At 41.6% G+C, this 123,997-nt stretch overlaps 5 protein-coding genes across 6 annotated transcripts in view; 3 read left to right on the top strand and 2 right to left on the bottom strand.

The window, feature by feature from the left end:
* Positions 1-4,898: 4,898 nt before the first annotated feature.
* Positions 4,899-44,482, top strand: ppp1r9a (protein phosphatase 1, regulatory subunit 9A; the record flags this gene model as incomplete). Its single annotated transcript, XM_080045875.1, has 20 exons — positions 4,899-6,284; positions 16,951-17,083; positions 17,858-17,978; positions 21,901-22,005; positions 26,958-27,093; positions 31,486-31,638; positions 34,270-34,323; positions 35,422-35,651; positions 36,824-36,920; positions 38,000-38,135; positions 39,626-39,711; positions 40,551-40,689; positions 40,860-40,911; positions 41,172-41,225; positions 41,450-41,498; positions 41,701-41,745; positions 42,823-42,942; positions 43,489-43,512; positions 43,730-43,912; positions 44,300-44,482. The coding sequence occupies 20 exons, from the start codon at positions 4,899-4,901 to the stop codon at positions 44,480-44,482; spliced, it is 3,486 nt and encodes a 1,161-aa protein (XP_079902001.1).
* Positions 44,483-47,755: 3,273 nt separating this feature from the next.
* Positions 47,756-50,125, top strand: asb4 (ankyrin repeat and SOCS box containing 4; the record flags this gene model as incomplete). Its single annotated transcript, XM_080046143.1, has 6 exons — positions 47,756-47,933; positions 48,355-48,654; positions 48,776-49,018; positions 49,129-49,376; positions 49,512-49,625; positions 49,937-50,125. 6 exons carry the CDS (start codon positions 47,756-47,758, stop codon positions 50,123-50,125), a joined length of 1,272 nt encoding a protein of 423 aa, XP_079902269.1.
* A 2,387-nt stretch (positions 50,126-52,512) lies between these two features.
* pdk4 (pyruvate dehydrogenase kinase, isozyme 4) lies at positions 52,513-64,149 on the bottom strand. Its single transcript, XM_080045635.1, has 11 exons — positions 63,783-64,149; positions 63,133-63,274; positions 60,113-60,184; positions 57,191-57,375; positions 55,983-56,072; positions 55,681-55,758; positions 55,494-55,570; positions 55,304-55,402; positions 54,897-55,010; positions 54,339-54,452; positions 52,513-54,059 (listed from the first exon to the last, which is right to left on the bottom strand). Exons 1-11 carry the CDS (start codon positions 63,892-63,894, stop codon positions 53,916-53,918), a joined length of 1,227 nt encoding a protein of 408 aa, XP_079901761.1. The 5' UTR covers positions 63,895-64,149; the 3' UTR covers positions 52,513-53,915.
* Positions 64,150-69,326: 5,177 nt separating this feature from the next.
* Positions 69,327-119,543, top strand: dync1i1a (dynein cytoplasmic 1 intermediate chain 1a; the record flags this gene model as incomplete). Of its 2 annotated transcripts, none has more annotated exons than XM_080046100.1 (16): positions 69,327-69,434; positions 69,715-69,829; positions 71,036-71,123; positions 76,250-76,309; positions 76,574-76,689; positions 90,864-90,959; positions 93,554-93,725; positions 94,974-95,073; positions 95,388-95,513; positions 106,003-106,149; positions 107,486-107,599; positions 107,854-107,987; positions 108,390-108,534; positions 113,128-113,268; positions 116,097-116,222; positions 118,884-119,543. In XM_080046100.1, the coding sequence occupies 16 exons, from the start codon at positions 69,327-69,329 to the stop codon at positions 118,992-118,994; spliced, it is 1,899 nt and encodes a 632-aa protein (XP_079902226.1). In that variant the 3' UTR covers positions 118,995-119,543. The 2 variants fall into 2 exon arrangements, with proteins under 2 accessions (XP_079902226.1, XP_079902225.1); XM_080046099.1 differs by having other exon boundaries at positions 70,985-71,123; positions 93,566-93,725.
* Positions 119,544-120,614: 1,071 nt separating this feature from the next.
* Positions 120,615-123,997, bottom strand: part of slc25a13 (solute carrier family 25 member 13) — a gene marked incomplete at both ends in the record, with an annotated part of 49,935 nt that continues 46,552 nt past the window's right edge. The window contains 3 exons of the mRNA XM_080045874.1: positions 120,615-120,816; positions 121,563-121,653; positions 122,468-122,626. Of these exons, the coding sequence (XP_079902000.1) occupies positions 120,615-120,816; positions 121,563-121,653; positions 122,468-122,626 (452 nt within the window). The remainder of the gene's footprint in view (positions 120,817-121,562; positions 121,654-122,467; positions 122,627-123,997) is intronic.

Here is a 123,997-nt window from a genome sequence, read left to right as displayed (position 1 = left end):
GGGCACTGACATGTCTGAGAAGTCTGCTCCAATCCGTCCTGCCCCCCGTCTGACACAGTCCAGAGCAGACAGATGGTCATGTTTTGGCCTTTGGCTCCGAGTCAGGCCTGTTAAGGGGCTGTGGGACCCATCATGCTTCCTTGATATAAAAGCCATTACTTAAGACAGCTCTTTGATCCTGCAGAAAAGCACCCTAATGCTGCCTCACATGCTTACAGTGGCCCCTGCGTGGCTCTCGTTTGATAAATTCACATGGCGATAAACACTATGCCATCCAGCCTCTGTGCTCTGCGGAGCAAGGCGACTCTGTTCTGTCTCTTTTATCCCCATAAGATTATTTTTAGGTTGCTGAGCAACATCTTCACAGAGCCAGTGTTTGTATTTGGTAATAAATGTATCACAACAATCCACATAGGTTATGCATAGGCCTAACACTAAGACTGGGAAAACAGCGTTTCATGGCTGGAGGTTATGCATCTTATGTGATACTGACATAGGTTAGATTTGAATTCTATTTCAGTATAGTTTGCAGTCGCCTAAGTTTTAATTTACACTGCAATTGTCCTGAATTGGCTTGTGTTGCGCAGCGAGGCATGAGGCAACATTCCTCTTTTCTTCAGCAGTGAGAGCTGTAGCTAAATACATTGTAAAGGACATACTCATGTAGGTTTGTTTATTGTTGTAGGCTATATACAATAGACATTTAATACACACTTTCATGTAATATGTTACCCTCTGCTCTAAATTCAAAATGTTGGTACTGAATAACAGCCAACCACAGGTTTAAAAAAAAAACTGAATATGTAGACCGCCTCCACTTTATGAGCTCAGTATGAACGGAAATTGTTACATAATAATGTAAATTGCATTTTAGGGACATTGTATTACTTCACACTATTTATTATTGAAATGTGAGAAGGTGACAAGTAAAATCAAGCCATACATATCTTGTTTAAATGTATGCTGCATATGTAACCTACCTTAATTATGCTAAATCACACTTGATTTTTGAATAAATCATGATTAAACTTTGATTAAAATGTAAATTATGACTTCGAATTTGTGCTGACAAAATTTGTAGGCCAAACAATGTTGTATGTTAACACCAACATCAATTCAATATCAGTGCTGTTTATGAAAATCATTAGTTAGACAAGGCTTCCTTTCTAGTGTTTTATCACATGAATTAAGTCCCATCATGCTTTAGGCGGTTTCTGGTGACTTGTATATGACCCATCTAGCTGAAATTCTCTAACTCTGATCTTCTTAATATAAGACTGTTCAAATATTAATTACATATGTAGTCAGCGATTCTGGAGAATGCTTGAATCGCTGTCTTCACCTTTTAATTGGAGGACGAGACAGCAAACTTTAGAAACCATGGCATATTTGAATATGCATTTACCATGGTGAGTGTATGAGATGGGTTACACTTTTATTGTAAGGATCTTTCAATTCATTAGGCTACATTTGGCTAAATTAAATCCTTAAACATTTCTCAACCTACAGACTGCATTAACACTCAGTTGCACCTGTAACCTATACTGATATATAAAATGGAGGAAAGATGTTTTTAACTTCCTTCACTGACAACAGTGAAATCAAACGTTACCTAATTTCTTGCCCTCATAAACTATTTTAGGCCCCCTGGTGGTCCTTAGACTACATTTATATAAACCCTAATTTGAAACACCCATCATCATTCACATAGCCCTGAATGGTCCTTGACCCGATCCTACCCCACCCAAACCCCACTGATGCACAATGAGCAGCCAGTGAAGTTACAGTTGCTGTGTGCTGGTATTTCAGCCAGACTGCAGCTCGCTGAAGCCCCCTCCTCCGCGCAGCAGATTACTGGACCAAACCATTAGCGCAGTTCTAGGTTTTAGCACCTGTCACATGAGGCTTTACATTTTGCAAATCACCTGCTATCTTTTCAGCTAAGTATATGTAACTGTACCACACTGCAGACACATATTAGGCGCTGCCGTCCTGCAAACGCTGGCACGGTGCAGCCTCTCTGTGAGATGAGCTGCCAAACTGCACCGACACCCCTACAGTGCGACTGGCAGCATCACCCACTGCCTGCAATGGCGTTGTAGCGGCTCCGGCGTGTCCAAACCGTTTCCGTTGTTGGTGATCCCGTTTCGGACTATTTTACGAGCGTGGGACAGATATGTTTTCTCTGTCGAAAGATTTTGCGACGACATCAATCATATTTCCCCACGAGTTTGCTCTCTGGATTACAAATATCACTCGTCAAACGAAGCCGGAGCCATGAACGTAAGTCCGACTCTTTTGTTTTTGTAACATCACATCGGAGCAGCATCGCTGTGGTTTGTGGTAAACAGTTAAGTTAGTATTTTGGTCATCAAAGAGCAGAGCCGGCCCAAGCCTTCAGGGGGCCCTAAGCGAAATATGATTAGGGGGCCCCTCTCCAATGTTAGTGCTGCTGAAACTATAGATCTTTGTTAAATGTCATTCACACACCCAGTGTTTTCCGCTAGTGCCTCCACTGTGCGGCTGTGCGAAAATATTTGACAGGCGAGATTCAGACCCTCCTAGGAGGGTCCGGGGGTATGCCCCCCCGGGAGATTTTTTTAACCTTTTTAAAGTGAAATGCATGAATCTGGTGCACTTTGAGAGGAAAATTAAGAGGCTAAATCTGAGAAATTGTGTGAACAAATAATTTGGAGACACTGGGTCAGATGAATTAGAAGCTATTGAAGAAGGACACATGGATTTTCCATAAAAATATTAATATAGTAAGGCGTCCCCCTCCCGGGCCGGGCCCAGCAGCAGACCCGGGTTCGATTCCCACCCGCGGTCGTTCTCTGCATGTCACTCCCCTCTCTGCCCCATTTCACCTCTGTCTCTCTGCACTATCAATAAAGCATAAAAATGCCCAAAAAATATATTTAAAAAAAGATAGATATATATTAATATAAAATAAAATATTATGGAGGGTCCTCTGGGTTGGGCTTGGAGCTCTTTTTCTTTTACGGGACATATTTCTCTGTAATATAGTGAATGCATTTAAATGCAGTGTGAGGAACTAAGCAGAAGAACTCTGTTGTCCAGCTACTGTATCTTTTTTTCCACAGACAAGGCTGAAATAGGCTATAGACTATACACAGTGCATGGGCAACTGAGGGCAGCCCCATTTCCAATTGTTTTTAAATAAACTCAATACACACTGTGCATGGATGTGAACGTGACATGATCAGATAATTTCGGATTTCCTCCCAGATGAACTGATTACATTTTTAGGCTATTCATTATCTAGACCAAAACATTTTATTCCTTTTTTTGTATGATAACTCACATTTGCACAATATGATGTTAATATCAAACACACAAACTAAAAAAAAAAAAAAAAAAAAAAAATTTTTTTTTTTTTTTTGGAGGGGGCCCCCCAGGCAGTCGGGGGCCCTAAGCGGCCGCTTAGTTCGCTTATGCCTCGGGCCGGCTCTGTCAAAGAGAAAGGTCAGTCGTTAAATTCCTGCACAGAAGCATGAGTCTGCACAGTTAGAAAAATATACAGTTTAACAGTCAGTGTCAGAAGAGGGGAAACCTGAGCTGTCATGTTGTGGCTGATGTGCGGCTCTGTGCCTGTTTGTCTGATGATCCCACTGACACAACGTTAAAGCCTCGTCTACATCTTTCATCTTTCCTCTCTAACTTTGTTTTCTTCTTCTCCGTGCAATATCCTCCTAAGCAGCACAGGGTGTTCCCCAAGTTTAAACGGGTGGATTTTTGCACGAGGAAATCGCATGTGTTATTATGGACCAGCAAGAGTCAAGCATGGTGAATAATGAATATTGAAGGAGGACATTTAGGTCCCAGCCACTGCTGCTGATGCTGCTGATTCATCGGTACCATTCAGGCTTTTGATTTAGCACAATAAGATTAATGGATGTTATTGTCCTTTTTCATATCATCTTTGTTGTGCCATATTTCATTTCCCTCTTTGTGAGATGCATTTCCAAGCCGGATTAAACATTAATGGCTGTATGGTTTGGAATATTGAACTAGGCTACTAGCCTGATGGCCTGATCTAACCCACTATTATTGTAAGTGTGAGCAAAGGCTTTATTCCATTATTCAAACTGCAGTTATTTCAGATCATGAAATGCTTTGTATTTTTGCACCTTGGATAGTGTAAACACATTTTTGGTTTATTCAACAGCATTATCTGTATGCATGTTAAGGTTATACCTACCATACAATGCTCTGTTTGCACTTAATAGGAACCACCATAATGTACGTGATGGTTTAAATAGTTGTGGGATGTGACAGTTTACAAGGGTCACATCTTACTATAGAAAACAAAAAGAATGGTAGAGAAAAGAATAGAAGAAAAGGGGAGAAACACAACATAATTCCTACAATACAGCACCAGAACTAAAGAGCTCAAGTCTTTACACTGATGTACAGTTATTGATTTGAGAAGGTGAAAAGTGTAGCAATGCAGAAAGACAACATTATAAGTGCTTGGACTCCAATAGGCACTTATTTATGTAGTTCTCTTCTACAAACTTTTCTGTCATACATCAGCAACTGTAATATTTTTAGCCCCCATTGAATAGTGTTATTGATGGAAGGTTGAAAATGCAGCTTTTCAAGCTTTGTATTCATCATTTTTATGTAATGTTATTGTGTGCATATTTAAAGAGTTATCTCTATTGAGCTTGTATGATGATGTAGCGTTACAAATAGTTTCTATCTTTATAATGTTTCTTTTTTATCTCTGCAGGTGTGAATGGGCCTAAAGGAACTATAACATCAGCTGGATCAGATTAGGCAGCGCTGCAGTAGGGCAAACTAAACTCCTCACTCCCACATTCTAATGAGGCCACGGCGATGCTGACATCCCTTCTGAATCCAAAGACATCATCATGCTGAAGACGGAGGCCTCGGGGGAGAGGACCAGCCTCCGGAGTGCCTCCCCCCACCGCAATGCCTACCGGGCTGAGTTTCAGGCACTAAAGAAGGCCTTTGACCATCCTCAGATCGATGGAAGCTCCAGGCCCAAAGACCTTGAACGGGTAAAACAACCGAGAGGCCGCCAGTATGGCGGCCATGTCAGTCGCATTAAGGACATGTTCATGCAGATGGGCACAGAAAATCCAGCAGCTAAAGCCAAGGTTTGTGAGGATTCCTCGCCACCAAAGCTGGTAAAGCCCACTAACTTCATCAACAAGGCCGATGGATCAGTGATTAAACTCCAACACTCGTCCTCAGCTGACAGGGTTGGAGGTCTTGGAGCCAAGTTCTCTGAAACCAGGAAGCTGTTTGAGTCACGTGACCAGTCCCAATCACCTGTCTTTCCATACGGACGTGATAAAAGAGGTTCCCACGAGCATCTGGATGACTGGCGAGGTCCAAGGTCTAATCGAGGCAGCACAGACTCTTTGGACTCGCTTTGCTCCAGAACGGAGGTGTCCTCACCAACTGTCAGTCAACTCAGTGCTGTTTTTGAGAATACTGACAACCACAACCAATGTGTGCCCCACAGAGGAGTCAGCAGACGGGCCCTCTACTCACCAGACGGATTCCAGCGACATGGTGGTGACCTCAGTGAGGATGACTCACGACAATCTCCAGTTAGAAGCTACCGGAGCAAGGTAGGGGGAAAGCTTCCCACATCCTCGTCATCTGAGGACCTTCTGAGCCCCAGTCCTGGGACAGAAACATCAGAGCTGAAACCAGTGCCACAAGAGGAAAAAGCCCTAGACAGAGCAGAAAAGGTTGAGAATACGGTTGGAAATAGACAGCGACTCTCTGGGGTCACCACCAACGGAAGCCAGGTCAATGGCTCTTGTGAAGAAGAGGAGAAACCTTCAGAAACAAGAAAACACACTGAGGACCCGGGGGTGTCCAAAGCTTCAAAACCTACAAATGATGCTGTGATTACCAACAGAGCTTTTGAAGAGGCCATCCCAGAGCTGTTGCCCACCTCAACTACACCAGCTGGGGACAGTCAGGAGGATGGGGATGGTCCACGACAAGACAAGCCCCCTGAATCTCCCAAGGACCAGGTGGAAGAACCTGATGGGGATTACACCGGAAATGAGCGGGTGATTTTTAACGCTGACGGGGATGCCTGTTACCAGGGTTGGGGGGAAAGCTGCACAGATCCTGAGGACGACCTCTACGGAGACGATGAGGATATTGTCTATGACCCAGGCTCTGATCTGACAGAGATTCCTGGTCTACCCCATGAACACAAAGAGGACATCCCTCCAAAGAGGAAGATTCGCTTCAGCACTTCTTCCATCATAGTAAGTTCTGTCCTGAACAAAACTGTTATTGAAGCCTTAATTGTGTACACACAATGCAACATAAAAGCCTGTGTGCAGCTCTTATCAAAAGTAGGTTATAACAACACAGAGAGCTTATATCATATTCAGAGCTTCCTTTTTATCCGCTTGTATTTTTAGTTACTGTTGAACTACTACTGCTTGCTATGTTTTTTTCATGAACATTTTTATGAGGTCAGATTATCATGGAAAAATGATCTGTCTTCAGTCATCTTTATCATTGTAAGACCTTTATAGTGGGGTTTCATTTCACATTATCTTTGTTGAATATGGTCTGCTATATGATAGATAAGATAGCAATTTATCATATAGTGTGGCTGTTGCTCTCTAATACTTAGAATTGAACCTAGTATTGTGATTTAGAGCTTGAGGGCCAAAGCATCGCCCTCTGGGAAATTGACGTGTTCATTTCACAGAACATCTGTGCATGTGTTAGTCATGCTGGTTCTGTACCCACACAGTTTTCACACAAGCTGTCCCATCTCCATCTTTTAAATGAGGAAGCCATTTATTGAACTATGAAATGAGGATTTTTTGTACATTTCAATGGCAGAATCAGGATGAATCTGTCAAATATTGTACAGTGTACCCATAGTGTTATGCTCAGTTAGTAGACTCATGGCTAAAGATTACATGCATTTTCATCATGTATCCCAAAGGGATTTCAAAGGGGCTTGAGAGGTGGTAATTATACCACGATGTGGTTTTACTTGTGAAAAAAGCTTATTGTTTCTGGTGAATATGCAGATATGCATAGATGGGATTGTAAGATTATATGAAATCTTTGTCCCTCTTTATCCTTAAGAATTTTTAATCAGAAAGCTTAACATTTCTAAACAACATGCTAACAACATGCTTTAGGTTAACCTTTTTATTTGTATCCATTTTATTTCAGTCAGTGACATCTATTTTTATTTTGAAAGATTTTGCATGCTGTTGACAGACAAGCAAACGGTTGGATTTGGGTATGTGTGGGTTTGTGTGCATGTACAACATGAAAGGGCAACACAGTGATGATTAAGAGATTGAGGTTTATGTATAAGAGCATTGGAACTACCACAAACATTCCACAGAAGGAGGATCAGTGCTATTAACATGCTTTAACCAGAACAATAAGCCCGCTTATTCTGAAGAGAAAACGTGATGTTGGCTCAGTGATTAACCTTCAATGTCTCCACAATGTCTGTCGTTTGCTTCGTCCTAATTTCTTAGAGAGATCACAAGCATACGTTTCTATAAGGATATGGATTCTGACATTATCAAGTCTAAACATATGGTAATATTCAAAATTGTATTTGTAATAAGAAATTCAACAAATACCATTTTACATTTCAGTTGGTATACCTACGAAACTTGTTTTGATCATTAGAAAAAATATTTTGTAGAGATCAGTTGGACAAATTATATTAACATTACACAGTGAAACACCAACACTGGTTTTCCCATTTAGGCCTAACATGCAGGGAATATGCTCCTCTGTTGTTGTCTGGCCTTCTATTGTCTATGAAAAGGGCCAACGCTCGTCGCTCGTTCATCATATGGAATATTTAAGAGAGGCACTGGCCCCCCCTTTCCACAGATGCACAAGCACAATTAGACATGCAGCCCTCCCACTTCTCCATCATACGTCCCCCTCCTCTCAGCACACGGGGAACAAATAGGGTTCTGTCTTTTGTTCGTCAATATAATGAAAGGGACAAGCTATTTTCTCAGCCCTGCACGAGTCCAGCTTGACCCCTGTGGGAGGAGAAGAACTGCCAACCTTTCATCTAATACCTACCATTCCCTCCTTTTCATATAGTATGTTTTTGTCCTGCCGGATACCTAATTGTCAACATCCCAGCTTTGAAAGCTTAATTATTTTGAATATCATCAGGGCTGCCATACCGGGGAAATCAAACACAAACAGCTTGTGGCAACATTTTATGAACATGTACAATGATTTTTATTTGCGAAGAAGTTTGCTTTTTGGTCTGAGATATTTCTCAACAACTATTGTGTAGATTTTCTTTGCAGTTAAATTTGGTGCAGACAATCATGGTTATAAAGCATACTGATCATTACATTTTATCTAGCGCCACCTTGAGGTTGACTTTTTTGACATTATTGGATGGATTTCCAAAATCTACTTGATGTATAATGCAGAAATGTTGTACAGACATTCATGGTTCCCAAGCGATTAATCCTATTGACTTTGGTGATTGCTTGTTTTTACTCTAGTGCCATCATTAGCTAAACATTTGTATTTGTCCAATTGATTGACCAAATACAACCTAAACTAATTGTTCTGTTGCCGTTAGCAAATGTTAGCATGCTCGAATGCTAAAATAACATGTTGAACTTGGTACACATTGTATCTTCTAAACATCAGCATATAACAGCTGTCATTGTGAGCCTGTTAGCATACTGAAGTTAGCATTTAGCTGAATCATACTGCTGTGCTTACATAAGGAAAGCCCTATAGAGCTGCTACCGTTGCGGTACACATAGTTTTTTCTGATTACTTCCACATCCTTTCACTCAGTTGTAACATTCTGGCTGACCCAGTGAGAAGTGACTGCTCTGAGCTACCCACAAGGCGAAGACACGCCGGTCTTCCCGAGAGCACTGACCTACAGAAGAGAATCCGATCTAATGTTCATTCAAGCAACTGGTTTTATCCTTGACACTAGTACCTTTAGTTTGGGTGTTCAGCCTGCGGCATACACTGTAGATTGTCGTAGTATTATTTAAATAGATTCAATCTTCTATGGCACCTTTGATGTCCTGTTGTCAAAGAGGACATCAAAAGTTCTGTGCAACTGATGTAACATTGAGAATATTATGTTGAATTTCAACATGATATTCTCAATGTTACATCAGTTTGATTTGATTTTAAGGTCTCAGTCTGTGTTTCATTGTCGTAATAATTTCACTTCTCATCATAATCGAATCCCTAAAAGCTTTTATACACATCTCCCGCTTGTTGCAGATTTCTTTCCATACAATGTGATATTATATCTCTCTGTTTGTTGAACCACATCCCCAAAGTTTTCCCTCAGCCTGCTGTGTCAGTCTCCTTTTTGCTCTTTCCCTCTCTACATGAATGGCATTTATACAGTCTTTTTAATCATACTTTTTGTGTCTGTAGAGCAACTATATTTTATTGTGATATCATAATGGAATTAATCAGATGTGATGAGTGGAACACCAGTTAAAGTGGCCCTGCAATCAGCCCCTCCACTCTGTCTGGTACTTGATCAAGAGACCGACGTTTTGGCCATTTGATTTTGCTGTCGCACTGTTTGTAGAATGCTGAATAGCATGGGTCTGAGATCAGAGCTGTAATCAATATGATGGATGTTTGTCACTCCTCTTATCTGTGGCAATGGTTTTCTAGATGTAAGATGTTTTACTATTTTATGAATGTCTTTAGATGTTTTGACTGGTGTTTATTCTATGTCTTAAAAAGGATGCTCGAATCTCAGGCCAACCAATTCAGTGACTCATCTTTCACTATATTGGAGCATGAAATAACATAAAGAAGAAGTTGCTGATGCTAAAAAACAAGAGGAAAATGCCAACTAGTACCCTCCTAGTGCTGTTGCATAGACATGGCAGGCATCACAAAACCGCTTATTTCCTTTGAACAAGAGACCTCATTTGACTGCCCTTGATACAGTACATAGCAAAAGAGGCTCCAAGCATTTGTCAGGATGTAGCTTCCTGTTTATGTCCGATGATTCTGCTATGTACATGCATCAACATCTGTGTGATTCTAATATCATCTGCCTCCGGCCAGATCCTTTGCTTCCTGACTGTCTTTTCTGATGAAAAGGATTGCTCTGCTTTAGGTCAGCCTGTCCTTCTGGCAGATGATGTACAGCATATAACAGCATAGCTTGAATTTTGGAACCAGTACTGACATGGATTTTGGCAATGTCAGTATGTAGGTCTTGACAGCATTGCTACAGCTTAGTGTCCTTCAGCCAGTAGATGCATTTTCAGCTAAACATCAGTTATTGGAGACTTCTAAGACCTCTGTTAAAATAAAATGTAAAAAGCACAACTTATGGTATCTGCCATATTATTTGCATTAGTATCTTTTTTATCTGTGTATCTCTCGGATACATTAGCACTGCATTAATTTTCATTTTCATTTACGTTTTTTTTTTTTTTTTTGCGAGCAGAGTGAAGCTGGTTGTCAACTTCCTAATTATGTATTCTGTGGCTGGGCATAATGGGAGAGACTTCCAACACTCTGCTACATCACCTATCTTACAGCTGACATTTTGGTTAGACCAGCAAAAAAACAGCTGCTGAGCTCTGCCATAACGACAGTCGGGTATTTTGGTTAAGCTTCTTTTCGTGAGGCTAAATCAAAATCTTGACTAGATTCTGTATAAATCATCAAGGAGTGAAGAAACTTATGGCTATATAATATATTATTATGCAGATATTTGAGCTAAAAGGTCATCTTACACAATCAATTAGTATTATTAGGTTTCAAAGATTTTCAAGAAGCCTGAACTGTCATGAAATAGTGTGTTTAGGTGTAGTGGTCAAGCAAGGCACGGAGGTACAACTATACTAACTCTGGTGTTAAGCATGGGAGCATTTGTATGCACATACAGCTTAGTCACTCCATTATTAATGCAGAGGTGTTTTTGTTTGCTTGTTTCGGTGGCACCCGATCCTCCCTGGGGAATGTATTTTTAATGATCCAGGAAAGGAGAGACGTGCCTGGCGTTTTTTTTTCGAGGCTGATCAGTTGCCCAACCACTGGACTCTGTCGTGAACCATCTTCCAATTGCCACCCACACAATCCGGTCTCCCGCTCATGATATCATCATCTTGATGCCAGTTTTCTTTATTGCAGTAAAAAAAAACTGCATAGAACAGTGTGTCTCAGTGACACAATGTTCTCATTGGAAGGAAAGGTTCTGACTACTGCACTACTATCACTATGTCTTAGTTTAGGGATTCAAACCCAATATTTTCTGCCGTGAAAAAAAAAAACCCTGCTAACGCTTCCTCACATTGGTGGAGCTCTGTGCCACAACCAGTATTCTTCCCGATAGTACACAGTGGTTGTTGTGCTGTAAATACCACCATACTGAATGTGGTCTCAACCTTTGCCAAGTCATTGTTGTAGCATAATGAATTACATAGCATTGCAAGTAGGCATTAGAGCGTCAGCAATGAAACAAGCATCATGTTGTTGTTTTGTTTCTTCTGATCCTAGCCTCCCACTCACTGTATATGACCAAAGACATGAAATAAAGCAGGGTATTGTCTGTAGCTAGCCATTCAGTTGCAGTTGTTTACTATGCTCTGCCCCCTTTAAAAGCTGGCCCCTCGCTCACTCCCACACTCTCTGTGTCTCTCGACCTAAAGTTGGCCAGTGGCTCGGTTTGTTAGTAGGAGTCTTAGCACCCCGTGGTATTGTGCCATTAACAGTAGTGGAGTAAAGAGCATTTCTGGAGGTGACAACAACATGCCGGCTTCAGAATACACTGCTGAAAAGAGCTGAACTGAGTTTGCTCATTTTGAATAGACATACAAATTAAAATTGAAATACAGATCTCCACTTGAACCAACAGTCTGTGCCTCTATTCTGTATGCAGAAGTTCCATAATATGTTAAAAAAAGAAATGCTGACTTAGTTAGATTGTGCCGTGTCAAAAGTCAATTCCTCAGACAAGGAGGCATGTTTGTCAAGATGACAGAGAGGTTGGTCTTGAATTGCCCGTAAAGCTTTTGTCTATTTGTATAGAATGGTAATGGTATTTCTTTTTTTCTTCTTCTCCTTGCCACCTCTCTATATCGGCCAGTCTCGGGCTGTTCTTAGTTACAACACATTAATTCATTTACATCATCCACAACTGTCTCGTCCCCTCTGCATCCAGTCACTTTCTTCAGCACCTGTCAGCTCCCTGGCACGGTGTTGTGTGAGTGGGTGGCCACAGGTAGAAGTAATGGAATTCAAATGTGCTGATCAGTCGTAGCAGAGCAGACTGTGTGTGTCTACTGTGTGTGTGTGTGTGTGTGTGTGTGTGTGTGTGTGTGTGTGTGTGTGTGTGTGTGTGTGTGTGTATGTGTGTGTGTGTGTGTGTGTGTGTGTGTGTGTCAAATTGTAGTTAATCCACTGCAGCGTTTGCTGGGCTCATGCCACAGCAGTAGGAACATTTCTCCTGGGTCTTACCAGCCTCTCATTGCCCTGGGCAGCGTCCACTGTCTGGAAGAGGCAGGGCGGGGTGACGGCACTGGCACCGACACACCGAAAGGCCCAGTTTAATACCATCAGAGGCAGTTGGCCGGGCATGGGCGCCATGCAGTGACATCTTAGGCAGGGACTCAAAGCAACCCCGGAGCATATTACCCCTTAGCCTTGCCTACTCCTCAGCTTTCCTTTTCTTTCTTTTTTCATTTTCATTTTCTTTATTTCTCTCTTATTGGCGGTTTCACTCTTCAATAGCCTTAATGCCTGCTGCTCCTCTAACCCATGAATCATATGAGTCACTGTGTTTTCTCTCTCAGTGGATATTGCCTCCCATTCTCTGTAAACTCGACTCTTCCCTGTCATTTACTACTCCTTCCTTTTTTCTCATCATCTGAAAGCTTCCTGCATCTCCTCTTGTGTCCCCTCATTTGTCCTCTCTTTTGTCCCAGTCCACCATCTCAGTCTCTCATTTGTCTGCCCCTTCCTCTGCTCCCCATTCAAATGTTATCTCCCTTTTTTCTTTACTATTTCTCCTCCAGTCTTTCTCCATCTTCTCCTCCTCTGAGGGTTAATTGGCCCTCGGTTAAGCTGCCTCCTAGAGAGGAGATGTTGGGCTTGCCCAGTTGCTATCCATACATACTGACAGACATGATTTGGATGAGAGCTTGTCATCAAGTGCCAAAGGCAGTGAGATGCATTTTGATTAAGGACACCAGCATGGCATGTATGCAATGCAGGTTTTTGAAAACATGTACCTGCAATGAAAAGCGCCACTTACATTGAGTGGGGGGACTCAGCTTTAATGAAGTAGGGGGCTTAGTGCATCAGCAGAGTCATAGCAGCTGCAGCATAAATGAATGGACAGTAAAAACAGCATTCAATTTCAAGAGTAAAACCCATCTCCGTCAATCCTCCTGCGAGGCGTGGAGAACAGATAACAAGACACCCCGTGTCTGGATACCCAGGCAGAACTGCTGTCTCAGTTGAAATGCAGTTTGTTTACTGCCAAAACCCCCTAAACGTCTGTGTGTCTGTTGTCTTAGGCATCGATCAGTGTTTTGTTTGGATGAAAGATGGCGATGAGCTGAGCAAGAGGAGAGATGTTGGTTGATACAGTGAGGACTAACAGAATGAGATAGACAAGAGGTAGTTCATTATCGAACACTTGGCAGTTCTGATGTTAGATCCTGGAGAAGAGTGTGTACCTACCTTTTATGTGTACTGTGTAAGTGTGTGGACGGATTAGAGAGGATGAAAAAGTTGTTGTAAAATAATGAGGGTATGTCTCTTGCTCACATCAAGAGGGTGTTATAATTCCTATGTGTATGGCTATTATGTAAACCACGTACAGAGGTTTTCGATTGAGATTTTTCTACATTGAAATTAGATAGCAAGATGCACTGAGCAAAGCCTCCATTAAACTATTTAAATCCTTATTGCATGCTGTTGAATATATGTGGCACTTATCATCAGCTACTGTATATAAACTGACTTTAGTTGGCACAGGCTTATTTTCATCCAAAGTTTTGCGTTAAGCTCGAACAAAACTGATGGGCATTGGTAGGGAAATATATTTACATACAAATGGTCATGTGTTGTGTTTAATCCTCTAAAAGACTATTGCAGTTCAATTCCAGAGGGGAGATGACTTGTTATGGTCGACCTGCATAATTAGTGGTTTACCTTGTGTGCTGCTGCTTAGTTTTTTTCATCTTGACATGATGAGGATACATATTCAGGAGGAGCTGTCCAGATTGTCCCATCATACAGACAATATTGGGCTTTAAAACAGTCTACACCTATGTTTTCATGTTATTTCTTTGGGTGCCTTAGTATTAACCACATTGGTAGAACGTGGCCCTTTCCTCACATTTGAAACCAGTGGTGTTTGTCTGATTAAAGCCAGACAACCATCAGATTTCTTATTTTTTCAGTAAATGTTTTCCGTATGACTGGGCAGTCCGCTACTGGCTCTTTGTGCTGCCTACCCATCCTTATTTCCCCTGTGCATCCTCCTTCATTCATCCTGTCACTCCCTCTCTCTCAGCCACCAGTGCACTGTGGTCCATACTTTGCTTACTCAGTTCATCCATCTCTCAGATTTTTTTTAATTCCCTCTCCTGCCCTTTTCTCCCATCACTGCGCCTCCTCTGTCTCTTCTACGCTTGCCTTGTCTCATGGATCCACTCTCATCTGTCCCCATGACCTCTCTCTCAAGTGACTGACCACATGCTAATGTGTTTGTAGATAGCACACACACAGTGACAGAGAGAGGCCATTAGAGAGTGTACCGACTGCCAACGCTAGTGTCCAGGACATCCAGGACAGGGCAAGTGCTGGTGTTAGCATTCGTCTGCAGTCTGTGGCTATGCATCGGGGTGTAGTATGTGTGCGTATGTTTGAGTGTGTGAGTGGGGAGAAAGAGGATTGTTTGAGTGTGTTTGTGTTTCTTTATATTTCCTATATACAGTACATGTTAGATACTACATTGTCTATTTGTGTGTGTGTGTGTGTGTGTGTGTGTGTGTGTGTGTGTGTGTGTGTGTGTGTGTGTGTGTGTGTTTGCATGTGTGCGTGTGTGTGTTTGCGTGTGTGTGTGTGTGTGTTTGCGTGCCTGGGAGCATCAATAATGCATGGCTGTTGATCACCCTGAATGATTGATGATGGGGAGGTCATGGATGGATCTCACGCAGATGAAAACACATAAACCAACCAATCAATGTTCCCAAGCTGTGTGTACAGCCAACAGACACAGTAGTTCATGAACAGAGTGGCATTTATTTCATTACTTCTGTCCTGTATTGCGTCTTTAACACGTGGTAAGATAAGTTAAAACCGTGTTACATCCGCTACAACATGAATACTATTCAACTAAAGGCACAACTATTTTGACTTTTACCTTTGAATGATTTTTACTATTGCCCCATGTTGTTGTTGTTGTTGTTTTCTTGGCCTTACACTTACTTTACGCATACACTACAAGGGACCACCACAATCTGGCTTTAGGCTTCAATCAATACTTGTGGTGTGACATGACACCCTATTGATTTCTACTGAGAATAAATTTCCTCTTTCACCCAATTCAGAGCGGTCAGGGCACTAAGATTGGCAGGGACTGACTTGCGCAGTGACTATCCAGCAGGGTGGATGTGATAAAACTCTGTGGCAATGAGACAGTAGAGCAATGTGTGACAGTTTATCTCCCTCGTCTACTGTAGATCCTATGCATTTGATCATAGATGAGTAGCATGCAGTGTGTATGCTTAAAATAAAAATTATATATTGGAAACTAACACAATTGACGATTATCTTATTTTTTATGTGTGAAAATTCAAACATCTGGAATTGTCGTTAATATTATTAACTTAAAAATAACAAATATGCAATTCGGCTCCTATACCATCTGCAGAATACCACACTACAGACGTGACAACAGTATGCATGTTGGAGTCTGCTCTATCCTTTCCTCCCCTTCCTCTTGGCAAAGAGAGCAGTGCAAGTGCCTGGCAGGAATGAGATGTGAAGTGAAGGCTGACTCTTGCTGTGGAAGACATTCAGCTTTGAGGACCGCATAGCTTAAAAGAGGAGAAAGGCCTCCGTTTCCCCCCATCACCACAACATGTTTCTCTACACTACACTATCCAGTCGGTTAATGGGCTGATTTGTGGTTGTGGCTTTGTAATGACAGCCTTTATTTATACCACAGTGTTGTTAGCTTTGTTGTCTGGATTAATGCGTTGGTTGGGAACAAAATAGTTCCCATCCATATTCATAAACATGTAAAGTAGCAACATTACTCAGCCTGCAAACCATCAGATGCTGATGATGTTTTCATCAGAGAATAGAAGCGTCTTTTGTGTATCAGTTTTCATTGTTGATACCGTGTAACTTTGTAACCTGTGTGTATGTTAAACCAAGGAATGATTTAATTTAAAGATATAGTGCGTAACTTTTTCATATGAATGAATGTTGTTTACATTTAGGGCATCGCCAAATGAGTTAAATCTATCAGCTCCACAAAACTCTCTCTGAATTTCTCAGTATGGCAGTGTTCACAAACTGGTGTCACCCCCTGACACTGGTGCAGGAGCTCAAGAAGAGTTCACAAAAGATTTCAGTTGTTGATTATGCTGTTAAGAAAAAAATCTGGACGTACAGCAGAGGGTATACAATCCCTACGCGATCTCCGAAGGTGTACCTTGTGTAGATGCGCAGACCCTGTTGTTGTAATGTTCTTAGAATTCCTCATGGGGGGCGACAGAAGTTATGCACTATAGCTTTAAGCCTTTAAGTTTAATATCTTCTTTTATAAAACGTCGATGAATCTGGCTGCTGAGGTGGTGGAACCATTTCTATCTCTATAATGTGAACCTTTATTAGATTGTGTGCGCCAACTTCCGTTAAGTCTGAATGCTTCCTCCCCAGGTGTTCAACACATACTCCAACGAGGACTACGACCGCCGTAATGAAGAGGTGGATCCTGTGGCCTCCTCCGCAGAGTATGAGCTGGAGAAGAGGGTGGAGAAACTGGAGCTCTTCCCTGTGGAGCTGGAGAAAGGTGGGAAAGCAAAAAAATCTTAACAACATTAAAATGAGGATGTGGATCTCGTCAGTTATCCTACCTAGACAGAATCACCCACTTTTTTTAAAATTGTGAATGAAAGGTGTGATATATTTTTATATTTCTTCTCTCTATCAAGTTAGTACACTTATTTTTGTCAGTGTTTCTCTATCCCCCTTTCCCCTGTTTTTATCTCAAAGATTGTGTTATTTTCCAAAAAAATTATTCTTAATGCTTTTCATCCATCAAGTTTCAATTCAGCACACATCAAATATCCTCCGGTCACATTAAAAGACATTGTATTGTACAATGAATTCCCCAGCAGAAGCTACCAAGAGGTCATATTACATTGTCTTCCTGTGTTGAAATCCAATAGTGCTTAAAATAGAATGACTACGATGGTAGGATTTCACCATCCACTCCTTGTTATGTAACCCTAACAACTCGTGAATATTTAATGAAAAAAAAAGAGGGACGAATGCTACACTGGAAGGGAATTTCCTATCCAGCACTTTTCCTATTTATGTGAAGGCCACGAGGCCTATAGTAAATGCCTCCTTCTCCTGTCCATTAATACATTTGTTCTCGTGTTTGTGTGTATTCTACCATCCATTTTTCCATGTATCCCTCTAACCCTGACATCACTAGGAGCCATTTTGGATTTGAACCAATCTCCGTGGAAAGTTTCTGAAATGGAGGCCCTTAACCCCGCTGTGCCCCATCACATTCCCACACTTTAACTACAGTGTATGTGGTCTGTGTGTTTTCCAGATGACGACGGCCTGGGGATCAGTATAATCGGGATGGGTGTTGGTGCTGACGCAGGCCTGGAAAAACTGGGCATCTTTGTCAAGACAGTCATCGAGGGCGGAGCTGCTGAGAGGGACAGCAGGTGAGAGAGCCTTTCCCATTGGATATCACATTCATTACTGAGCAATTAGTGAGTCTGGAGACACATTAAAGCGGATGAGAGTGCATGAAAGCTTAATGTGTACTGGACCCAAGATGTACTTATTACTTATACAAAAATGCAGCAATTAATCAGCTATTTTGTTTCCGCTTCAGCACCACCATCTTCGTTCACACAAACACACACACACACACACACACACACACACACACAGTCACACTCTGCCTCTGTCAGATTTAGCAGCAGGAGTTAAGATTAGATTCTCTGGTAGAAGCACATTCTGGGACATGAAGTTGCACACAGGACTGTACGTGTGTTGGTTTATGTGTGTGCTCTATGTGTATTGTGTTACATAAACATTGCATTTAGAGTTTATTACATATCTTGTAAAATGTGTGTCAGATTGCAGAAGTTGGGCTGTAGAAAACAAGCGACTACTTCCATATTCCCAGTTTGTCTCCATCTATGTCTATGGATAGTGTGTTGTTGCGAGGGACAAACTGTGATTGTGTGTGTGAATAAGCACTCAGCCAGGAGTAAAGCAGGAGAGGACAGCTTCCCAGCAGCAAGCTTTGGTTTTCTGCCTCTAAAACCACCAGCTTCCACCTATTAGAGTGTCTGTTTGGTTCAGGTTCCCCATAAACAGATTAAAAAACGATAGGCACTTCCATCCCATTAAGTATGAGAGCACTAAGTACTGTAAACTCCATACACACACACACACACACACACACACACACACACACACACACACACACACACACACACACACACTGGTAACCCAAATGCATTTGGGTTATTTATGGTAGGTGAGTTTCCTTCTGGGATTATTTTTTCCTTTTATTTAGCAGCCAGGGCTGCCATTTTTAGGAACACATGAGAGTGAGATTAGTTGCAATGTAGCGAGCAGAGATACGGGAGGGAGCAGTAGCGAGTGAGGAAAAGAAACCGCTTGTGAATGAGAAAAGTTGATCCTGTTTTAAGATGACAGCTGCACTGACTCCAAAGAGTCTCATTTCCTGCAGTCAGTGCGAGAAATATGTATGAAAAATTGGAAAGATCAGAGGAAAAGCTTTGCTAAAGCTAAATTTCAATTAATTCAGAGCCTGTAAATGTTAGCCTTTTTCTTAGTGTTACAACGCTAACACGCTGAATTAAAGTGGTAAACATGATAAAACATTATGCTCACTTATCATCAGCATGTTAGTATTGTATGTTAGTATGATTATGTTAGCATTTAGTACAGAGTCACAGTCCTGAAGCAGGAGTAGTTTTTAATCCGTCACATGAAACAGTCATGGACTGAAGTGTGTACATCTTTGCAAAGTGTGTGAAACACTGCAGTTGGGCATGGTGAAATCCTTCAGATGTCGACAGTTGTGCTGTTGTCGTTGCTCTCAATGATGTACAGTATGTTGTTGATGTTGACTATCTAGACTTACTTTGAACGCTTTGGACGCTTTCACAATTCAGTTAGTTTCAACTTTTTAACTTGAAAGCTTTTGAAAATGCTTTGATCATGTTTTCAGTGATTAGAGACATTATATTGCATGGTTAGTGCCTCTTTTACTGAACGATGAAAGACTCATCCATTTAGGTGAATCTACAGCTCTGCCTGTGCTGTTTCCCTACGACAGATTTCACAATAAACCCTATTATCACAATATGAGAGAAATAAACCGCCCTCTTAGTGCTGTCTCGCTCACATACTCACACACACTATATTATATAGCCTATGGGAGGAGTCACTGGCCAGAGTGCAATTTCCTTCCATGATTTCCAGCTTTGGGGCTTTCTCTCTCTTGCTGAGTCGGGACATAATGGTCCGACACACAAACACGCACACAGGCAGACGGCTAGTTGGGGCTTGGCTGTGACTCAATGTATTGTCTGGTGCAGATGACCCGAGGTGGGGTGAGATGGGGGTTATGAGATAAATGTGTGTGTGTGGGTGTTTTGGTTTGATTGTATGAACTGTCATCCTCGTCTTGTTTGTCAATTTGTTTTTGTTTCTCCCCGCTGTCAACCTGCCTCAGCCCCACAAAGCTAAATAGAGACATGCGGTGCGGTGAAGGTCAGAAAACGGTCTTTGCTGCTGATTGACAGACATACCGACTCGATGTCTATGTCTACCTGTCAGACTGATGCGTCGCTATACATCCCTATGACAGCTCTGGTTTGTGTGTGGGTCGCCATGCGTATACCTGCTGTATGTGTTGTGACAGCTGAAAGGACACTGGTCAGTGCAGTTGTGGATGTAGCGATCGGAGAACATTGATTTTGATTGTGACTTTGCATTAAGGAAAGGCTGATGAGTTTTAGAAGTTAGGTGTCTACGGTTTTTGGAGCTTAACCCATTTTAAGGAATCCCTACACACACTGTCTTACTTGCAAAAAAGGTTTAATAAATAAATAGCAACATTACAGGCAAACAGTGAACACTAGCAGGGGAATTCACTCTTTTGGACTTACTCTTCCATCTCCTACACACCTGTCTTTAGGTACAGATGTGCTAAGTATCCTTCTGTTAAGGAATAAAGGATTGATATTCCAGCTTCTGCTAATTCTTGTCAGTCCCTCAAGTTTATGAAGGGTCATTCTTAATTCTCCTTTAAATAAATGATGTTGCAATTGTCCCTTAAATGTATATATATTTTGAATCCTTACATTTGAACTTTATTTCAAAGGGATGGCGAGGAAAACATTGAGTTAAGAGGCTCTTATCAGTCAGTGCCGAGACGGTGCTCAGATTCCAACTTTCACAAACAAGTTGGACTTAATTCTGTAGACAGAGGTTGCTTCCATGAGTCTGAATTTGATAGTCTAAAGATTCTGCATGATATGAAGCTAGAGTGAATGTTGAGTGATCTCTGTAGAACTGTATAAAACTCTTATGAAACACTAACTCATTATCCTCTCAATTATCCTGAGTGTCTTCACTCTTCAGTCTCCAGAGTGCCGGTCGTGCTGGTTTGATCCGACCCTTTTATATCATACGAATGTGATAATTGGACAAGTTAAAAGTGTAATTGAATTGTCTGTGCACATAGACAATGAAGATTGGTAGAAGTTTTTGCAGGCTTCTAGCATGTTGTTAGGACTTGAACCAACAATAATGACGAGTTTTACAGTGGAGACCAAAGGGATTTGTTTTAGAAGACAATAATGTGTTGTGCCTTAAAGGAGGGCAGTATAAGAACAATATGCTGTTTTGTTGAAAAATAACGAGAGCTAGCTTATGTTTTATTCATATACTGTAGGAATTATTCAAAATCTTCTTAGTCTGGTGTTTAGGCTCATCTCCAAGGGTATTTCAATGTAATATTTAGCAAGGATGTCTCTTTAAACTGATCCGTACACAACTCCCTCATGAATAGTGGATCATCAGGAACTAGATTTCAGGTCAAGCCCTTAGCTGACTTCTCATCGTGTGCAGAGCAGAGCCAAAATGCCAGCCGTGTTGTGGCCCGACTCGCTGACCTCAAGGTCCTCGTTAGCCCTCCCAGTTTGTTTTGAGCCTCATCTCTTCTGTCTCTTGGTTAGGCAATAGTCTGGAGCTATCACTGTGGAAATTCCTAACTGCACGGAAGTCTGGCACTGTTGCAATCTGGAATATAATGTGTATATGCACGATAGGCCAGCTTGTTTGTCCCCTGTGTCTCTCGTTGTATTTTGGCTGCATAATTCATTATGTCATTTTGACATTTATTTTTGTAGACTAGTTGTGCATTTTTCGACAGGGACATTGTGTGTGCGCCACATCAGTATTAGTCCCCCTCAGCTCACATGTGCACACAGATCGTGAGCACACTAGAATCGCCAGTAAAACAAAGGTAATGCTTGCAGAAATGATTCACAATTTTGTAAAATAATGCTTTGACTTGTGTGTGTGTGTGTGTGTCAGGATCAAGGTGAATGACCAGATCGTGGAGGTGGATGGAACCAGTCTGGTGGGAGTCACCCAGAGCTTCGCTGCCTCTGTCCTCAGGAACACATCGGGAGTTGTCAGGTGAGACTCACAAAAACACGGCCAAACATAAAGCTACGCGCAGCAAATTATCAGTCCCACATGGAGATTTATGATTATGATATAGCTCAGGGGTGTCCAAACTACGGCCCCGCTTTTTATTGGCCCGCGGCCGATTTTAAAAATATAATGTAATATGGCCCTTTAAAAAAAAACAAAAAAAAAAAAACATTTTTTTTTATTTATTTTTTTGCATTTCTCAGTTAACCCACTAGTGCAGGGGTGTCAAACACTGATTGATTGGCCCGTGGCACATTTTAAAAATATAATGTAATATGGCGCTTTTAATTTTTAAATAATTTAAATGCACTCATTATATTACTGAGGAATATGTCCCATAAAAGAAAAAGAGCAACAAGCCCATCCCAGAGGACCCTGCATAATATTTTATTTTAAATGAATATTATTATGGAAAATCTATGTGTCCTTCTCCAATAGCTTCTAATTCATCTGACACAGTGTCTCCATTTTTTTTTCATTCACAATTCTTCAGATTTAGTCTCTTAATTTCCCTCTCAAAGTGCACCAGATTCATGCATTTCACTTTAAAAACTTAAAAAAATCTCCCGGGGGGGCATACCCCCGGACCCCCCTAGGAGGGTCGAGACCTCGGCTGGATACTATTTTCACCCTGCTGGACATTGAACACAAAGGCAGAAAAAACTGGGTGTATCATTGGCATATAAACAAGAGGGGGAATGTGTCTGTTTAATGTACAAGGAAAGTGTTGCCGTGAAGAAGGATTACAATTTACGAAGACACTATGAAACTAAACATCAGAACAGCTACATGTCCTGATAAATGTGTTATTTTTGCAAAGTGGCCCGGCCCTTCGTAGATTTTTCTGTATGTGGCCCTCAGTGAAAAAAGTTTGGACACCCCTGATATAGCTATTATATTGATATGTTCATTTCAACATCGGCTTTTTAGAAGGGAGGCAGAGTGACTCCATTACTATCGAAAGGGTGACATTTTATTTAAGAAAATGATCAGATGAAGCTTAAGCATCGCTGCATTACACAAAGTTTTTTTTTATGTTTTGCATACAAACATAGGATTTGTATGTTTTCAACTACTGATAAGAGATCTTTGGATTACCATAAGATTATAGAAAAAAACCAAAGTGTGTCAAGCAGCTGTCAGCCTGAAGAACAGGATTACCATCGTACAGTATCCGACATAAATAGTAACAAACTGAAGTCTCTAAAAATGTCCTTTAAATTGGAAAAAAAAATTAGGACAGCCTTCACTTCTAACTACCATGGTATGATTCTGAATGCTTTTCAGCCTGCTGTCATGGTGCAAAACAGTCGCCTGAGCAGCCATGCTTAGAAACATTTTCTTTTGGCAGGCCCCTTAGCCTATTACCATATCTGACCCGGGTGAAGATGTGGGAATGCAAAATGTGACAAAAGTCTTGTGTGTTTGACAGTCGAGCAGTTTTTGGCAGGGGTCCCTTTGGAGCAGTGGGGACAAACACACCCAGCATGGCAGGAAGGCTTTGATTTGGAAAGCCAGCGCTATCCCCGGCAACGTTGCGAACTTGCCATCTAAGCTTTCAGTTGTTTATTGTTCTTTTCTTTGTTTTGGGATGGTTTACTGAAATGGTGTCTTTTTTTCTGTGTGTTTTACCACCTTTTTCTGATATGATGGATATCTGTAGACTTTTTACTTTTTCACTTTTGTCTTCCTCCTACATCCTATGTGCTGTTTTCACAAAAAAATGTCAATCTCGCAAAGCCCAATCTTGTGGGACTCAATTGTGAAAGGATAGATAGATGTGTGAGTGGCACGAGTGTAGTGCCCTGGGAGAAAGCTGGTGGTAGAATAAAGACAGATGCTGTTTCCTGAATACATATTGACATTGTGGGTTTTCCATATACCAGGATGTGGCACTATGGTCAAGGCAGCTTTGAAAAGGTTTCATCTATAACCTGTTTATCTATCTAACAAGTATAAATTAATGATTATAAGTGGTTCCAAAAGTCTAGTCTAATCATTTAAAGATCTAGAAATACACTAGTGTAATTCAGTGTATAACTATATCATGGATTATTATAAAATGATATATAATTCAGTATAAGATATAGGACATTTTTACATTTAAATTCAGCACATGAAATATGCAACATTGATGCAATCTTTTAGCGGGTTGTAGTAGAGCATCATACCTATTCTTACTCTACTCTCCCTCTCTGCTCTCTCACTATTTCTGTCTTCTTCCATCATCTCTCACCCACTCACTCCTCCTCTTCCTCGGTAAACCTTTCTCTCTCTCTCTGCCTGATCACCAGAGGTTTTATGGCCAACTGTCCTAGATTTGCCATTTAAGCTATATTTAACCCTGACTTCCAGCAGCAAATCATCTAGGTTTGACTCAAAAGTTCCCCCCTATCCTCTGAGAGTATAAAACACGTTTTTATTAAAAGCCCTTTCATGGAGTCAATTTGTGGTGAAACCCAAGAAGAATATGCACATAGTAACACAACACAAAAACCAGTATGCATGGCTATGTTTCACTTATGGTCGACAGTTGATCAATTTAAGCTACATTTTAGCCCAACATGATTTAATGCGCCTTTATTGGCTTTACAGTTGCATTAACCTAATAATCTTCAAATCCAAAAAGGTCAAACTGACTCTTTTTATCCATTGCTGTTATTGCTATGTGACACAAATAAGCATCTATAATTCTAATATGCACCATCTTCCATTGATTTGCCTTTAAAGGATAAGTTTGGCAGTATTCATTGAACTGTCAACAAATCCAACAAAAAGGCCAAAATGAATTGATCATTCTAACTATAGACAAACCCTGATATAACTTACATTCCCTTGTGCCTCAGAGCATTCTTGTTGTCCAGAAACTATGACAAACACATCAAAGAGCAACCATGTTGAATTGATTGACATTTCCCTTCATTGTGATGGAGATTGGCACTGTAGTCTATTTAGATTCATCCAAACACAGGATCCTTCTGCTGAATATATTCAATAGAGCACTAAATGTGTATTAGTTCACAGCTGAAAACAGTCCTTACCAAATGCACTATTTACTCTTCTGGGTTGCGTTTACTCAAAACTAAAGAATGCCGCTGTTTTAGTAAATTACTTCAAAAATGTTAGCTATATATTGACCTGCATGCCACAGACAGGGCTGTCGGAAAATATTATCACAAGGACTAGCACATTGTTGGCTTTGGTCTTTCAACACTATCTATATAATTTAATTAAGTTTATCATGATGCACCTATGTTCACTTAAATGTAATAGATTGGACATGTATGCCAGGGTCGACCTGGCCTTTCTGTTATTTGTGAACCTGTGCTCACCTCCTCAAACCCCTGTGTCAACCCACTACAGCTAGACAGGTACCACATCTCTCCACATTTCCTCTTCCGCACATGAGCTTTTTCTCTGGTCAAGCAAAAATGTTGAAATGTTGTCCCTTCAAGCTCCCTCACCATACTGTATATTTAACAGGACCCATGTTAGCCTAAATGAAACAAGACATCGTGATCAGTGGTGAAGGTTCCTGTGGTAGGATTGATGTAGCGCTGCGTGTGGCAAAGACAGACTCCCCATGCGTGAGGAGAAGGGCTGTTTCCAGGTCAGCTGCTCCTCAGACCTCCCTGCTGTCCGAAGGCTTGTTACAGTGCAGTACTTAGCAAAGCCAGGGCAGGGCCTTCTACTTTTTTTTAACTGTCTATCTCTGTCCTGCCCTTCAGTTGTTTCTTCACATGTAGATCAAATCCTCTCTGCTGGAGTGTAAGACCTTTTCTACGTCGCCTTTAGAAGTATTTGAAAGAGCTCTCAGGGACGGAAATTCACTTGATTAGGCCCTCGAAGCATCTCTCTCTCCCTTTCTCTCTCTCTCTCTCTCTCCCACTCTCTCACTATAACACACTTACTGGCACACAAACAGTTGATATGAACGTGCTCACACACATATACACAGCGATATATGCCTCTCCTGTAATGGAAATCTCCTAGAATAAGTCAGGGAATTTCTGACAATCTGACAATGAATTCCCTTTTGAGCTGCCAGACCATTATTTGATGTACATCATGCCCCCTCCCTTATTTTTAGGTGTATGTAAAGCTATCCTCCATTGTCCTTGTCATACGGACAAACACATTTTTTTCAAACATCATGTTTCTCCTTTTATTCTCACTTTGTCTACACTTTGTGATATGTATTGTAGGAAGTTCCAGTAGTTAGTAGTCAGTAGCTCTGAGGCGCAGCCTGTGGCCTTCTCCATTTACGTCTTGCAGGGCTAATAACAGCCTGCCTGGCTGAGCTGAGTGTCTGCTCACATTATTACGTGTGCCCCATCTCTCCCTGCCCGGCCCTGATACATCAGCAGATATTGCTGTCATTGCTATTCGGTAGTGGGCTTTGGCTGCTTTCACAAAGTGCTGTGGTCATTTCACTGTAAAAATACACACCACTACAAGATGAGAAATTCTAGCAGACTCTATAATTATCAAGTATGAAGTAAAATGTTCCTGTTTGTCTCAATGCAAAGCACTCTATGTGCGGAACAAAATATGCTGACAAACATTTTATTTTCCATTCATTTGACACCGTAAAATTAACTATACCATAAACAAATAGAGCTTAAGCCTTAGACGTATAGGTAGTTATTTATTTCAAGCATTTATTAGAGACTACACTTTCCAAGAGTCATTTCAACCAAACCATTTGCTATAGAAGCAGATTTTCTGAAAATCAATTTGAATGCCAAAATGTTTACACACAGTCTAAAATGCAATCCATGGGCATTTTATGAAGACTTAAACGGCTATACCTTCAACATCATCATGTATTAATTAAATCAAAATGTGAATGTTACTTTTTCGATCCCGTAATCATTGGTTGACTTTGAGTATGTGTTGCCAGGACTGTTTATAACAGTGCGTGTGGTGTGCAGGTTTGTGATTGGCCGAGAGCGTCCGGGTCAACAGAGTGAGGTCGCCACCCTCATCCAGCAGACCTTGGAGCAGGAGAAGAGACAGAGAGAGCTGCTGGAGCAGCAGTACGCCCAGTATGACGCTGATGATGATGAGGTAATGACCACACTGTGACCCTGGCCACGGTACAGGACTCTGTAGTCTGGAAGGTGCAGTAAATGTTCCAACATGTATTTTAAATTCAATATCGCATCGGTCTACACAATTCTTATACATGACACTATATTGGACAAATTAGGCTTCTGGTTGTCATTAAAATGTAAATCAGCTGCCTTCTCGTGACAGTTGACTGTAAGTGTGAGCTTATTAAATCTATAAAAACTGATTGACACTAGGCTATAATGCCGGCACACAGAACACTCTCTCTCAGAGAGACACACACACACAAACACACACTGAAATGATGCCATATTAGCTGTAGTCCTAGAAAGCATTTCTCAGCCTTCTGCCCTCCTCTGATGCTGCTGCTTACTCACAGTGTGTTCTATCCACCAGACACTGCACTCATGGCCCTGCAACTCATGCAATCCATGTGTGTGCCCCGGAGATTCAGCCTACAAACACAATGCAATCACACACTGTAGTTAAAGTAAATCAATGCAAAGTGTACATTCACCCACACACACAGGTACAGCTGCACTTATACCTAGATTTACATACAGACACAAACTCACTCTGGCCTCTTTCCCCTCTTCATCAGTGTTGTTTGAAGTGTTTCATTTCCTGGTGGATGGTGGATTGAGAGCCTTCATGCATAAGAAACTCCTCACCAGGCCCCAGAAGATGATCCCAGCGCTTCCATAATCCCGGCCCCATAGACATGTAACACTGTCAGCGCTTATTAAATGGAACGAGTTGAGAGCTCGATATCTGCCATTAGCGAAGAGCTCCCTGTGCCTTCAGCGTCTGATTTAAACACGCGAGAAACTTCCTTCCTTGTGCTTCCTTCTTGCTGCCTGTCATAATTTCAGTTCTAGGATAACAACTTAAGATGTAAAAACATGTTTTAAAGAACACCCCATGACAGAGATCCTCCAGAGGAAACATTAAGAATGGGAATTGTCTTGAAATTGTTAATCTATACATATATTCAAAATGGCTGTAAAACCCACACTTAAAATCTACCAGAGTGGAGTGGTAAGCTATCCATAACTGCCTACGTAACTGCAGATAGGGTAAACAGTTACTGAACCATTACAAAGATCTATGGGGCAATAAAAGGAACTCATCAATATTAATATCTCTATAAATATTAGAACGATTTCTCACTGGGTGGGCGGGGAGGGAGGATATTTCGCACTCTGAGCGCTGCCACACTAGATGTGACAGACAGCTCTTCAGTGGTGCTCGGGCTTCTGTCCCAAGAGGTGTGGGAGGCTCCTTCAGTTAGCAATAAACATCCAACACACGTCAGTCCATTGATTACATATAATCAAACACACATGCATGCCCATCTGTCAGCAGTTAAAAGGCAAGCACTAACATGGGGAAAGCATGGAGGCACACAAACACTTATTTATATATTATTACAAATATAGACACATGCCACGTTTATATGGGGTTAATGGTAGAGATGAAAAAGATTTCAATTTCTCAGGATGATTGCAGAATTGGTCGTGTGAAGGTAAACATACAGTGTAAAGGGGTTTTAGCGCCACGTCCATACAATTTGGGTTTAATCATATCGGACAAAGGAGGAATTCTATCTGCTTGTTCGGGCTGTTCTGTATTATTTAGCAGCAAGTCAAGTCAAAGCAACACTTTAAATAAAATAAAAAGTTGGGTGCCCTTAGCTCAGTTGGTAGGGCGTCCCCAACCCGGGCCGGGCCCAGCAGCAGACCCGGGTTCGATTCCCGCCCGCAGTCGTTCTCTGCATGTCACTCTCCTCTCTGCCCCATTTCACCTCTGTCTCTCTGCACTGTCAATAAAGCATAAAAAAATGCTCCAAAAATATCTTTAAAAAAAATAAAAAAGCAGAGTTTCCCAGTCTAATGACCACTTTGATGTTGATGTTAACGTTATATACAATTTGTAAACTGCTAATTATTTTAGGATGTTTAAAATGAATGCTGCAGTAGCGTTTTTTTAAATAATGGACTTACCTTTAACAATACAATAATGTTTAATACAACTTCAATCAAGTAAAGAGATGAGGTCCAATAAAAACAATGGTGCATAATGCATGTACAATACAGTTATGTCAATGCAAACACTAACACAGAGTCAAAGCTGCAAACAGTGGCTCACACGTACTCTTCCTCCAATCGAAGGAGCAGCCATAGCCCTTTCACCTATAAGTGACAGTCATTATGTCAGCAGGATACTCATATTACACATTCATAGTGCGGGTCATCACATGCTAAGAAACCTCTTAAAAAACAAGATTTCTTCTAAATCGTCCCTCCCTCTCCTGATTGCATGCATGTGAAAGGAGGCCATGCATTTATCATATTCAAATTGATGTTTGACTGCCCTCCCATGTGTTCTATGGTTAACTCCACCTTCAGTTAATAGGACCTTAATGTAGCATGCCGGTACCATGGCAACAAGCAAGCCTATTATGGAAATGGATCTCTGTGTTGGCCATGCATGCAAACAAATCAGGCCTGAGCACTGCTATCTGGGATGGAGGGAAGTGCAGGGAAAGAGATGAGGAGAAGATATAGGGCAAGATGATGAGAGAGGAGGTGTGTGTGTGTGTGTGTGTGTGTGTGTGTGTGTGTGTGTGTGTGTGTGTGTGTGTGTGTGTGTGTGTGTGTGTGTGTGTGTGTGTGTGTGTGTGTGTGTGTGTGTGTGTGTGTGTGTGTGTGTGTGTGTGTGTGTGTGTGTGTGTGTGTGTGTGTGTGTGTGTGTGTGTGTGTGTCATGTGATTGAAAAATCTCGACAGATGACAAAGACATAGAAGTGCTGTTCAATTTTCATAATCTGCTTCCTATCAATCAACTTGCACTGTACAATACAAAGTGGAGGTAAGACAAGGATATTTGCGTGGTGTTGAGAGGGAGACACCACTCCATTGGGTCTGTTGGCCAACAAACAAAAAGTCGATCCATGTCGATCTGATGCCTAATGGCAAATGCCAACATCCATTATAAAAACACAAATGCAAATCAAATGCATACAGCATCATGGCCTACAAAATATATTTAATTTGTACATCTACATCTAGGATTAAGCACTATTCACCACTATTTACCTCCTTACACGTTGATGAGTTGATGCTGCCAAAATATTATTAGGACACTTGTCTTATTTTTAAAAAGATTACACTCATGGCTGATCGGGCTATGAAACCGATTTAAATTTGACAAAGTTTAGGGGGCGACCTTAGCTCAGTTGGTAGGGCGTCTCCCCCCGGGCCGGGCCCAGCAGCAGACCCGGGTTCGATTCCTGCCCGCGGTCGTACTCTGCATGTCACTTCCCTCTCTGCCCCATTTCACCTCTGTCTCTCTGCACTATCAATAAAGCATAAAAATGCCCAAAAAATATCTTAAAAAAAAGAAAATTTACAAAGTTTGGGACATCTACTGTAAGTTGGCTACCCTAAATCTTATATAACTGGTAGCATTAAAATGACATTGCTTATGCGAAATAGAAAGTGAAAGAAGAGATGCTATGAGGAAAATGGATGAGTTTGGGGTACTGCTCGACACGCAAAGTGCAGCAGCTAGAACAGGGACATGCACTCTGACTGGTGTAGCGTTGAGGAGAGATGGTAGAGAGTGGAGGGTGACAGAAAGAGACAGGTGTGCTACACATGGACGCCTGTATATCTTACTGGCTGGTTTTATTCTGCTCATACTATTATGCTCCTCTGTCATTTCTAGTCTAGCAGTTTTTTTAAGCTGTAGCTAGCTAGGTTATCAATCTAACATTAACTTTTTTAAAGCTTTTCTGTTGTTTCAAAGGATCTTTTGAATGGTTTCTGATGGTTCCATGGCATTCACAATATTATGCTAACAGGCTGTTGAAGCTACACTCCGGTTTGTGCCTCTAATGTATAACCATTACATTTGAATCACAGAAATAAGCATCCGATATCCCTAAAACAAAATGGTAGGAGCTTGGTTCTCTGTAAATCATAGAGCAAACTTTAAAAATTTAAATTTTGTTTAGCAAAATCTTGAAGTTCTTTCTCTAATTGTGCCACACTTCCTAAACCAAGCAGATGGAAATAACATTTCTCCTCACTCAATTTGTATATGATGAGCCAAAATCATAAAACATATTATGGACTGTATATTGGTTGGCTATATTTTATTGTTTTTTTTTTCTCCAATATTTAATCATCTGTGTGTATTTCACAAACAGACCAAGGATATATGAAATGTCCAGACACCTGGAATGAAAGAAAATACAGTTCTCAGTTCTTCTTGCAGGAGGATCGTAGAGAAAGTCACTCATCCTTGTAGACTGTGTTGTTTGAATGAAGTGTTTTCTGCAGTAAAAGCACACAACATGGCTGACCCTGCTGTTTCCTCTTGACAGCAGACAGGAGAGTACGCCACAGATGAAGAGGATGCGGGGACGGCGGTGGACGGCGGGGAGAAAAGCATCGAGGTCTTTGATTTGCCAGAGTCGGAGGACATCTTGTCTCCCTCGGAGTTGGACGCCACTAAACTCTACCAGAAGTTCAGAGAGGTAAACTTGGATACCGCTCCCTCATCTATAGTTCAGTCCCCACTCTTGAATAACATTCAGATACATTTTTCTCTGTCAGTGCTTTGAAGAATAAATGTAAAAGAATAAATAAACCCTCACACCCACTGGAATAACTTAGCCCCAGAAAAATAACACAAATAAAAAATTATTCATTTAAACAACAAAAGACAAACACAAGGCAATCTAGTCCCACTTCTTTACTAAGCAGAGTTATATTCTTTTGTTAAGATCTAAGATTGGTTGGATCCTAATCTGGATGATTAGAAGCGTGAATACAAAGGACATGTGTTCATTTCATCTCTAATTATACCCATGTTTGGTTAAAACCCACAGATAATGCAAGAAAGCTAACAGCTTAAACTTGAATTTGAATTGATTTGTATCCCGATCATGGCATCTCTTCACACAACTACGCTCTGAGAATACCAAACCCATTTTGTTAAACGTTTCCCACCACAGCAAACAATGAACGCCGCTTAAAGGCAGCTATAAACAGAAAAATAATTTGCTGGCTGTAAACTCATTTATGCTTTTTAGGCCGCTGAGAAGCTGTCAATATTGACTGAGCACTCCAGCACTGGTTTTTGGCACCATAACACTTCAGCCTTTCTGTAGACTGCCATAATAACTGTATGACACATTTAACAAATGGCTTCCGCTGCACTGCAGGCACCGCAGGGGATATCGAGTGAAACCATAATGTTATCTCTGGTCACGGGTCATATACATTTGTTCGATTTTCTATTTTTTTCCCTTGGATCTTGACCGCTATATCCCACAGTTTAGCTTGAGCTTTTTTTTTTCTTCATTTAAACAGATCTCTATTCCCCCCTTCTTCCTTGTCTCTATATGCGGCCCTTTGCTCCAAAAATCAAGAATAAAAGTACCAAGCTGACCATCACCATGATGGTGTTGAAATAATTAGCATTGTTACATGCACTGAATGTAATTATGATATTTGACCAAATTTTAAAATGAACATTTTAATCATTTTCATTTCTCAATCAAATTAGAAAAACAGAACCTAAATTCTAATTAAGATGTCAAGGCTGGCAAAAATACTAAATATGCCCAGCTGAGCTATGAGGAAATGGGGTTAAAAGATGCCAGTGCATGAAGATTTGCATTAGATACATTAGTGTAGCCATAGGAAAACATGACACTTGGTTTAAAGTCCGTCAGTCTGCCCCAGGGCAACTGTGGCTACTATGGTAGTTTACCACCACCAGTTTGACTGTGTGTGAATGAATGGAACCTGGAACCCTGTAAAGCATCTTTGAGTGCCTTGAAAAGCGCTATATAAATCCAATCCATTATTATTATTATTATTATTATTATTATTATTATTATTATTATTATTATTATTATTATTATTATTATTATTATTATTATTATTATTATTATTATTATTATTATTATTATTATTATTATTATTATTATTATTAATAAAGCCTCATATTTGAATCTTTATTCAAGTGTTGGGACGGGCAGATACAGACTGTGTTCTTTGTTACTGTATGTTGTGAGTTGTGGTTTATCTGAATTTAATATCAGCAGTCTGAGTAAATGAATTCAAGTTGTATCCTCCAACTTTACAGTCTTGGCTGGGCGATTGTTTTAGGGCAGACTTTGAAGAATCTGTCTTCGAAAGATAAAATAAAGCATAGCCATTGTTACACTTCAAACTCTACCATACAGTTTCCCCTTTTCCTCTATTTCTGACTCACTTGAGCCCTAGTCTTTTCCCATTTCCACATATCTTGTTCCGCATCCAGTTCTTTTTCTCCATCTCCTCTTCTCTCCTTTAGGCCTGCTCTGTCATTATCTCTCTCCCTCTCTCTATCTGCCTCAAAATGACTGCTCATCTCAACTTCCTTTCATAAGTCTTCTGTGGCTCTCTCTCTCTCTCTCTCTCTCTCTCTCTCTCTCTCTCTCTCAATCTCCAACTCTATCCATCTAAATATCCATTTCATTGGGAAAAGTGATATCAGCTCATCAGATTTTTTATTCATCTCTTTTCTGCTATCTATATAACTATCTTATCTATCCGTCTGTCCATCTATCGATCCATCTATCTATCTATCTATCTATCTATCTATCTATCTATCTATCTATCTATCTATCTATCTATCTATCTATCTATCTATCTATCTATCTATCTATCTATCTATCTATCTATCTATCTATCTATCTATCTATCTATCTATCTATCTATCTATCTATCTATCTATCTATCTATCTATCTATCCATCCATCCATCCTTCTATCCATCTATCCATCTATCCATCCATCCATCCATCCATCCATCCATCCATCCATCCATCCATCCATCCATCCATCCATCCATCCATCCATCCATCCATCCATCCATCCATCTCTTGCCTTCCCTCGCCTCTCCTCTGAGAGAGTGTGTGTGTCAGTGCTAGAGCTGGACTGCTGTCAGGGGAGGTCGGGGTCGTCTGCCTCGGTCCGTCACACTGTATCGACAGCACAGAGAGCCTGCGCAGCCATGCATTTCATTATCTAACTGCCCTCTCTTTCCTCTCCTGCCTTCTCTCTCTCTCTCTCTCTCTCTCTCTCTCTCTCTCTCTCTCTCTCTGCTCCCTACAGCTCCAGATCAAACACACAGTCACCGAGGCCGAGATCCAGAAGCTCAAAAACAAGGTAAGGGATTAAAGCTGTCAGGGCGCGGGGGGAAGGTTGTGGTTGCAAGAGTTTTTCAGAGTTCAAAAATATATAAATGTATTTGTCAGGACAACTGTGCAGGAGTTTGTGTTTGGTGGGAGTTCTTTAGGATACGATTTTGTTCTTAAAATGTTTTAATAAAACAGTGGCTTTTAAGAAATCTGTTTCTGCTGAAAAAGAGAAAAAAGCACCTACATAAGATATTAATATATAAGATATTTCAAAATAACCAGAGAAAAGAACATTCTCAAATTGTATGTAGAGTATACTTCAGTGTGCCCCTCCATGTCTTGCAAAGTGTTCTTTTCCTCAGATAGATAAGAGTCCAAATGTCTGTTAAGTAAGAAAGTGAGAGCACTTGGTAAAGCTTCTGTTTATTTATTTAATTTGCTATCCAGAAGCTTTCTGTGTGTGCATATGTGTGCTTGTTTACCTATATACTCATCTAAATTGTATAAATGATATACATTCTCCAATTTTAATGGCCTTATTCGATTAATTCACAGAACCAATGTGCTTAGAGTTGATTTGATAATATGTATCAAGGAAGAGGTGCCTTAAAGGACTTTAAGGGAGTATGGATGTGAACTAAATTTGACCTGCATCTCTTAAAATAATAAAAAATAATAATAAACCTTTGTGGAGGATTTTCCTTTGACCAGCTTTGTGTGATCATTCCTAATCTTTTAAATCTGGGTTTGTTTTGGTTTATAATATTGCCTTAGTTGTAGTTGCAGACAACACAAATATAAAAAAGATTACTAAAGCTTTGGTGTGTGGGACAAACTATAAAATCTGGTAGAACATGAACAATATCATTCCAAAACACAATACAATTTTGGAATATCTAAATAACCTCCCCTTACTTGGTATTAGAGAAGTGCACTTTCCTATTAAAGGTGGAGTTGGTGATTCTGGAGAACGCTTGCTGTCATATTCACTTTTTTTTTTCAATCAGTGAATATCTCCTCATGATCCTCTTACCTGTTTGACAACAAGCGTTCTCCAGGATCGCCGACTCCACCTTTTTAATATTTTCCCATGTTGTGGCTAAAGTAGTTTTTGGTCCTCTTCCAGTTGACGTCAGTGGAGCGGGAGAAGCAGCGCTGGGAGAAGGAGAAGAGCCAGCTGAAGGCCAGCATCGAGGACAACAAGGAGAGGATGTTGAAGCTGGAGAGCTACTGGATCGAGGCCCAGACCCTCTGCCACACGGTCAACGAGCACCTGAAGGAGGCCCAGGCACAGTATCAAACTCTGGAGAAGAAGTACAACAAAGCCAAGAAACTCATCAAAGACTTCCAGCAGAAGTGAGTGAACTTGGGTTGAACTGGCCGTGTAAACCTTTGATTGGTGGATGGAGGGAGGAATATGTTCTGAATATGGAAGATGTGGCAAGCTATTTCAAGAAAAAAAATTCTGTCAAGAAATCCTAGTTGGATGAGGAACTAAGCTGCATTTATTTTAACAGTTCAGTTTGTAATGAATAATTGTATACTTTCTGGTACAAGCCCAAAAGCAATTATATTTTACTTTACTACTTATGCCTGAAATTGATGAAAGTGTTGCTCATTTTGTTGGGAGAGAAAGACCTTACCCAGACCTTACTTTGAGCCCTGCTGATTCTGAATCTGAGATGATCTTTTCAACATGGGCTCACTTTTTTTCTTCTATTTCTGAACCACCTCTGTCTCCTCGACTTTCTGAAAAAGTGGCGCTTGATAGTTTTAGATGGAACATCATTTACATGTCTATTATAATTCCAATACTTGAACCATTTCATGTTATCAATCCTGCCATTGAACATACACTTTCATTACATTTATTTTAGACCAACACTACTTTTCCCAGCCTCTCTAGCCTCCATGAACAGAGAAGAGTAGAATATCTACTGTACTGCATTTCAGTCCGTGAGGCAAAGCGGCTCTTTTGCTAACCCAAGTCTTGTTCCGTTTCAACAGTAAGGGGCTGAGTTTTCATTCTTATGCAGTGCAGTCCTCCTGTTTTGCAGTGCGTTAATCTCTATGGTCAGTCCCATCACAACCTCCCATGCTTCAGCTGCGGTCTGACTGCCTCTAATTGGCTCTGGCTCTACGGGCCAAATGGAAAGGAACCCATGAGACAAACTATCCATGCTGATCTGTAGCAGAGGACTGAGCAGCAGAAGAGAGGAAAAATATCAGTGAGAAAACCGCTATAATTAGGATTCTTAGGGATTTAAATGAATGTGTTGATTTGCGTGTGTGTGTGTGTGTGTGTGTGTGTGTGTGTGTGTGTGCCTGTGTGTGTGTGTCCTCCCGTTTGTGTATCTATGCACCAGGGTCAGAGTGAAATTAGTCCGTAAACAGCCTAGGCTCCCTTCTGGCCCCAGCTAAGCGAGGGGCAGGCACCTTCACACATGGTGAAACATGCGCACACACACATAAATGTATTGGACACCTACTCAGCACATAACGATCCCTCCTTCCTCTTGTCTCTTCAGAGAGGTGGATTTAATCCAGAAGGAGGATGCAGAGAGGAGGCGGCTGGAGGAGGCTGAGAAGGCTCACCTGGCTGAGATCCAGGGACTGCAAGTCAGGGTAAACCAGATGGCTTTTAATATTTACGCTGCCCACCTCTCACATCCATATTTCTCTGCTTAACTCTCTGTTAGGTTAAAATAAAAACTGATGAACTGTGCAGTTCAAGATCATGGTGTTTTGCACATTGAATATTTTTATACAGTACATTTTCTTTTATAGCATAGGCTGTTAATGTGTGAGAGAAATTAAAGGTGGAGTCAGTGATTCTGGAGAACGCTTGTTGTCAAAATTAAGTTTGTCAAAATCAGTGAATATCTCCACATAATCTGCTACCTGTACATACTGTGAACTGAAAGAAAACCCAGTGTTAATACACAGCCTTGGCGGCTTTATAAACGGGCATGTTGCTAGCTACGGTGGGCCATTTTGTTTACACACCCTGTTTACATACTGTATCAGTTTACAGAGCCTAGGCTCTGTATTAACACACACACCGTTGGGAGATATTCACTGATTTTGACAAAGTGATTTCTACGACAAGCGTTCTCCAGAGTGGCTGACTCCACCTTTATCCCAGTCCAGTCATTGATCTCATCATAAAGATCTGTTTGTCTTGTAACAGCACTATGTTTTCCATCATGACTTCCACAGAAAGGTTTTCTCTTTCTTGTACAGTGGCAGTGGACAGATAAGGTATCCAGGTGCCTCTGGTTGGTTCTATTGTATAACTCTGTATTGATTTCCTGCTTTCCTACTCTTAAAACATGGCAGATGTGTTGTTTTCTGCTTACATCTCTGGCCATGCCCCACAGTTGAGGGGGCAGTCCACCCAACTGTCTGATCACACTGAGCACCCTTTTTTCCAATTCACCTGGGTGGTTAAATGTGGCACAAGCTACAGTGGTGGACAAATTGCATGATCCGGAATGAAAGCTAACAGCTAGACAGGATGTTAATGCTTTCACTTGACCGACACAGTAGTAATGTACTGTGGATTCAAACACTATGAGAGACTTAAGTGTTTTCAAATGGGTATCAAAAGATGCATAATGCGCTCCTCATCATGTAGGCCGTTTGTGTCCGTGCTTTGAAGCAACTGTTTTAATTAACATCGACCTGTTCCCTTCCTTCTACAGATTGCAGCATTAGAGTCGGAGCTAATGCAGCTGATGAAGCAGAATGGCATCCAGGTCAACAACAACAACAGCAACAGTGCTGAGAGGCTGAGTGCTCAGCAGAACAGCCCTAAAAGGGCCATAGCACAAGCTAGAGGTGGGTTTGTGAGGAAACTGGTCTCAGCTAGAATCAATATTATCATATTTCTCATTTCTCTTCAAAGGTATACTTCTACATTTTGGTGCAGTATGCACTTTCTTTGCTGGCTCTGTGCAGAGGTAACCAAATCCACCTACCAGCAACTAAAACTCACTTATGGACATGTTGTATATCGTAAAACAAAAAATATATAACCTGTTAATAAGAGAGCTTTAGAAGTGCTATAGGCAGAAAGTGACGGGTTCAGGCTAGCTAGATGTGTCCCGATGTTCCCACTCTTTATGCTAAACTAAGCTAACCGTCTCTTGCTCTAGCTTCATCTGGAACTGACAGACATGCGAGTTGTATAGTTTATACATCTAACTCCCAGCAATAAAGCGAATAAGCTTTTTTGACAAGACACATTTTTACTTAATGGAATGGAGTGGCATCTCGAAGGGATCCCCTCATATTCATGTGTTTTACAATCAAACTTTAGAAATGTGTCTTATGCATTTCCTGTTTCAATAAAGTATCAACTAAGAACCTATAATCTTTGTTTGGCCCTAAAATGACCCATGATGCCACTTAACAATGTTGGCCCCTGTAGTTTATTGACCCTTCCCTATGAAGGACACTGAAAACATTGGATTGTCATGTGGCCAAGAGTTCATGTTGGTTGTAAACAGACTCACAAACACAAAATGCAATACACACACACACACACACACAAAGAGTTAGGCCTGGATTCATTTGATCCACTGCTTTCACCTTCACATGCACTTTCCCTCTGACTGTAGCTCTGCAAAACAAAAACAAACACGTAATCCCAATTGATCACATCTTTGTGGCTTTGTTCTCCTCAAGTCTTTTTAAGCTTTGCTGGCTTTATTTCAGCGGCTGCATCTGTCGGAGTGCGCACAGAGAAGTGTATCTACTTCTGTACAGTGCAGATGGGATAACAGAGTAACTGAATCTGCGATGATCTGCATTACGCAGTCGTTATGCAATATTCAAAAGCCCGCTTTGAGGGAGATGGCTGTAGTGGGATATAACTTTGTGTGGGAGAGCATGTGGCAAGGGAAGAAAACAATCTACTGAAATGATCTTTCAGACAACGTCTCCCCGTGCACTCTGGGAATGAGCAGAGAAATGATAATCTCCTGTCTAATTAATGGTGTTACCCTGTGGGGCAAGACTTGATATACTGACTGAGTTGATGTCTTCTGAATATAATACTTTAATTTGGGTATCAACACTGGGGCCAGGGCAACTTCAGTGACTCTTCATAGGATGGAAATGAAAGAAAACTCACTTAATATGGACGAATGCATCTGACGAACCAATGCATCGTATGTATATATTTTTGTGTACCTTGTCAAGCTTAATAATTTTGTTTTAACCTCTCTCTCTCTCATGTGTGTGTGTGTGTGTGTGTGTGTGTGTGTGTGTGTGTGTGTGTGTGTGTGTGTGCGCGTCTGTGTGTGTCTGTTTGTTTGTGACTCTAGACCTGAGGGAAGGCTCCTACTCACCCAGCAAAAAGATGAGCTACAGAGCAGTTGCCCGCGACAGCATCAGCTCTACAGAGGGAGAGGTTTGTATAATAAACACACATTCTCACACGCACATTTTTCTTTTTTTCAGCAACCAACAGATTTCTTAATTAGCAACATATGTTGAAATATTAACCAGATGCGATGTGGAACGATGTGATTTATAATACGCTCCAATATTCTGTACTCTTTTATCATGTCTTTAATTTCACCACAGGGTGTGTGTGTGTGTGTGTGTGTGTGTGTGTGTGTGTGTGTCTGTGTGTGTGTGTGTGTCTGTGTGTCTGTGTGTGTCCTCCCGTTTGTGTATCTTTAACCCCTGTCCATTCCACTTTACTCCATTAATGGATTAATTGCTGTGTCTTGCTCTGCGGCACTAATTAAGTCTGTCACAACTTATTGTCTCTCCCGGTGTGATAATAACAGCCACAGTCTGTGGATGAAAGGCTCTCGTCTGGCTAATGCTGTCACCTAACTCGACTAGAGCAGGAATGAGTTAACATTGGATGAACAACTCGCTAAAAAACTGGATCAAAAATTGGCAGGAGCACAGATAAACGGGCTGTGTGTGAGTCTTCCAGGGGAACTGGGAGAGCGAGGAATTAGAAATGGTGAAATCATGTCAAGTGACTTCTTTCAGATTAGTCGGCAGCACGAGCTGTTCAGATCAGGCACTTTGATTGCCCTTAAGACTTCTTTTTCTCTTCCTAACCACGTTCGAGCCTCAAATTTTTATTTTATTTCAATTACAATTCTCTCTACCCTCTCTCATTTCTCATTATTTGTCCTCGTCCCACTCCCTTTCCAACCCTTCCCAATGTGTCCTCCTCCCTTCTTCTTCATTTGCTTCATATTTTCTTTTCTTTTCTTCCTATCTTAGATCTTTGAGGGGCACGGCAGTCCGGCCCACAGTCGTTCTGGTTCCATTCGTAGCGCAGTTTCAAGCGACGGAGGAGCTGCAGTCATCAGGGCCCATGGAAGTGCAGAAAGCTCCCCCAGGCGAACACTGTACCAGGACGGTTAGTACACACTGCACCCTCACTACATCCCATAGTGAAGGATCGAATGGTCACCAATACATCTTCTGTATATCTTCTCTCAATATCATATTCCTTCTTTATTTTAAATGCTATGTTAGCTCTTCACTTGAAGTAGAAGTAATGTCAGTGTGGGGTGTTTGTGATCTCAGGTTCTCCTGCTGTTTCCTCACACACTCTGGATGAACCCGCTCTGGACCCTGGGTAAGATGACAAACAGTGAAATGCCGTTTTGAGTTGTTCACATAAAATCAACAATGCATGACAGACGGTGAAGGAAAAGTAGTAAAATATGAATATTTTGTCCTTTTTTTGTGATTATATGGGGACCATAAGTGATTTATCTCCCCACTCCTCACACACAATACAAGTAGTTCAGTTTATTAAACAGAGCACTAAAAAGTTACTCTATAATTCCACTGGAACTCAAATCTGTTTAGTGAATCGTGCTTTGTTCTGTTCAGGTCCTCCCTCAGGAAATCTAAACTGAAGGATCGCAGAGCTTCACCTGGAAACAGGTAAATAATAAACGGCATTATTTGATATATGATACTGTAATATTAACTGAGTTTCACCGTTACTTTTCTTCTGCTTCTCTGGCACTAACTGGAACGTCTGGATGTTTGAGTTGTATCTTTTTCTAAAGGAGTCCTGGTGCAGAAACAGTTTATGGAGGTGTGATGTATTAATCATCCCCATTGACCTCCATCCTTCCATTTCTCTCTCTCTCTCTCTCCCTCAGCTCCACAGAGCTATCGGTAGAGGACAGTCCAGAGAAATTCAAGGCCAAGGTACATGAGGTTTGCTGACTGTGCATTCGATAAGTAATAATTTACTTTACAGTGAGGACATTAAAGGACACTTTGCCTTGCTTTCTATAATGTCACAATAAGCCAGAACAGGCCTACGCGCTGATACTTTCATACTTTGATGTCAAGTGTTCTTATGGTATGCCATTAAGCTTTGATGTATTGTGTTGTTTCTGTTGAACAGACCTCTCTTACATGGCCCCACTTCTTCTCCTATTCATATTACTTGGTATCGTATTCTGCTGTGTTTTTTCAGATAATACAGTACCTCAATCCACTGAAATGAAAATTAGTTGGTACTCAGTTGCTAATTGTTGTACCGCAGTTGTACAAGGCATAATTGCCATTATTAATTGGAAAAAAAACAAGGAGTATACAATCCTTCATAATCCTTACTATCCTTCATAATCCTTACTATCTTTCATAACCTTAATTATGTGTTCAGCCACACTGTAAAAAAATGTCCATTTAAGCAATCATATGGTCTGATCAAATTCCACTTTGATGGGAAAATCTGCTCCCAAGTGTTACCCATGAAAATGAGTTTGTTTCATGATGCATCTCGAATCAGTTAATTGTCACACTAATATAATACGATTAAACTTGTTAAAATGGGCGTTTGCTGCAGTGTTGGAACTTTCGTGAAAACCGTTTCTAATCCTGTATAATATAGGACGTGGTGACCACAGGGTTGAAAAGGACATGATAAATCACTGAGTATATGCACATTAACAGTTATGTGGTGGAGCTGTTAAGTAAAGCATGGGCCCAGAAAGCTGAAAGTCTGAACCTGTGAGATGAGTCTTGCTTTGACAGAAATTCAAAGATCACCTTAAATCTTCAGTTTATACTGTCGCTAAATGTAAGCCAACGGTCTACACTTGAACTCAAAATCATCAGCATGTATGTGGTTGTCTGATCCTGATTCTTAGTACTTTTATTTTAAGAATCTCCTAACCCTCTATATATAACACTCACAAGGACACACAGACAGATTTTTTTTGGAGTTGGATAGCATCCAGCCACAGCATTTTCTAACCACTAATCTAATAATCTTGTTGTCTATCAAGTAGTTTAAATCTACTGTGACTTTATATTGACTGCCAAATAGTAGGATGAAGCATGTCTATCATTGCAGTACATGCTCATAGGAGAAGTCTCCATTTTCCTAATTCATTGTCTCCTCATCATGTATATCTCTTTAACAAATAGAAGTAGAGAAGCACTCTATCTAATCAACTAAATTGAGCCTCAGAGCCAGTGTGCTGTCACCACCGGTCTTATGAGTGTGTTGTTGATTTCCCAGGGCCCCTCTTTGAACGATGATCTGAGTGCCAGCAGCAGCAGCTCTGTGGAGATCAGCGGGCTGCTGAATGAAGCCAAGATGTCGGGACGCTCACACACCCTGCCGCTCTCTTCAGACGAGGTATATGCATGGAAAGTTGGAAACGGAAAATATGTTCCCTTTTGTTTAATGGAAGTTCACTTTTTAGGCCATGGTTAGCCAGATGAAATGCATTTTCAAAAATGTCAAACAAATATAAAACAGGAGATTGATTTCACCACATTGAATGTCAAAGTATATTTACTTCAAACAAATTAACTAACAGATCCCAACTGCGTACACATGAAGACATCTCTGGGTTTGTTTGTTTGTATGTGCTGTATGTATTCAACCTAAACAAAAAAAATGAATTTAATCACACAATACAGCATTTTATTCTTTTTCATTGTTCTCAGTTCACCCATTTGTTATTTTGATTAATATCACTGACAGGAAGAAACATTATCCTGCCAGGGAGCAGCTTCTTTCTCCCTTTCTTCCAGCAGAAAAAGAACAAACTAAAAATCAATTCACCTGTTCAGGCTCATTGTATTCAAATGATGTTTCTGCTCTAGTGGAAGCCATATTGTCTTATCTCTGTTAACAACCCAGTCAACTTCTTTTTGTTTTCAATGCTGCCACATTCAGAGTCTGGATATGGTAGATGACGAGGTGAGGTTTTTCTGCATGAATGTCTGTTGAGTTTAAGCTCTTTGTCTGTGTTTGATTCCCACACGTCATTCATGACACAGAATATATTTCTTGCCTTGAATGTGTTTTTTGGATCTCTGTAAATTAAACTTTTAAAGCATGGTTAAATATTGTGTGTTGTATTTTTTTAAACTAATCTCCTTTTTTCTCTCTCTCTGTCCCTCTTGTATATGTTCAGATCCTAGACGAGGGACAGTTTTCAAAGCCGTATCAGTGGCAGAACCGCAGCATCACAGACTGGACCTCCCAGGAAGTGGCCCAGTGGCTTATGGGCCTTAACTTAGAACACCATGTCCCAGAATTCACTGCCCAAAACATAGATGGAGAACAGCTGCTACAGCTGGAGAGCGCTGAGCTCAAGGTGAGATAAAGCTTTTGCTTATATAATAATAATAATAATAATAATAATAATAATAATAATAATAATAATAATAATAATAACAATAATAATAATAATAATAATAATAATTTACTTTATTTATAAAGCACTTTTTTGGAGGTCATTCAAAGACACTTGAATACACACTTACATACAGACACTTATATTGTGCTCACAAACATATGTTAAAGCAAACAGATATATTACTAATGGAATAAATGTTGACCAGTAAGTACAAGAAATTGCTCTATACCAATGCTTGCCAGAGTTTATTTCGAAATAAATTATCTTTCCTTTCGGCAATTCATTTTATAGGTACATATGTAGGCCAAATAAAGAAAAATGCTTATGTGTGTTTATATGTTTCAGGCCCTTGGAGTTACTTCTTCCCAGGACCGTGCCCTGATCAAGAAGAAAATCAAAGACCTTAAAGTTCTGATGGACAAGGCCAAGAGGAACCGAGAGAAAGTGGAGAAACAGCGAGAGAAGCTACTTAAGAGAGAGCTGGAGCAGCAGCAGAAAGAGGAGCGCAGAGAAAGTGCAGCAGAGTGAAGTGAAGTGTTATATCACCTCCCGCGTTACTGTAGCACCACAGTAAGTAGCATCTTGAGGAGTAGAACTTCAGTAGGCCCCCCCCCCACCGCAAAATGAACCCAGATGATCCCCTACTCAGTAGTTCAATAGATCTCAGTGGTGGGGCTAAACACCCTGCTCTCAGAGGTTGTTGAGTGACTTTTTCACCGAGCAGATTTAACCAAAATGAGCAGTTGGATAATAGGATGTTTCCTCGTTCATTGGCCTCATTTTACACCCATCCTCTGATTTTAGCCATTTAAGAATTTACTCTGTTCTATTTATTTCTTGCTGTACATTGGATGTATTTATTCATATCCAGAGTAAGTCTGTGAAAAGTTCACCTCATCCTCACCCCATATTACCTTCAGAGCTGTCCGTAGACATGACAACCATGTACATGTACAGTGATTTATACACATTTGTCTGACGTGCCATTTTGATAGACTCATGTTTAACCTATTACATAGGTACATAGATCAGTGAAATGGCTCCGTTGCTTTGACCATGCACATGCAGGTCAGGCCTGTGCGGTGGACTATACTGTATGAGGCAGTACCCTTCTCCCACCACTTGGTGTCCCCATGCTGCTTACTTTCACTAGTCAAGAAGGCAACAGTGGAACTGAAGTGGGGACCAAGTTTCATTGGGAGAGAAAAATCTCTCAGTACTTGCAAGAACACTGGAAGAGCAAACACTGTAAATTGAGCCTCTGTACTGGCTTGTCCAATGCTCCTTACAGTATACATGTACCACACTAAAGCAGTCCCCAAGTATGAATGGCGACGAGGACATACTGTACTCATTGGACTGGTTTCTAATGGAGACTCTATGTGGAGACTTCAGGTATAATGTAATCGTGGAATTTGTACCTCTCCAAACCCGTCACAAAAACAAAAAAAAGTGTTCAAACTAAACTTCCTGCTTATATGCATAATGTTGCTTTGACCTCCGCTTGTAACCTGCTTTTGACCTCTTTTTATATTCTCTCTCAATAACAAAGTATTGCCCCGCCGCTGCCTTTAGAAATTCTAGAGTAGTAGAATTTTTCTGAAATCTTTTCTGTGTGAGTGTCGACAAACACAGATAGTAGACTGAACATTTCTGATTGCTATTTTCTTTCTTTCATAACAATGACAGGTCAAAGTTCACCATGCAAATTGGTTTGGAATACTTTGAATAATATTTAGGAATGCTGCCATATAGATGGGTCATCTTTGTGATAAAGTCCAGAATTTGTCTTCTGATGTTACACTGGAAATTTTGCACCCGATGGATGCAATATATAGTTTTAATTTTCTTACGAAACGGGGTCAGTAAGACTTGAAACATTTTGATTTTACTTGTTAGATTAAAAAAATATATACCGTTTCTAATTATTTTGACATATGTATTTTCTGCATTATTTTATATATTTTAGGATTACGAAGCTCACCGAGAGACACGTTCCCTGTGGTACTTCTTTATCATTCCCAAGAATCATTCCGTAGGTTTACATTGAAATATAGAGACTCCAGTGTCACCGTGATAGAAGCCAAGGCAGCTTTGGTTGAGATTCCCTTTTGACTGCCTGGTGCACTGTGGACAGCTTAAGAACAATAAGAATTAGTACTGGTTAACAGATACCTCCACGCAATGCCACAGGTATCACTGATATATTAATGTTATTATTTATTTATTTCTGTATTTAATGAAGCAACTGACTACTGTTTATGATAACTTATACAACAAAAAAAAATAAGAGTATTATTAACACCTTGAAATGATTTATCCAGAATTGTATGATTACTTCCTATTGCCAAAACGTAATGAAACCTGTTCATTAAAAGTGATTTAGATTATAATGGTTGTTTGGAAAATGCAAAGCAAGAAGAAGACACAGTAATACTCTCCTATCGTGCTCGTGGTTTTTCCTCTTAATACGACCGTAGTGCTGCTCCAGTGTTTACTCCAATAAACTGCTCATGGTGTATTCTTATGAAATATTTTGTAACACTTGAACCTCTTCTGTGAATTCCCCCCGCCCTCGCTCCCATGCTCCCCCCGTCAAGCCAGTCCGCCCGACTGCGCTCTTTTGACTCTTTTGTATGTATAGTTCAACACTGAGAGCAATACGCTGTAAGAATCCTAAAGACGCCTTGTTTTTCTAATGTGTCAGTATGTGTTTGTCTGAGGGCTGAGGAGGCTAAAAAGTTCACACCTGAAGCCAAAATGTGACTCCTGGATCTTTTTTTCTATGTGCTTGACTGAGCTTGCCTGGCATGATGACGAAACCAACGACGTATGGATGAGACCCTGGTGCTCCAGGCAGGCGAAAACGTAACGTAACTTTTTTTGAGTCGCGTCTGGAAGGGTTTGTCTTTCGTGTATACGTAAAGAGCAAAAAGATAATCACCACAAACTGCTAGCCATGCTTTTACTCCTCCTGTTTTGTCATGACCTTTGCTCTCTTTTGTTTGCATTCTGAAAAGTTTTGGGCAGCTTTCTGTCACACAGAATAAAATGTGCAGCCACTGTCCATAGTTTGCTGTTGTTTTTTCTCTTTTTTTTCACCATTGTCTGACTTTTTTGTTGTTGTTGTTGACTTTCTGACCGTACATATAGTTTGACTGGTAGTTTTCAGACAGAACCCTGTGTAGCCAAACTTTTTGCAGAATTATGACTGTTAATGATTGTATATTTTTCATTATTCACTGTCTAAAATGTCCCATGTTATATGCAAAATACTTTCATATAAGAAAATCTAATATGGATTTCATTCAGTCATATTAAGACAGAAAAAAAAGAAGACGAGAATAAGCCGATTTCTTTGAAACATTTGCTATTCCCTGACATATTCACGTGGCCTGTTATATTTACCATGTGAGCACATCCTCCCTTTTCTCTGTGGACATGTGAGCGGACTATGTGGCCTAAGGTCAGGTCAGCCAGAGTCAGCTGTAGCTCTCAAGTCCCCCGTCCCTCCCTCTCTACCTTTCTATTTATATTCAACCTATTTTTGCTCCAGGTCTATTTTTCCTTGTGCCGACTGTCACATGTTTCCCCTCTTCTTCTACTTCATTTCCGTTGTCCTTCCTACACCTCTCTGCTCATGGAGGCCTTCCAGTGTGGGGTATGCTTAACACCTTCATTATTGCCATTTGTGACTTCACTTCCAATCTGGTCCATGCTCTGTGGAGAGTGTTAGCGTCCGAGCCGGCCGGTATGGCAGAGCAATACAAGCAGCAGCCAGGCCCTTCTGATTGGCAGTTCATGGAGGAGTCCAGCCCCAGAAGTCTGGCTGTCAAACAGCTGAAACAACAGTTTCTGGAGGCATTGCAGGCCAACGACGTCCAAAAGGTTCTTCAGATCCTACACACCAGAACACTAGACATTGACACTGTGCTGGAAGTGGATGACCCCGACATGGTACTGGCCTCATACAAACAAGGTGAGATTGATCCATATGTCATGTGACTACAAGATCTACGTTTTTTAAAAAGCTTCTATTGAGAAAAACAGATCGTTAACGCCTTCCAAATATCCAAGTTAGGTTGTCAGTTCTGTAGTTTATCCACCTGGTGGTGCTATTTGCCCATTGATCATAAAGCTAGACATTACAAGAAACACTGTCAACAGGAGGTAAAATACAATAATGTACATGGTCAGGCTACTGGGCAAAAAGCATATGCAATATGAATAAAGCCACTATGATATGTGAATATACATAAATCATAAAAGCACCTTTGGTCTGTAGCTGCACAGAGGAAATCGCACAAAACAGACATCACATAACTTCTAAAATTCTAAACGTGACTGAAATATATTGTTTTCTTGTAGGATCCCATCATTGGTTGTCATATTTCCTACCGGTTATTGGCTCCCAGAACATAAAATGGAGAAGTCCTGGGCCATGGGTATTCATGTGTGTGTGATGCACAACGCTCTGGAAACAGCACTGGTGCTTCTTGAGGAAGGTGCAGCCGTCAACCGGACGCCCAACGGGAAGACTCCGCTGCACGTGGCCTGCTCTGTCTCCAACCCCGACTTTGTTGCCTTGCTTTTGGCTCACGGGGCGAAGCTCAACAGCCTGTCTCTGAGCGGACACACACCACTGCACCACTGCATTACCAGGGAGGCTCTGGACTGCGCCAAACAGCTCATCCTCAAAGGTCAGGGCACAAATGTGCATGCGTAATAGGATATATTCAGAAGATGGATGAATTTTTTTGAGATGCACCTGTACAGTGTAAAAACATTCAAAATAACTCAATACTCCATTTCCCCATAAAGGTGCAAAGGTCAATATGCCAAGCCAAAGCCATGATAAGGACACACCGTTACACACAGCAGCCAAATACGGCCTCCCAGAGCTAGTGGCTCTCTACTTGGCCCAAGGAGCGTCTGTGAATGCAGTCAACTTTCTCCTGGAGACTCCCCTGATCACTGCAGCTTGCTGGGCCTTGGACGCTAAACAGCAAACCTACAGCGAAGACCACCATTTGGTGTGTCGCCTGCTGCTAGACCACCAGGCGGGTGTGTTTTTGGACCAGTATCTACACTACATACATTTACATGGCCGTGTACCATGGAGACTAAGACTTAGAAGGTGTTTTTTTTCTACAACGTTTCCCTTTTCGTTACAGATCCAAACCTCAGTGATGAGGACATTAAAACAGCTCTTCACAAGGCAGCCTGGAACTGTGATCATGTCATGTTGCAGATGCTGCTGGAGGCCGGAGGGAATGCTAATTCCATGGACATGAACGGCTGTTCCCCCATTCAGTATGTCATCAAAGTCACAGAGGTCAGGCCTATGGCCATACCGGAGCTCTGCTATCAGCTGCTCCTCAACTTCAACGCAGCACGCATCTACCCACCCCAGTTCCACAAGGTACAAGGACGTGCACAGATGTTGTGAGATTGTATTTTACCAGTTACTGCAACTACGCCATCCGTCATAAACTTCTTCTTGATACAGTAGCAAAAGATCCTTGTATAATGTCATGTTGTGTTTTGTTTGGTGCAGATGTTGGAGTCCGGCCACGACTTCCCCAGAGCAGTAGAAATCGTGGTCAATTCTTATGAACGCTTAAAGCCCACAAATAAGTGGATGGCTGTCATTCCTGATGACTGCTACATGGTACTAAAATGATTTACTCCAAATGGATAGTATGAAGTGTGTTTCCATTATACACTCAAGTAGAAAGTTAAGACTCTCTATGTTGAAACCTAAGTTAGAAATACAAAGAAATTGTTATGAAAGGTAGGCTTTTTCCTGCTATACAACCATGGGGGAAGAAATTCAGGTGATATTTTGTAGTTAAAACATTATTCAGCGACAGTACATGTACAGGGGGGATAAAGGTGCGAACACACTACATGCGTTTAAAACATTACTTTCTAATAATCAACTTTGTACTTTTTTTACTACAATGTTTTTTGTTTCCTCAGCGACACAAAGACTTCTACGACTCCATGTTTGCAGTTTGCAGCAACAGTCCTCGCAGCCTGCTTCACCTGAGCAGGTGTGCCGTCAGAGCCGGCCTGGGTTGGTTCTGCCACACAGGTGTAGCACAGCTTCCCCTGCCACCACCTATGAAGAAATACGTTTTACTGGAGCCTGAGGGGATGCTGTACTGACCAAGAGACTTCAACACGACAGTGAAAATGCTGCAAGGTGGAGTTGGGGACTCCACCTTGCAGCTCAAGCTCATGCTCAGTGATACTCCACTAACGGGCAGAACAAACACTTGACAAAGCCCTCCACAACAAGTGCTTGCGCATGGACCATTTTTTTTGTTAGCCAGAAATACAATAGATTTTTTCTCTCAAATCTGTAAAAAAAATGTTTTCCTTCCATTCTAACCTCTGCTTCAGTACTAGATGCATTGTAGATTCTTGCCTAAAAAGACTTTGAAAAGTCTCAGATAGACCTTTAATTCTGTACTGACTGTGTGACTCAGCCCAATTATCCCAGTCACAACAGCGGGCTGTAATGGTGTGAGCATCTCTGTCTATTTTATCCAGGAGTGAAGTCTAATTGAACACAGGGAGATAATGCCAGTGTATTATCGAAGGAGAGCACTCATGAGACGGAGGCTGCTGCCTGGAGAGAGAGATGCTACTGAGCGAATAGTGTTTTTTGTATCACGGAGGAGAAAATGAACTGGCCGCCTGAGGATATGATAAAGGTTGCTCGGCTTTCAATAATAAAGGCTGAATTAGGATTGGAGAAAGGAAACAGAGTTTGCTTTTTCCTATTCTCTAGTCAAAAAGTCTACACAGACACAGAGAGCAAACATGTTCTACTAAAAAAGGTAGCATGAAGTGGTTCTTCCAGTGATGAGTGATTATGGAAAAGTCCATACAATGTCACATTTTCACTCAAAGAAATTAAACGCCACTTATCATTGACCTCACTGTCTCAGTTGTAAGTCAATGTGCTGCTCTATTGGTGTAAATCATTATGAGCATTACGGCTCAGTCCATAGTGCACACACAATGAACAGTGTGTCTATGCTGTGACAGTTAATCGTTTATTATTACAATTAATATAGATATTTGTTGGAAGAAATCTTTTGGCCACTTTCAAAATGCAAATGGAAACTAATCCAAATCAATACATTTAAGGTCAAACTCATTCAGCAGCTTGTATTCTCACTGTCAGTTTGAAAGCAAACATGTTATCAGTCTGAGTAAACATACCATTTCACCAGTGAGGTGAGTGTGCTACCTACCACATAGGCGTTTCGATGCGTGTGTGGAACTCTACTGTTTGTGTAAATAATTCGCTTATTTTCACAGCAGCTTGAGTTACTGTGTCACGTCACGTCACACACACACACACACACACACACACACACACACACACACACACACACACACACACACACACACACACACACACACACACACACACACACACACACACACACACACACACACACACACACACACACACACACACACACACACACACACACACACACACACACACACACACACACACACACACACACACACACACACACACACACACACACACACACACACACACACACACACACACACACACACACACACACACACACACACACACACACACACACACACACACGTATGAGTGCTAATAGTTGATCCGGGTTCAGGGCTCGTGGTTTTACATCTCCCTCTCTGTACAGTGCTGCAGGTGCACCACTACCCATGAACTCAGACCTGTCTTTACACTAGATTAACAACTGACAGCTTTTTTATGTTCACATTTTATTGACCGCCATAGAAAAAAGTAAATGAGATCCCAATGAAATCTGTTGGAGCTCTGTTGGTGTGCATGTGTGCCCGATGTCTGAACATTATTTGGATGACTAAACGGTCGGACTGGACTCCCCGAGCTCTCAAAATAAACCTGTGAAATCCAGGCAGAGAGGGAGTGAGAGAGTCCATTCATAAGAAACACATTATTATAATAAAAAGGAAAGTGGAAATGGGTTTTACAATCAACTGAACTTGACCGATGTGGTGACACTGACATTGCAGCGTTGTTATTTGTGCTCTCATCTTTGAGGATAAGCTTGCATACTGCAGTTTATGTATAATGATGCCTTGGTGAACTGGAAAACAGAACCGAGCGAGGCAAACTGAGAGCAGTAAGAGAGCTGGAACAGAGCGCGACATGATGTGGGCACACTATAATGAAGGGGCAAGGACAGCCTGTTCTCAAACCCCTATTGGCGGATGGCCAGGGAAAGCGAAGGGTGACAAAAGTTTCCTAAAACAAGCTGTGTAGAGAGAGGAGGTAGTCACAGGGGAACGTCGAGGGGAGGCAACAACTTCCAACGACCTGAACTGTTTCATGTTGCATAAACAAATGTGTCACAAAACACCAGTTAACAGATCAACAACAGACGCTCCAGGGTTGAGTTTTATATTTTAAAAAAATACACAGAGCCACACAAAAGGTACAATAAAAGACGTGTTGAGGAGTGACAAGATTCTTTTTCATTTTATTTCCTACATTCTCTGGTCCTCTTCATGGTGAACCACACCACTTTGAGAGTGATGCATACACAGTGTAAAATGCCAACGAGTCGGAGTTAATACTTGAATCAACACATACTCAACAGAATTCTTAAAACGATGGAAAAATATATGACTTTGTTAGAAATAGATAGGACGATATCTATTAGATCAATACAGCGTGCATATGGTATTGTTGTCTGAACAATATCTCTCTGTGATGTTCCTGTGCATCATCCAAACTCACTATATGGAGTATAATGTCTTACAGTACTGTCATATAACAGAAAGCTTGAGTGGCAGTGTAGTATTCTGAAGTGCCACATTTAACATTTCACACTCTCTAAAGTCATTAACTTAAATACAGAACACATGCAGCGATAAACACTCAAAAAACTTTCTTGGAACAATGTTTAAACATGTTTTTTTTAGTTCCAACTTCACACTAGTTCCAACAGAGGAAAGCAGTTGTTCTAATTAAAATACAATTATTCACAGTTTAACCAACTTGTATAAGGTCGCAGTACTACGTTTTAACTATTAAACTTCTCTATGGAACTCCATAGCTGGCCAACATGTCTCAGTCTCAAAATATTTTCTCAATATTCACAATTTATCCAACAACCAAGGCACTGGGAAGTTACGTCTACAGACATGCAGAATGCTCCGTTAAAAAAAAATTTAAATGTTTTGTTTACATCTCAATTTAAAAAGGCTAAAAGACTTAAATTGGGACATCTGATGTCATCAATAGCAAAACTTATCTGGTTTCACAACATGAGTAACCAGTGCCAATGTTTGGTCTCTGAAATGTTGTAGTTGCATGAGAACAGTACTGAAATGCAGAGGTTGTGTGTATGGAGTTAGAAATGACTGAAATGCCAATAGGAACAGAAGTGGAAGAACACACATTGCTACTGTTCTGTGTAACTCAAGCGACCCCACTTTAGCTGTGGGATTATTCATTTAACCACATTAAATTATTATTCATATTCATAAAAACACAACTTCAGCCAGAGATTTCAAAGGAGTGTGATGACAAATTATCATTTATGCAAAGGGCGATTAAAACTTGACTTTCCATTAACATAAGCACCCTGGAATCAACAGATAGTATGAATAATTTAAACGTGGTGAGCATGTGCTGGGGCTACATTGCCTAAAAGTTCAGTCTTTTGTTGCATTCAGTCGATTGGTGACACCCACAATAAGAGCTTTTAACCGTTCTCTCCGATTTCAGAAATGACACATTCCAGGTCCCGCGACAAGTTGGATACCTTTTCCTCCTTCTCCCACTTACAGTACACGTTATCCATTTCTTCCAAAATGGACCTTCTTCTTTTTTTAAAATCCTATTATTGTTTTCAATTCAGGGTATTTTAGAGTGTGCTCCACTTCATCCCTCGGTCCACAATTACATAGTCCTCTTATACTTGCCCAATTTCTTTGGATCGCTGCTGGGCATGCACCAGTCATCAGCCTCTATGGTGGACTGGTAATGCCGTAAGGCTGACTTGTTGAAAACTGGAAGTCTCTCCACGGACTCCGAGGACAAGGCCTTTGATACAGAAGAGAAGGGAACTTGTTAGTCTGGAGTCAGATCCTGCTTGTTTGTCATTGCGCTTTCTAAAAAAAAAAAAGTCCAGCTTTGCTCGATTAAAACTCTGTGCACTGCGTAGTACAGATCTGCAGCCACTAAGTCAATCCAGTATGTGCAGTTGACCTGAAAATTCATATGTGAGCTAAGACAACTAACTAAGACATCCCGGCTCTCTAGGTTATTACTGATAGTACTGTTAGTACTGTATTTAGGGTGTGTTGGTACGGTTGCTCTCACCTTCATGTATATGACAGCTGAGGTGCCGTAGCCCTCCATAGAGTAGAGCTGCAGGTCTCCCTGGAAGTACTTGGCATAGAGACGGGAGATGGGCAGGCCGTAGCCAAAACCAGCCTGAGGAAAGAAGGAGGGAAAAAAGGAAGGAAGGGAAACAATATAGAAGTTACGGTATCCATACAGATAAGCAAACCTGGGCCACTTGCTATTTTACAACATAAAACAAATGAAGTGGATACTATAGAGGTTTGCTTCGTAAACAAGATCTTCAGTCTCTCGGGTGGTTACAGTGAAATGTTGCTGACTGTATTCCTCTTTTTAATAAGCTGTTTTGCAACCAATGCCTAGTTGTGTGTGTCGTTGTTTGGCACAGGGAGAATTACAATTGAGTGTACTTTCCATCCCCGTTCAGAACAGCAACAGCGACATTTCCCTGAACTGAATCTCATGTTTAAAATGTAGAAGCCAGCGTGTGGGTCTTGCAACATACTGTGTATGCACTTAAGACACTCATCAACACTGAACGCTCAAAGCAATAAAGTGTCCAGAGATTAGTCTCACCAGTGGTGCGTTGCGAGACATGTCTTCTTGGACTGGACTGGGAGCCGTGGAGTACATGTAGCTGAACAGACGCTCAATCTTCCTCAGAGGGACTCCACCACCTTTGTCCGACATCTAAAAATAAAAAGGTAATAAAGACATGTCATGGGTCATTTCATTGTTTTGCTACCAGGCTCCTGTCCAGTGAACTCATCAGCTGTTCAGCATTTTCCATGTGAATGGAATCAAAAGCATGGCATACTCTGTGTCAAGGTAACAAGGTCCACATGGACACCCATAGAGTAGATGGTAGTGGAAGGCACAGTTTGTCAGTATGATATAACACTGGTTTATCGATTCATCCTTTACAAAAGCAGCCTTTAGTACAAACATTATGGTTTATCTCAAGTCTCGGCGTCCTCATCTACCTTGATAGTGAGGTCCTCAGGTCCCAGTGAAACTCGCACTTTGACCGGTGGCATCGTAATGCTGTTCTCATGGGTCTCCACTGTAGCTCTCATGGCGTTCTGACATGAGAAACATCCACCGTGAATTACAAAGTCATTTAGCAGACGTTTGGCAAAGAATACTGGTGTTCAGGTTTGCTGGATACTGTACCTTGAAAAGCTCAAACAGCATATGGTAGAGATGGGATGGCACATAGACCATTTTGAGGGGCTGTCCAGGGTTTTTGGCTGTGTGAAGAATGTTGTATATAGTACAGGCAAGAGTAACTGTTAAAAATCTGGACACACAGTTACAAAATATTTGCCAGTAAAACAGTACGTTTGTTTGTACGACTTACCATTGACTTCTTGGATCTCCAGATCAGGAGAGGCCATGTAGTACTGCTCACACAGCATCTTTGATGTCTCGTAGGCATCTACCAAGTTAAAAGAAAAAGAAAAAATGGTTTACAAAACATTCAAAAGGTGAGTCTATTAAAACCATGCAAATCATGACATCACTTCACACTCTATTCTTAGGGTCAATGTACAAACAGTCATGAACAGTCATGAATCTGGGTGGTGCAAAGCAGACAATGCATCCAGCACATTTGTATATACAAGGACAGCAGGATTGGAGCTAAAGAATATTAATAATTACCTTTCACAACCTCTGCAACTTCACAGCAGGGGTCAATGCCACCAATATGCTTGGGGTGGGCTGGGTTTGCGCTACCATCGAATATCAATGCTACATGAAAACAAAAGAATAATAGTTTGATTCAAAAACACACACGTAAAGACACAATTTGCCATTCACATATGTTGTACATTTGTTAATATTAAATCAAATATAATGTACATATCAAGGTGAGTGAGTTCTTTGCAGTTTTTTTTTCTTAACAACAAGATGTATTGCTAACATTTAGCCAAGCAAACACCCTGCGTTCCAAATAGCGCACTTTTTCTTTTTTCTATTCTACATACTACATTTGACCATACAAATAATCTAGTTAGCATGCCGTAGGCATACAATTGGGACATACTTTTACTTATTTACTTAATCATAACTTTGCGCCTTGCTTTTATATCCGTCGCATCCCTGGTTGCTTTCATACGGTGGCTCCGTCAATGTGACGTCACTTCCGGTGCACACTGGATTGTGGGTCAGAATCGCCCAAATAGCATGCTGTTTTCAACACTAAAAATCTGGGACAGATGTAGTAGATATCTGGGTATTTTTAAGTACACTAAATCTGACCACAAGAATTGGGACAATAGCAAAAAGTATGGGTATTGGAACGGCAGACAGTGTTCCGCATTGATGATTCAATGGAAGTGATGCAGGTGCATGCACCACTGAAAAGTTATCAAGGCAGGTCTGGTGTGACTACGTGGCACTTGTGAAGTGATTAGATAAATGCTAGTGCTGTGACAATGCTGGCCCCTTGAGTATTTTCAGCACTCTGAGTTCCATTTAAAAGTGGAGACAGTGATTTTGGAGAACGCTTGATGTCAAAATCAGTTTTTGTGAAAATCAGAGAATATCTCCGCCATACGCCAACTGTCTGTTTCGTGTGTGTGCGCTGAAAAAAAAAAAAAACAAGTGTTAATACACAGCCTAGGCTGTGTAATCTGGCAAGTAAACAAAGGGGGCCCAGCGTAGCTAGCAACATGCCCGTTTACAGAGCCTAAGCTGTGTATAAATACCAGATTTTTCTTTAGGTAGCAGATGGTGAGGATATATTTACTGATTCTGACAAAAAGTTATTTTGAGAGCATCATTCTCCATAATCGCTGACTCCACCTTTAAAGACCTGATCTTGGGGTGGGATTAACTCACAGTCCATCAATGAGTGGAATACTGACTGTGCTGGTTCATGAGCATGCGCGTGGAGATGCGGCTCATGTAGAAGCGGTCCAGGAAGTACTGGACGTTCTGGTTGGTGACGGGGTCTGAGCCGAAGGCCTCCTTGAACTCCACCACGCCCTGGGCCATGGTGGGCACCACGTTGTTGTGCCTGTTACGGATGTTCACCAGAGTCTGTGTGAAGCTGAGGGTCAGAGAGGTAATGGAAGCAAGTGAGTATGTGTGGGTAGTGGTACTAGGTAGTACAACGTGTCAACAAGCCTGCTAAACATAGCACATTGCACAAGACCACCTTTCAATAAACATATCAGGAAATCTGATTATATATGGCCATATGGTTTATTTGTATTCTTCTGTAGAACTTTCATGTTTGAAATTAATTAAGACTCATGATGCAATTATAAATCAATATCTTCCCCAGCCATATACAGTTTACACAAGTAAACGGCAAGCATACTACACACACACACATACACGCTCACACCAGTCTGTTAAGGATGTACCAATACAAAAAAGCATTCGACACTATTAATCATGACATCCTTCTTAATAAACTGGAGAAATATGGCATTCGAGGTTTGGCACATGACTGGGTCAGAAGTTATTTACATGACAGGAAACAATTTGTGAAATTAGGGGAGTTCACATCGACATGCTTAGATATTGTTTGTGGGGTCCCTCAGGGGTCAATCTTGGGGCCGAAATTATTCCTGCTTTATATAAATGACATATATAAAGTGTCGAAAGTCTTAAGGTTGATTTTATTTGCGGACGACACAAACATCTTCTATTCGGGGAAAGATCTGAATAATATGGTTGAGATCGTAAACAGTGAATTGACTAAGTTACATGGGTGGTTAAACCGAAATAAGTTATCACTAAATTTAGAAAAAACTAAATTCATGATGTTTGGCAGGAGAGCATCAGATGTCGCTGTAAAAATCAAGGTAAATGGGATTGAAATTCAAAGGGTCAAGCAACACAAAGTCCTAGGGGTAATAATTGACGATAAATTAAGCTGGAAACCACAAGTTAGCCATCTCAGGGGCAAAATAGCCAGGAGTATTTCTATACTTTGGAAAGCACAACATTGTTTCAATCAAAAGGCCTTGCTTGTATTATACTGGAGTTTAGTTTCCCCACATCTGCATTACTGTGCTGAAATATGGGGAAACACTTACAAAGGTACATTGCACCCGTTGGAGATTCTTCAAAAGAAAGCAATACGAATTATTTACCAAGCCAATTACAGGGCACACACTAATAACTTCTTTATTGAAGGCAGAATTCTCAAATTACGTGATGTGGTAAATTACCACACAGTACAAATTATTTACAAGGCTTCAAAGAAAAGCCTTCCTAACAGTTTACAAGCAATGTTTGAAGACAGAGAAGTTTCGCATGATTTAAGAAGAAAAGGTAAATTCACTGAGAAAAATATACGGACCACACTTAAATCCTTTTCGATTTCTGTAAATGGTATTAAGCTGTGGAATGGACTTGATGAAGTTGTCACAGGGAGTTGCAGTTTGCGCAATTTCAAAGCAAATTATGTTTCAAAAATTATTGAAAATTACAGACTAATAACCTGAGCACAATGTCAATGTCACTTTCATAATCAATATTGTAACAAATAATACAGGCCAGCAGACAGACTTGTTTTGGAATACTTTTGCAGAAGTGTTTAGACTACCAGTTTAGTAATGGAACAGGCCAAATACAAGGCCACTTCACACTTTATACACTTGGCATTGTCACAGAAAAACTGAACTGTGCTGAACTGATTTTAAAAGCTGAAGCAATTAGATTAAAATTGACTGTGTATTGGACTGCAGATTCTTAAAAAAAAAGTATGTGTATGTGTATGTATGTATATATATGTATATGTATATATATGTGTGTGTATATATATATGTATGTATATATGTATGTATGTATATATATATATATATATACATATATAGCTATATATATATAAAAAATAATGTTTTTTGTTTGTTTTATTTTTATTTTGTAACAGTAATCTGTGTATCTGAATCCGAATTTGATGAAAATGGGGGCGGGACCTGATAAGCCTTTGGCTTCTTCCGTCTCCCTTCGGACAACACAAAGTATGATGTATGAATATTTGCAAGAGAAAATTGTGTATTGTGTGGAATTGTCCGAAAGAATACTAAATAAATAAATAAATAAATATCCGATGTCTAGAATATGACTCGGCCGGTCCCTTGACAAATGCATTGACATAAAAACATTACATCATCCCTCATTTAGTGTCGCCTGGAGCTACTTCAAACAGGACATCATAAGAGGTCAAACAGGTAAAGCTACTCTTTGATAAAGTGCTTATAATAATAGTTTGAATTCAAAGCAGTGAAAATGTTAACAGATGTTACCTGATAACATTTAAAGTCTACACACCCACATAGCAAATATTGAAATGCGTAATGGATAAACAAGATGAATTACTCCCAATTAAAATGAAATATTGCTGTTACTGAACTGCATGAACAGCCACTTTTAATAGTGCTGCATTTCGAATGGCGCAGTGGAGCATTAACTTTGTGGAAAACCTTTGGGAGCAACCCTGTCATTAATCTTCTACCGAGTCTGACGGTGGCCTTCAGGGGCTGGACAACAAGGTATGTGAATTTAAGAGATGTGACTACAGCTGTACTGGTTAGGGATAGTGTTAGGAGACTGTACTACTGACTCCAATCACACTTTAGTGATCTAAGCTTATCAGTGTGAGGTTGAAAATGGGCTCTTAACAAATAATTACAGAAAAACTGGATAATTGAGTATGCGGTAACTCAATAATTAGCGGGCTAGGGACTGAGACAAAACAACTATAGAGATTTATTTTTCAGGGTCTACACAAGCCATACCTGCATACTGAAAGGTTTGTGTAAATGACTTACCTTTTGAGGACATCCTTATCATTTGGGTCTTGTTCTAAAAAATCTACAAGCTCCAACAAACTCTGTGAATACCTGTTGGACACAAAGGATACATTGTAATAAAAGAATGACAAAAATGCTCCAATATGATAAAGAAAAAAAAAGAAAATTAAAATCTAGCTTGTGATTCTTACATTTAATCAAAACTTTATTTGGGGCATTTAAACCCAGTGTTTCCCCCAGCGCTTTATAGTTAAGGCGGCCGCCTTAGCAAAACCAGCCCCCCGCCTTGACTACTGACCGACCAAAAAAAAAAAAAAATTAAATCTTTATTTTTTTTATTTTTAGTGCTGCACAATTAATGTACTAGCAAGCGCGATGTGTGATTTTTCATGGTCAGAAATGCGCGAAAGGCCGTGATTTGCGGTAAATAAATGTGCACATATGTCTCCAAGCGTTTCTCTCTGCTCAGACTATCAGCTGCTCTGTGTCGGGGGCTCTGCGCGCGCGACCGTCCCGCGCTGCGCGCGACTACGGCATGTACGCGGGAAACGAGCAGCAGCAAACCGATATTTAACCTGTGGCGATAATAAACGCAGTGCGGTTCTATGGGGATATTTAGCTGAACAGAAAGAAGTGCTCTGCAAAGCTAGACTAGTTTAACACTCCACATCACCGTGGCAACACAACTTATCGGCTCATACAGCGCAGAGAAAAGTCTGATACATGCATGAGAGTGATGGCCCAGGCACCTTTCAGTAAGTTTACAGAAGTGCACACTGTAACTGTCTTTGAAATGCATTTAGTAATTTTAAGGGGAAAACACATTGTATTATTTCAATTATTGAATTATTTTTAAAACAGCATGCTAGTGTAGCCATACAAGATTTATTTTTCTGAATTTTAAATGCTGCTTTATTTTTATGTTTTAAATTTGGAAATACATGTTCCAAAACAACCAATAACCTCTGTATTTAAAAAGAAATCAAGCAAGTAGGCTAATAATAACCATATATGAATTAATCGCATCACAGTATGCCTATTGTCCACAATAATCTCACAACAGCCCCCCATCCAAAAAGGAACTTTAAAAAGCACTTTGATACACATGTTAAGTGTATGGTCCATTATTTTTATTTAGTGTGTCTGCATGGTATTGCACCAAAACAGTAGAACTTTTCTTTAATTGTATTTTGTACCGTCTGCATGTTTGCACAAAATGTGCACATAGCAAACAAAATTGCACAACTGTAAGGTCAGTGTCATTCAAATAAACAGAACTATTTCTTTAGGGCGCATTGGCATCTTTGAGCAAAATACCCCCAAAATTTTCGCCGCGGCGCTTCGCGCCGCGCCTCATGTACGGCTAGACAGTGACCACCTTGACTAAGACATTTCCTGGGGGAAACACTGAAACCAATGTGTTCAACAACTGCTCAAATAGGCTCAGAGCATTCCCACGCTTGGATAATATTTGCTTGTTGCATGACAGACTTCTGTTAACCAGAGAATGAATAATACTCAAGAGCCGAGCTCACAGCAGTCACACTGTCTCGTGTTGTATTACTGTGTAGACAAACTGAGTGAAAGGTTAGCAGCAGTGTGGCTACGCTTTACGCGTGCCGAGTTATGTCCCTCGGCTGACCTTCAACTCTCACATTTTGGATTACGTCCCATCATGCAAAAGGTCTGTGTATCTTGAAATGGATTATTTTGCAGCGTGTGTATTCTCACAGGCTTTGCCAGGAAAAAGCATGGTGTGGCTTCTCTCCCTATGGCAACGACACTGACAAGTGACAACAGGTTAACTCTTTTTTTTGTTGACAATCCAAAAGTAGTCTGGAAAGAAAGCCACGGTACAAGAGGTGCATGGCCATATATAGACACTACTGTGGCCCTTCTGAAAAGAGTGGGGGTGGGGTGTAGACCTGTTGTTAGCGTCTTCTTATGTGACTTGCACAACACATAATCAGAATGCTAGGGTAAAAACTGCATTAGAATATTGTAGTTTTCACATGATGCTACTGGAAAATAGCAGCTGTGGTGAATAATTTCCCTTGGGGATTAATAAACTATCCCTCTATAACAAATGTGTAGTAGCAGGAATAAACAGATACAGGACTTGGAGCTCTTTTGCACCTAGCCTGCAACTTCAGCACTTATTTGTTCCCTGCATACAGTAGAGGATTTAGCCAGAAGAATGTGGCTGAATCCATCATCCAAACTTTAACTAGTGTCCACCCTGTCACATGCATCTACGCAGTGGTTTGTATTATCTCATGGAGACACGCGAAAATAATTAAAGCTATTCTACAAGCGGCTAAAGTCCAAGAACACACGTGATAATCATTTAATGTATGCACCGATGCTTGGCTGCACCCTTTATGTTTAAACATACAGCCTTTTAACCTTTGGTTTAGAACATGGTTATATTGCACCTTAGATGGGCGTGTGCTCACCCTAACCCTGAACCGCATATGAACCCGGACGACCTCAACAGCTGTATTTACAACGAATAACAAAAGCCTGTTAGTGTTACTAATAATCAGTATGTAACTTTATTTAAAACAGGGACAATGCACAAATGAAACATTACCCTTGTTTAGAGCAAGGAGAGATGTTTTGTAACAGGTTTTAGCAAGTTGCTATTTTCTACCTGTAGACCTGACCTGTACTTAAATGATGGAGATTTTTGTATGTTTTACGAGATAATAAGGAGAGGCCTTAGATGACCCAGACACTAGACACTACTGTTTCATAACTATCCCCGTGCTAAAAGGAGGAGCAGCCCCTACTTGACCTGTGGGTGAAATAAACAGACACGCAGAAGGATTCAGAGGGCGCAGAGAGGTACAGAAAGACTTTAGTTTGGTAAACAATGATTATGGTGGCACAGATTAAAGGTGCAGTCAGCGTATCGGATCCCAGGTAGCAGATTGTGAGGAGATATTCAAATGTGATTTTGACAACAAGCGTTCTCCAGAATCACAGACTGCATCTTTAATGTCAAACGACACAAAGGGTGGACTAGGGGGTCCTACCAGCTGGTTAGGAGCTTCAGGGATGGAGTGCCTAGGAGCTTGTCTGGGAGGAAATCAATTTCCTTCATGATGTTGGCCAGTCGGACAGGAAGCTCCTGCCGCAGGAACACAAAGGAGGTCTTCTCACATGCATTGGCAGAGCCTGCAGTCACATGAGGGGGGGAGGTGGAGACAAAATGACTGAGCAAGCCTCTGCCTTTGACCTAGTTCTGTCAAAACCAAAACACTGACAGCAATATTTCCTTAACATTTGTGGAAGTCTGTATGAGTGATAATATTACTGGTATTATTCTTAGTATTGTGCATATGATATGGAAAACCATGATGAAAATATATGTTTGATTAGGCTACTTCTTTTTTACTGATGGAGCAGTGATGTGAGAGGTCGCACGTTAGATTTTTTTTTGTTAAATGTATAATAACTTTCTTCTGCTTGTCTTTGCAGGACTCAAAAGTGTCCACCATTTTTGTTGATAAGGTGGGTAAGCCAAAAAAAAAAACGATGACCTGTGTAGTTCACAGTCAGCGGTCACCACACACACACAGAATAACTTGAGTTGTGCAACTGCCACGAGAGCCTGCAAAATAACTTGGTAACGTAATGGTAACGTGCATTGTACGACAGAAGCAACAGCGCTCGGGTCACTTACCAAAGTCAATGAATTGCTTCATAGACAAGGGAGAAGGCGAAAACTTAGCAAACCTCTCCACTTGTTTGGGTATGATGGAGCCATTCTTCAGCAGAAACTGAGCAAACTTCATGTTGTTCTCTTCGTTACAGGGCCAGGCTGTGAGAGTGTCAGGGACAAGCTGTCCTTTCTTTCTTCAACCAAGTCCAGTTTGACCACTGTTAAGCTAGCACGGCTAAGGCTCTGCGTCGCACACAAAAGAAAGCCTCCTTCGTTAATTCAATTGACGTATTAAAAGGTTCCGTTTACGACTTTCCCAGCGTTGTTTTCTCGGTAAGTTCCCTCAAGTTCCCCTGACCATCTTGGCTGATTGTTAAATGTCCTTCAAAACGGCAACTTCCCGACGCGTATTGTTATGGGGCGGGGCAAGAGGGACGACTGACATTAACATTAGCCAATGGGCGTCAGGATTGTGCTGGCGCTGTGTTATTTGAAAGGAAGGAAGAATTTAGGCCCTAGTGGTGGTCCTGGAGTGTCCATGATTATTGTAGCCCTTGTAAGATGATATCATTTAACACACTTGAAGGAAGGCCAAATAGACCTGTATTGTGTGGCGTGTGGACCTCAATGCCAACGATACATTGACGGGGAAAAGGAAAACTGATTGAAGTTGTCAGGTAGCCTACTAGTCTTTTAAGCTGAGAGGGTGTTCTTAAATGATGGTTGTAAAACAAGGGTAGGGCCTACATGCTAATTATAGGAAAATAGTGTGTAGGCTACTTGACTCTTACATTGGTTTAAAATATTATTGCTGCCATATGGCTACAGGAAGTTGCTAGCCTATAGGCTACCCTTACCTTAAAGGGGCACTGTGTAACATTTTAAGTAATTTATTAGCTAAAATCTACTCAATCATAAATATGTCCTCATTGGTGTACAATCACCTCTGCCAATAATCTGAATTATCCTTCTGAGCGGAGAATTACAAATATTAATATTACATTTTGTACATTGAGCAGGCAAGTCTTATGGAGGCATCCATGGTTTTGGAATGTCATCAGGTGCATTGTTTAGATTTTAGAATTGTTCTTGTCCTTGAAGGCCACTGTAGCTTCTGTTATTATTCAAAAGGTCTCTCGAGGATAAATAAAAGTTAAATTAAATGAAATGAAAAAAGGGGTGGGGTTCCCCAGGGAGCGTTGCATTCTAGAACTTTCTTGAACTTTCTTGATGATGTCATATTACACACTGCACCTTTAAACATGCAGTGTGTAGAATTTTGGGTTTTATTTGACTTTGTAGAAAATAAATATAATATCCATAAGTACGTTTAATTTAGTGCATAATAGCTGAAAAAAAAATTTAGAATTATTTTTTTCCCCTTAGAAAGGGTCTCATACATGTCCATATTTCTCCATACCTTGGACCAAGGCATTGGTGCCGCTATGTTGGAAGCGTCATGGTTGGAATGTCATCAGGTGCATTGTTTAGAATTTAGAATTGTTCTTGTCCTTGAAGGCCACTGTAGCTTCTGTTATTATTCCAAAGGGGTGGGGTTACCCAGGGAGTGTTGCATTCTAGAACTTTCTAGAATTTTCTAGAACTTTCTTGATGATGTCATTACACACTGCACCTTTAAAGCAAATATTCACCCTAAAATGTAATTATTATGTTATGGGGACTTCCTTTTTGTCCCCATAAGGAAGGTAGCCTACGTCCCCAAAATATCACTGTGTAAAAAGAAAAAAGAAATGTCCCCACAACATGAGTAATACCAGCCCACACACACACACACACACACACACACACAGCAGACGGCCCATGTTGGTAAAGTTAAAGGTGCAGTGTGTAATATGACATCATCAAGAAAGTTCTAGAAAATTCTAGAAAGTTCTAGAATGCAACGCTCCATGGGTAACCCCACCGCTTTTGAATAATAACAGAAGCTACAGTGGCCTTCAAGGACAAGAACAATTCTAAATTCTAAACAATGCACCTGATGACATTCCAACCATGACGCTTCCAACATGGCGACGCCATGCCTTGGTCCAAGGTATGGAGACATATGGACATATGAGACCCTTTTAAACCTGCAGTGTGCAGCATTTTGGGTATTATTTCCTAGCAGATTTTGTAGAAAGTAATTATAATATCCATAAGTAGGGGAGAACGGGGTAATTTGTCACATGGGTTGGATGTCACATTCGTTATATCTCGCCAACAGAGCGCGCTAGCTCTGAAATGTTGATATAAAAAAGGTCCAGAATTGGGATCAGAGGTCACATACATAGACTTCCTTGGAGGAAGACAGCTGCATTTCAGGTGAGAGGATGTTTTGTGTTTTTCATGTCAAATTCAAAATATTTTGCTTCTCAGTATTTTTCTTCTAGGCTTTTACACAATGGGTTTATAACAAAACACTTGTTACCCTCAGAAAGTGTGAAGGGTAAACTATAGTTTAGATTGTGGTTAGCAAGCTAATTAGTTGTCAGATGGTTGTTGGCCTTGATGCTAGCAAGAAATTCAAGTTGGGGTTGGTCGTCAAATTTTTTGGGGGGTTGGTTGTCACATGTTATCTCAAGGCTGCAGCCAGAAAAGGAACCCAATAACGAAAGAAATTGTCAAGCTGTATCCTCACTGACACCCCAAAGAAGGAAAGAATAGAGCAGGAAAAGGCAGCTAGCAAGCAAAAGAAAAAAGGTCAACAAAATCAAAACAACCCAGTGCATCTCAAACTAGACCAGCTGCCAAGGCTACAGTAAGTTATGTAGGCCTATTTGTCAACTTGACAATGCAATTAAACATTCAAATTTGGTTCTGCCTCCTTGCCTTCTTTTTAAGATGTTTCCCATTAAGATAACATTGTGACAAACAACCCCATAGTGTGTGACAACCGACCCCTTGATGGGGTTGGTTGTCACAATGTGTCAGAGTGTCTTTGATGGTAAATTACTTCTTCATTACAATAAGTTGGAAAAAAAGAGAGACACACATTTCTAGCCAACACCTTAAGCTTCAATTTAATGTAGGAATGGCTATTGACAGATGTGTTGGTGATGAGCAATTCTCACTAGAGTAAAAAGTGTGCCTACTTACCCCGTTCTCCCCTACATTTAATTTAGTGCAATAGTGTAATAATTTTTTTTCCCTTAGAAAGGGTCTCATATATGTCCATATTTCTGCATATTTTGGACCAAGGCCTAGTGCCGCCATCTTGAAAGTGTCATAGTTGGAATGTCATCAGGTGCATTGTTTAGAATTTAGAATTGTTCTTGTCCTTGAAGGCCACTGTAGCTTCTGTTATTATTCAAAAGCGGTGGGGTTACCCATGGAGCGTTGATGTCATATTACACACTGCACCTTTAAAAGGTGCAGTGTGTAATATGACATCATCAAGAAAGTTCTACAAAGTTCTAGAATGCAACACTCCCTGGGTAACCCCAACCCTTTAGAATAATAACAGAAGCTACAGTGGCCTTCAAGGACAAGAACAATTCTAAATGTTAAACAATGCACCTGATGACATTCCAAATATGTCACTTTCAAGATGGCGGCACTAGGCCTTGGTCCAAGATATGCAGAAATATGACATATATGAGACCCTTTCTAAGGGAAAAATAAATAATTAAAAAAAAAATGTTCAGCTATTATGCACTAAATTAAATGTACTTATGGATATTATTATTACTTTCTACAAAAGCTGCTAGGAAATAAAACCCAAAATTCTACACACTGCAGGTTTAAGGGGGAAAAAAAATAAAAAAATGTTTTTCAGCTATTATGCACTAAATTAAACAAACGTATGGATATTATAATTATTTTCTACAAAGTCTGCTAGGAAATAAAACCCAAAATTCTACACACTGCAGGTTTAACGTCTGAAAAGTTTTTTTATTATTATTTTTTTTATTCTTTATTATAAAGAACAACATTTACACAATTCAAAAAGGCATATCACATTCGTATTCCTATCATACACAAACAAACCGAGCGAGATCAACACACTTTACATAAAAGAAAATAGCATACAAAACAAAATAAAAAAACAAAACAAAACATCAACACAAGTGATATTAACGTCTGAAAAGTATCAACTTTTATTCGTTTTGGCCTATCCAACGCACTGCTTCAAATAGCCACAAGATGGCGGAGTTGGCAGAGCCCAGCCATGAGAAGTCGCGTGGCGTCAGAGGAGGAGGTGGGGTTTCCTCTACTTCCCAGCATCATCATCCTTCTCCTCCTAGGGATCTAGGGATGTATTGGCGTGCGGTGCACCTGTTTTATGTATTATTTGCCCGCTAAAATGCTCAATTTTACCTATTGCCATCAATAACCACACAAAGGTTAAAAAAAACGACCCAAGAGGCGCCTGGCTCCTGTGCGAGTAAAGAAGGGGATGTGTTGATTTTTATGTATTTGTTTCGTCGGGGTGCAGCAGTGAGACAGCATCTTTGCCGGGTGACACATCATTATAAGTACAAGTGGACAAGGTACGAGTGAAACCATACCAGCGCATTACGGTTATTAGCCTCTAAACACTTACTATTCATTATCAAAATTCAGTATTTATGGCAGGGCCTAACCTTTGTCGTAAATACAAATGTTGTCAAATTTGTGATTAGCTAGCTTCGAGTGTCTTCATACCATACCCAGCTAACGTCTACGTCAGAAAGGTAAACTAGCACACTTGGTGCGTTCCTCCTGCTGTATGCAAACTATATGATGTAGCTTTGGGTTTTCTGTTATGGGTATACCTATACTATCACATGGTTCTGTTTCTTTATTTTTGTTAAAAAGGCCTTCGTACCTGTTTAGGTATGGTAGTTTCCCAGTGTTTGTTTCAAAAAGCTTAAGCACACCTTTGTAAACCTCTAGGCTCACGTGCTATTTATTAATGTGTTGTAGGCCTATGTGACACTGTACAGTCTTTAGTGTAACATGTCTACTTATATTATTTGACTTGCCGTTTAATTAGGCTCTCTATTTGTTATTATTATTTTTGTTTATTGTATGTTCACTGCTTTGCACCTTCAGACCATGGTAAATTCCTTTTATGTGAATGTGCTAACTTACTTGGCAATACACCTGATTCTTATTCTGATAGGGCTACACACACTTAGCCTATGCTTAACTATCTTCTTGCTAATCAAAAATTCGCTAAACCTGAATAGCAATGATGGCGGTGACATTTGGAGCCTTACCCAATAATTTAGTGTTGTAATGTACATTCAAATCCAAGGTTATTTTGATTTGACGGGGGAGTTGAGCTAAAACATTGGCTACCTAAATATAGCCTACACTGCACTAATTAATCAGAAATAGGTATGAATCCTTGCTCAGTGTAGTGTGTGGACTGTTTTGCCAATATTAAGTCCTTATTCCTTGTCGGGCCTGCAAGGTTATTGATCTACTGCATGGATGTATAACTGCCACACCCAGTATTTTTTTTGTGTGGCGTCACTTAAATACTGTATCATGTAACAATGACATCAGGGCATTATGTGACAGTACCACACTGCAGCTCATTCCTGTTCGATCCTATTCCTCCAAGCCCCACAGGACAAAATGTCGGACAAAAGCGACCTAAAGGCCGAGCTGGAGCGCAAAAAGCAGCGCCTTGCCCAAATCAGGGAGGAAAAAAAGAGGAAGGAGGAGGAGAGGAAGAAGAAAGAGGTAAGGAAAAAAGTGAGTACCTTCACACGACTGCCACTCATTACAGGATCGCACTCTGGTGTGTGTATTGTTTGCATGTTCGATTGCATTTCATCAGGCCATGGCATATAAATGGCAGAGGTTGCGTGTGTCCATGCGTGCATACAAACATCTATGTGTGTGCAGAAGGTAGAAGTTGGACATTTTGATCAAAATGGACATGTGAGTTGACATTTTGTTTGGAACTTGATCTTGTAACTCATGATGGGTAAGCTGACATTGCTCTATGTGTCCTGAGCAGACAGACAGCCAGCAGAAGAGGGAGATGACCCCAGAGGACTCAGACTTGGACCGTAAGCGCAGGGAGACTGAGGCCCTGCTACAGAGTATTGGCATCTCGCCGGAGCCTTCACTAGGTACATGTTACCCTTATTTCCATAAACCATGAATTGTTCTTCAGCTGTACCATTTGTTTATTTGTGATTGTGCTGCAAAAGATTTAGTAAATTATTTTTTATTATACAGTAAAACTTGTCTCTTTATCTAATTTGGTTCCATGAGTGTGATTGCACTATGCTGGAATTCTTTTGCTGAAATTAAACCCATGAGTAATAGTTTACTCTTATTTTTACAACTCCCCTTTTCCCCCATATTTTCTGTTCCCCTGTAAACTTTGAGTATATCCTATATTGAAATAAATAAGGCATTTGAAAATAAAAAAAACTATTTCTCAGTAAGAGCCCACGTGAAATAAGAAAAGTAACTCTAAGACCCTGTTTCCACCTGGCATTAATATGTGGTTCTGAGGAATCCGATCGTTATATGTAAATGTAATATGCTTGTTCACACCTGGCCTTAACAATGCGTCTTCTATGCGCGTTTGCGATCCGGATTCGAATTCCCCGCGCTGTATGGAAATCAGCTCGTACATCATTTCCGCTTATACACTCCATCTTCAATGTTTTCTGTTTTCTGTTGTCTGTTTACCTGCAACGGTGCGCTTTTATAACGTGAATTGTCGCGTGAATGAGTACGCGTTTCCGCCCAGTCACTCGCCGCAGTTGAGTGGGCGGGGCCTAATGTGTATGAGATGCGCATACGCGTTTCCACTGTTAATGGGTATGTGGATAAGTGGTCTCAAACCACCTCCGAATGTGGATAATTTCAATGCGCATTCAATGCGCATTGAGCGTGTTTCCACCTGTAGTTAGCGCGATCGGATCCTAAAAACCACATATTAATGCCAGGTGGAAACAGGGTCTGAGAGACTACATCATCTTGAATCCCCAGGGCGTCTGTCACTTCCAGCAAAGCTTTTGGAAGCACTGTTCTCTAGTGGCCTGAAATTGTAATAACACCCTCGACACCTCATATGTTTGGTCGCTCTGCCTGATTTTAGCTCCAGTTACTTATGATGCATCTTCAAGTACACATGAATAATAAATTCAAAATCGACAATGCATTTAATGCTATGCAATTCCTCTCCCTTCTTTTAATGATTTCTTTGTTTACTTTTGTCCCATCGACGCTGGTATCACTTTGTTACTTTTCATCCCAATTGTTTGGAGCAGTCCATTCTTTGCAGCCTTTAATGTTAGAGTCATGTTATTTTCATTATTTAGTCCCGACCCCTGGGTCGCCCTCCAAATCAATGAGCACGCCCAGTGAGACGGGAAGCCAGGATTCAGCTGAGGGAGGAGCAGCAAGCAGGTAGAACAAACTCACACACGTCATTACCAAAGTTCAATGTTCATGATTCACACGCCTTTTTCACTCCTCTTTTTTAAAATTACTTTAAACAAAAAACAAATTCATTTATACCCTTATTTGACTTTAAGTATAGAAATATTTTTTTTTTAAGTTCCAAATATCAGTAAAAATTGTGACAAATTTTAAAGCTAGATGTGAAAGAAATATCCCAAACACCAGAAGGTTTTGCCCTCCATTATCAGACATGTTCTTTGAGAGTTCACCAATGAAACTGTTTGTGGTGGTGACCGAATTACACAGTGGTGATATAAAAAATTAGGGCTGCACATGTCTAGTCGGTTAAACGGTTAAACTTTATTTCTGCTGCCTACTAGTCGGCAGCAGAAATATTGGTCGGTTAGTCATTTATTGCCTATCACTTGGACTTGAACATAAAATGTGTGAGAATGAACGTGTGTGGAGGCCTATAGGTGTGGGCTATTAAAAGATTAATTGTGATTATTATGGCTTACAGCTTATGAAAACCCCAAATTCAAAATCATAGAAAATTTGAATATTAAATAAAATCAATAAAAAAAGGATTTTAAATACAGAAATGTCGGCCTTCTACAAAGTACAATCATGCATATGTACTAAGTACTTGGTTTGGGCCCCTTTTGCACGAATTATTGCCTAAATGCGGCGTGGCATGGATGCTATCAGTCTGTGGCACTGCTGAGGTGTTATGGAAGCCCAGGTTGCTTTGATAGAGGCCTTCAGCTCGTCTGTATTGTTGGGTCTGGTGTGTCTCATCTGCCTCTTGACAATACTCCATAATTTCTCTATTGGGTTCAGGTCAGGAGATTTGTCTGGCGAATCAACACAGTAATACCATGGTCAGTCGACCAGTTACTAGTGGTTTTGGCACTGTGGACAGGTGTCAAGTCTTGCTGGAAAAAGTAATTCAGCATCTCCATAAAGCTTGTCAACAGACAGGAGCATGAAGTGCCCTAAAATCTCCTGATGGATGGCTGTGGTGACTTTGGACTTGATAACACAGTGGACCAACACCATCAGATGACATGGTGCCTCAAATTATCCCTGACTGTTGAAACTTGACAGTGCTTCAAGCCCCTTGGATTTTGTGCCCCTCCACTCTTCCTCTAGACTGTGGGACCTTGATTTCCAAATGAAACGCAACATTTAATTTGGACCAGAGATGATTTGAGGTATCATGTCATCTGCTGCTGTTAGTCCACTGTGTTATCAAGTCCAAAATTACCACAGCCATCTACCAGAAGATTTTAGAGCACCTCATGCTTCTGTCTGTTGACAAGCTTTATGGTGATGACAATTTCCATTTCCAGCTAGACTTGGCACCTGTCCACAGTGCCATGAACCGCTGGTAACTGGTTGACTGACCATGGTATTACTGTGCATGAATGGCCAGACAACTCTCCTGACCTGAACTCCATAGAGAAACTATGGACTATTGTCAAGAGGAAGATGATACACAACAGACCCAACAATACAGAGGAGCTGAAGGCCTCTATCAAAGCAACCTGGGCTTCCATAACACCTCAGCAGTGCCACAGACTGATAGCATCCATGCCACGCCACATTTAGGCAATAATTTGTGCAAAAGGAGCCCAAACCAAGTACTTAGTACATATGCATGATTATACTTTCTAGAGGGCCGACATTTCTGTATGTAAAAACACTTTTTTATTGATTTTATGTAATATTAAAATTTTCTGAGATTTTGAATTTGGGGTTTTCATAAGCTGTAAGCCATAATAATCACAATTATAACAAATAAAGGCTTCACATATCTCACGTTGCATGTAATGAGTCTGTATAAGATATTATTTTCACCTTTTAAAGTTGAACTACTGAAATAAATGAACTTTTGCACGATATTAAAATTTTTCGAGTTTCACCTGTAGATAAATTTGCTTTAAAGCGGATACGAGTAACATTTAAATATCTTTTAAACAACCTCATGTTTCCTCTGATAATCATAAATTACCTTTAACAGCAAACGAGACCATCAGTGCAAAGAAAGACGTTTTTATATAGTTTTTATTACTGCTTTTGGTCTGGTCGCACACCCAGTCCGATTTTCGGTTCGCTCGTGCAGGCTCTATGGTCACATATCCGTATTGGTTGCAGATTTCAGTGTGGCGCTGCAACGCGATTTGAGAAGCCTATCCCTCCAGGTGAGGGAAGGGGAGCGGGAGCCTTGTTTGAGACAGTTATTTGTCGTCATAAATGACTGATAACGGGGCTGAACCATCAAAGAAAAAAAAGAGAATGCAATGAAGAAAAGCGAAAAGGGAGAGTGAGTGATAGGCGGGCGGGAGGACGTTGCCAAGCAACGTGTATACAATTTCACGAGAGCGAAACTAGACTGCTAAATGAATGAGCGGTTGGTACTAACACAAAGTTTGCTTTGCTTCACCATCATCAGATAACCATTATCTGAAATAGTCATTATTTACATCAACAACACAAACACATTACCTCATCGTGATCCATAGTCTACTAACTGCCGTCTCTCATTCATTCGCTTTCTGTGAGGACACAGCTCCGTGAGAGAGAGAGAGTAGTTAGGTGACGCTGCTGAATCAACTCATTGCAAGCAGGTGTGTGTACTGACTGGCATTAGTTGATGCAGTGTCAAAACCACTCTCACGGAGCCGAAAAGAGTCCTCACACTTTCAACACACGAACATGCACTATATTGCGCCCTTCTCAGTCCACGCTCACGCGCCTGGCACGAGCATTTGCGACAGCGGGCGTCGTAAAAATACTACCGCTTTTGTCCAAAGGGGACGCCAACGTGCCATCTTACTCGTAGTGCCTTTAAGTGTATATGTTTTTGGATTCTTATGACGTCTATCTTGTCTATTTTCTTGTCAATGGCACACCAGGCTCAGGTAAGGACCAGTGTCTTTAATGGTGACGTTGTGGTGCCTTGTTAGGTTTTAAATGTGGTGTCTGTCACTTGTCATGGCATCTGGTGTCTTTGATGACCACTGTTTAGATCTTTGCTTCTTATATCTAAAGAAGTAATGTGAGATCTAGAGGTAAGTCTCAGCTGTAGTTTGAGAATATTTGGAGATGCAGTTTTCCAATTCTTATCTTATTGGTAAGAAAGCCTTTTTTACCGTTCTCTCGAGTGCATTCACTATGCCCACTAGCTCATGTGTCATACATGCTCCTGTCACTGTGGAATTGATGTATTTGCTTGGACACCCATATTCCATAACACACCAGACTAGCAGATCAGCTATTTACCTTAAATGTCTGAACATGGCTGCTCTGGTGAATTAGGCCTGCAGATGAGAAGAGAGTGGTCATCAAGCGCTTTCCATTTGCTTTTTAATGGTAGCCCACTGTAGAGGTCCGCGTGTGAGTGATGCCCCCAGTGTTCATTTGTGAAGTGTTGTTCTGATATGGCCAGGGGTGGAATTGGGGATGTAAAATGTGTGGGAATCCAATAAAGTTCCAAATATAAAATCAATTCTCTTTATACAAGACTTTTTTTTGTTTCTTTTTAGCTTTTACCAATTGGATTTTACAAATTGGTGAGTTAGTCCCAAATGCCTGCAATGAAAGATTTGTTTTTTTCCACCCCAAATCCACCCTGGATGAAAGCATGCCATTTTGAGCTTCTCCATTTGTCGCTGTGTATGTGTGTGTGTCCCTTCTTAGGTCAGGTTTCTCTAAAAACAAGCCCCAAGCACAGAGCTCAAGGTAAGCATTTTCATGTCAAACCCAGGACTACCAACCCACCCCCCCACCACCACCACCACCACACCCCTCTACCTTCTTTCTGCGAACACACAGCGACAGCCACGGTGTTGTCTGTGGTCTTAGCGATGTGTTCTCGCCATGATTAACAAGACCAAAACAGCGCAGTGTCCCCTCTTTCCTTGACTGTCTTGTCTTGTCTGAAGCCCTACTGTCTCCCTTTACACCAGCTCCAAAGATGTCTTCCTCGCATGAGTTGAGCCGCACAAGTCATTTCAGCCTTCAAAGAGTTGACAATCTGTTGCTTAAAGTGTCACCGCTGTTACTGTAAAACAGCCGGTGTGTCAGGCTAAAGAAATGCCTTGCCACTCTCACCTGGCACCGCGTGGCACAAGCTGAAGGTATAATGGGCGTGCTCGCTGGCCCTAAAAGGTATCATCAAAAAAGGGTAGCGTTATCCTTTCACAGCTGGTAGATTTCAACCAAGTGGCCATACAATTCCTCCAGGTTTCAGAAGCTGTTTGATTTCCCTGTAAGCGAGTGATTCCGTCCCCACCTAATGTAAAGCAAGCTATAACAAAATAAAATAAAGAACTTGCAAAGGCACTGAACGAGCTCAGAAATTTCGTCACAGTTTGTCAAACTCATGGATCATACATGGAAAGTTCATTGTCATGTATGTCGAGCAATTTTTAATAAATGCATTTTCATTTGATTTTGCTACGCTGAATGTTTTCATGTGAACGTGTGTTGTACATAGATGCTTTATGTCATCTGTGCTGTTGGAGTGAGATGGAAATCATGTTGGTGGATAGTCCATGGTTTTCATATATTATTTGGCACAAATAGCATATGATACATCAAAACACAGAATTTCACATACCTTTAATTAAGGATGCATCAGTATTTGTACACAATCCAATGACAGATTTCTGCAAAAAAGTAATCAGGTCATACTGTTTTCCGACTGAACACAATTAAATCATTTTGACCGTCCAGCCCACAACAATGGAACATTTCTTGTCCATAAATGTATATTTTGGAATGTAAATTTTAACTTGTAGAGTCCTGGGCAGGAGACCAAGAAATCTGTTACAACAGAAGATCAGTGACCTTTAAACAAATGATAATGAAATATAATGTCTCCCCAATGTATAGCTCTCCCACACTATTTCCACTTATCTAAACATTTTTCCATTAACAGTGCCTGCATGAAATTCGATGGGAATTCCCGTGTTAAGCTGTTCTCTAGATAAGTGGTCTGTGGGTGAGTGCGTGTGCGCGCATACATGTGGGCCAAATGTGTCTTTTTATACTGTGTCTGATTGTAAACATGCATATTCTCTCTTGCCCCACCCCCCACCCCCCACCCCCCTCATTGGTGACACCAGGACGCTGCAGTGGGACACGGACCCCTCTGTGCTGCAGCTGCAGGCTGATTCGGAACTTGGGTACATCCTCCCTCTGTCCTGTTATTCACTGTCTGACAAAATCAATGAAACTGCAATACAGCTTACATGGCATCGCATTATTGCATTATAATTTATTTAAAGGGTCAGCCACTCTAACGACACACTCCCCTCTACTGCTTTACAATCACAAGGGTCCAAATGTCATTTATTGCATTAAACATTGAAACAAATGGGAATATATTGCATCATAGGTGAATTTTTTTTTTATTATGCTAATTGGAACACATTGTATGTCTTACCTAGGCGCAGGATGCAGAGGCTGGGTGCATCCAAGATCACACAGGTAGATTTCCTCCCCAAAGAGGTGGTGGCCTACTGCAAGGAGACGCAGACTCCGCTCACCGCCCACCTGTCTGAAGGTTAGTATTTGCGTGTGGGTGTGTGCAAATGGCTCCACTACACATGGATAGTCTTAAGATTCAAGCTGCTTTCAGGGTCCTTGGGGCACCAAAGGTCACACAAGGCAACAAAAGGTTTCACATTGCAATGATTTTAGTTGCTGTGTGGTTGAATTTGATACTCCTTTGGTTAGCCAGTTCATAGTCTGCAAACCTGAAGTGATTTAAAGACTTATACTTATGAAAGTTACCAAAGATTTTTTTAAATAATCAGGTTTTTTTATGACATTCTACTTACAGTACATACAGTATAATAACTACATTATGGTCAGTGTTCCTGAATAAGAAGATTTTTTGTATGTGGGTGTAAGAGTGTGTGTGATTGTATGTGAGGTTTTGTGTGCATACATACAAGCGGGTGTGGACGTGTACTGAGCACTTGCTAAACACAACCATATGGTGAAAGTGGAGGTTGGTCCTGCACTGGATTTGGCATTACGGTGGTGGCTGTACATTCAAAGCATATAGAGAAAGACCTTATTGCGAATGCACACACATTCAAAAATGTAATTTTTACGTGTAGGAATGCACATACAAATACAGTTCCACCTAGATATTCAACATCAAAACTGACTGTCAGACATGTACTGTATGTATCTAAACAAGCACACACACACACACACATACACACGCTCCCTACCATCTCCTCTATCTTCCTTCTTTTAGTTGCGAAGACAGCTGGCAGCCATGTGACTGTGAAGGGGTTGTACTTCCTGCTTCCTGTCATTATAATAGATGGTCTGGTGTGGATTCCACTGCCCTCCTCCACCAGCAACCACCACACACACACACGCACACACACATGCACACACACACACACACATGCACACACACACACACACACACACACACACACACACACACACACACACATGCACACACACACGTCTTTCTTGATCAGCATCCAAACGGCCCGCCTAAACTCCCCTCCCCCCATTTCCTTGACAGAACCAGGAATAGATCATTTATTCAACAAGTGCACAGGCACTGACTCACATATGTGTGCTCAGAGACATACACCAGCAAACACAACGCACGCACGCACACACACACATACTCTCCCACCTAAATCAGAATCAAGTTTTTTGGCCAAGTCTGCTTGTACATAATGTATAAGGATTCCATTGGCCAGTATCTCACTTGGATTGCCAACAGAACATAAATACACACAAAAAAATGTTTTGTACACAGAACAAAAAAATAAGGTAATAGAAAAGGACTAACGTACAGTAGTTACTGTAAAAGTAGTCTGCGTACACACTAATACATACACATACTGGGACGGGATTACCTCTGGCAGTGTTATAGTATGTGGGTACATTTGAGTTTGGTTTATTTCTGCTTCAGTTTTTGTGTGTGTGTGTCGGAGGGAGAGAGAGAGAGAGAGAGAGAGAGAGAGCACATCTGGAAGCCAGAGCAGAGCCGTGGTGGTCCGTGGGGAGATGACCCTGGCCTTAGGAGACCCTTCTCTTTGCATACTATCACAGAGGTTGTGTGTTTGGAGAAAAAAGGGGCCGATGGAAGCACCTGCCTGCACTTCTGGCTGTATGTTTGTTCAGGCCCGTTCTTCATGTTGATTACTGGACCTCACATGCACGCAACGTACATATGTAATTTTTCAGGTTAGCAGCTACAGGTTGTGTACGTATTTATTTAGGCCCCAACTTGAAGATTTCTGTCCCTGTTTCCGTCGTCTCAGCGACACAAAGCCGGATTCAGAAATGTACTCAAGGCACTTAACATCATTTTATGTTAATCATTATAGGGAATTTGGCAAGAGATGTAAAATAATTCAAATATAATAAAATGTTATCAAACCCAAATGTAAGGTTGGACACCTGGGTCCCCATTAGGATTAAATATCAGACAGATAACGGATAGATTCTCAAAAGCAGGCATGTTTTCAGTATGTGTGTTTGTGTTGTCCATCTCTGTGGGTCACCAGTGTGTATGCAGCTTTGGGCTAAGAGAACTAGTGAGCTCACCCTGAAGCTCTTGGTGGTTTTCACATGCAGATGTTTAGTCCAATGGCAGTATACGTGGATTGACTTGATCAGAGTAATGCTGTGATCACAGGATGATCACTGAACCAAATATAATTATCAATTGCCGATTAGGTATGCAATGCATGTATGCAGAAGGTTGATTTATATCCACTCTTTTTATTTTTATTTTGTATTAGATAAATAACTCACTATATCAGTACCATCTTAGGAACACCCCTTTATTTGCCTTGTGCTAATTTCCAACTAATGCTAGCTCTGTGTTATGGTATAACATATTATACAGAGAGAGAAACAGTTGGATTCAGAAGGGGAGATGCCCAGCTGGTTGTGCTGTAGAAATGAACGGAAGAGAAAATCTGTTGTTTTAATGATGGTGGTGGTGTGTCTCTCAGGATTGTATAAAGCTCCATGGAGGGACTTCTAGTTGTTAGGATTTCTAAATCTGGTTGTAAACCCTCGTTTGTGTTGAATAGTGTTCCTTTGTTGTGTTTAATTTCAACAGTGATTCAAAACGTCTCACGATTAGCAAACGTTTCCTGGCAGAACTGTAGCGGGGTTGAATTTTGATCTGATAAACCAAGAAATTCCCAAGAAAGATTTGTATTTTATTGCAACTGGTGCTTACTGTAAAAATTCCCATTCTATTCTGTGTCATATCTATCCATCCCTTATTACGGGAAATGTCACATGAGGCAAATTGATGTTTTTTTATATTCCAGTAATGTCCTTTATCACTATATTCATTGTAATCTCTATCAATGTTATTAGTGTTTGAATTCACCAGATGGTCCTTAATGTAGGTCAGAGATGCTTTCACATCAACACTGTGTATGTGTGTGAAAGGAAAGATAAGTACAGTCTCATCGTAATCACTTTAAATTGACGATGGGTGACTCAGAGCTTTTCTCTTGGTTTCTTCTCCACATGAACAGTCTGGCCTCTCCAGTTCCTCATATCATGTCCTTATGCCCCGGGTGGCCGGCTGCGTGTGTGTGCATGACATCAGATTGCTTTACAGTAGTGTGTGTGTGTGTGTGTGTGTGTGTGTGTGTGTGTGTGTGTGTGTGTGTGTGTGTGTGTGTGTGTGTGTGTGTGTGTGTGTGTGTGTGTGTGTGTGTGTGTGTGTGTGTGTGTGTGTGTGTGTGTGTGTGTGTGTGTGTGTGTGTGTGTGTGTGTGTTGGAGACTGAATACAAGCTTTATCAAATTGGATTGATTTGATCAGATGTTTTGTGTCTGTTCATCTTCTACACAAGAGTTTGTGTTTTAAAGTCCCCGTGTGTGTGTGACTCTCATTTAATCCAGTTAATGATATGGCTTTTCATTTCCGTGACCGATGCTTTCCCTGTAATCGGGATGTGTAGCTGTCCTATGTATTTCCCTTTTCCCACTGGCTCCTTAGTGATCGGTCTGTCCCGAGTGGCCATTGTGTCGGCCAATCCGATTAGCCTCAGTCACGGTTGGCTCCAGCTTTTTACTGCTATCCTTAATGGCTATGAATGGACAGGCTTGTTGAAGGGGATGGACGCTTTGTCTATAACGACATTGCAAGGAAATAAAGTAAGGTCTAATGTGGTGTGTGATAGTAACCTAACCCCACAGAGGTCAAACAAAGTGTGTGGTGGGTGCTTGGTGTTTCATGCCTCTATCTTGTGCCTAACCATGTTGACATGTTCTTGAGAAAGAGAAGCGGCTTGTATTGCAAGGGGTATGGTGCTTTTCACCCCAAACAGAATCTAATGATAAATAAACACTGAAACTGGAACTCCAAATGAGTTTTCTTGCTTGGTTCGCTTCACAATCTTCTGCAAAGCATATTTTCCTAAATCTTTTATAAGTATTTTGAACACACAAAACAGCAAAGTCATGGCCAGCAGTGGTCGTGGTGTGTGAAAAGTCTATGCTTTTCTAGACACCTGTTGCAATGTTTAGGAGAAACAAAAATCCTATGCATTTTCTATCAATAACTAGAGTAGATAGATCTACACACAGCGGAAGGGTTGAGTTTTCATATACAGTAGTTTCAGCAAAATGTGGGCAACCTTTCCTTTCTGTCTCACTCTTTGTTTCTCCCTGCATCCCTCCTTTGGACTGGCCAATCCCACTCGCCCCCACAAAATGTCAGCATGCTGACAAACCCACTCTTTAACTTTCCTGATTCCAATCTGAAGATAACCATCTGTATGTGTGTGTGTGTGTGTGTGTGCATGTGTGTGCCTGAGATGTTGGCAAGAGTAGGTAAGGTCAAGGGGACTGAGGGCATGTGCCTATGCACGTACTGTATCCATGTGTGCAGGTTGGCAATTGGTAGTTTTTCAACAGTCTGATCTAGTTTGTAGTAAATTGGTGTTGCTCAGTGGAGCCTTAACATATCCATCATTTGCCACAGTGGAAAGGTAACCAAAGGAACAAAGAGAAAATGGAGAGAAGGGATACAGGGAGTGTTTAAAAAGCAAGAGAAATATTTGATTATGATAGAATAAACAGGAATGGAGGAGTAGCAGCGGAGGCCTACTGTATGTGGGATGTTGCAGCAGTTATGATATTACAGCTGTAATCCTTTGCAGTGAACCACAAGTAGACCTTCAGGAATACAACTGTTTGTTTGGATATAATTTGATGTTGGAACTTTGGAAAACCCTCTTGTAAGGGTTTAAAGTTCATGGGGTCAATTGTGTGTGTTGCACTTTTACTTGTTGCATCCTTGTTCAAAAGTGAGTGTGCATGACTCTCCGTTCCCCCACAAGTATTTTCTGGCCCATTAGTTTTCAGGATATGTACAGCTTGAGTATATAGTTGGTCAGTAATTCACTCCTTAAGTATATTTACTGCAATAAGAGGCTTTCTTTTGACATGTGGTAGACTGGTAATAGCCTCTAATTGCATGAGAGAACCCATTTCCAAGCACTAATCTGAATAGACGTACCCACATTTTTGTGAGCGTACTCACACACACACACACACACACACACACACACACAAGCACACGGTTTCATAAATGTAAACACACATGATCTGACTAACATACATGGGAATAAACAAGTGTGTGCACACTGGCTGAAATGTACACAGAAGCAACACGTGTGCACAATGGCAAAGCGGCCACACACATTTGCTCATATGTCACTTGAGCACTGTGTAATCCCGTAATGGGGCGGTTTACAAACCAAACAGCAAATTTATGAAATGATCCTGACTATTGGCAGCACGTTGGTCCAATTACGGTGTTTAGTTTTGTATATACGTCCAGAAAAACTCCTAAATATATTAATTGTGGGTTATTTTAAATTCTTATTTATAAACATCTGTCTAAAAAAGTTTAAAAAAAAATTCCTCAATGAGATATTTACTGATTTTAGATACGACTGCTTTTATTTTAGCATACACAAACTCTTGGCTTATTCTAGAGGGAAACTATAATTTTTATATTGGTGACAAAACTCAATTATTGGTGTTTCCGCTAGTAGCAAAAAATGTCACACCTGGAGCTATTCAGGTAAAGTTGTGAGAGTGTAATGGACAACGGTTTACTCAGTCAAGTCAACAATTCGGTAATTATATAGTATCCACATGTAAAATGCAGCTTTACAGCTTAGTGACACGATTTGCTTATCGGCTGTTGTGTTGTTGTGCTCATATAAAGTAACGCTTGGTTGTGGGTGTGACTTTATGTGGAGGGAAAGCATTACTGTGTTGGGCTGCGGCCTCAGACTTCTTCCAAATGCTCACAACTCCTGAGGTTCAGGTCCTTTAAGTTCCCAAAGCCAATTGATCGTTTCGTAGACATTTTTTCTACAATCCAGTAAAGCAACGACGCATTCATATAAAAACAGTGAATGTAATACACTCCCAGTCTATACGGGGAAAAAAACGACATGACTGGGGGGGTTTGTGGGTAGTCTTCAAGGTCCTGGAGGGAAGAATGTGGTTGCATGAGTGTGTGTGTTTTGCATGGTTAGGTACTTATATATTTCTGTATGTGTCCGTGTATGTGTGCGTTCTATATGTACGCAGCCACATATGGAAGTGCTTGTCTCCTACATTGTTGTTGTTCCTGCCAGGCGGCTACAACAGACTGAACAGACACAATTCAAAGCAAATAGGGAATAACCACAGTGACCCAGAGGACTCTGAACAAAATGTACTCAGTTGTTTTACTTCTAATTTGTTCAACTGAAAGTGCATTTTTCTAAATCGTCTTTTTTAATATTGTCTTCTCAACATTGGTAAGAGTGATTGCCTTGAGGTAGCAGCTTATGGAGATATTTTTTAAACCAAGTGTGCATGTGCTGCACACACATATTGTACACGCACACACTCGTACTTCAGAGCAGGCTTTTCTCAGTTATGATCTCCCCTCCTCAGCAGACTCGCATTATCGGGCCGACGCGTCTCACTTTCTCTCTTCATAAAACAACTCTCGGCTTTCATCGGCATCGCCCTCAAATAGGCGCAGCCTTCACTCCCCTTTCACTCCCAAAATTGATCCAGGGTCCCAAGCGGTTTCTTTCAAAATGACCAAGTCAGCGAAAACCCAGTGAAAAACTCTTTATATTAGAGAAAAATAATGTCTTTCAAAGAGCGCAAGGTATTTCAAGTGAGTCACAGATGATTGCAATTTTCCCCTATGACCACTGGATAATAAGGTACATGAAACCCCTTCTTCATCTCCCTACCTCCAGCTTTCTCTCTCTCTTTGGCAAAATGGCCCTCATCCAAAATAATATTTGCCATCTGAATGAGTGCTTGAGATGAGTAGGATTACAGTTTCATGTTCCACGAGTCTCGTATTTTTTATTTTTACAACTGTTTTATCTTTTTTTCTCCTTCTTTGCTCGCATTTCGTTGAACTTGACTTTTTGACATGCGTGCCCCACCCTTCCCCCTCCTTCTTACATTTTCTTTTTTTTTACACGTGTGTAAAACAACAGTGGGTCTTGAACGTTTGCCTGGGTGGTCTCCCTTGTACTCCGAGATCCTTTTTGACTCTCCAGGGATTTTCATTTGAGAGTGTAGCGGTTCACTGCCACAGCTAGCCTGCAGCTCATGGCCCTGTTTCACTTTAGTTGTTTCGGTTCAATGTTTGTTAACCCTTTGTTTGTCGTATTTGTGCCTTTTGACTGTGTTATGCTCTCAGCTCCTCTTATCATTTTAACCGACCAAACTTTTAGAACAACCATGCATACATATGAATTGCAAACATTATTTGTCAAGTTAAAAAGAATGAGGGATGAAACTACATTTGTTTGTTTTCTAAACCTCAAAATGGTCACTTTGCTTTCATTTTGTTTATTTTGTTTAGCAACTTATTCACACCTCAAATTCCCAGATCATTATCACAGTTGAAAGCTTGGCAGTTGATTGAAGGGAAATATGATGAGCATGCTGGTTTTCTGCTTGACATGCTGTTCGGTTACTCTCCAGCAGGGGGCACTCTTGGCACATATACCTGTGGCATCCCTCAAAGTCTCACCAACCAAAACGGTCTGAGATTTACATTTGAAATTAAATTAAATCAGATGTTTATTATTTCTATCATTTTGATTTGATTGACAAGATTCCAGTGCAATGAAGGGCAATGCTTTCTTTGACTCATAAAGATTTTAAACAGAAGATAAGTTTGTATATTTACTTGACAACATCGCTGAGGTGCTGTAAACACCTTTGTCTATTTGAGTACACTCCAGAAGGATTACACCGCATGCATCAACCCAGGCCTATAAAAACTGTTTGTCCCATCTGTCCATCCGTCCCTCATTAAAACAAAATGAAACACCATCGTCATCCAAGTTGCAAACACAATACCTCCAATCAGAGCCATACACACACTTTAACACACACACACACACACACACACACATATATACCAGCACAAATGAACACAGCCCTATTTCTGAATGACACAAATCCCAACTCGGATGACGCGCTGAAAAGAGAGTCGATGCCACAGCGGTGATTTTATTTAAGACTTTATGTTGGTATGTCTCTCTCTCTCTCTCTCTTTCTCTCTCTCTTTCTCTCTCTCTCTCTCTCTCTGACTGGGTTTTTGACAGTTCGGAAAGTTTGAAGTCATGGGTTTTAATCATGGCCTTGCGGCCGGGCTCGGGGCATAGCGTGGCGTGGCATGATGGCTCAGTTTAAAGATGTGGGTCTGGGTCGGTGCCAAGCCTGGGTGGCACTGCTAGAAAGAGAGTGGGGCCGACAGAGAGACAGAGAGAGAGAGAGAGATGGGGGGACTGAAAGAGAGAAAGAGATGTGGAGGGAATCTACTCAAACCCACAGCACACAGCAGAGTTTGCCGCAGACCCCCAAAGGCCTGAATAGGCTGCATTAACGAAAGCTGATTATGTGTGTGCAAGCATGCGTGCATACGGCGTAGACTCGGGTGTACATAGGCTTGAACACACACGCATACACAATATTTGATCAGTGTGGGGAAGTCAGTGTGGTGAAGAGATGAATTAATCTAAATCATCCTGCGGGTTTTAGCCTCACCAGTTTTTTTCATCCGGTCATGCTGCTAATGTGTGTGTACGCGGGCAATACTTTTACCCCTACTGTGTTAATCATGACTTGATGAACCATGATGAAACATTATTTTCTACTAAAACAAAGGAAAAGGCAAGAAATACTCCCAAAACAGAAAATATTAGCAAACTATAGTAAAAGGGTTTTGTGGATTAAAATGAGGGGAAACAATATGTTTTTACAAGCAATAACTAACATTCTACTGACTTTTTAGGCTGTTTAAGTGGGGTATTCACTTTAGCCTCCCTATGAAATCCAATTTACCTGCAAGAAGTTGCACCCGTGGACTGACTCATGCAGTTCATGCCATATGCTGTAATTGGGATTCTCTCTCCACAGTCTGTCCTGTCTGTCTTGACCATCTACAGATCAGTGAGATTCCTCAGCAGGTTGGGCTGCCCTCTCACCTCTCCGCAAAAGATCTGTTCGACTTTACTGCATGGCTTGTTCTAACCCATCAATTTGCTGTCCAGCTTGACTTTAACGGAGGTCCCCCTAAAACGTTAGCAGTGTTTCACCGCGTTCAGAAACAAGAGTTTGATGTGATAAAGTTACCCAGGCAGTTGTGAGTGGATACAAGGCTTGCAAAGAGAGTGTGACTGGTCAAACTGTCAGCAGCATGAAATATAAGGCAGGAACTTGTTCAGTATGGCTGAAAACGTGATGTTTCTCTTTTATTTCCCCAAAGCAGTAGACTGAAAACCTATTAGGATTGAGAAAAGCCAAAGTACTGTTTTCATAGTGATACTGTTTGCTTTACATATTTAGAATATACTTTTTATACTTGCAGAATCATCCGATAGACTGTATCTAAGATTTTGATTTGCGGTGCCTAAATCTTTCATAACAGGGATTATATTACTGGAGGTGGGATGACTATAAGTGAGAAAATTTCCCTGATGCCTCAGGTCATCTGTAATGTATGCAGAGGTGAAGTGGATATAGAAGGAAGATTATGTGTGTGTTGCGCATCTGTATTTTCACAATAAGGGTTTTTCTTCGTGAAGTTGATGTGTGTGTGTGTGTGTGTGTGTGTGTGTGTGTGTGTGTGTGTGTGTGTGTGTGTGTGTGTGTGTGTGTCGTGCCAGGGCCACATTAGAGGAGCCTTTCAAGTCATGTCGGCCTCCTCCTACTCCTCTGCATAGGGCTTGTGTTGTGGTCTGCTCAACAGCCAACCTCCCAGAACCCCTGCGAACTCTGTGTGTGTGTGTGTGTGTGTGTGTGTGTGTGTGTGTGTGTGTGTGTGTGTGTGTGTGTGTGTGTGTGTGTGTGTGTGTGTGTGTGTGTGTGTGTGTGTGTGTGTGTGTGTGTGTGTGTGTGTGTGTGTGTGTGTGTGTGTGTGTGTGTGTGTGTGTGTGTGTGTGTGTGTGTGTGTGTGTGTGTGTGTGTGTGTGTGTGTGTGTGTGTGTGTGTGTGTGTGTGTGTGTCCGTCCACATGAATGTGTGCATAATGTTGTAGGGTTATTCCCAGTGCGTGGGATCCCCCAAAATCCTGGATTTTTCTCCGTTTCCGTCGCCTTTTCCCTCTCATGTCAGTGTCTCTCTTTCTTTGTGATTAACACAATAGAGATCTGTAAACAATAATGAGCACTGTCTATCAACTTTGATTGTGTGTGACTCAGATTTAGTAGTCACCTCCATACTGCTATGATAAGTCTGCAGCTCTTCACATAATATAGCCGATGACAAGTTATAGTCCCGGTCTCATCCCCGGAGTGCGAGAAAAGCGCTATATAAATAAAATGTATTATTATTTATTATCCTCCCCTCTACACACAAACACACACACATACACACACACAAACACACACACACACACACACACACACACACACACACACAGATCTTTGATAACAACGCCAGTGTCTCCAAGCATGCGCTAACAAATTTCAGCACTTAGCACATACTGTGGATTGGGTCCAGAATAAAAGGTTAGCTGATGCTTTGATCCTTACCAAACGGAACACATGCTAGCACATTATTGCTGTGACACACAATGCCATTGGGCTTTATGTACTAGCTGAAGGGGGGGGGGACACGGCGTGTACATCCTTTAAACGCTGTCTGTATATTTAAAACTCCACATGCGCGATAGTCGCTGCCTACTGTGACATAATGCAAAATGTTTAAGCTAATGAAAGTCTCAGCGGTGTGTCAGCCTCCATTAAGACTATGTTCTGTTATTTTCTTTATTCCACTTACAGAGCAGCACATTACTCTTACCTGAACTATTTCACTTTCCTGTAAAGTCTATTAAAGCAAAAGTTATGCCTATACTGTCTACCAAGATCCTTATGCAGAGAAATCCTGATTATACAGTGATGATTAGCAAAAATACAGTAGCAAATTTCAATGTAATTACAAATGCATTCTTGTTAGCATGACATAGTTGAGATTGATTTATCTGTGGAGGAGATAAATATTTTAGTTGTATAATTAGGATATTTTTTTGTTAAGAAGTACCATCAAATATTCCCGTATCATGTTGTGTTATACTGCTATTTGCAAAGTAAGAACAGATAAGTCTCATAATTATTGTAGTTTTTACAATAGATATTAGGAGATATTTGAGTATATGTTTCCTGACATGACTGAATTGCCTATAATAGAATGCATGTTGTTTTTAATACAATCAAATCCATTGGTGCACGTTGTATTGCTAAATATAGCAGAGCATTTAATTGATAAATTGAATTTTCAGCAACTATATGCATCCAATATATTAATATTTAATTATTGTCCCTGCTCTAAACGACAAAATTGGCCAATTTTTAGCATAATGCAAATGTTATGACAATAGCAGAGCTAACAGCTGTGGTAGGTTATGTTGTTTCTTCCCTCCTTCTGCAGAGTTATGTTTCTGCGCTTCCAAACAATTTCACTGGATCAGATGTGTGTACATGCCTGTGTATGTGTGTGTGTGTGTGTGTGTGTGTGTGTGTGTGTGTGTGTGTGTGTGTGTGTGTGTGTGTGTGTGTGTGCATGCGCATATGCATTTACAAACACCTTTCACACGATTGTGTGCATGTGGGCACTTTTGCGCTGTGAATCTGTGTGTCTACATACCCTGCTGTGCTGAATTGACTGGGCCCGGTCAGCATGAGTAGGCAGCCAGGGGAAGATTGAGGCAGCCAGATGCGGTGGCCCTGGGCTGCCGAGAGTATCATTACTGCGGGTGTATAGCCGGCCTAAACTGGAGCCCCCAAGCCGAGTTTCATCAAGGTGGACCCCAGTCTGCAGCGAGGGGGTGGATACCAGTTAACCTGTTGTCCTGTAGTGAGAAGAGGTATTAAGCGGCAGGTGGAAAGGGAAAGCATCCCCGTGACTAGAATGAGCTGGAAACAAGAAAGTGAGCAGTGACTTACAGAGACACTCGTACTGTGGAATATTTTCTCTTTTGATTTCCCTTCCCTGATTATTTTTGAAGCTTCGACTCTGTGTGTGTGTGTGTGTGTGTGTGTGTGTGTTTGCATTTACCTTTAATATAATGTTCAATGTTATCATTTTTATCCCATGAGACTTACTTTCCAGTGTTGTATACCACACACACACACACACACACACACACACACACACACACACACACAGAAATGTAGGCCTTCCTCTGAGAAATAACATTTAAAGGAAATATCTGGGATATTTTTGGTGCAGGGCTTTGTCAGAACAACTTGATGCATTGCCGCTGGCAACGACATCAGCAGTATCTTCATACAGGATTTGGAGCGTCTCCCTCTCAGTGAGGTAACCCATAGCCCATGAATCACGCTGCCTTGCTCCAGAGTCGTGGTGTCCCCGGGGTTGACAGTTTTACCGCTCTTCAATGTGGTCTCTCTCCTCTACTCACGCTCCTCCCATCCCCATCGCCACACAATCCAACCACCGGACCGGTCCCATAAGGTCAAGAAAATAGAAATAAATAAAGCAGGATAGAAGAGAAGTTGTGTGGAATGTGTCTTCCCAGCACTGAAGCAGGCCTGTCTTGTCCCCTCTGGTTTCTGTTCCATACTGGAGGGTCACTGCTGTTTTTATCACTACAGCTGGATGTTAGCCACCGACTTGGTTTGACCGTTAATGCTATGATTTTGATTAAGCTTAGTCATTTATTGTACACAAGTTATACAACAAACAGTCCTATATCAAAAATCAAAACCATTGACTTTAAAACAGAAAGTAAGGGTGAGACATAAATGTACCAATAATCCAGACATTATGGGAAAAAAATTAGGCAAGAATATATATATATATATTATAATAATAAAAAGAGCTATATATAATGTAATTTGTAGATGTATCATGGTAAAGCACTTTAGGCAGCATTTCTTGTATGAATTTCAATCGTATTTTTGCCTTTTTTTTAAAGCAGCAGTGAGTTTATCAAAAGCTTAGGCGAGTCCAAGTGATAAATGGACAGTTCATCCGGTGCAAGAGCGGCCCTTGAGCAAGTGGTTTTAACAGTGCCCCGGGCCATACTCCAGCTGAGTTAAACACACCCGAAGTGTGTGTGTGTGTGTGTGTGTGAGAGAGAGCGAGAGAGAGAGAGAGAGAGAGACATGACACGTCTGAGGGTGCGATGTAGTCACTTCCTCCCGCTGGACTGAGCGACTGTTGTCAGCTTGACCCCGCGCCAGTTAACCCCTCGCCACCCCTGGCACCGCGGGCGAGGGCCCCGTGTGTGTAGAGAGAGAAAGACAGACTGTGATGTGTGCGTGTGTAGCGTGTGTATGTTGATCAGACCACAGGTGTCCGGTCACAGTGTCGGCGTGTTAAGAGGTCTTCTGAGAGTCCCCTCCCTCCCGAATCCCAGCATCTGTTTTGGGAGGGAGGGAACAGCAGAAAAGAGGAGGAGAGGTTGGCGAGGGTTACCAACACATGCCCTGGGGGGATTGTTGGAGGGTGGGTGGGGCCAGTAGCTGACAAGCAGGTGCCTATGTTGACAGTAACCCTTCATACTTGAACCCCAACCCCACCTCTTACCAAACACACACACACACAGCACACACTTACAATGAATCCTGGAGAGTCAAGCATAATTGCAGAGCCTGATTGGAGGGAATGTAGAGGGAATCCCCTTTTTTACACACACACACTATTGGATTTTAGCTTGGGGTCAAAGGTGTGTGGGGGGGGGGAGTGCACACAACTCTGAGATTTCCTGCTGTGTGTGTGTGGTTTGTGTGTGCGTGCATGTGATTTGCGTGCCCAGTGACTAGTACGTCCACACATGCGGCCCATGTGAACTCATTCGACAGCTGCAACACCGAAATGGGCACATACTTGTTTCCTGGGTATATTTCTTTTTCCGAAGACAATGTTCACCTACAACTTCATATGCAACAATGTCCGCAGCATTTATGCCTCACATTACATATGCAGTAAAACAATAACAAATGCAGATATGAGTGCGTGTGTTTGTAAAATAAACCCATTTGGACCAAATGTTAGTCTGTCAGGTGTACCGGTAAATTTCTGGGAATGATTATTTTGGTAAGAAGCAGGGGGAAGGCTGTGCACAGCGGGAGGTCGAGGAAAATTGGAACAGCTGTTGATTAACATGAGTGCTCTCTCCTTACATTTCTTTTTTTCTTACTCTCTCTCTCTCTCAGTAGAGGAGGAAGAGGAAGATGAAGAGACGATGGAGGCAAAGCCAGGCCCGGAGTCAGAGCAGCAGGATGAAGATGACAACCGGGAAACTAAAGAAGGTACAAAGGATTGATGGACGGATGAATGAGGAATAAGCAAAAATGGTCAGCTTTTATAGTTTTTAGTGATCGTCATTGATGGGTCAGGGTGGGAGGTTTTCTTAAAGGTCATCTTTTATGCACTTTTTCATGTTTCTTCAACAGTACTACAAACAAAAAAACAACCCTCTCTCTTTACTCCACCTCTGCCTCCACCTTTCTGAAAACCTGTGTTCCAAAACCCCAGTCAGATTTCTCTCCCTTTATGACATCATAAGGAGAGAAGCCACCCCCCTTATTACCAACCTAGCTTAGCACTACCTCCACCTGTGATAAGCACATCCCCTGTTACCTCTGAAGCAGTAAGATGCAAGCTGGCAATAAGTTTAAGTGCAATCAGAGCAGACTGGGCTTCTTGTAGGGCATGGCTTAAAGAGACAGGCTCTAAAACTGAGCGTTTCAGAAAGAGGCTGCAAACAGAAGATTCCACAATGGCACTGTGAGAGATATAAAAGTTTTTTTTGGACACTGCACCATGAAAACAGTCTCTAATAGAAAATCAAATGACACATTTCAACCTTTAAATGAGCACAATATATTAACTTTAAATAAAAAATGTCCCTCTGTGCACAAACTCAATTTTTCCGCCAATTACTTCAAACACAAAAGATACCATTCTTTACCCTCCAGCTTCCTCCCTTCCCTTCGACTTCTCACATGTTGTTGGTTCAAACTGTCACGCAACTCGGCCCTAGTGTGACACCCTCTCCCAGTCAGTGGGTGGATCAGATGGAAGGGTGGCAGTAGGTTACGGTGCAGGGTTAAGGCGGCCCGGCATATCAGCTCCATGGCATGTGAGGGTCAGCGCTGATTAAAAACCTGTCACTTGACCCCCCTGACCACACTTCAAAGCAGAAAGGAAAGTGTGTGTGTGTGCGTGTGTGTGTGTGTGTGTGTGTGTGTGTGTGTGTGTGTGTGTGTGTGTGTGTGTGTGTGTGTGTGTGTGTGTGTGTGTGTGTGTGTGTGTGTGTGTGTGTGTGTGTGTGTGTGTGTGTGTGTGTGTGTGTGTGTGTGTGTGTGTGTGTGTGTGTGTGTGTGTGTGTGTGTGTGTGTGTGTGTGTGTGTGTGTGCGCGTGTGTGTGTGTGTCAAATATGCAGGGTTCATGTACTGTAGTAAAATATTGAGAAAGGGCCTTGGGTGGGGAAAAAACACAACGTGAGATAGATGCACAAATGGGTAAGAACTATTCATATTCACTTCCTGACTGTTCAGAGTGTGTCCCAAACACACACATAGACTGATGCATGCACACACGCACTCATAAACACACAGTCACCCGTCTCCTCTCCATCCTGGCCTATTAGAAGGTCTGGCCTTTGATCTCTGCCACTCGATTCGCTGGGTCTTTTCTGACAACTCGTAAGAAATACAAAGGGATGGGGGGAGATCAAAGTCAAGAGGCAGGGTAAAGGTCGATAAATAAGTGTGTTTGCATGCTTGTGTGTGTGTCTAAATTCGCATATGTGCTTGGGGACAGTGACTTCAAAACCCGGACGTCGTGCTGTGCAGCACCATTACTTTCAAAGGGAGGCGTGTCGCTCAGAGGGCTTTGTTTTTCTCTTGCCTTATGAAGTTGTTACTGTCGGGTTTTATTAGAAAAGATGCATTAGGAAACGTTTGTAGTTTATTATGTCCTGGATGTGATTCTGGTTGTGAAACAGATGAAGTGAATGTTAATCTGACATCGGAAGCACATGATGTACTCTTTATGTTGTTGTTTGTTGCACAAGTAGACATGACAGCACAGCGTACAGTAAGATACCTGTGCTATTATCAGTTATAAAAAGTAGAATGACAGAGTGCAGTCGTTAAATAGACATTTATCTTTTTAGAGAGACTGGTTTTAACAACTGTTTCAAAATAAACTATTTTTTTGATATCCTTTAATCATCCAAGTCAGTTTTCAATCACAAAGGCCTGACATAATATGTATATCTAACATATATTTGGGATTTGGACTATTGGTCTGAGCATAGATTCAATTTGAAGATGTCACCTAAGGCTTAAAGGAATACTTCGCCCATACGGAACCAGCGTTCTATCATTATAAAATAGCTATTATAATATAATGAATGAGGTTTTTCTTCCCTCAGTCTTCCCTTGGCCCAGCTGTCCTGTTAATTCTAACCCTTACTGTGATGTCACAGTAAGGAAAAGGTAGGGTTAGACAGTGAGACCATAAAACACTCTTTCTGCCTTTTCTCAGGCTAAGATGATCCGATTTCAATTTTTTTTGCACATTTATACTAAATAGGATCTCCGAGTTCAATACACCTTCATATTCCAACCGGTGGAGTAGGCCTTTAAGGAAAGTGTGATGGACAATTAATGAACAAACACTGGTTCAGAAAATCTTTGTTATAGCTAGTCGATAATTAAAGTAGGGGTGCCCCGGTGGCTCACTGGTAGAGTGCATACCATTAAGGCAAGAGTCCTTGCTACTATCTAATGAAGGTGAAAACACCACAACTTATATACTACTTTATATACGTAACATTTTTAAAAAGTACAAGTGCTCATGTCTTGTTTGTTATGTTTGCGTCCCTTCCATCAGGCTCCTTCCCAGTGCTGCGGGAGCTGACGGAGGAGGAGAGGCAGCAGATCCTTCACTCCTCTGAGTTTCAGAGTTTCTTCGACTGCAGCATCCGGGTGATGGAGAGAGCTCTGGCCGAAGACGACGACATCTTCTTTGACTACAGCGGCCGTGACCTGGGGGACAAAGAGGGGTGAGCAGGGAGGGAGGAAGGGAGGGAGGGGGCGGGTTTGGGTGTGTGTGAGAGCACATGTGAGTATTTACTTGCATGCTTCAAGCAATCAAAAGAAATGTGCTAAGACTGACTCATGCCCACTGTGTCACTCTTGGGGCTCCTTTGTTCTTCAAAATAGATGTCTTCCCGCTGATGTCACACTCTCTCAAGGGGTTAGAAACCCGTGTGAACTGACAACCGTCGTGTCTTAACGGAGCATTGTAATGTCTGGCCATCTGAAGGGCTTCCTCCAAATGGGGGTTATCAAAGTGTTGGTTGAAGTTATAAGGGTCATAAGTGCAACGCTGTTTTAGCATACTGCTCTGCTGTTAAAGAATGCCGCTCACTTCACCTTTGACCACTGCAGCCACAGAGGAGCATCAATCCTGTGGTCAAATAGAGTGATTCAGCCATCTTCTTTGTTTTCCATTGACTAGGCTATTGAAATTGTAATAACTTGACCTACATTTTGCAACTCTGTTTCGTTACTGGTCATGCTCACACAATGGCTCATTTACACATATTAATGTACAGCATTTGTTGTAATTCACACTAAAGTTGGAGCTACAACAGAAGGTCTGGTAACTTTCCCCAAACACAAAACCGTGGTGATGTAACTTAATGAAGTAGCCAATGACACAACAATCTGCTCAGGATCTTGTTTGACCACAGGCAACATGTTGGCTGAAAATGACTGACTCACTGAGGTGAACAGCCAGGCACACAGCAGCTCCACGCACCAAATTCCATCACCGTCAGTTCCATATGCTGAATCAGTCGATGGCCGCGGTTAATGGCTGACCAGAGCGAATGGTGCCAGACACATCTCAAAAACTTTAGCCAATGTGGCCGGCCAACTGCAAACTTGCAGTTTCAAGACCTTTAAAATGCCTTTTGAGTAGACTGAGATTCATGAACAAACAGTGTATGTTTTTTTTTAATGTATTTGTGATATATGTGCGTCAGCTGTTGAAGGTCCCTGGCTGCAATCCTTAAAGGTTAGGCCTCTCCACTTCCTCCACTGCTTACTATGGCTGTGAAACTTTGTGAATATTCACATTATAAGTGCCTTAGCAGTGATCATAAGTTACCCCCTGCAAACACACAACATTCTTTTTCTTGGCGGACAGCTGTTTACGTTGGAGAGTACATGTTGTACGACTTTGTTTTTTTAGGTCTGATCCCAAAAATAATCTATGAACCTTGTCTTTGCTTTCTTTCTTTCAGAGACCTGGGTAGCGGCTCCAGCCTGTCCTTCAGCAGGCTCTTCTATGATGAACACTGGTCCAAACATCGTGTAATCACCTGCCTTGACTGGTCCGCTCAGGTGAGGCCTGAAGCCCTATGCACGTAGCTTACAACTCAAACAATGCATTAAGATTTTCCTCCTCCTTTTTAATTTTTTAAAGCTATGCTTTCCAGAATTTGAAAACTTAGCATCAATTATGCAGGTGTTACCCGCAACACTGAACACTTTAGGTCTAGACATGGGGTTGAGCATCACTGTCGTAGATGCGTTTAAAAAAAATGTAATTAGTGTTTAGGATCAGCTGTTTCTCTACTTTGTCTTACTAGTCTTTTTTTGTTTAACTGACAGCCCTCTCCCCCTCTTTCTCCTCTTTTTTCCTGTCTCTCTCTCAGTATCCTGAGTTGCTGGTTGCCTCCTATAACAACAATGAAGATGCTCCACATGAACCGGACGGTGTTGCCCTAGTATGGAACATGAAGTTCAGGAAGTCCACACCAGAGTACATCTTTCACTGTCAGGTACTCTTATAAAAACTCGCACATATTTCCCAAACCATAGAACAAGAAGTGCAGTCTTGATTGCTGGTTTCTGTAGTTTTGCTCCCTCTGCTTTTCTCTGTTTTTATGGGTGGTTGGGGTTAGGGAAATGAAAGGCAGCTCCACATGCATTCATTTGACCTTCAGATTGGATTATAGCTGAACGCTGCCACTGGAGGCCAGTTTTAATGCAAAAAACCTAGGGTTTCGGTGGGAAAGAAAGCCATTGATGGGTGTGATTCTAATAGCAAATGACACGGAGAAAAACGGTGGACGGAGGGGAGGGAGGAGAGAAGGATGGAAGGATTGGGTGGGAGGGATTCACTGCTCCCACGAGACAGGCGAGGCCATATAGAGACGTCTTGGTAGTAATACGATGTGGCCTACCACTTCCTAATCCAACGCTGCCACATGTGTGTGTTAGCCCACCCACAGTGATGCCGCGTCTAATGTCAGCAGTGCTGTGCTTCCCCTAATAACTGACAAGTCCTCCTCACACACATCACTCAAAGTGTGAAAATACACCTGTACTAGCATTTCTACAAGCCCGTTACTGCTAAAATGAATGTCATGTGCACACATAAGCTCACATTCAAAATACATATATGAAAATACATTTTTCACTTGGTTTCTCAAACACACACAGAACCACATATCCCGTGCAAATATTTCAATATGACGCTTGCCATGTAAGCGTAGCTCCATGATGGGTTTAAAGCACTCCATTCTTTCACTGCAACATAATTTATGCCAGTGCTGAAATCCATGTGGTCTTTTTGGATAGATTACAGCTATGCATCTTGTAGCTGTGAGATTCACTAGATTTTCCATGTGGTTCACAGAGGAAATATGTACTGTACATCTGACATTATTAACAATGTGGTTTTCTCAGCATGCTGATCTGTGAATTGTCGCCGTTGAATAGAAGACATTTGGGGACAAGGATATTCGTGTAAGCGGCCAATAAAATGCTCAGTTTAGCCAAAGGGGGGCCAATCGGCTGCAAATGTGTACAACAGAGGTAAGCTGTATTCACGTTTTAAGTGGAAATGCAAAATGGCTGGAATACAATGGCGACTCTTTGCATTGCAAAACAGAGACACTTTTATCCGTAACGTAACAAAGCATTGTCATTGTTTTTGATTGTCCGACACATACAAACCCCTTCCGCGAACACAGCGGGCCTTTTTTCGCATGCAGAGAGATTGGTTTTGCTGGAGAGATGTGCATCAGATGAAGTGATATCAGATGGAGAAAAGACAGAAGAAAAACTGAGAGAAAACAGAAACTCCCAAGTGCCCCTCTTCTCTCAAACTTTTCCTACTCCCCCCCCCTAACCCCTTGTTAGTCAGTGAGTAAGTGTGGCCTGGGGCTCTGCCACGGTCTTTTCATGAGTGGAGAAAAGAAACGTGAATGACAGAAAAACACAGAAAGAAAGATAGAGTGCGGATTTAAAAATTGGAGTGCCCAAATAAACAAGTAGAGGATAAAATGGAGATGGACTAAAATAGGAGTGGGAAGGAAGAAGAAAGAAGAGCTTGCGAGTCATTTGGAATGAGCCATTCTCCTTGTCACTGTTGGATCCGGATGAAAGGGGCACAGGAGCGGTTAGACGAGGAGGAGAGCTCTTTCTTTTTTCTTGCGGGGCCTTTTTCAAACAGAGTTCCCGACTCTGTAGTTAGCCGCGGATCAGATGGCTCTTAATGTGCGAGCATGTTCTGCCGTTTAACCCCCCGAAACCACAGGCCGGGGTGCCTCTTCCCCTCTTCCCCTTTATGTCTCTGCTTTCCCCCTAGTTTCTCTTTTCACCTCCCACCTCCCGTTCTTAGCCAGATGAACAGAGAGGCAAGCTGTTATCCTTGCACCTTTAATTGTACACACTCGCACATACAAACACTCAGCAGACAGTTTACTTGCATTTATCTGGTGGATGGAAAGATAGATGGTTAAATCCTATCTCTGTGTGCACATGTGAGTGTGTGTGTTTTACGCATGTGTAAAGGCTGCTGTGAGTGTGTGTGTGTGTGTGTGTGTGTGTGTGTCTCTGTGTGTGTGTGTATAGAAAAGAATGACAGTGCTGGGTCAGTATTGGAGGGTTTGGGGTTTGTGGTTGAGGTCTGGTTCAGCAGGGGCTTTATTGTATAAGGCGATGGCTTATGGAGGGCTTCATGTTTCCGATGGGGTTTTGGTGAGGTCAAGCTTCTATATTTCTCGTCTTGCTTTGTGCTGTTTTATGAACAATAAATTCACGGTTTAAATGTTTTTTTTTTTTTTTCCCAACTGCGGAAAATGTTCTTGCTGGAGTTTGATCATACCTAGTTATTTCCAGTGCAGCTTTATTTGTTTCTGGACTGTTTGGATCGATATTTTCAAACACATTATCATCTATTATAATGTTTGTTCTTGTTCATTTGCATTGGACTTCTGGAAAACCCTTTTTTTTAGGGCTTTATGTCCCTGACATGTTGGTGGGGTGGAAAAGTTTAATTATTTCAAAGCTGGTGATGGTTTGATTTGGGGAGGCGTCAGTGTGTCTCACTTTAAGCAATCTGGGGATTGTGCACAAACTTGTCTGGCAATATCCATGGAGCTGTGTCGTCATATTGCGTTTCAATTCAACAAATGTTTCACTTTTGGAAATAACAAATGTCACAATCTGACAGCTGTGCATTCTATTCCTGTTGCATCGCCGTCTATTTTTCCCATTTTGCTCTATCTTTACCTCCCCTCTTTACTGCCTTTACCTATTTACCTACCGATTCTTTATTACAACCAATCAAACGAATACTATACTTTGGCTTGTTATATTTGGATGCTTTGTCATTTTCTTGTAATGTTGAGTATACATTGTGAGTTTTTTCTGTCTCTGGATGAAAAATCTGGTCAAGTTTTTAATAGATGAATACAGATGTATTTAAGCATCTTTATACATTTGGTTATTTGTGCCCTTCTTCATTCAGATCATGTCGTTCTTCTTAATGTATTATTATGTACTAACTTATTCATCATAAACTGTTCATCATTGTTCTCTCACTACTGTATACCTAAAAATGTCACAGTAGCTCAGTATACTATAGGGTACTTATTGCAATCCCCTTAAGGACCCGTGGCAGTTTCATGACCCCACTTGAGGAGCCATTGATCTGTAATATGGTGGAGGAAGTGTGGGATCCATCAGTGTGTGGGTTGGGCTTGTATACTGCAGGAGAGGGGCTGCCGCTGCAGTGCATTCTGGTACCGGTTGAGCGTGCTTCCCCTCATCACGACCGTCCCAGCAGTTGGACCCATCATCGCCTCATCCCAGTTGGGTCCAATCTTGTAACTTCACACCCGCCTCTCAAGCAGGGCAAGTCACACCACATTAAAGGGCCCGTTTGACTGGAAACCTCTGCTGAACCTCCCCCCCTCCCCCCAAACCACACGCCTCCCTGTAACAACCCCCACCGCTACTGTCATATCCCATTGGACTCAGTCATATTCTTATTAATATCTGGGCGCTTTGCATCGGTCTCTAGGCCTTCTGAACTCTCAGAGACGTTGAGCAAGAGAAGCAAAGCATAAGGAGAGGAGGACAATGATAGATCAAATGAGAGAGAGAGAACAACGCAACAGCAATATTAACTAGCTTAGTTTGAACCCACACTTAGACATATATCTTGTGGTATCATCTTTTGTGTAAATTGGTATTTTAAAAGTATAGGGTTTTTTACACTATAAATAAAAACTACCACTGATGAGCTTACATTTGTAAAAAGTAGTCAAATGTCCTGCAAAATTCAACACATTGAAATTAGTTTTTGCCCGTAGAAGCTACATCTTAGTTATGTGCCAAAAAAAAATCGAATACAGCCACACAGTAATAACCCATGTGTTTAGCGAGCACTTAGATCAGGGGAGTCCAAACTACGGCCCGAGGGCCAACTGCGGCACACAAATTAGATGTGCCCTCTACGGGCAAAAACTCATTTCAAAGTGTTACATTTTGCGGGACGTTTGACTATTTCTTAGACATTTGTGCTCATCAGTGGTCGTTTTTATTTACTGTGTAACAAACCCAATACTTTTAAAATGCCAACTGACACACTAAAGATGATACCACTCTCATATATTTCTTTTATAAGTGTGGGTTTAAAGCTAGTTAATGTGTAGGCTACAGCCAGCAGGCGGTTAGCTTAGCTTAGCATGAGGTCTGGAAACAGTCACATAGCTAGCCAAAATCCACATACCAGCTACTGTAAAGCTCAATAATTAATAAATTGTATCATGTTTGTTTAATTCATATTAAAACGGGTTACGTTATGATGTATACCCCTCAAGTTTGGTAAATGTGGCAATGCTATCCTCTATAATGGGATTGTTATACATGTGTTTGGAAAACAGACCTGGGGAATGCGTAGCTTCTATCGGCTAAGTTTCAGTATCAGAATAGAATAGTGTAGAATAGAGAGCACTGTATGGTTGAGATTAACAAGCAACATATTTACAACACGAGTCCAACCACAAACCAGCAAAAGCGAAAAGTATGAGCCAAGCAAACAAACAAGATATGGAAAATTGAAGGGCTCTAGGAGCTCGTGGAGGCAAGAGAAAGGCCTGTTTGTGTTCCCAGAGCCTCGTCCGCATGCTTTCGCTCCGTCAAACCATCATTCTTTTTGCCTGGTGAAATCGAGACTCGGCTTGGTATTTCTCTCTCCTCGCCAGAAACCACAGAGTGACAAAATCCGCGGGGTGTCATAAACGAGCGAAGCCAGGGGGAGAAAGGGAGGAGAAAGGTGGTCGGGAGGAGGGGGGGAGGTTGAGAAGCGGGGATGCAAGGGAAGACAGTGGGATCCATCTGGTCCTGATAAGGCCGAGTGGAAAACAGATGAGTGCGGTGAGTTGGGGGGGAGAGGAGGGATGGAGCGTGGATCTACTTGGGAGGATATACTGTCTGGCTAGCCATATCAGCCCACACCTTCCCATATCTCCATTTTTCTTCTCCCTATAGCATTCTCGCTCAATTCCTGCCATCCCAAGCTGATTTAAAGGTGCAGTCAGTGATTCAGAAGAACGCTTGTTGTCAAAATCACCAGTGAATTTCTCAGTATCCGCTACCTGTCCATACTGTGTTTTCACTGATAAAAAATCTGCCTACAGCCTACTATGTAAATGGGTACATAAACAAAGAGTATGTAAACAAAGGGGGCCGACCGTAGCTAGCAACATGCCCTAGACTGTGTATTAACACTGTTTTTTTTACATACACAGCACACACAGTACAGTTAGCGGATCTTGAGGAGATACAGTATTCACATATTTTGACAAAAAGTGATTTTGACATCAACTATTCTCCAGAATTGCGGACTCCACCTTTTAAGCAACAGTTTGTTGCCCAAGGAAAGAGAGACAGAGAGGAGGAGGCAACAAAGGAGAGAGTGTTTGCCTTTTTTCTAGCTTCCCTTTCTCCCTCTGTCATTCCTTCAAACTTCCCTAATCCCTCGCTGGGTGCCATCTTTCATCACGGCCTACCATGTGTGTATTATCCTCTACAGAACACTTCCCATTAATATGATAAGGGCTGCCAGAAGCACTTAGCCTTCTGAGCCTGTGTGAGATAGGGTAGATGATACTTTGAGTGTGTGAGCTTCTCCTTCACACACACACACACACACACACACACACACACACACACACACACGTAAACAGGCCCAGCCCGAGGAAAGAAATGAATCCCACTGTTCTGACTGTTTAAGTGTCTCACTGTAAAACTTCCACTTTTTATCTGGGGCCCAATATACCATAGTGACGGTCTCTGCTGCTTTTTCTTCCGGGGGGCAGTCGCTCCTCACATCCCCTCTGTCTGGGCTGGCAGGAGATGACTTGGCAGGTGTCTGAGCCCGCGCTGCATGCGAGATGAGAACCATCCACTCTGGCCTCTCCGCGTTTGGAAATGAAACGTCAGGCTCGGTATCCAGTTGAAGTGTTATTTAGACAGATGTGGCGCTCGTGTGACTGGGACGTCCACAGTCAGACTAATGAATCTGGAATGATGAGGAGCTGCAGGGGATGGGCGGCGTGTGGCTGCATTCAATTTAAAGGAAAAGTTTGACATTTTTTTCAGGAAAAAAAATATGATTATGATTTGCCACCTAGAGTAAGATGTAAGATTTTGCGCACAACAGGGTAACTTAGCTTAGTTAGCACAGAGTTTAAAACACGGGAAAGCTGCTAGCCTGGTAACAGTACCTCTAAAGCTCACAGTTAAACTTTTACTTTCAAGGCAGAATATTAGCTTTACACATTAAATATTTTACACACCAATGTTTAAACTCTGCGAAATGAATGTCATTGAACAGATGACAAAAGCAGTTTGTGGAGTTATTCATGGCAAAGACTCATGAATGATTGAAAGAAGACAGAGAAACTAGAGAAATCCAGTCAAAACATAGTCAAGTTCTCCATAATTCAGCTCTAAACTCAGTCATTCATTTCCTACATGACATCCAAATTGAGAATCCGCTTTAATGTGTCAGGCAATTCCCCTTGAGCTTAAGTCATAAACTGCCTTATAGCGCGGGACAAATTGATTTTTATTTCTGCATCAAATGACAAACAGTATATTTTAAAAAGGCATACAAGTCGAAAACACATGTGCCGATGTGACGTTTGATTAGAAGCATTTAGGCAGAATGGCTTTTAAGTTAAGTCAGAGTCGCTGCTGGCATGCGCCTCAAAGTGCACTGTCGGGACTAAGTCGGGCTAATTTTCAGTAGCTCTTTCACTAAGCCTGACGGTACATGAGGGGAATGATGGCATAACCTGTGGTTTCTCAAAGAGGGGATTCATAGTTTAGTCAGGAATTTTCCTCTTAAGATGGGGACACTGATAGGGCTTTGGAGTTAAACTAACATATGGAGCAAATAGACGGGGGCTCTTGATTTGATTTGGCTCCTCTTTGTCATTACTCATGTGGGGCAGAGATGTTTACTCAGGGTGATAACTGGTGGAAGAACGTCAAGAAAGAGTAAAGGGATGTTTTCTATTTGTGACTGTGTATGCTTGTGGATTTGTGTGTTTATTTTTCATTTTTAATGCCGTTAATAGTAAAAGAAGGGTCATATTTTGGTCATATACTGAAGAGATCAAAGAGTTGAAGGTTTGCAGAGGGATTTTATTGGTGACAGTATTCATATTTTTGAGCTAGTATACTGTATGTTGTACTCCATATCTTTCCAATTCGACAAAGGTATTTAAAATTTGAATGGGAAGTGACACTTTTATAGCCGTTGTATGGGTTGTATATCTTTTTAGGAATAAAGATGTGCTTCAATGTTACATGCAATGATGGAGGACAAAGACAGTATTAGAGTTAGTTTAGTATAGCTTAGAATAAAAACTGGAAACAGCTAGCCTGGTTTCAAAGCTGTGTTTTTTTGTCTGCAGCTGTTTCCCTCCTCTTTCCAGACGTACGTAATGCTAAGTTATGCTGTTTAATTGACACATGTGAGAGGTGTATCGATTTTCTGATCCAACTCTTGGCAAGCAAGCAAATAAGCGCATTTCCAAAAATGTCAAACTGTTCTTCTATAAATGATGTCAGAAATCAGAATCAAGAAATATGAGCTATTAGATATTCTTCATGCTTCCTTCACTCTGCTTTCCTGTCTCTAAAATCATTTAGAGTCTCCCTAGATTTTGAGGACTGATAAATGGCTGTGGTGGTGGAACCATATACCTATTTAGTAGATGTAAGCGTTTGTGTAAGCAGATGACAAAGAGGGGCAGGACTGGGTTAATGAGCCCACTGATGGAGGGGGCACAGACCTCAGACAGCAGCCGGTCAGACAACCACACAGGGTAAGGGTCACGCCAACAGTCTAGGATATCAAAAGTGATCCAGTGGAAGGCAGACTCATCTATGTGTATTTGAGTGCTCAACACTTAACAATACGCCAGAATTTTTTTTACTGTTTAAAAACCCTCTTTTAGGGCGCAAAAATTACAACAAATCCTAATGTCCTTTGATAGATATGGTTGGATATATTTATTTTTTCAATTGTCCATATGAGTACATTTAGAAAAATATAAAAGGTGGGCAAACTAAATAATAATAGCCTAAGGCCATCAAATCTTATGTGCTGATACATGCTATTCCAAATCCATGATCCCTTTTTATCTGACATTGTATATGAACTTTTCGGAGAGTGCCTCCTTCGGCGGCTGACGAGCGACTTTATTTTTACCACCAAAGCTCAGTTTATTTTGAGTCCTGACATCTGAAGCGACTCCCGAGCCGTTCGTCTGGAGGCCGTGACTCCTCAGAAGAAACAAAAAAAAAAGAGAGAGAAAGAGTGTGCTGTGTTTTCTTTCCCTCTGGTTTGTTTTCCAGTCTCCTTTCAAAATGAACTGGGGTTTGGCGTTGGCTGCTCCGCACATGGTGTGGTGGCGGCGGGGACGGAGAGAGTGGGGGAGCGCAAGGGAGAGAAGTGAAAAATAAGACAAATGGTTTACTGTTGAATACTTGTAGGTTGTCCTGCTCAGTAGGATCTTCTTAGTGATCTACTTATAAATGTAGGGACTGAGAGTGAACCATCTTTGTTTGATGCTAACTTGGCACAGTGGTCCAAATAACTTGATTTGTTTCCTTACAGTAATTTACAGAAAAGAAAAGTGATACAGGCTAATTTATTCAAATATAAATTATGACATGGGACATATTAATAATCTTACTAAATTTTCGTTTCCACGCAAATAAATGCAGCCACACTCATTTCCTTACAATTATGGGGTTTGTTACTACATCTTTACTTGGCATGTTATAGGGCCAGTTGATTATGGTGGTTAATGTGAGCTATTGTAAGAAAACTGTATCTTGAATCTTGCCAAAGATCAAATATGTGGTTGGTGCCGTCAAGTTGCTGACTTTATGACTTTCCTCTACTTTAATGCCATGATTTAGCATTTTTTCATTATCCTGTAATTGCCACATGTGGCCACAGTTGCCGCTATTGAGCAAAAGTTACAGTGTGTCACTTTAACCTAATGTCACTTTATGAGCATTAAATCCGCTCCACTGGTGATGAACATTAAGATAACAAATCAAAAAGCTGTAAGTATATTTTGGTAACCTGGTATTGTTTTACTACCTTTACTCCCTTTTGTTAGATTTCCTACATGGATCCTGGTTATAGCTGCTCACCAAAACAAAACATTAGCATTCACAGCGCTCAAAAAGACAAGGAATGTATTTGCATTTGAATTCTTAGATTGATATTCATAGTTTTCTTACTGTCTATTTAGCCACCTATTCAAAGTGTTAGTATCATTAGGCTTTTGGCCACCAACCATTTGTAATACATACTAAACTGTAAATGTGTTCACAAAAATCTTACAATCATTGCCTTTTTAATACAATGATTCATTTGGGAGTGTTCTGATCAGTAATTCCAAGCTTCGCCTCAAAACACCATCTCTGAGCAACGACGACACGTCTGACAAGCTTTTTTCAGGAACACTTAAACTGTCACAGACGGCTCTTTCGGCATAATCTATGACCATATTATTATAGTATTGGGCAACAATTTTTTTTTTGCGTAATGCACCCTGCATGTTTTTGTGGTTTCACTGTTTTTAATTGCGATGTGTGTCTGCTAGCTTCTTGTCTAATGCTCTCTTGGCCCTGTCTGGCCTGTAAATTATTATTCCTCTCAACATGATTATGCCGCTTTACTAGATGGATGGATGGAGAGCTGAATTTGTCAATGCTTAACACCACTTACCCCCTCCTATTGCACTACGATGCTGAAACTTTTTCTCATAACTCCATGGCACATATTGCTTCAGTGGCTCTGGGTCAGGGAAGGCTGGCTGCTGCAGCACGCAGAAGAAGCCCATATGGGATGAGCACTGAAGAGGAACCAAAAACTCAATAAACACGGCGTTGGGGAGGGAGGGAGTTCAAGGGTGCGCTTGTCATGATGGAGGCTACAGTGAGCGCTCCAGTGGCTGCTGGGGTTTTGATGCTGTAATGTGAAACGGCTGGGGGAAAAGAGGACTACAATTCCCCTCTTTGTCTGGTCTTCACCCCTCTCTCCTCTCCTCGGCGGACCCTCACAGTGGCCAAACTCATCATCTCCCGCTCCGTCTATCTGCCCCAATGTTTGCCACCCATCACGCTGCCTTGATCACTCGCTCTCACTCACGCTTCGTCTAGCGTTACCGTTTTTCGCTTCATATCATTCTTTGTTTTGGCGCTTTTTCTCACTGTCTGCTCTTTTATCGGCACATTTCATCTGACCAAACCACTTTGATTGTCACCATGTTGTCTCTTGCTCTGTCGGTTTCATGATAATATGTCTGTTTCAGAGATCTTCCCTCAAAATAACTTCTAAACCAGAGTAATATACAGTACAATGATTCTGCTCTCTCATCCTCTTCCCTTCTCTCTCTCTCTCTCTCTCTCTCTCTCTCTCTCTCTCTCATGTCTCCTCAGTCTCCTGTAGTATCCGTGGGCTTTGCCAAGTTTCATCCCAACCTGTTGGTTGGGGGGACGTACTCGGGACAGATCGTGCTGTGGGACAACCGCAGTCACCGTCGCACCCCCGTCCAGAGGACTCCCCTGTCTGCTGCTGCACACACTGTAAGGCCAGCTCCATTATCAGTGTGACACCCATACAGCTAAAGTTCAATTGTGAGCAGGGACCCCGCTGTGACTCAAAACACTCACTGCTAGAGTTGGAGTACACAGCTTTTTACTTTTAGCTTTGACACATGAAATACACAAATAAAAATAAAGTTCTTACATTTTTACATGCTGCGTGTTGGTTTTGACCCTGAAATGATTTGGTGATTTATTTTGATAGAGAAAGAATGAATCACATTTGATAATCAGTTAATAAAGTAATTTATCATGCAAAAATGCCAATAATTAGCTTATTCCAGCTTGGATTTTGGTCATTATGTTGAAGAAAATAGGCTTTTCAAGATGTCACCATGGGCTCTTGGAAACTGTCAAATGAAAAAATATCACAGGTTTAATCAAGGTAGATGACGTCCTGTTATAAGCTCATTTTGGACACTTCTGTGAACTCGCTGACCCTCGACAAATGACTGACCACTATACACTAGCATCATGTACCCCCTCTCTACCATGGGCCATTTATAATCATAGCTACAGCTACAGTGCACACACACACACACACACACACACACACACACACACACACCGCTACATGCCATCCGTGCTGTAGGTTTAAACTCCAATAATGAGGCGGCCGCTCTCTTCCTCTCCAGTCAGTGAGTCCGGCCAGCTAGCTAGCATGGTGCTGATTGCTGAATGGACTCTTTGTGCTGCCCAGTACACAAATCAATTACTGCCCAGTAATGACATAATGGTGGATTTGCACAGCAGCGCATGTCCAAAACGTAAGGAGCGACTGCACACTGGCATGTGAGCTGTCTGTGAGCTGTTGGTATCTAATGATGTCATGTGTTTAAGGGTAAAATTACATTATCATTACAGGATCATGTTTAAAATGTCATTTTATTAATACAAGCATATCAAATTATAGAAATATTTTATATCCCTGACAGCCTTTCACATATAAAGTATACAAAATGCCAAATGTGCAGAGAAATGTCTATGCGTCTAATCAATTGAACTGATAAATATAATGTATGGTTGTGAACACAATATGCAGGAGAATAACAATACATTTAGTGGAGAGTGTTGTAATTATATACAGTTGAGTTATAAAAAACTGGAAACATTGTATTAATTAAGTAATATTATCCATTGCGATGTGCGAGTGTGTATTTCCCCCCCTTCCTATCAGTTTTGGGGCCTGTGTGACTTTACTTTGTGTGTGTGTGTGTGTGTGTGTGTGTGTGTGTGTGTGTGTGTGTGTGTGTGTGTGTGTGTATGTGTGTCTGTGTGTGTGCGTGCGTGCTCGCCGCTCATGAATGTGATTGCATAGCACCCAGTGTACTGCGTGAACGTGGTGGGCACCCAGAACGCCAACAACCTGATCACCGTGTCCACAGATGGCAGAATGTGCTCCTGGAGTCTGGACATGCTTTCCCAGCCGCAGGTACACACACACACACACACACACACACACACACACACACACACACACACACACTATCAGCTACAGTAGCACACAGTCCACTCAACCTGTTGTCTTATAGGCCAAATAGCATTTTATTGGTCAATGCTAGATCAAACGATTTGTCGTACTGGAGCGTTTTAGTGTTCATGCATCAGGGATTTCACGTGTTTTTTTTTAATGTAACCATTGCGTTTATAGTCTCACGTTACGCTTTTCTCTCTGTGTCTTTATAGGAGACCATGGAACTGGTGTACAATAAATCCAAACCCGTGGCGGTGACAGGCATGGCTTTCCCCACGGGAGACGTTAACAACTACGTGGTCGGGAGTGAGGAGGGCACTGTGTACACTGCATCCAGACATGGCAGGTTCGTGGACGCACGCACGCACGCACACGCACGCACGCACGCACGCGCGAGAACAAAACACCACAAACAAATCTTTGCTGAAACACTTATTTATGTTTTGACTGGTGTAAGTTATTATGTTTCTTTTGCTTATGATAATCTATAATTGCAACATCACAGAACAATGATTCTAGTTTGTTAGTAATAGGGTTAAAACTGTTTAGGGATTACATTTAACATTTTTCTTTTGATTGAAGTACCTAATCATTTCATTTTTAATTAAAGCTCCCATACTGTGCTGCAAACCACTTGACGTCTTTGTAATTTAAACAGGTTAATAACGCAAAAGAATTGCGGAGCTGAATTGTGAAGGTATGTGCATCACACCTGTCCCCCCCCCCCCCCCCCCCCCCCACTCCCCAGTAAGGCAGGTATCTGTGAGATGTTCGAGGGCCACCAAGGGCCGGTGACAGGCGTCAGCTGCCACGGCGCGGTGGGCACCGTCGACTTCTCCCACCTCTTCATCACATCCTCCTTCGACTGGACCGTCAAACTCTGGAGCACCAAGGTATTGTGTGTGTGTGTGTGTGTGTGTGTGTGTGTGTGTGTGTGTGTGTGTGTGTGTGTGTGTGTGTGTGTGTGTGTGTGTGTGTGTGTGTGTGTGTGTGTGTGTGTGTGTGTGTGTGTGTGTGTGTGTGTGTGTGTGTGTGTTCAGGAGAAGGAAGATGTGTGGGGGGTTGATTGTGGACTTAACTCGAGTTGCAAAGAGAGTGAGAGAAAATATGTGTGGGAGAATTAGCTAGTCAGCCAGAGGGGGGCTGAGTATTGTAGGTGAGCAGCTTTTCGGAAAAATCAGTCATTCTCTTACTACTTGTGTGTTTTTGTGTGTGTGTGTGTGTGTGTGTGTGTGTGTGTGGTAATAAGTTGGTGAAAGGATCCTGTGCGCGTGTGTAGTGAAGTGATTCAATAGTACAGTGCCACAATTAGGCCTTTTGACAAGTTGCACTTATTGCTCCACAAATTGTTCTGGAAGCCTTATTATTTTGACCTGAATTTAGCCTGACAGGCAGTTTCCTCTCAGGCAGCGTGCTGCTGCCTTCAGTGAGATCTGCTTATATGATGCTGCGGTTTTATAAATGGCACAGAACAGGTGTACTGTCAATTCTACACACAGAGGTTAGATAGTTGGGTTTGCCTGTGGGACTTAAATTGTTGCGAGCTGCCTTCATCGTAGAAGTATAACACATTCAGAAATATTTCATTACTAGAATGTTAATCCTGTTGTAGTTACAGGTAACAGGATTTTAAGATGAGGTAATTAATTGTTAAATTCATGTAAATGAGCAAAGTAGAAATCGAGGATTTTTTTCGAGAATAAAGAAGTAAATGGGAGATTGAAAAAGTTGGTAAGTTAAACAAGACTTAGTCTGTAGTGGAAAGGATAAAGGATAATGTGAAAGGGTTGGACTACTATAGTAGCGAAATAAAGAGAGAGAGAGAGAGAGAGAGAGAGAGAGAGAGAAATGGTTACAAGACTCAGCTAGAGAGAGTGAGGGGAAAAGGTAAAGTGGCAAGGCAATATAGACATGTGATAGTTTGAGTTTATAGTGGAGGTGATGCTAACGTTGAAGGACAGAGGGATCAACATGAGCAGGGTGTCAAACAACGAACACAGGCAAAAATCAAAGAGGAACCTATTCAACAAGAGGAAAATACATAATGCATCTTGCATAATACCTTCAGCGTTATGCACGATCCAGTTACAGCTTTCATACTTGGCTGCGACAGTGAGTAAAGATCTCTGATGGATCCTAGCTTGTGTTTGCATGCGGCTCGTCCATCAGTCTTGTGCGAAAGGGTCCCGTGACACATATTAAAACATTTCTGTGGATTTTCAATCCAGAGAGTGTGTTATTTTTCAGGATTTGGGAATTCCCTTTCCTTTGAGGGGCACCACAGGAATGTGTGTCTGTCTCTTATCCCACGTAACCCATGTTTGTGTGTGGGCAGGCGGAATACCTGAGTGTGTGTGTGTGTGTGTGTGTGTGTGTGTGTGTGTGTGTGTGTGTGTGTGTGTGTGCAAATACAGACACACCACACATGCCTCACATGCACCTTAAGCAAGCTGCCTTTGCTTACCTAAAATCCCTGCGAGGTTTGCCTTCAACCCAAACTGTAGCGACACACACTTGCACACACACACACACACATATTTTCAGCAAATTCTCTATGCGTTCACAGACACGCTTGCCTTCGCAGATCAAAAAGGCCGTCGCACAGAAGTCTGCCGATGTTTTCACACTCAGCGGTGCAAATATTGTGGTTAGTGAAAACATTTAGAGTCGGCCAGAGTCTGAAGACGTCGCGACAGCTGGGAGTGGGTTTATGATTGTGCATAACTTGAACCGCTAGCTCTCTTGACCCCAAAACCAGCCTCTACTAAGTGATTGGATGCGGTGTAATCATTTCACTTTTGCTCTCTTAAGGCATTAATTAAAAGGCCTGCATTACTGTCAGCCCAGGTGATTGTTATCGAGTGTCTGCGTCATTACAAAAAAAGAAGATGTTTCGATCTTCAGTTTGTTGTGCTGTTTTTCTTCTCTTTTTTTTTTTTTTGCTCAGTTTGTAAAACTTATCATCGGACACCAACCTCTGAATCCCTTCAGTGTGTGTGGTTATTATATTTGCTACGAAGCTATCAAGTTAGCGGCTTGTTTGTGATGCAGAGACAGAGACGACACTGTCCGGATCCATCTGAGCGTCCAAGTGATGAGAGGTTTTTCTGTGAGAATCCCAGCCCCTGAGACAGTCAGAATTTTTTGAGATGCAAAAGTGCCAGTGATTGTAGTGCTGAAAAAAGGGATTTATTCGTTGTATAATTTCCATGCGATTCAATCAGCATGGATCTTAATGCGAAGGTCAGAAGACGCAGGCTGCCGTATATTTTAGCATCAATATGTTAAGTGCTCAACTAAAGTAAGCATCCATAGATTCATCTTCTAAACTGCTTTACAGTATGTCAATGAATTGGAGTTATGCAGTGATGTTATCTATAGGTATCCAGTGTTTCAGTGATGGGTTTTTTTCTTCCAGTTTGGACGTGCTAGAAGCTCCCCAGCTTCTCAGCCCAGGAAAGACAATGACAAGCGGTTGCCTCACGTGCGGCGCCGCAAGGATTAAGCTTAATTTTAAGATTAGTTCTGAGACCTGTTGCTGCAGATAATTTTTTCCCAAATGACCTTATTTAAGATGGGTAGCTTATGGACAGACCACAGTCAAATTGTAGTTTACATTCTAGAATAGTCGTAAGACCCGAGGAGGACTTTATTACGTGACGTGTCTTATATATAACCAAATACATCAAGGAAATCTTTCGGATACATAGCTTGAAATTTCACAAGGAGTAATATTCAGCATGGCAAATAATCAAATAAAATGGTGTTTTAAATGCAATTTATTTGGTCATCTGAAATGTCCAAGAGGTGAAGTTAGTTAGAGATTGTAGCTCCAAAGTAATGGGAACATAATGGACTAAAACGAGGAGAGGGTAAGAGAAAGAGAGACATAAACAGCTCAGCTCATCGAATGCCGCCACTGCTGGACACTGCTAGATGGAGTAAAATGACCTCTACTGTCACCCCGCCGGCTGGAAAACCAGTTCCATCGAGGCTTGAAATTGGCTCGACTCTGTTTGTTTGTGTGTATTTTCGTGTGACTGTGTGTGTGTGTGTGTGTGTGTGTGTGCGTGTCTGTCTGTTAAAGCGTGCACCGCCTTGTCTCAGAGCCCTTTCAGAACAGCCGCGGCGTGAGAGAGTAAAGGTGATGGAGAAAAAAAAAGAGAGGGAATGAAAGAAAAAGAGGTAGAGGGAGGGGACTGCATTCTTTCTTTTGCTCTTCCAGCCAACCTGTCTCCTCTCCTCCTCCCCTCCCACTCTACCTGTCAGGAATGCAGTTTGTAAGCCTGTGGAATCCTAACAGCCGGTCTGAGAGACGGACACACACACACACACACACACACACACACACACACACACACACACACACACACACACACACACACACACACACACACACACACACACACACACACACACACATTTGTATCAAGCAGTATTCCCACACTTCTTTAATTTATCCTCCATCTTTAATCACAGCACAGGCAGTAGGCTTCAGGCATTGTCTGTGAGGTCAGAGTTCTTCAAACCCACCTACTAATGTGTATTCCTTGTTGCTCTGCTCTCGAGGACATTTGTCTCCATAACCTGACGGATTAGAAAAATTAAACACAAACACCCAGAGGCCGATAAATTGACTAAAACAATATTATCGACCGATATTAGCGTCACAGACATATCAGTATTAGGGTACACTTTGGCCAGTAAGAAAAGAGAAACTGTAGTGAACACATTATATAATTATTATAAAGATACGTTGCAGGCAATTTACAAACGGTGTCAGCAGAGAGCAGTGAAAAGTTTAATTTTCAAATGTCTTGAAATCAAGACAATCAAGAATAAATCAAGTTTTTCAATAACGTTTGTGTTCAAATATGAATTTCAGCTGATTATTTTTTTTTTATAAACACTCATACATTTGTATCTGTTTAGGCCTAAAAGATTCCAGTATCAGCCAGGCTCTACACGTACGCAAATACACCAAAGAAAAAACATCCTATTTCCGCCTCCCCTTCCCCTTCCTCTGCGTCCATTGTCCACCCCTCCTTCTCCTCTGATTTCCATCTCTTCCCATCCCTCTCTCCATCTCCCTCTCTCTCTCTTTCTCAGACAGCTGTTGTGTTGAGGTTACAGTACACCTTGTGGAGGGGCCCTCCCTTTCATCTCTCCCAGCGGTTTTATGGTGCTGTGTGAATGTGCTAGGCTTTTTAATTAGGCTATGCACCCAGACAGGCCCCAAGGCTGAGGCAGCGCCACTCTGTCTGAAGCTCGCTCACTCCCTCTCTCTCTCTCCATTCCTTCCTTCTCTCTCTCTCTCTCTCTCTCTCTCTCTGTCTTTCTTTCTTTTCTCTCTGTCTCTTGTGTATCATCTACTGTAATGCCCTAACTCTCTCTCTCTCTCTCTCCCCCTGCAGTGCTTTTTCCACTTCATCTCAGTCAGACAGGCTCCGATAGATAGAAACCCTCTTTTTCTCTCTCTCTTTCAGCAAAACAAGCCTCTGTACTCGTTTGAGGACAACGCTGACTACGTGTACGATGTCATGTGGTCGCCCGTGCACCCCGCCATCTTTGCCGCCGTGGATGGCATGGGCCGATTAGACCTGTGGAACCTCAACAACGACACTGAGGTGTGTGTGTGTGTGTCTCTCTCTCTCTCTCTGTCTGCAGCATAGGGGTGAATATAGGTCATTATGGGCGTGTTTTCTGTGTCATCTCTTTTGTGTGTTGACGTGTGTGCGTGTCTGCTGTCCTCAGGGCCTGTCGCTGGGCCCTCAGCCCTGAACCGCACAACCAAACACCCAAGTCTTTCTCCCTCCCATCAACCACCACCACCAACCCCTCCACATCCCTCCCTACACACACACACACACACACAAACACACACACACACACACACCATTCAAGATTCCCCTGTGGGCGTCTCCCACAGCCCATCGCTTTAAATCAGACTGCGTGACATCTCCCCCACCCAGACGTCCCGCTAAACATTCCTGCAACCTCCGTCCAACGTTCAGGCAACCTCAGGACCCCACCACCTCCTCTCCTCATCTGCCTCCCACACACACACACACACACACACACACACACACACACACACATGCTCCAATCCAGCTAAGCACACACATGTGCAGGAGAGACCACGAGCACAGAGAGTCCCAGCCCTCGGTCCGCACTGGAGACGAAATGATACAAGGAGAAAGTTCAGTGTCTCAGTGCTGTAGGGCAAGATTTATGTTCAGAAGAGAGCATTTAAGGCCAGCAAAGCAAAGACCATTTAGCTCAATCATAGCATGTAGGCTACAATATCATTCTAATAAAATTAATGATGCACCTGTTTTCTGAAACGGTAGCAATCCCAGCCAAATTACTTTATGGTCATTTTATTTGACAAATCATGCATGTCGTTTTTTATTGATTAAAGGAGGGAAATTAGACAATTCGCTTTCTCTCCGAGTTAGATGAGAAGATTGATACCACTCTCATGTCTGTTCGGTAAATATGAAGCTACTGCTAGGAGACAGTTAGCTTAGCTTAGCATTAGACAGTTGGAAATTCCACCTACCAGCACAAAGGTTTGTTTAAGTACGGGTCAAATAGATAAGATATACAATTTTCAATAATGAGCTTGAGAGGTTTTGGTAAGACACAATTTGAACTTTGGACAGAACCATGTTTCCACGCTTCCAGTCTTCATGCTAAGCTAATAGTCTCAGACAAACATGGTGTTTTCTGTTTTCTCAAAATGGTGGACTATTCCTTTAATGAAGAAAAAAGTTGCATTATGTAGGAAGAGATATATGTCCAGTCTGTAAAGCATAACTCTTGATTGTGGGTACTAAACCTTTGATCACTCAGGTAAAAGTAGTGATAAAACGATCCTCCACTCTCCTGCTCTCTTGGTTTCCATGGAGACAACAGCCACAGCGCCTTCACCCGTAATCTACTCTGCATCTGTACAGAATGCTCTCCTCCCTCTCTCCTAATGCTCTCTCACTCTCTTCCTCTGCTTTTATTGCAGCCTTATTCACACTGTCTTATCATCAGGAATCATCTCAGGAACTTGATGTTACTTCTCACTTCCCATCTCTATACTAAAACTCTCCCTCACTGTATCCATCCCCAGTGTCTTTTTCCTCTGCAGCACAGATGAAAAGTTTCCCATGCTTCCCCCTCAACAGCAGCCTGTTCGCCCACAGAGGAAGAGTTCATTATCGACGGCCTAACTCGGCTAACAATGTGCTTTATGAGAAACATTTGCTCAGACACACACACACACACATACACACACACATGCACAAACGGATGTACCAAACACACGCACCCACATCCACTCATACACAGTCAGTCTTAATAGCAACAGACTTCCATTGTTGCCATCATATTAAAAACACACAGTCATAACGACACTAACGGAGCAGTGCGGCGTGCCTGGTTCTCATTTCCAACACACACACACACAGCCAATTTAAAGCGCTCAGTTCAGATCCACTCGGGCGGAGCAGTGGAAGCTAGCAGGCTAATGGCAGCCAGTCTGTGGTTAGCGGCGCTTTAAATACGCAGCGGCTCGGTGTGTGAGGCGACATGATGCCAAGGCCTCTGTCTCCACTGGTGACATGTGTCAGACTCGCCCGCCACATGTCAGGATCAGTTTATGGAAACGCTGCAGATGGATTTTTGGCTTTTTAAAAGGTGCAACACGAGCACGGCTGTTTACTAAGAAAAGCATCAGCTCGCCCACAACAGCAAACACGAATGCAGTTATTATACAGCAAAACACAGCCTCGTGTGTGTCCACATTTGAAAGAGCGGCTCTACACTTGACTGCTATGTTTGACTAACCCCCAGAGTATTTTGATGAAGCAAACTTGTTCCTGAAATTAGTCTATGAAAACAAATTCTCCAATCTGCTAATAAACATTAAGAATAACTTAAACTGCATTAAAGTTCATTAAATAAAAGGAATAAGGACTCCAGAGACATGGCGTGGATGTAAATCTTTATTTCAGTTGTTTCGATTCAAAATGTGTGGATTTTATTTTCCTGGAGGCTGGTGAACACGCTTTGTAGAAGGAGCTGGTTTGTAACTACTTTACCACCTCCCTTAATACAATTCAGCAGGAACCCTTTATTAATGAGGAGAATATAAAACAAGCTCAGACACAAACAGCCTCAGCAGAAGGGGAAAAAATGGTTTTAACACCACTTGCCTGCAGGCGGTAGTTTGAATGTGTTGTTGTTTTCATGGAAGTATAGGAGGGTCTCGTAAGGGGCTCACATAGTATTTCAACTTCTTTCCAAAGTGCAGCTCCTAGTCTCAATATGTTGTTTATTGGACGACCTAGTTTACATGTCAACTAATGATTTGCATGAGTGTAATGTGATCTATATGAGGACTTTTACAACTCTGACAACAATTTACCAGTCAAAATAATACTGAATATTCTTTGCCCACCAGGTACCAACTGCCAGTGTGACCATTGAGGGCGCGTCTGCCCTCAACAGAGTCCGCTGGTCAACAGGAGGAAAGGAAGTGGCTGTGGGCGACTCAGAAGGCCGAGTGTGGGTTTATGATGCTGGAGAGGTACACACAATAATTGTGTTCTTTGAAAGTATCCGATGCATTTACCCTAAAGCAGAAACATACTGTATGTCCGTGAGTAGAATCTTTTTTTTTTTGCTACCAAGAAATAAGGGCAGAGTAAGCACTCCTTGTTTTATAGGTGTTTTGTTAATTGTTACTGAATATTAACAGTAGAATTATTATTTCCAATTGTGCACTACAGTGTGAAGCCTGATTTTTCTTTTTTTTTTAACAATCTGTTGCATACATCGTTGTTGGGTTCACTTTGGAGCGCTGTGATGATGCATGCAGCTGGTGACTCTCACAGGTTTTAGTTTTCAGACAATCAAGATTTAATTACACCCTTGGTGCCAAACGCACGAGTGAACTACAATGACCAAACTGTATTGCACCATGTTGTGATACAGTTGACAGAGATTTTATTGCCTGGTATTTGAGTTACTGGCATCGCTGAATGACACATCAGTTACAACTCATTAGTTATACCTCCCTCTCTCTTGATTCTACCAAAAATAAACTCATACAGAGCGAAGAACTGCAGAAAAGAGAAAAGTTATGTATGTAATTGTAACTGAATTTTAAAAATATATACAAGCTGCGCTCTTGTTGTGTTTAATGTGTACTTGGTCCACAGACTTAAGTGAAAGACATGTACTATAAAAGAAAAAGCAAGTGCATTTTTTTCACAGTAAAACCTCCACATGCACCACAACCGACCATTTTAGGTCTCTTAGCCCTGTATGTTTACCCAACTGTCAGCATTGCCTTGGATGCATGTGTTTGATTTTTTTTTCCCCCCTCTGCCTCTTTGGTGTCCCTGTAAAATAGCCTCCACATGACTTTGCCATCACCACAGAGTGACCAACCTCCCTGCGTGTGCCTGTATGTTCTCTCATGTTTGGAGGGCTCTGGTTAGGATCCCCCCATGTGAGGGCGCGTTAGTCCTAGCTGCTCAGCTAATTTTAGCATCTTTTTTGTTGTGCGGTAAGCGGGAGAGACGCTCGGCTGAGCTGGTGGCCTCCGCACTGGGTTGATGGTAACGAAGAGTCATCAATAAAAGTGAGCGGGGTTGAAAGGTTTTATGGCTCCAAAAGGGGTGTGTGTGTGTGTGTGTGTGTGTGTGTGTGTGTGTGTGTGTGTGTGTGTGTGTGTGTGTGTGTGTGTGTGTGTGTGTGTGTGTGTGTGTGTGTGTGTGTGTGTGTGTGTGTGTGTGTGTGTGTGTGTGTGTGTGTGTGTGTGTGTGTGTGTGTGTGTGTGTGTGTGTGTGTGTGTGTGTGTGTGTGTGTGTGTGTGTGTGTGTGTGTGTGTGTGTGTGTGTGGCCCCCACAGAGCTAAAACTAGGAACAGCATGTGAATAAAGATATGCCTACAGTTCCAGTTCCATCTGAGACGGTTCCAGGAAAAGCAAAAAGCTAAATACTTTTAATTCAGTTTTATCTTACTCTGTTTAAATTAGTCTTAGGTCATTTACAGCAGGATGTTTGTTTGTAGAGTCTTCTACTGGTGTTGCTCTTTATGGAATATACATATCTTAAAATAAAAGTATTTCAGATGTTTTGCCATGAGACAAAACTAGGATTAGGGTCAGTGTCTCAAAGCTGCTGCATGATGACATATAATAATTTGGACCCGCTGGAAAAAGCCTGACAAAATTAAATCCAACAGTGTTTCATGGACACTTGAGCTTCTGGTAGTCTGTTACTACACTGAAGTCACTCAGGCACTGTATACATGATGTTCTGGCCGAGCCCCCTGCTGCGGCCAGCTCAGCTCCGTGGGGGGGAGTAGGGGGTTCCTGGTTCCTGTTTAATTACAGCCTGGCCATGCAGAGCGGTAGCAAACAGCTTGGGTGGCGGTTGTGGCTTCTGTCCTACTCATTCTAACCCCCACGGTGCTGTGCCCAGGTAGACACTTAAAGAGGAACAGCATTCGGTCTGAAAGCCTCTATTTATCCTACACACAGTGCAGCTTCATGTTATGAATATTTTTTTACAGACATTCGTGGTCCCTACAAGATGAATCCTAATGATTTTGGTTCTGATGACTTTTCCTCTAGTATCACCAGTGCTTATGGAGTGACATATCTTGACAACTATTGAATGATTTGTAAATTAGGCCATTGGAGCAATCCTCTGGTCACATTTTCCGTATGTCTGAGACTTTATGCAGTATATGACCACAAAAAAAGCAAAATATTCCAATCAGCCTGAGCTGTAATTTTTGATAAGTGCTTATTAGCAAATGTGAGTATGCTACCATGCCAAAATAAGGTTGTCAATTGTATATCCCTGCTTAACATCAGCATGATAGCATTGTCATTGTGAGCCTGTTAGCATAATCCTTTGGACAGCCATACAATGCTGCTAGCACAGCTCTTAGCGGGTACCCAGAGAATCATCTGTGATTTTGAAACACTGCACGTGTTGTTGTCCCATGATTGCCCCCTGTGGCTTTATTCATTAAATAGTCTTGAGTAAAATTAAATGTGTTCATGCATCTTCATAGATGATATGGTATCATCATAACTAGAGATGAACAGTAATTAAAGAACCCAATGCTTGTAGCTCTATCAATCCAACATCCAGGTGTTTTGCCTACATACCATCCAGATGTGTAGAACTCAAAGCCATGTTACCGGTGTTTCTTTGCTGTTTCCTTTAGCTGTCAGTGCCTCAAAGTGATGACTGGGGCCGCTTCGCTCGTACCCTGATGGAGATCCGTGCAAACCGGGCAGACGGTGAGGAGGAGGGGCCTATGGAGCTGGCTTCATAGAGCAGCGCTCCACAACCAAAGCAGGGGGAATCAAGAGACCTGGTGTTCTTTTGTTTTAAGTGTCACTGTAGCATGTGTTTCTCTCTCACTTTAATTTTTTCCCCTCACCTTCCGGTCCAAACAAGTCAGCGTTTTTATTGTAATTTTTGCATTAACTCTCCTGCAAACGCAAACCGTCTGTTTATGGGTAACCCATCGACCTAAACTGATTCGTCCGCCTTTTATTTATTATGTGTTGCTTGCAAACCTGTGAGCCTACAGTATATACAAAGTGGAAGTCTTATAGCCTTATGAAGATATGTGATACTGTAAAGCTGCTTTGCACTACCTTAAAAATAAAGCAGGGTCCATAGACTAGTCATGTACTGTTTACAAAATGTCATGTTTACTTTATGTTGTGCTTCTTTTCTCCGTATTATGCGTGCATGCGACACATTCCTGAAATATTCCAGGTGCATAAACATGGGAGTTATTATGGTGATGTTTTCACACGTGGGGCTTTGTGGCTGCTTTATATACGTGTTTCAGGGTGTCAGAAACTGAATCAAGTGTGGCACTGGCACTTTGTATTTTGTTCTGAACAACAATAACTGTATATTCTTTAATGAAGTGTTCTGATTATCAAGAGCTATATTGTATGCAAAGTGCTCGATGTCAAACCTGCCGTGTTTACTATTAAAGCTTAGCTGACATGCTGGTGTCTTGCTTTTTTCCTTGTAGCTTTCAACTGGGAATAAAGACTCCAGAAGACATTCAGTTTACTAAATATACGTTTCTCTTTACTCTCAGTACACATGTTGCTGCCACACGTACAGTAAGGCACGAGTATTACACACCATATGTAACTCCTACATTCTCTGTGCTGTACACATTTAAATACTCAGTCGTGACACACCACAAGTGCAGTCGGTGCCAGCTGTCTCTCTGATTTTTTTTGCACATCTGCATACATTTAGACCTGAAATCAAACATCTTACAACAGTAAACATTGTGTACAGTCTAAATGCTACACTGTGTCTTTACATTCAAGTACCTTGGGGTCACATTATTTTGGTCATTATTTGGTGGATACATTTTTGTTCAAATCAGCACACTATTGACAGAGCAAATCAGGACACAGATAGCTGTTTATATATGAAAGTATGTCTCCGGATTGCTCTTATATACAGTTCAGAAATTCTAAATGTATGATCAATCAACCGTTTTCAGCGAGCTATACGATCAGACAAGGAATGTGTCTTTGATTGTATAGCACCAACAGGAAGACACTGGTAAAAGCTGCAACTGTACGTGGGTCCTGATACAATTCTTTTTTTAATGGTGTGTTTAAACTCTTGCCAGCCCTTCTGCTGCCTGTGTGCATACTGTACCCGCTAAACTGTATGAAAAACACAACCATTATTATACAACTCTATACAATGTCAATCAAAAGGAAAAATAAATACTGCACGAAGTCCGACAAAGAATTCTCTTTGCGTACCCATGCTCTGTTGGCTCACTAATCCATACTGTTCCATATAGACTACCACATATAAGTAACCTAAAATTCCACAAACAATGACTTGGTTTAAAACAGTCAGGCCCTCTCTTTCACTTACCCCCCCTCCTACCCATGGAGGTTCATGGGGAGCTTGCATTGGAGGGGGGCGCTGTCTGCTCTGCTGTTGACGTCTTTGCCGAGAAGCGTGGGAGATGGAGTCCAAACTTGCTCTCGATGCCAGCGAACGTGGCCACGGCCAACCTGAAGCCTCCGATGTGGTCGGGGTTGGGCGCCGGGAGGCTGATCCGAGACTTGGGAGTGGGCCCGAAGCCAGTCGGCTTTCTGCAGCGCGGAGAGAAGCAGTCAAAGACGCAGGAGCAAGCCAGGGGAACAGCCAGAGAGTTCAAATAAAGCAGGAAAAGGGAGAACAAGGTGAGGAGTGGTGGAGAAGGACCGTTAAAACAACATTAGCACAGCACACAGTGTTGTTTTAACCAAATGGGGGAGAAAGTGAGCGTGCACGGACAGTGGTGTTTTTAATATATTATTCAAACTTAAATGAATGTTATCATATTCAACACTGTCCGCCACAGAAGTAAACAACTTAATACAAAAATCCAGAGTGGAACGGTTAAACGTTTCTCTCCCTTAAAGCAGAACTAAATCAAACCCCATCCAGCTCTGTGATTCGCTGCCAACGCGGACAGCGGAGAGACTCACTCAAAAACCACACCAAATCTTCATCGGATCTGCAGTTGATTTTGTTCCACTGCATGTACAAGTCATGAGCCATCCAGTGAACACATGCATGTGCGACACAGCTGTCCATTAAAAAAAGAAGCATTTTCTCAGTCCTTTTGAGAGGTTCAACACCTCTCTTCCCTCACTGGACCTTCTTTAACTTCAAAAAAGGAGGAATTAATTCCTAAGAGGGACCTTTTTTGAGGTTGACAAATTAGATTGTTGTGAAGTATTTGCTCAAGTCAAATCGGTTCTGCCCTGTGCTGATATTGGTGCCACTGGTAGATTATGGGGAGCGGTGATATAGAGTTCTGTAACGATGGTAACAACAAAAGAAAAAGACTTACTGTCCTCCGAAGTCCACATAGAACCAGCTCTGCAGTTGTTCATAGGTCACCAAGGTCACACCAAACTGAGGCGAGGATCTGAACACACGGGCTGCAGCAAGGTGCAAGAACAGTTTAAAACAGTTTATGGTAACATGGTAGATGAGTTCATGATATATGATAACATGTATATGGACACGAAAGGGCAGAATCCAGGTTTGGTGTCAGATAAGGGCGGACACAAGTCGGAATCCAAAGTAATGGAGGTGTTGAATAAAAATTGTATTAGTGTTTTATTTTTGTTAAAAATACTATATACTTTGCTCTTGAATGTGTGTCATGGCCTGTCCCACATGGAATTTCAAACATTGCTATCAAACACTCACAAAAACCTATAATATGTTTATATAACTTTAATATACGCTTAAAATGAATCCTGGAAAATCTGACTTTACTCCTCATCTCCCCGGGCTTTCTCCAACTAACTGGCTAATTTACACGTTAAATATGAGAGAACTCAGTCTCAGGGCTTCATCCATATTTACTAAATCAATTCAGTTTTTTATCATAATAAACCAAATATTGAACAAATAACTTCTTGTCATTCCACCCTGACATACCCTCCAGTGAATGAAAACGTAAAAGCTTAGTCTCAACTGCTAAAACTAATTGTGTTGTGCTATGTTCAAGGAGAGAGCACATTCTTTACTGCCCTATTCTTTGATTTATGTAAAGCTTTACAACCATTTTTAGGTCAATATTACTATTATTTATTTGAGTGCAGATGAACAAATCCGAGCTTCTCTCATTGGATCTCAGTGGCTGGACAGGAGGGTAAAATAAGACTTTGAAAATGGCCCAAGTGGAAATGACACACTTGTGTATAAACACTACAGTTCCTCTCTTTGGCCTTAGTTGAAAGTTACCTCCCGCTCCTTTCCAGAAAGCCCGTGGTCCCTCTTCTCTGAGAACCTTCCAGAAACAGTCCGTCAGGCCGCTGTAGGTGGTCTGACCGGCACGTGCCGCCACCTGTAGCCTGGTCTTGATCACGTCAGCTGGGGTCACCAGAGAGGCTGCAGGCATGCCTAGGGAGGAGGTGAAGAACGCCAGAGCTCTTCAGTGTTCTGTTTGATTCTAAATAGAGACCACATGTAAAATCAGCCCCAAACAGATGAGATGATTTGTAGAAAGCAGCCCTTCTAGCGATCGAATGAACCCTCGCTTATCCTCGTAGCCGCAGCTGATAGAGTGGCTTTAGCGTTCTTTGTTCCCTCTTTTAAATATACGTCATCTTGGATCTTGACCATCTTGCAGCAGGTCCGCCGCATACATACACCACACACACAAAGGAGGGCCGGCGCCTATTGCTTCCCCATCAACCAATCCATACCACCAGTGATGCCATTATTTAATCTCTACCTTTTTTCTTCCTTTCCTCTCTCTCCCACTTTCCCTACAGCCATTTGAAAGGGGCCAGACAATGGACGGTAATGAGAGCAATGCACACTGTGCCCCGTGTACCGGTGTTAAAGTGACTGGCTGACTGAAGGGAGTGACTGTAGAGTCCCCCTCCCTCACTCCAGCCACTTCAGCCATGAATGGACTCAATCATTGATGGCTAGGTCATTACCATCAACTGGCCTCTTCACGGTTTACTCTGACTTCTTGGTTTTTGTAACGGCCAAACGAGCTATTCAGCGAGCCTAATCAACTCAGCATTAGGTAGCAGACTGGCACCCGGTGGAGACTGGACCACCTGCACTGGACCAGAGGAGAGAGGGAGAGAGATGGGGGGAGGAGGGGAGAGAGAGAGAGATAAGGACAGAGCTGGGGAGAGAGAGGGGGGAGAGGAGAGGAGAGGAGAGGAGAGGAGAGGAGAGGAGAGGAGAGGAGAGGAGAGGAGAGGAGAGGAGAGGAGAGGAGAGGAGAGGAGAGGAGAGGAGAGGAGAGGAGAGGAGAGGAGAGGAGAGGAGAGGAGATAAGGAAGCCTTTTTTTGGTGGAGAGAAGTTGAATGACCTAATATAGAAACTTATGTCCTCTGAAAGAAAGTTTTCAATTTGAGTTGCAGAATTTTTTCTTAAAGGCATACTCAGTCATTGTAATCCAACACTTTGTCAAAATCACTGAATATCTTCTCATCATCCGCTACCTGTCCGTAGTGTGTGTGTGTGTGTGTGTGTGTGTGTGTCTGCGCCGTTGGGCCATTTTGTTTACATACCTTTGGTTTACATGCATTAAATGTATTAAAACCAGATTACTTTCAGGCACACACACACAGACAGGTAGCGGATACTGATTTTGACAAGAAGTGATTTTGACAAAAAGCGTTCACCAGAATTGCACCTTTTGGATACCTAATTTTAGATTTTTTTTTTAATTGTTAATCTTTTTTAAATCGTGTTTGCTTGTTCGTGGTCTTCCTCATTATTGTCTTTGTTGGTGCATTGCTGGGTTT

This window comes from Ammodytes marinus (genome assembly GCF_949987685.1).
Source record: "Ammodytes marinus genome assembly, chromosome: 17".
Lineage (NCBI taxonomy): Eukaryota > Metazoa > Chordata > Actinopteri > Uranoscopiformes > Ammodytidae > Ammodytes > Ammodytes marinus.
This window is presented reverse-complemented; position numbering and strand designations above follow the sequence as displayed.

Coding starts and splice junctions, on each gene's coding strand:
- pdk4 (XM_080045635.1), bottom strand. CDS start 63,894: ATGAAGTTTGCTCAGTTTCTGCTGAAGAATGGCTCCATCATACCCAAA. Junction 63,275..63,782: donor GAAGCAATTCATTGACTTTG/GTAAGTGACCCG, acceptor ATGTGACTGCAG/GCTCTGCCAATGCATGTGAG. Junction 55,403..55,493: donor TGCTGTTTGAGCTTTTCAAG/GTACAGTATCCA, acceptor TTCTCATGTCAG/AACGCCATGAGAGCTACAGT.